Source organism: Colius striatus, chromosome W (assembly GCF_028858725.1).
Source record: "Colius striatus isolate bColStr4 chromosome W, bColStr4.1.hap1, whole genome shotgun sequence".
NCBI classification, from domain to species: domain Eukaryota; kingdom Metazoa; phylum Chordata; class Aves; order Coliiformes; family Coliidae; genus Colius; species Colius striatus.
In genome coordinates this window covers 33,622-177,484 of record NC_084789.1, presented here as the reverse complement: position 1 = coordinate 177,484, position 143,863 = coordinate 33,622, and the positions used below count along the sequence as shown (strand labels likewise).

Genomic DNA, 143,863 nt, shown 5'->3' with positions numbered 1-143,863 from the left:
GACAGGGGGAAGGTAGCGACCCTTCCTACCTAGGTCAGATGTCCACTGGTGCCGAGCTCCTCTGTCCGGCTCCCCTTCAACCTTCCTCTGTGGTGCAGCCACGGAATCAACAGGCTGTTTGCATCCATCCGCGTTTAAGCGATTCGCATTCAAGCACTGTCCCGGTCCCTGTTCGGGCAGTCCGCATCCCTGTTCGGACGCCTATTGATGCGCGGGAACTTTCCGGAGTCAAAGACGTATCCTCATGGAGGTAGAGTCAGTGCTCATTTATTAGTAATACACACTGATATTTATACAATAGTACAGAATTCAGGTGATAGTAACATAATATTTATTGGTTACATCTGCAAAGCAATATGCTACTCAGCACAAGCTAATTGAGTAATTGCTAAAGCTCACAATCTTAGTTTAAGTAAAATCTCAGTACAGCTGTGGTTAAAAATATCCTGCTTTTACTTCTTCTCAGCTGCTCACTGTTTTCAGGCAATCTCCTCCTGGCATGCGCCCAAGGTCAAGCTGACCTGACTATCTGTGTGAAAGCTTGGATTGTGCAAACATGCTTCTAACAAAACTCCATATCCTGTATTAGAAAGAAATTTCACTACACTCTCCCCCAGTTTATATTACTGAGCTGACGTCATATGATATGGAATATCTCCTTGGTCAGTCTGGGTCAGCTGTCCTGGCCATGATCCCTCCCAAGATCATGTACATCCACAGCTATTGGTGAAGGTTGAAGAAGGAATGCTAGAGGGATAGCCCTGATGCTGTGCGAGCAGTAGTCATAACACTGATGTACTATCAATACCAACAGTAAGCATAGCACTGCAAGAGCTGCTGTGGAGAATCACCACCACCCCAGACCCACTACAGCAAGCCATCTAGAGCCATTGAGGTTTAGTTGTCTTGTTTGTTAAGCCAGAATCCTAATTTGCGCAACTGAGTTAATGAAGAAGCTACTCCCATATTTGGAGCAAATAAGCTAGTTGCTATCACTTCCTAAACTAAACTTCAGTTAAACATAACACAAAAATCCGTTTTTATAGTTCTCAATAATTCTGTTTTCCATGGCTCTATGATCATCCTTGGTAATCGTGGAATGATTGGTTACGTTGGCAAGCGTAACTCATATGTTTTGTTTAGGCTGTTGAAATTGCCTAAAACCATTTACCCCAATCATTATCTTTAGTACGATAGAACTCATTTTTACTCCTGATCAAAAAATCCTTCACCAATTAGCCCAAATACAAACCGTTTTTCCTTTCATTTTCTTCTTAGCCTCTCTCTCCTTTTTTTTTTTTTTTACACCCACCTTGCTTTTATGTTCTCCCATTCCCAATTTCTTACTGTCCACAACCAAGGGATTTTTATCTCTTTCCCACACTCAGTCTCTACTACCTGTTTAAATGTTTCACTTGTTTGTCGATGTCAAAATGTTATATTCTTCCAAGTTCCATTCTTTACACCTAAAACACCTTGGAAATTTTCCAGGATAACAAAAAACACTATTTGTCATCACATTTACAACAAAATGTACAACATCACGGCCGACAGTTTTTACACTCATTGAGACAACGGACTGAGGATTGATCAGTTGACAGTCTCCTCAGAGTCGTCTGTGGAGAAAAAATGAGAGAGCATGGACATGGATCCTGGGGTATAATGCTAGGCCTGTTGGGGCAAGGCAGCCTGGGCTTTAGTTATATGAATTTAATGCACAATCAAGATCAGAGTCAGGCATGGTTAAAGCAGTTGCTGTCACGTAGACAGCAGGCCGCTTTCTGTTCCCTCAAGGTCGGATTGTTTTCGGCTAAAAGTGGTAAACAACTTTGGGGAAAAACAAGATGGGAAAATGTGAGGGAGCTTGCTTATCGCAGAAACCGCAAGTAGGATGAACATGAAAATGTAATCTATTAGCTGCTGTTGCTGAGCTAGCTTTGAAGCTGCTATGTATATAAGTTAGAGCCTGCTTTCAATAAAGGGAAGATTTCTGCTATCACTCACATTGAGTAGGACTGGATTTCTTCCCATCCAGCTGAGAATTGGACCCTGGGTTGATTGCTGCATGAAGTAGGCTTAGAGTTGGTTTTTCAGGCTTCGAGGCTGGTTTTCAGATTTCGAGTCTGGTTTTGTTCTTCAGGCTTTGAGCCTGGTTTCAGGCTTTGAGCCTGGTTTTTAGGCCAAGAGCCGAAAACTTCGTGGCAGTTGTCTCCACTGTCCTTGTGGCCATTCAGTTCTTTATCACATGGTTGATAGGATTTGTTCTACTTTGCTGGAATCCACCGTGGCCCTTGATCTGTAGTGACACAAGCATAATCTCTTCCCCACGTTAATAGATCTGCTGGTCCTTGCCATTCTCCTGTAATGGGGTTCTTATACCATACCTTTGGTTTATTTGTAAAGTCCAAATCTCGTTTCATCTGAGAAAAATGTGTTAATGCTGGTGATTCATTTTGGTTTGCTACTATTCTTAAATTATTCATCGTATAAATAACTTTCATTAAGCTATCCTGAGGGCTTACCCCATCTTTCCCTGTTTTTTGTTTTTCCAGCAGTCCCTTAATAGTTTGATGTGTGCATTCAATAATAGCCTGTCCTGTAGTATTACCTGGGATCCCAGTAACGTGCCTGGCACCCCACAAATTCAAAAATTTTCGTGTCCTGTTTGCAATATAGCCAGAGCCATTGTCAGTTTTTATTTCTTGTGGGACACCAAGGACTGCAAAGCAACTCCTCTATTGCCTTATAATGTCTCGAGCACTGTCGCTCATTAAAGCTGTAGCCCATACCATAGCTGAATAGGTATCAATGGTAACGTATTTGTTTAAGGTGTCCAAAAGGAGCATAATGTGTGACATCGGATTGCCATATGCCCAATGGCACCAGACCTCCTATCCCTAATCCAATTTGATTTTGACATGCAGGGCATGTGGAAACAATACCTTGACCCTCTGATATTGTAATGTCAAATTGTTTTTCCAACATTTTTGCACCTTGGTGAAAAAAGTCATGCGATCTGTGGGCCTGATAAAACTTATTGATCACTGGCCCCATAGGTATCAATAAAGGTTCTGCAACTATCTTGTCAAAAATTTCGTTGCCTACTAATAACCCATCTTTTAGGACTGAATGACTTTGAATATGCCCGATATAACAGACACTTTGATGCTCATTTATCTGATGCCAAAGCTGTACAAATTATAAAGATTCTGATTAGAAACTTCTTTCAATAATGCTCATTCTAATCGAGTGACAGCATTGACCACATATAGTGAATCAGAGATGATGTTCAATGGGACATCTGGCCATTTCTCAAAAGTTGTGACCACAACTATTAGTTCTAACAGATGAACTGAGCTGCCTGAGGAGTGAACAGTCAGGTTTTGTCATTTTCCATTCTCCCACCAAACCACTCCTGCTTTAACTTGTGTTTTACTCACATCAGTAAATACAGTTAAGCCTTTAACAGATACTGTTGATCTCATTAGCTGATCTTCCATTCTAAATTTAACTGAAAACAATTTATGAGCTGGATAATGTTTTTTTATAGTTCCTGAGTATGACAACAAAGCCCATTGTAATTCATTAGAGTGTTGCAGTGCCCAATTCAAAAATTCATCTGTTAGAGGAATCAAAATAATGTCTGTGTCAATTCCTGCTATTTCTAGCAGACATTTTCTAGCCTTAAATATTACTTTTGCAATTGCCTCAATTCTAGTTGTTATTGTTTTCTGCAGCTTATATGATAAAAATATTAATTCCAAAATCTTCAATGGGTCTTTTGCTACTGAGTCCCATTGCATCAAAACTGCAATTACATGTTGATCTTGATTTAACACATCAATGTTAACAGACAAGTCCGGATCATATCTATGACTATAGCAACTTTGTCTATTGCTTATTTTTGTTCCTGGGACAATTTTCACACACTGTCGGCCTCTACTGATCCTTTTAACAAAGGCATTAGTGGCACAAGATCCTCATTCGTATTTTTTCTGGTGCAATCACTAACCTTGAGACATTCAACTGTTGTTTCACTTCTTCTAATATCTGATGTTGATTCAAGTACTTTCCTGTAATTAAAATGTCGTACATATAATGATAAAATAAGACACAGGGATATTTTTGACAAAGTGTAGTTAATGCCCAAGCAACATATGTTTGGCAGATGACTGGAGAGTTTTTCATTCCTTGGGGCAGTACTATCCATTGATATTATTTTGTTGGTTCCTGTTTATTAATAGAGGGTACTGTAAAAGCAAATTTGTCACTGTCTTTCTCATGTAAGGAGATCGTAAAGAAACAATCTTTTAGATTGATTATTAATAAAGGTCAATCTTTTGGAATCATTGCCAGGGAAGGCAATCTTTGTTGCAGGGCACCCGAAAGGATGGTGGAACAATGTTTACATCTGCCCCTGTATCAAGCAACACATTATGGCTAATCATTTGTTTACCACTCGGATGATGGAACACAACAGTCCTGGTGGGTTTCACTTGCGAGAGTGGTATCATAAGCCTTACTTCAGGTATACCTGTGGACCCAAAACCACCATCCTGATGCTCTCAAATACCTGGAAGTGGAATGTGAGCCATAAAAGGAATTAATTGTGCTATTCTAGTCCCTCCAGTTATAGAAACTAGTGGCTGCCAAACTTTAACCATAATTCCAATATTTCCCCAATAATCAGCATCAATTACACCAGGAAGCACAAAGATGCCTTGGCGAGAGGCCGAGGATCGTCCTATGAGCAAGGCACTTAGACCATGACCCAAGGGTCTATTTGCATTAGATGGAATTATTGTAACATCTATATCATTGCTGATTACATCTATTGCGGTTTCCACATCCACTCCTGCACTTCCTGCAGTGACTGAGCTGAGGTGATCCAGGCAGCCACTGATGTCGAAAGATGTTTTTGTGTTGTTGCACTCACTCCTTTCGCGCTCGTTAAAACGCTTCCCAAAGGTTTGTCATCTCTGGCCACTTGAGAGTGGCATTCATTGGCTCTATGTCCAAATTTGCCACATCTATTGCAATTGCTGTTGAACCCTGATGCTCCAGTTGGGTGTCCCTTTTGCACAAGGGGTTTAGATCGACACTGTTTTCTCAAATGTCCCATTTTTCCACAATTAAAAAACTTTGGTCCCCGATCTCCTCTTCCTTGCTGTACTAAAGGTTTTAATGCCACCGCCATGGCTTCAGCCAGATGTGTTGCCTTCTCCTCCAATGACCCTACTCGAGAGCAAGCTTCTATCACGTCAACTAGTGTTGCAGTCCGTGTGAGAGTTTGTAAAATCCTCTTACAGTTAAGGTTAGCATTAGTTACTGCCAACTGCATTCCTATTGCAGCTTTAACCTCAGACGATATGCCCAGTACCCGATCCAATGCTGCTCTCAAGTGGTCTAAAAAGGTCATATATTGCTCGTCAAGTTTTTGCATAATAGTTGTGTACGAGGGAACTGGTACTCCTGTGTCAGGGACAGTCTTAAACGCCTGACGGGCCAATGATTGTGTCTGTTGCAAAACAGTCTCGTGTACTTGAGCTTGTGCTTGAGGGGTCAGTAAACCATCCTTTGCCCAACATCATGTTGACTGTGGCAAACTGCTGTGGATCCCCCTGCTGTAAATTCAAATTCTGTACCATTGCTTCATCCACTCTCTTTCCCCACTCAGATTCCCATAATAACACCTGAGTTGGATTCAAAAAGGTCTCTACCAGCTTTCGACAATCAAAGTGGGTCATTAATCCACTGGTAAAAATATTATCCAATAACGTCTGTACGTATGAGTTTGTAAGTCCATATTCCACTATTGCTTTTTGTCCTTCCCTGACTAATTTCCAGTCCAGCGGAACCCACTGCCACTCTGCAGAATTATTACCCACTGTTATTACTGCATCACATATAAAACCTCTCCGTTTTTTAGCAGGATCATCATCATCCGTCTGGGGGTCTCTCACCATAGGTGGAGCCGAAGCCTCTGCCTTTGGTTTGTAGATTAATTTGTTAAGCCGAGTCAACAACTGATTAGCTGTCACTTTCGATTTTTCCATCAGTTCATCTAAGCGGGCCAAAATCTGTTTAATTTCTTTTCCTTGTTTTGTCACTTCCTCCTGTAAGAACTTTCTACGTTCATCTTCTTCCCCAGAAGTTGGGGGTGACGGCGGGAAAGGCAGATAATCAGGAGTTGGCGATCTCAGGGTCAAAGGCATGTTAATACTTGAAGCACTAGGTGGTGTTGTTTCATTACTGTAGTGGGTCTGGGATGGTAGTGATTTTCCACAGCAGCTCTTGCAGTGTTGTGCTTACTGTTGATATCAATATTATGACTACTGCTCGCACAGCATCAGGGCTGTCCCTCCAGCATTCCTTCCCCCACCTTCACCAATAGCTGTGGGTGGGCATGATCTTGGGAGGGACTATGGCCAGGACAGTTGACCCAAGCTGACCAAGGAGATATTCCATACCATATGACGTCAGCTCAGTAATATAAACTGGGGGAGAGGAGCAGGAAGGGGAGGCAAGATTCATTTCTGGCCTTCCAAAAGCAACCGCTATGCGTACTGAAGCCCTGCTTCTCAGGAGGTGGCTGGACATCGCTGCTGATGGGAAGTAGAGAGTAACAGCTTTATCTGCTTTTACTTTGCTTCCCGCATGCGCGGCTTTGCTGCTTGTTTATTAAACTGCTTTTATCTCAACCCACGAGACTCCCATCTTATTTTCTCCCCTTCCCTGGCTTGTTGAGGAGGTGGGGGATAGAGCGGTGTGGTGGGCACCTGGCATCCAGCCAGGGTCAAACTACCACAATTACTAAAGTGTACTTTCCGCTCAATTCCGGGTGCTGCCTCCGACATGGCGGCGGGACGGGAGGGGACAGTTTTCCCATCCTCCCAGCCCCAGCTGCTGCAACGTTTCCAAAATCCGAGATCATCGTGCAATCTCCCTGCATCAGTCCAGCTAGCATAGTCCATTCAGCCGGGTCCCTTGCCTTTTCAGCAGGATCAATGCCACCAGAGTGCTTCTTCCGAAGAATTAAATCTTGAAAGGGTCCGCTCGTCGGGGTTCATCATTAGGCACATGGTACTCATGCAGGGACGCAAATGGACAATGCAGCACAACCAATATGATTGATACGAAGCCATTTATTGTTCGCTTTCTACTATATATATGATTGTTAGTCACGTACATGCGATCATGCAAAGCTTAATTGGCTGCTCTATCTTGTCCACTTCCTGTGCATGCAGCACTTGCTCTTTAATAATTGACTAAGCTACATTGTTCACATGCCTGTTCTTGCTGCTTCTTTGGTATGCTCACATCCTATTTTTATGCCTCAGTTCTTCATCTTATCACTTCTTTCTCAGGGCTATTTACTCCTTTCTCAAGTCTATTTATCTGTGCACTTCAAGGGGAGAGCTGTGCCTCAAGGCTAAAGCTGCCCACAGAAAAATCCTTTCCCACAATGACTGTCTTGCTTTTTTACATGTCTCTGTTCACACCTTGCATCTAGTGCCTTTTAATTATTCATTTTGATTTGTACAACATGTTTGTACACAGACTGAGATCACAGTAGAGAAGCACTCTAGTGTGAATATCCAGGGATCTATGCCCAATCAGTTGTTGACATTGACAGTGTGACAAATGTTGTATAATGTATAAGTGTATAATGAGGAAAAAAGGCTCTGCTAGAAAATTCAGTCCTGGAAAATACTGAAAACCACAGTTTTTCCAAATGTTTGTTTATATAAACAAAAAGTCCCCCAAATATATTTCCCTTGAAGAATATAGATTGTTTCAGTACTTAAAGTCAAGCACGCATATATGCTGTGGTGATCCAAAGCTGTTACCACAGAATGTGTACAGCTTTATGTCAGTTTCCCTTCTACTATGATAATTTATGTCAGATTTATGATTTACTGTAGATTTATGACATACACCAAACTGTCATTCTTCATAACTAGATAGCTGAATATTTAGCATTATACCTAGAATGTGCATTGCTTGTACTCAGTAAGTTTTGTTGAAATTTATGTTTCCTTAATAAGGGTATGCAGCACCTGGTACTGAAGAGGGATCCAGAGATGGAAAATAAAGTCTCCTATTATTCCAAAGTACTAAAGGCTGGCTTTGGAGTGCATTTTCAATCTTGTTTCTTTGCCTTTAGGAATGCATATTACTTTTATTAGATAGGCAGACAAACAGGCAGATAGATAACAGTTATGGCTAAGAGTACCACAACAGAAAAATATTTTTTATTTAAAATTTTGGCTGTTCAGTCAGCTTGTCTTACTCAAAAGCAACAGAAGATGCTTGACTTCATTTATTTCAAACTATAGTCACACTTTGCCATTTGTTTTGTTGCAAGTTTAAGCTACTTTGCTGACTTTGTTACTTTCAATAAAAGTTTAAAGACAAATCAATAAAGTGCAATTTCTTTGAGACAAATACTATAATGTCAGTTGGAGGTAATAATGGCCATGTCTGTTTACATGATTCTAATGCCATTTCATTTTCATAGATGTCACTGACTTCTATGAAAATCTCTGAGGCACTTCTTTATAGAATGTGTTTGCAATTACTGTACATATCTCTTTCCTGGCCTCTGCCTGAATCTTAAAATGTAAAGACGTTTATATGGCTGGCACAGAGAGGGATAAAGGCACACAGAGGAATAATGTGTATATTACTAGAACTAGTACTTCAAAGGGATATGCATGGTATCAACCAAAATTAAGAACAGACAAGTCCTGTGTAGACACTTTTGTTTTTCCCTTTTTTTCCTAGTTTCTTCTTTAAATGAAGAATGTCAGAGATGAAACTTTCAAATAATTTTTTTAAATAATCATAGAATCATAAAATCATAGAATGGTAGGGGTTGGAAGGGACCTCTAGAGATCATCTAGTCTGACATCCCTAATTAAAGAAGCGACGGGTGCTTGTTGTGGGTGACTCACTGCTAAGGGGCACTGAGAGACCCATCTGTGGAGCAGGTAGAGAGTCAAGAGAGGTATGCTGCCTGCCAGGAGCCAAGGTCAGAGATGTGACGACTCGTCAGGGATGCAGGCTATTACCCCTTATTTGTGCTTCATGTAGGTATGAATGATGTAATGAGGCATGACATCTCCAGGATCCAGAAGGATTTTAAAACCTTGGGGCGGCAAGTAAAAGGTAGGGGGGCTCAGATTATTTTCTCCTCCATCCTGTTCACTAGAGATAAAGGGGGAGTCTGCAATGGAAAAATCAGCCAAGTGAACTCCTGACTGAGAGGCTGGTGCTGACGGGAAAGGTTTGGATTCTTTGACAATGGATCCTTCCTTGGGGAATACAGCTTGATAGGATGGGATTAATCTCTCCAATAAGGACACTGGAATATTTGGGAGTAGACTAGCAAACTTAATAAAGAGATCTTTAAACTGAGGGACTTGGGATGTGGGGGGAGAAGAAAAATAGAACTTGTCCCCTCTAGCTGGGAAACAGAGCAGGACAGGGAATGCAATGATAAGTGCCCTACATCCGCTCACTGTGCTGAGATGCAGAAGGCTGATTACCCTGAAGGAGAGTAAAACTGGGGAGGATCCTCCCGCATCCATCCAGGGAAAACTGATCAGGAGGGGGAAGCGGTTGAGATCTGGTGACCGAGTATGCAGAGAAGACTGAAGTACTGAATGCCTTCTTTGCTTCAGTCATTACAGCCAAGGTCAGCTTTGGGGAAGCCCAGTTCATCAAGATGGTTATCAAGGGGAGTCAACATGGCTTCACCAAAGGGAAATCCTATTTGACCAACCTGATAGCCTTCCATGAGTGCATAACTGGCTGGCTAGATGAGGGGAGAGCAGTGGATGTCATCTACCTTGACTTCAGCAAGGCTTTTGACACTGTCTCCCATAACATCCTCATCAGAAAGCTCAGGAAGTGTGGGTTAGATGAGTGGACTGTGAGATGGATTGAGAGCTGGCTGAATGACAGAGCCCAGAGGGTGATGACCAATGACGTCGAGTTGAGTTGGAGACCTGTGGCTAGTGGGGGTTCCACAGGGGTCGGTTCTGAGGCCAGTCTTGTTCAACATCTTCATCAATGACCTGGATGAGGGGACAGAGTGTACCCTCAGAAACTTCACTGACTATGTGAAACGGAGACAATTGACTGATTCCCCAGAAGGCTGTGCTGCCATTCAGTGAGATCTCAACTGGCTTGAGAGTTGTGCAGAGAGGAACCTCATGAGATTCAACAAGGGCAAGAGCAGAGTTGTTTACCTGGGAAGGAACAACCCCATACACCATTACAGGCTGGGGATTGACCTGCTGGAGAGCAGTTCTGGTGGACAAAAATTAAACATGAGTCAGCAATGTGCCCCTGTGGTCAAGAAGGCCAATGACATTCTGGGATGCATCAAGAAGAGTGCGTCCAGCAGGTCGAGGGAGATCCTCCTCCCCCTCTACTCTGTCCTAGTAAGGTCACATCTGGAGTATTGAGTCCAGTTCTGGGCTCCCCAGTTCAAGAGTGATAGAGAACTTCTGGAGAGCCTAGTGGAGAAAGACATATAAAATGGAGACATATAAAATCATGCACATATGAGAAGAGAATACAGGCCATATTTAAATGAGACGTGGATTCGAGTTTGATAAGTAACTAAATAAAAAAATACTGCATGATCTTGGAACAAAGTCAGATGTTGAGATGAACAGCACCATCCAAGTTATCTTCCTGGACAGGCTGCAAAACTTTTGAGAATGACAAAAAAGAACCACTACTGCAGTAGTCTTACTTGCAAAATGGCTGGGATGGGTGTGCACATGCAGAATGAGTAGGGTGAGACAAGCAGACATGATGCTTGGAGAGGACAACAAGAAGGGCTTCTTCAAATACATTGTTTTCATGGTTTGACATGATAGCCTTTTCTGGTAAGGGGGAAGGGGCTGTAAAGATGGCTCCTGTAAGAAGTTGCTCACAACTCTCCCCAGATCTGAGCCAGACCCACTTCTAGGGCTGAGCCCATTAGACGCCTCCACAATCACTTTTTAAAAAGAAGTCAGAAGCGGGGGTTTCTTCCTCCATCTTTTTTTCCTTCTTCTGCTCCTTATTCTTCTTCTGGCTGGTGGTGGGGCAAGGAGTAGGAACAGTGAGAGAAACAACCATGCAGACTCCAAGGTGAGTGAGGAAAGAGAGGAGGAGGTGTGCTGGAGCAGAGACTCCCCTGCATCCTACAGAGAGAACTGGTGAAGCTGAGATTTATTTTCATTTCTTTAAAGACCCCGCATCAACGGTAGAGACTCATTTTGATTATGAGCCCATATCAGGGGCAGAAACTCATTTTGATAAAGCTGGCCCCAGACCAAGGGCAGCAATTCACTTCATTAAAGGCCCCGAGCCAGGGACAGTGACTATGGTCGGAGGAGGCTGTGTCCTGTAGGGGGGACCCAACCACTTCACTGCAGACCCCAAGCAAAATGCAGTGATTTTCTTCTTTAAAACTATGGCCGGAAGAGGCCGTGTCCCAAAGGAGGGACCCTTTATCACTATGGCCAGAGCAGGCTGTGTCCCAAGGAAGGGACCCAATATCCACAGCTGTAACTGTGAGCAGGAACCCACGACAAAGCAGCTCATTAAACTTATGCCCAGAAGAGGCCTTGCCCCGAGAGAAGGAGCCTGTAACTGCAGAAACTGCAACCGTGGCAAAGAATCCACGCCTGAGATATTCACCAAGGACTGCATCCCATGTGAGGGACCCTATATCAGCAGAAGCCGCAGCTGTTGGGAACAACCCACACCACAGAAGTTCGTTAAGGACTGTGTCCCAGGGGAGGAATCCCGTGTTGGAGCAGGGGAAGAATGCCAGGAGTCGTCCTCATCTGAGAAGACAGAAGCAGCAGAGCCCATCTGTGAGAGACTGACCACATCCCTTAAAGTGCTGGTTGCAATTTTCTCATCATCCTACTCCCTTTTTGCTTTTATTCCGTTCTGTTTCCTGTAGAATAAACTTTCCTACTTTCCTCTCTTGAGGAGTTGAGTAGTGGAGTCTGTTTTGCCTGAAACCATAATTGGCAGTGAGCCCTCCCTGCCCTTGTCTCAATCCACAACATCCTTGGTTATCTTTTTACTCCCATTTTGCTGGGTCCTCCGCCATCCTAACAAGGGTGGGGATGAATGAGGGCACCGAGAGAGAGACTGTCGTGGTGCTGCTGTGCTAGCTGGGCCAAACCATGACAATTGTGGGTAAACTAACACTAGAGGCAATGTAGAACCACTGTCAAATTAGACGGGTGCCCTGGTGACAGAGGATACAGAGAAGGCAGAGTTACTAAACGTCTTCTTTGCCTCTGTCTATACAGCCAGACACGGTCCTACGGAGCCCCAGATTTCAGAGGAAGTCAAGTTAAAGGAGGGGTTTTGTTTGGTTGATGAGGACTGGATTAAGGATCAGGTGAGCAATCTGGATGTACATAAATCCATGGACCCTGATGGGACACACCTGCAGGTGTTGAGGGAGCTGGGGGAAGTCATTGCTAAAACACTCTCCATCATCTTCAGTAAGTCATGGAGAACAGGAGAGGTGCCTGAGGACTGGAGGAAAGCAAATGGCACTCCAGTCTTCAAAAAGGGCAAGAAGGAGGACCCGCGTAACTACAGACTGGTCAGTCTCATCTCCATCCCTGGAAAGGTGATGGAATGACTTACCCTGGGTGCTGTCTCCAGGCATATACAGGACAAGAGGATCATTAGGAGCAGTCAACATGGTTTTACCAAGGGGAAGTCATGTTTGACCAACCTGATAGCCTTTTATGAAGATGTAACCAGCTTTATAGATGGTGATAGTGCAGTGGATGTGGTTTCTCTTGATTTCAGTAAAGCATTTGTCTCCCACAGCATCCTCGCAGGAAAACTGAGAAAGTGTGGGCTGGATGATCAAGTAGTGAGGTGGATTGTTAACTGGTTAAAGGAAAGAAGGCAGGGTCTATTTGGAAGCCTGTCTCTAGTGGAGTCCCTCAGGGGTCAGCGCTGGGACCAGTACTGTTCAATAAATGCATTAATGACCTTGATGAGGGAAAAGAGGGAACTGTCAGCAAGTTTGCTGATGATACTAAACTGAGGGAAGTGGATGACACACCAGAAGGCTGTGCTGCCATTCAATGAGACCTGGACAGGCTGGAGGGTTGGGCAGAGAGAAATCTAATGAAATTAAACAAGGACAAGTGTAGAGTCTTACATCTGGGAAAGAATAACCCCATGTACAGAACAGTTTGGGGAATGACCTGTTACAGAGTAGTTTAGGGGAAAGGGACCTGGGGGTCCTGGTGGACAGCAGGATCATAGAATCACAGAATCATAGAGTGGTAGGGATTGGAAGTGACCTTTAGAGATCATCTAGTCCAACCTCCCTGCAGAAGCAGGTTCACCTATATCAGGTCGCATAGGAACATGTCCAGGTGGGTCTTGAAGACCTCCAAGGAAGGAGACTCCACAACCCCTCTGAGCAGCCTGTTCCACTGCTCCGTCACTCTCATGGTGAAAGACTTTTTTCTTATGTTTAAGTGGAACTTTTTGCGTTCCAGCTTCATCCAATTACACCTTGTCCTGTTACTATCTACTATAGAAAAATGGGATGTCCCAATGTCCTGACACCCACCCTTTAGATATTTATAAATGTTAATAAGATCACCCCTCAATCTCCTCTTCTCCAAACAGCCCCAGTTCCCGCAGCTTTTCCTCATATGAAAGATGTTCTATACCCTTGATCATCTTGGTGGCCCTGCACTGGACTCTCTCCAACATTTCCCTGTCCCTCTTGAGCTGAGGAGCCCAGAACTGGACACAGTACTCCAGATGAGGTCTCACCAGGGCAGAGTAGAGGGGGAGAAGAACCTCCCTTGATCTGCTGGCTACACTCTTCTTGATACATCCCAGGATGCCACTGGCCTTCTTGGCCACGAGGGCACATTGCTGGCTCATATTTAGTTTATTATCAATCAGGACTCCCAGGTCTCTCTCTGCAGAGCTGCTCTTCAGCAATTCGACCCCCAGCCTGTACTGGTTCATGGGGTTGTTCCTTCCCAGATGCAGGGCTCTGCACTTGTCCTTGTTGAACCTCATGTGGTTCCTCTCTGCCCAACTCTCAAGCCAGTCGAGATCCCGCTGAATGGCAGCACAGTCTTCTGGGGAATCAGTCAGTCCTCCCAGTTTGGTGTCATCAGCGAACGTGCTGAGGGTACACTCTGTCCCCTCATCCAGGTCCTTGATGACGATGTTGAACAACACTGGCCCCAGAATCAATCCCTATGGAACTCCTCTGGCCACAGGCCTCCAACTCGACTCTGTGCCACTGATCACCACCCTCTGGGCTCTGTCATTCAGCCAGCTCTCGATCCACCTCACTGTCCACTCATCCAAGCCACACTGCCTGAGCTTTCTGATGAGGATGTTATGGGAGACAGTGTCAAAAGCCTTGCTGAAATCACGGTAGATGACATCCTCTGTTCTCCCCTCATCTAGCCAGCCGGTTATGCACTCATAGAAGGATATCAGGTTAGTCAAACAGGATTTCCCCTTGGTGAAGCCATGTTGACTCCCCCTGATAACCATCTTATCCTTCATATGTTCAGTGATAACATTCAGGATGAGTTGTTCCATCGCTTTTCCAGGGATGGAGGTGAGGCTGACTGGTCTGTAGTTTCCTGGGTCGTCCTTCCTGCCCTTTTTGAAGACTGGTGTGACATTGGCCTTTGATGACCATGAACCAGCAATGTGTCCTCATGGCCTCGAAGGCCAATTGCATCCTAGGGATGTATTAGAAGGGGTGTGGTTAGTAGGTTCTCCTCCCCCTCTATTCTGCCCTTGTGAGACCGCATCTGGAATATTGTGTCCAGTTCTGGGCCCCTCAGTTCAAGAAGGATAGGGAGTTTCTGTAAAGAGTTCAGCGCAGGGTCACCAGGATGATTAAGGGAGTGGACCATCTCCCTTATGATGAAAGACTGAGGGAGCTGGGGCTCTTTAGCTTGGAGGAGAATGAGGGGTGATCTTATTAATATTTAAAAATATGTCTAAGGTGGGTGTCAGGAGGATGGAGCCAGGCTATTCTGAGTGATGGTTGGACTAGATGATCTTTTAAAGTCCCTTTCCAACTCTAAGATTATGTGATTCTGTAACACCTGGGAAATTCTAAGTCAAATCCAAATGAGCTCAGCTCACAGGTTTTGTCTGTTTACCTCCTGGACTTCTTCTCTAATACCAAAAGAGTAATTTTATTGTTCTATAATGAAAAGTCTAGTCCAGAAGTGTAAGTACAAGTCAATGAGACAGAAAAAGTTTGTGTCTAATCCAGTAGTCTTTAATCCCTTCTGTTGCCTTAGACAAGTCCTTTAAACCCTATGCTTAAGAACATTAAAAATTTAACAGCTATGTTCATGCAAAGTATTTTTATTTTCAAAAGTCTAATCTGTCAAAAACCCTCAGTACAAGCAGTAAAAAAGTCTAGTCTTGCAAGATCCATGAGAAATTTTAGGAGGTCACAAGCAATGTCAAAGCCAGAGTATATGAATTCCAGAAGAGAATGGGCAAGGGGGTTTTGAATCAATCTAAGCAGCTTGGGATTTATACTTTAATTCATTGTTTTTCTTGCCTGATACAAGATCAGATATTTGCTCAGCAGTCTACATAGTGAAAGTTTGTGTAATGAGGAAAAAATAAATCCTACAGCATGTATCATTCCAATCAGATGACACATAAAAATTATAAATTATCATGAGTACATAAAAAACTTGGAACAAAGACTGACTCTTGAAAACTTTAATATCATCCTACCAGAAAAGAATGAAAGAATCAAGATCGGTTAAACGTAATAATCTATATTCTGTTCATGATTACATGCATGTAAATATAAAATAATGTAACTTAAGGACTTATTTGAGACTTAAATTGGTGACTCTGTGAGCCTGAATTTTGGTCAGTGTTTATTTCAGCTGGGAATAAGAAAACATAAAATCTGAGTAGCCTATGGTTTATCTGCCTTTAAAAAGACACACACTGTGGGCAAGCCAGTAATAGACTTTCAGTTGTACCAAGATGCTGAATTATATTGAATAACAGTTAATAATATAGATTGTGTTGAGCTTTATGAAAGAACATGTTTCTCATAAAAAAAGCTAGAAGAGGCAGATAGGTTAACAGTATGGAACTTAGGAGGGTGCATTATTTTCATGGCCTGCCTCAAGCATTTTACTTAATCGTGGGCAAATCCCTGAGATTCCCTTTTATCTCATCCAACTCATGGCACTTAACAGAGTCTTCCCTGGAGTCTAGTTGACCAATGCCCCTCAAAGGGATAGAGAGACTGGCTGTCCTGGATTCTGATAAAACCCAGGTACATCTCAAGCACCTTCTGGCAATCTCTGACTTCTCCGCCAGATACCATCATCACAAGGACTGAGTTTTTTACTTAAGTGCTATAAATGGCATAAATGCAGAGTAAATGTACCCTGGGTTGCTGGCTGATTTTATTGCTCAGCTGTATGATGGAAATAATAGAATCTGACAAGGAAATGTGAAGTTACAAAAGAGACTGTTCCCATATGTTATGATAATAGATTGACATGGTTTTGCCCAGTCAGCAATGAAGCACCACGACAGTCTCTTGCTTGGTACCCCCCCATTCACCTCACCCTCATTAGGATGTTGGAGGTCCCAGCGAAATGAGAGGAAAAAAGATAATCAAGGATGTCGTGGATTGAGACAAGGGCAGGGAGGGCTCACTGCCAATTACAGTTCTGAGCAAAACAGACTCCACTACTCAACTTAGAGAGGAAAGTAGGAAAGTTTATTCTACTACCTACAAGAAACAGAACAGAACAAAACCAAAAAGTGAATAGAATGATGAGAAAATTGCAACCAGCAATTCAAGGTCTCCCTCCCCCATCTCTCCTTTCTTCCCGGGTTCAGCTAACTGCTCCTGATATCTCTACCTCCTCCCCCTTCAACGGCTTGGTGGGGCAGGGAATGGTGGATGTGGTCAATCTCACAGATGGACTCTGCCACTTCTTTCTTCTCAGATGAGGACGACTCCTTGCATTCTTCCCCTGCTGCGATACAGGGTCACTCCCAGGGGACACAGTCCTTAACTAACTTCTCTGATGTGGGTTCTTCCCAGCAGCTACGACTCCGGTCAATACAGAATCCCTCACATGGGACATGGCCTCTTCTGGGAATAATTTTAATGAGCTTCTTTGGTGTGGGTTCTTTCCCACAGTTACAGTTTCTGTGAATACGGGGTCCCTCCCATGGGACACACCCTCCTATGGCCATGGGATCTTGTCATGGTTTGACATGACAGCTTTTTCTGGTAAGGGGAAAGGGACTGTAAAGATGGCTCCTGTAAGTAGTTGGTCGAAAATCTCCTCAGCTCTGAGCCAGACTCACTTCTGGGGCTGAGCCAATTAGACGCCTCCACAATCGCTTTTTAAGAAGAAGCTGGAAGAGGAGTCTTCTTCCTGTTTCTTCCTTCTTCTGCCCCATCTTCTCCTTCTGGCTGGTGGTGGTGCAAAGAGTAGGAACAGTGAGAGAAACAACAATGCAGACTCCAAGGTGAGTGAGGAAAGAGAGGAGGAGATCTTAAAGTGCTGGTTGTAATTTTCTCATCATCCTACTCCCTTTTTGCTTTTATTCTGTTCTGTTTCTTGCAGAATAAACTTTCCTACTTTCCTCTCTAAGTCAAGTACTGGCATCTGTTTTGCCTGGAATTGTAATTGGCAGCGAGCTCTCCCTGCCCTTGTCTCAATCCACAACAACCTTGGTTATCTTTTTCCTCCCATTTTACTGGGGCCTCTGCCATCCTTACGAGGATGGGGGTGAATGGGGGCACCAAGTGAGAGACTGTCATGGTACTGCTGTGCTAGCTGGGCCAAACCATGACAGTTGGTTATGTTTTGGGGTTTTATGGTTATGTTTTAGTTGATGTGGGATTAAATTATTTTCTGTTTTCTTCCCCAAGTCAAGTAGCCTTGTCTGTTTTGTCCTGGGCCATAAGCAGCAATTAAGCTCTCCCTGCCCTTTGGCAATTATCAGGTCTTTGGTACTTGAAGCTAATCATGGTCTTTTTTCCCCTGATGGACCAAAACCAGGACAGGATGTCATCTACCTTGACTTCAGCAAGGCTTTTGACACTGTTTCCCATAACATCCTCATCAGAAAGTCCAGACAGTGTGGCTTGGATGAGTGGACAGTGAGGTGGATCAGGAAATGGCTGAATGACAGAACCCAGAGGGTGGTGATCAATGGCACAGAATTGAGTTGGAGGTCTGTGGCCAGTGCAGTTCCACAGGGATTGGTTTTGGGGCCAGTCTTGTTCTTCATCAATGACCTGGATGAGGGGACAGAGTGTACCCTTAGTACATAAATGTATATAAATGGTGGATGTCAGGAGGTTGGGGCATCCCTTTTTTCTATGGTATCTAGTGACAGGACAAGGGGTAATGGGATGAAGTTGGAACAGAAAAGGTTCCATTTAAACATAAGGAAAAAATATTTTACTGTGAGAGTGATGGAGCACTGGAACAGGCTGCCCAGGGAGATTGTGGAGTCTCCTTCCTTGGAGGTCTTCAAGATCCTCCTCAATGCGTTCCTGTGTGACCTGATCTAGGTGGACCTGCTTCTGCAGGGGGGTTGGACTAGTTGATCTTTAGAGGTCCCTTCCAAACCCTTACCATTCTATGATTCTGTGAAATCCTGCTTGACCAATCTGATAGCCTTCTATGAAAGTATAATTGACTGGGTAGATGAGGGGAGAGCAGTGTATCTTGGCAGACCTGCTTGGGCAGAGGGATTGGACTAAATGATCTTTAGAGGTCCCTTCCAACCTCCACCGTTCTATGATTCTATGAAAAGTGGCATTTTGGATCCTGGTTTGTGTCAATTTGGCAGCAGATAAACCCCCTTGCTTTCCAACCTACCTCAGATAATTCTGGGTGGCTGGAGGCGACTGGGCCTAACTCCTAATTGATGTTCAATTAAACAGGTTATCTCAACCAGGTTTCATGTTTTCTCGGGAACAGCGTTAAGAGCAGTTTCTTTCCTCCAAGAATCCTGTCTGTGATGTCAATTAATGTTTTGCCAAATGACGGGGGGCAGCGGAAAGGACACAGATGCCAATGAATAGATTACAGAAAATAAGATCAAGTATACAGTTACAACAATAAGTTTATGACACTCATTTCTTAAGCAGGAAAGAGCATAAGCAAGATAATGCATCTAATCATTACTATGACAGCTTGATCCTGCACCTTTAAGATTTCTTTCTTGGAGAATGTCCATCCTTCCTGGACTCCTTTGCCTTTCAGGACTGCCTCCCAAGGGACTCTGGCAACCAACTTCCTAAACAGATGAAAGTCTGCCCTCTAGAAATCTAAGATAGCAGTTCTGCTGATCCCTCTCCTTGCTTCTCTGAGGATCAGGAACTCAATCATTTCATGACTGTTATGCCCAAGACGGCATCCAACCATCACATCTCCCACAAGACCTTCTCTGTTCACAAACACAAGATGTGTGTTTTTTAGAAGATGTACTTATAGAGTTATTAGGTATGCACAAGTATACTGTGAGTTAAGATGGTCACTTCAAGTCCAATTTATCACAAAACCATTTACCATAACATCTGTCTACATACATGCAGAGATCTCAGTCAAAGAGCTAGTACAGTACGGAGACACAACATCTCTGAGATATCACAAGGAGAGATGCTTGACCAGAAACCCTATGAAGGCCATTCAAAGTTATTTGAACTGACAAATGAGAGATTTTACTCCTATTTTCTAGTAAAAAATATTCATCATCAGCCCATAGCAGCCAAAGGTTTCTGTCTCCATAGCCAATGGTAGAACAAAAGGAACAGAGCAGAGTACATTTCAGTTTTCATACTCATGAAGGATAAGAGGTCATGAAAGTGTACTGTGCAGATACTACAAAAGGGAAACTTCTCTAGTCCAATGTATACGTGGAATCTATAAATAAAAGAAAAAAAAATCTAATTCCTCACTACATTTCTGTAGTTGCCAGAAACAGTAAGAATTTAACAGAACTCATGACAAGCTCACCTCCAAACTGAGTTGTGATTTCTCAGTAGTATCATTCACAATTTCTACCAGTTGCTACTGCAGTTACTATTATGGGATACTAGAATTGTTTCAATCTTTTTTTCAAATTACTTTCTCCCTTTCCACTGCATTGCCTTCTGATATCACTGACAGTGTCAACTGGTCAGCTACAGAAAGAATCAATTTCTTTAACAATGAGGAAAATCTCACTGGAGATTTACATAAGATGTACCATTTAAAGTATTATTAATAAAAATAGCAATTACATGCATCCATTTAGTAAAGAAAGTTTAAGATGTCAGTATATATGAAGGAATGAAGGGGTGCTGCTAGATGAGTGTATAAAACATAAATTAATAGTTATAGGAAAACCAAAGATAAATAAGTGTATACTGTGATTATATAATACATAAATCAATAGTTATAGAAAAAACTAAAGTAACAAGTTATTGTATTAACCACCTGTTTTATAGTTTGTCAAACATCACATGTGTTGCTAAAGGTTGTCTTGCTGTGAAAGAGGAATCAGACCATGAAGGGTCATCTAGCGAACACTAAGAAGAAGATGAAGAAAGACCACTAGATGAAGTAAATGGCCACCTAGGTGAAAATCAAGGATGTTAAACGGATGGTGGATGGCAGTATGGCACTATGAAAGTGGGAAACTGAACAAACTAAAATCACTGAAATTATGACATGATTTGTGCCTGTTGGGGAGGGAATATGAAAATCACTTTTAAAATTGCGTAACTTTGGGGGAATAAATATGGGGTTGTTGTTTAACTTAGTTATGCAGGTTTGTGCCATGGTTTTGCCCAGCCGGAGCAAAGGGGAAAAAAAAACGCGACTCCTCCCCCTCCCCCTCCCGGCGGAATGCGGAGGGGATCGAAGAGGGAGAAAAAAAGTAAAAGAGTCCGCGTAAGTTGAAATAAGAACAATTTACTAGGGAAAATTGAAGAGGATAAGCTATAACAAAGACAAGGGGATATTACAAAGAAAACTGGTGAGTAATGCAGTTGCTCACCACCCGGGACCTGACCTAAGCGACCGCTCCGGACCGACGACCGAGAGCCCGCGACCCCAGAAGAGAGTTTCTTCCGGCTAGCCTCCACCTATATACTGGGCATGACGGTTAGGATGGTATCGAATACCTGCTGGCCAGCCTGGGTCAGCTGTTCAGGCTGTACCCTTTCCTGGTTCCTCACGGGAATTAACTCTATCCTAGCTCAAATCAGGACAGTTTGGTAGAGATATCCCCTGTGCATCCAGCACTGCAATAAACAATACCTGCTTGGAATCATAGAATCATAGAATGGTAGGGTTGGAAGGGACCTTTAGAGATCATCTAGTCCAACACCCCTGCAGAAGCAGGTCAACCTAGATCAGGTCGCATAGGAACATGTCCAGGCGGGTCTTGAAGACCTCCAAGGAAGGAGACTCCATAACCCCTCTGGGAAGCCTGTTCCACTGCTCCGTCACCCTCACAGTGAAGTAGCTTTTTCTTATATTAAAATGGAACTCTTTGTGTTCCAGCTTCATCCCATTACCCCTCATCCTGTTGCTAGCTACAATAGAAACAAGGGATGCCCCAACCTCCTGACACCCACCATTTAGATATTTGTAAATGAAGGCAATCTTAATCCAACAACGGCTGTGATGATGTGTCCAGGCACAAACTTCCTTCCATGAGCTCAGATGCTCAAGCAAAAACCCCTTCTGGAGGTACAAGGTTGACAACCAAGGTCCAACTATTTAAATCACAACAGCAAGACTTGATTGATATCATCTATTATCACTCTTCACATATTCATTAAGACCTTTGTATTTTTACTATGGTTGAGGTTATGACACTTAGACTTCTCTATTAATGAGACTGTCTATTCAAAAGAACAGCAAAGAACATACCTTTGTTGAGGATGGTGGAGTAGGAAAATTAAGCCAAGCAGGAGTCATGCTGTGCCACTTAGGTCCAATCTCTCTGAATCAATGAAACAATGCTTCAGCACTTCATGGCAAGTCCTTGTAATTGGAAAAAAAACCAAGAAATGAGTACTTTTCAGATGCTTATCTTACAAGAGGATTACATTTGTAATGTTTTGATTATTATTTCCCTACTGTTTTCTAGTGTTATTTTCTCACAGATCTGGTTTTAGAATCTAACTAGTCTCATTTATAGCATCGTATCTGCACTTTTATTATCAAAGTTTGACACTGAGCAAATATATCACAGGTATCATGAAACTATAACTCTAACATTTACTCCTTTATTTCCTCTTCTATATGGGATGAAGCATCTTGTGTAAGGTCTGATCAGAAAACTGGCAAAATTAGCCTGTTGAAATATTTTCTGGTACTATCTAGAATGGATTACAGGAGCTATTTCATTAGCTTCCTAGAATAAGCTGATTTTTCAAATTAATCTCCAAAATTTAATCTTAGAGGCCATATTATAGTTCCTTAATAAAAGACTAAATACCCAGGACCACCATAAGCCCCATATTTTCTCTAGATTTAATGGAAACGGTGTTTACATATCCAGAAATACTGTGGAAATCCAGTAAAATTCTCTAGTTTGAAAATGGAAAAGAGAATGTAATAGCTTAAGATAAAACCTAAGAGTACTTTTTCTACCCCATGCTCTCACCAAAGGTGGGAAAAATCTCTCTCGGTAAACAAGAGAATGCAAGATAATGAAAACTATATTACTAGAAGAACAATAGTACAGAAAGGAAAGAAATGGATAAAACTGCCTGAATTATAAGAGTATGTGAATCATACTCTGTAGTTAAATACTTTTGACTCCTTGGCAATTTTGCAGTATCTTAAGTATGATATACATACTATTAGAAATTCACCTAATGAAAACATAATTAACATCCACATGCATTTTACAGGAAGACCCAAATGAACACATATTCCACATCCCTGCAAAACAGAAGTAGATCTGTTAGTAAACACAGATGTTGTTCACTTTAAAGTAGATTCGAGTAAGTAATTTCAGTAAGTTTGATTAAGAACTGTGGAATCCCAACTTGATAACTGATAATTACTGTTGTATTCTGGCCTAAACAAGACTAGTGCAGACTTCCAGTGACAAAGAATGACAGAAAAAAAAAAAAAAACCATCATAGGATGCTTGTCCACTCTCATACTATTTGTCCAAAATCATAGAATCATAGAATGGTAGGGGTTGGAAGGGACCTTTAGAGATCATCTAGTCCAACCCCCTGCAGAAGCAGGTCAACCTAGATCAGGTCGTATAGGAACATGTCCAGGCAGGTCTTGAAGACCTCCAAGGAAGGAGACTCCACAACCCCCCTGGGCAGCCTGTTCCACTGCTCCGTCATCCTCACGGTGAAATAGTTTTTTCTTATATTTAAGTGGAACTTTTTGTGTTCCAACTTCATCCCATTACCCCTTGTCCTGTTGCTAGCTACTATAGAACAAAGGGATGTCCCAACCTTCTGATATCCATCCTTTAGATATATATAAATGTTAATAAAACCTCCCCTCAGTTTCCTCTTCTCCAGACTAAACAGCCCCAGTTCCTGCAGCCTTTCCTCATATGAAAAATGTTCCAGTCCCCTGATCATCTTGGTGGTCCTGCACCGGGAAGAGGGGAGGTGTGGCAAAAAGGTATTCTTAAAGGGCTGGTCAGACTCTTCATGGTTGTACCACTCTGTGTTGTTTTATTTTGGTTATGTTTTGGGGGTTTAAGGTTATGTTTTAGTTGATGTTGCATTAAATTATTTTCTGTTTTCTTTCCCAAGCAGAGTAGCCTGGTCTGTTTTGTCCTGAACCTTAAGCAGCAATTAAGCTCTCCCTGCCCTTTGGCAATCCTCAGCCTCTTCCCCTACTTGAGGCTAATTGTGGTCTTTTGTTCCCTGATGGGCCTAAACCAGGACATCCCCTCCTTGCTGGTTCCTCAATCACCTGCGACCAAAAGTTGTCATCAACAATCTGTAGGAACCTCCTGAACTGTGTGTGCTTGGCTGTGTGACTATCCCAGAAAATATCAGAGTGGTTGAAGTCCTCCATAAGGACCAGGGACTGTGATCGTGAGGCAGCTCTTAGTTGCCTTAGAAGGTCTCATCCACTTCCTCCTCCTGATCAGGTGGCCTATAGCAAACTCCTACAACATCACCTGCCTTGCCCTGCCCTGCCCATTAATTTTTACCCATAAGCACTCTACCCACTCCTCATCCCCACCCAGGCACAGTTTGGTACACATTAATTGCTCCCTCACACAGAGAGCAACTCCACCTCCACATCATGTCAGTCTGTCTTTCCTGAACAATACATAACTTTCCATGGCTGTGCTGCAGTCATGGTAGCTGTCCCACCACGTCTCTGTGACTGCAATGAGGTCGTAGTCCCACATCCACACCCACATCTCCAGTTCCTCCTGCTTATTCTCCAGGCTGCGTGCATTGGCAGCCCTCTAGACAGGTGTGATTTTGCCCAGCCGGAGCAAAGGGGAAAAAAACCCGCGACTCCTCCCACTCCCGGCATAACGCGGAGGGGATTGGAGAGGAAAAAAAAAAAAAAGTAAAAGAGCCCGCGTAAGTTGAAATAAGAACCATTTACTAGGGAAAATTGAAGAGGAACAACTATAACAAAGACAAGGGGATGCAGTTGTTCACCACCCGGGACTCGACCTAAGCGACTGCTCCGGACCGGCGACAGAGAAACCGCGTCCCCAGAAGAGAGCTTCTTCTGGCTAGCCCCTACCTATATACTGGGCATGACGTTAGGTTGGTATTGAATACCTTCTGGTCAGCCTGGGTCAGCTGTTCAGGCTGTACCCTTTCCTGGTTCCTCACGGGAATTAACTCTATCCTAGCTCAAACCAAGACATTCCACCCCTTATTCTATACCATCTACACACACATAAAATAGAGCAACTATAAAATTAATGACATTCAAAAGCTATCATACAATTTAATTCATGGGTTATTCTCACCCAGAATCAAATTTCCTTGAGGCACACATTGAGTCTCCCCATCCTGGCATATCACCCAGCAAGTACATCCAGATCCCTGAGCAAAAATAATCCCACGGATGGGTTTGCCTTTATCTGAGGCAGAACACACCCATACTGCCTTCCCTAACATATCTTTTACATGTACCATAGGGACTTTGTCCCCTTGCACAATATGCAAGGGTTCTGATTGGGCAGGGCCAGCTCGATTGACAGATCCTCTGGAGTTGACTAACCAGGTGGCCTTTTCCAAGTGTGTATCCCAATGCTTAAAAGTTCCATCTCCCATTGCTTTCAGTGTGGTTTTCAATAATCCATTGTATTGCTCAACTTTTCCTGAGGCTGGTGCATGATAGGGAATATGATAAACCCATTCAATGCTGTGCTCTTTGGCCCAGGCATCTATGAGATTGTTTCTGAAGTGTGTCCCATTGTCTGACTCAATTCTTTCTGGGGTGCCATGTCGCCAGAGGACTTTCCTTTCAAGGTCCTGAATAGTGTTCCGGGTGGTGGCATGAGCCACAGGATATGTTTCCAACCATCCTGTGGTTGCCTCCACCATTGTGAGCACATGGCGTTTGCCTTGGCGAGTCTGTGGCAGTGTGATGTAATCAATCTGCCAGGCCTCTCCATATTTATATTTCTGTCATCGTCCTTCATACCATGTGGGCTTCAACTGTTTTGCTTATTTGATTGTAGCACGTCTCACATTCATGGATAACCTACGAAATAGTGTTCAAGGTTAAGTCCACCCCTCGATCATGAACCCATCTATAGGTGGCATCTCTTCCTTGATGACATGAGGTGTCATAGGCCCATCGAGCTAAAAATAACTTCCCCTTGTGTTGCCAATCCAAATCTACCTGAGACATTCTAATTTTGGCAGCCTTGTCCACTTGCTGGTTATGCTGATGTTCTTCCGTAGCCCTGTTTTTGGGTATGTGGGCATCTACATGGCGCACCTTCACAACTAGTTTCTCCAGCCAAGCAGCAATGTCTTGCCATACTGGGGCAGTCCAGATGTGTTTGCCCCATCATTGACAGTTATTCTGTCTCCATTGCTGTAGCCACTCCCACAGAGCATTTGCTGCCATCCACAAGTCAGTGCAGAGATACAGCCTTTGCCATTTTTCTTGTTCAGCAATGTCTAAAGCCAGCTGGATGGCTTTTACTTCTGCAAACTGACTCAATTCACCCTGTCCTTCTGCAGCTTCTGAAATTTTGTGTAGGGGACTCCATACAACCACTTTCCACCTCCCATGCTTTCCCCCAATGCAACAGGATCCATCAGTGAACAGGGCATATCACTTCTTGTTTTCTGGGAGTTCCTCATACAATGGGGCCTCTTCAGCACGTGTCACCTTCTTCTCTGGTGATAGTTCACATTCTTCCCCCTCTGGCCAGTTTTTGATCACTTCCAGAATTCCAGGACAGCTAGAATTTCCTATGCAAGCTCATTGTGTGATCAGTGCAACCCACTTACTCCATTTAGCATCAGTTGCATGATGTGTGGAGAAGACATGGTATAGAGGGCTCACAATCATACTGTAATTTGGAATATGCGTTATCCAAAAACCCACGACACCTGGGAAAGCTTGTGTTTACTTTTTGGCTAGTTGGTGGAGACATGGCAGCGATTCTCTTGATCACCTGTACTGGGATATGACAACATCCATACTGCCATTTTATTCCTAAAAAATGGATCTCTTGCGCAGGTCCCGTGTTGTAGTGGTGCAAGCAATATTCATTCAAAGATGTAGAGAATCTAGGAAATGCACGTGCAGAGACATACACGGGCAACGTAGTACAACCAACAGAATTGACTCAAAGCCACCCTTCGTTTGCTAACTATTTTCTTATATGCTGCTTCTGTCCATGTGATCACCCAGGGCCCAATTGATTAACTTGCAGCACCTGTTTCTGATAATTGGAAGTAGCTTGGCAGTTGCATGAACTTGTCCCTACCATCTTCATTCAAGCTGTCTGGTCGAAGTCATATTTGTACCTACAATGCCCCCCTTTTTCTTTTTGGACCAGTCAGCCTTCAGCAACACATTTCAAAATAAAAGGTATATGAAGAAGACATAAGTTTTTTTTACCCATGTGTTGGGACCTTAGTGGGAGCATTTGAGCTGAAACCAAAATATCATAAGTTACCTTAAGATAAGAATAAAGAATGCATGCAAAAACAGCAAGTACTAAGGAGTACGTGCAAAGAACCCAAGGTCACCCTAACCCTGAACTTCTAAGGAAGTAAACAAGGCCATAAAACATCTCTGAAGGATGCACAAGAACAAAGGACCCCAGACATCTGGAAGATACATCTGGAAGATCAATGTACTGACTCTTAGATTATATCTTAGCTATTTTTGTTAACCAATCAGTGTATGCCACAATGTATGCAAGGCTTGTGAACAACAATGTTTAACCAATCATCTGTCCCTATTACCTGCGGGCTTTAGCTTGAAACAGTATATAAGTGATCAGAACAAAAGAATAAATTGTCTCAGTTCCAAATCATATTGGTTTGATGTCTGATTCCATCCTCTCCTAGCCATGGTCGTTGGCAAATGGTGACCCCGACGTGATCCAGGCTCCGATGTGATCCAGACTCCACGCTGGCGTGAACGGGAGAGTGCAAGAAGAAGAAAACGCGCGGCGGTTGCGACCGGACGTCCGAAGAAAGACGTGTGTGGCCACATTCGACCGGTGAGTCGGCAGCTGAATTATCAGCTGGAGGTGCGGGATGGGGAGTGCCATATCGGCAGTGGAAAAGGCAACTATTGAGGCTCTTTTACGTTTGGGACAAAGAGCTAATAGCCCCTTAGATAAATCCGCTCTTACGGATTTGTTATTTTGGGCAAGAAGACGGGGAATTATTACAGACACTGCACAAGTATTTTCTGACACAGCGTGGGCAAAAGTAGGACATGAACTTTGGGAAGCAATACAGACAGGCGATAAAGATGCAAAATCGTTAGCAAAGATATATAGACAAGTACGCTTGTTGATTGAGCAAATGGGGGCAGAAGCTGAACTGGAAGCGGCAGTCAAAGAAATATTTAGTACTGCGGAAGAAAAAGTAGCCGCTGTTTGTAAAAAACAAACTGTTGCTGCTCCTGCAGCTCAAGGACCGTACGATGATTTACTTATACCATGGGAGGGTGAAACATCCGATAATGCTGGCGCCGAGCGACCCCCTCCTACAGCCCCTCCCCTGCCCATGGAAATTGATCCGGTTACCGTTCCCCTCCCAGCTGAGACTGATGATGATGATTTAAGAGAATTATTAAAACAGCAGACAAATGTCATGTCTAATCTGCTAACTGAAATGAAACATTTAGACAAAGATGCAAAATCAGTTGCTGTTAAAGAAGCTTATAGGAAAGCTCATAATGCAATAGTAGAAGGGATGAAGAATATAGAACAACAATTTATGCGGGTCGAGCAAAAAGAACTGAATGCCACTAGAGAAATAGATACTGCATGAAAAGACAATGATCCAGTAGAATTGACTAAAGATAGACGATGGTTATATTTAGATTATGTGAAAAATGGGGAATGGTCTTTGGAAGAGGCTGATAATTATCTACGTTCAAAATATGGACAGGATGCAAAAATAACTCCCCAAGAAAGATAAGAAATCTATAAATGGCAGAGAGATTACCCACACACAAAGAAAAAGGGTCCCCCAGAATTCATGGGAGAAAAGATTTTTAAATAGATCAGCGGAGAAAATAATACAGGACGAGAAGGTAAAGACAGCGTAGATACTACCAGCAGCAATACTATGCCAGCTAGAGACCCCAGTTTTGACATGAATAAAAGATGGAAAGGATTAATTACCAATGCTGAATTTACAGGGGATTTTCAATTTGTATCTGCTCCCATAATATCCACGGCGAATGGTGATATTTGGGCACCACTTGATTGGACATTAATATCAAGATTACAAAAAGCGGTGATGGACTATGGCATAGACAATCGACTCGTGAAGCGCCAAGTAGAGGCAGTTGTTAAATATCAGCAATTGATCCCAGCTGATATAAAAAACATTTTTGAATTGATATTAGGTCCGACAAGTTATATGTTATTTATGACAAAATGGAGGGAACGACTAGAGGATAAACAGATATCAAATTTAGATTTACCTGCAGGGGATCCTCTAAAAACGGCCTCATTCGATCAGTTAATGAGGAATGGTCAGTTTAAAGATCCACAGCGTCAGTCTGCATTGAATCACAGAATTTTATCTCAATCGAAAGTTGCCGCGTTAGAGGCTTTTTTTTATTACCTCAAGTAGGAAAGCCTAATTAACCTTATTTGCACATAACACAGGGGCCTTCAGAACCATTTTTGTCTTTTGTAGGCAGAATTAAAGAGGAAGTAGAAAAAGCCCCGGACATTCCTTTTAACATGAAAGATACACTAGTTAAGGAGATAGTCGTACAGAATGCAAATTCACTCTGCAAGCAGCTCATAGCTAGCCTTCCTACTGGCTCATCTTTAGTGCGAATTATAGAGCAATGTTCAAAAGCTCCATTGGAGGAAGAAAAAGAAAAGGCTAAGATACATGCATCAACCCTGGCCGTAGCTTTACAATCAATGCCAGTGCAAAGAAAAAATCAGATGAATACATGTTTTAACTGTGGACGTTCGGGACACTTTAAGAAAAACTGTACATTTAAACTCCAGGGATCGAGGCCAAGTTTTACAGCATTTGTTGGCAACTGCCATCGTTGTGATAAATTTGGACATCGAGCAAGTGATTGTACTTCGAAATTTAAAAAAGATGGCACTCGACTAACAACGATCTCGGGAAACGGCAAGAGCCGCGCGGGGGGCGCGGTGAAACAAAAACCCCCCTTCTCCGCGGCTGTCTCGACAAACTTAAATCAGCCACAAGAGGGAGCGCAGGAGTTGATTTGGCCCTGGCAGAATCCGTCATAATAGATGAGCCGACTGTTAAATTGGTACCATCAACTGAAAGTGGACCTTTAGGTCATGATTTATCTGCTTTGATTATTGGTCGTTCCTCAGCCTCAAAAATGGGTATTTTTATATTACCAGGGCTTGTTGATAGCGATTATACGGGAGTTATTTATGTCATGGTTACAGCATTTTTGCCACCTGTTACTATTCCGGCGGGTAGTAAAATCGCTCAATTGATTCCTTTTCAAAGTAAGATTCCAAATTGCAACTCCCAAGTGGGGCGACACCAAGGTGCATTTGGAAGTACAGGTCCTGCTGTCATGTTTGCAGAGGTTTTGACAGCACAAAGACCATTGAGAGAAGTAACCATTTCTTACCCACCCTGTAGAAATGATTGCACAGGGAAAACAAAGGGTATCAAGGCTAATATGATGATGGATACTGGCTCTGACATTACTATTATTCCACAGGACCATTGGCCAGGAGAATGGTCATTACAAAATCTAACAGGGGAGGTTTTAGGGGTTTTGGGAACTGCATCCACCCTACAGAGCAAAAATTTTGTCATGATCACAGATAAAGAAAAGAATACAGCATATGTTAAACCATATGTAATGCAAACGCCTTTGTGGATACTGGGAAGAGATGTATTATCTCAATGGAATATTGTGCTGTCATGTTCAAATTTATAATACAGGCCGCTGGGAAACATGCCCGCCCCACTTTAAAACTGAATTGGTTAACTGACGAACCAGTGTGGGTTGCCCAGTGGCCATTATCAAAAGAAAAAATAGGGCATCTCAAATCATTAGTAGAGGAACAGCTTTCTCTGGGGCATATAAAGCCATCTCAGAGTCCTTGGAACACTCCTATTTTTACTATTCAGAAAAAATCTGGAAAATGGAGATTATTGCATGATCTTAGAGCAGTAAATCAACAAATGCAGCCGATGGGTGCATTACAACCAGGTCTCCCTTCACCCTCGGCCTTGCCAAAACACTGGGTTCTTTTGGTAATAGATCTTAAGGATTGTTTCTTTAGTATTCCATTGCATACTGAGGATACTCATCGATTTGCTTTCAGCGTTCCAAAAATTAACAATAGTGCTCCTATGCGTCAATTTGAATGGGTTGTTCTTCCACAAGGAATGCGTAATAGTCCTACAATCTGTCAATGATTTGTTGACTCTGCATTACAAATTTGGAAAAAACAAAATCCAGATGTCATCATATATCATTATATGGATGATATCTTAATAGCCTCTCAAAAACAATTGAGTCAGGAGATAGAAACATCACTCTTAACAGAATTAAGTAAATGGGGATTAACTATTGCACCAGAAAAGGTACAAAGAACTGAACCATGGTTATATTTGGGAATGAATGTTACACTGTCTCGAATTCGACCACAAAAATTATCTCTTGCAACAGAGATTAATTCTGTACATGATGTACAAAAAAAAAATTAGTGGGTGACATTCAATGGATACGAACATGGGTTGGAATTACTAATTCGGATATGGAACCTTTGTTTCAAATGCTACGAGGTTCAAAATCATTGACAGAATCTTGTCAACTGTCAGCAGAAGGCAAGAAGAGTCTTGCAACTATTGAGGAAAAGATAGGTGCAACCCAGACATATAGGTATAATCCAAATCTGCCTATTAATATCTATATCCAGAATCATTTGTCTGAGGTAGCTGCTATCATTGGACAAGAAACGGCAGAACGTGCCTTTTTTCTGCTGGAATGGGTATTCACTTCTGCTCGTTTAAATGTGACTATTCAAAGCAGAATTGAACAATTGGGCCTTTTAATTCTGAAAGCACGAAAACGAATAAGGCAAGTTTTTGGTGTGGATCCTGACAAGGTAGTGTTGCCATATCGAACGGATGTGGTAATAGAGGAATGGCAACAATTGTCTCTTTCTTTAGCCACCGCAATGATTGGAATAACCATTGATAATCATTTTCCTAAACATCCTTTGTTTTCTACCCAGATATATATTAAAGAACAGACGATCATACAGAACAAACCCATTGCTGAAGCAGTGACGATATTTACTGATGCTAGCAGTAAAACCCACTGTAGTGGGTCTGGGACGGTAGTGATTTTCCACAGCAGCTCCTGCAGTGCTGTGCTTACTGTTGATATCAATATTATGACTACCACTTGCACAACATCGGGGCTGTCCCTCCAGCATTCCTTCCCCCACCTTCGCCAATAGCTGTGAGTGGGCATGATCTTGGGAGGGACTATGGCCAGGACAGCTGACCCAGGCTGACCAAGGAGATATTCCATACCATATGACGTCAGCTCAGTAATATAAACTGGGGGAAAGGAGCAGGAAGGGGAGGCGAGATTCATTTCTGGCCTTCCCAAAGCAACCGCTACGCGTACTGAAGCCCTGCTTCTCGGGAGGTGGCCGGACATCGCTGCTGATGGGAAGTAGAGAGTAACAGCTTATCTGCTTCTGCTTTGCTTCCCGCGCGCGCGGCTTTGCTGCTTATTTATTAAACTGCTTTTATCTCAACCCACGAGATTCCCATCTTATTTTCTCCCCTTCCCTGGCTTGCTGAGGAGGTGGGGGGTAAAGCGGTGTGGTGGGCACCTGGCATCCAGCCAGGCTCAAACTACCACAGCCCTTTTGGCGCCCAACGTGGGGCGAGATAATAGCAGATTTACATTAACTGCATTGCAATTACAGTAAACCAATGAGAGCAAAGTTCCTGTGCTGGTCACGGAGCCTTACTGCTATGCAGCTTATCTTACACTTTCTAATGTTTGGGAACACGATGCTCCTAACATTGACTCTCGGCTGTGCTTTAACCTTAATAGCTTTGCTAAGCTGGCTATATAATTTTGTGAAGAGGATGAAAGGGCCTGGGAACATGATGGCCCAAATAATAATAGCAAGTCTCATTCTGTTACTGATGAATTTAGTGTGCTGTGGGAGCGTAAAGGTGAGCTATTTATAGCTCGATGGGCCCATGAAACATCAGGACATCTGGGAAGAGATGCAACATATAGATGGGCTCGTGATCGAGGGGTGGACTTGACCATGGAAGCCATCACACAGGTCACCCATGAATGTGAAACGTGTGCCGCAATCAAGCGAGCCACACGAATCAAGTCTCCCTGGAACAGAGGCCGATGGCTGGGTTTTCAGTATGGTGAGGCCTGGCAAATTGACTATGTTGGACCACTACCACGAACACATCAAGGCAAGCGGTATATACTCACCATGGTGGAAGCAACTACTGGTTGGTTGGAAACATACTCTGTAAACCACGCCACTGCCCGAAATACTGTCTTGGGTCTTGAAAGGCAAGTTTTGTGACGACACGGCACTCCAGAAAGAATTGAATCAGATAATGGAACTCATTTTCGAAATAATCTCATAAACTCCTGGGCAAAGAAACATGGCATTGAGTGGATATACCACATCCCCTATCACCCTCAAGCCTCTGGAAAGATTGAGAGATATAATGGGTTACTAAAGACCATGTTGAGAGCACTGGGCAATGGGGCATGGAAGCAGTGGGATAAAAATTTAGCAGAAGCCACTTGGCTGGTCAATAGCAGAGGTTCAACTAACCGTCCTGGTCCTGCCCAAACAAAACCACTACATACTGTGGGAGGAGATAAGGTCCCCGTAGTGCACCCAGGGAAATGGCTGGGGAAGGCAGTATGGGTTGCACCTCCCATGGGAAAAGGCAAACCCATTCGTGGGATTGTCTTTGCTCAAGGGCCTGGCTGTACTTGGTGGGTGATGAGAAAGGATGGGGAAACTCGATGTGTACCTCAAGGAGACTTAACCTTGGGGGAAAAATAACCTGTTATGTGAGTTATCTGTTGTAGATGAACTTTGCAAGAAAAACCGGACAAGTGGACAAACCAAGCCGGTGCTGGTGCCCAACACTGAACATACTGTTTCCCCTGGCCTGGATATTCATCTTGATGGATGAGACAGAAGTTATGACCTGCTCCAGTGAACATCTACAGAGGATGAAAGATATAAGAATGTTGTTTGTTTGTTTGATGCAAGATGCAAGAGGGAATACAAGAATGATGTTTGTCTGTTGAAGAGTGGGGGTACTGGTTAATGAGAGTATATAAGAATGTATATGGATTGTTAAGATGGTTTGTCTGAGCATGACATAAATGGTATGGAATAAGGGGTGGAGACTGTAGTGGGTCTGGGACGGTAGTGATTTTCCACAGCAGCTCCTGCAGTGCTGTGCTTACTGTTGATATCAATATTATGACTACCACTTGCACAACATCGGGGCTGTCCCTCCAGCATTCCTTCCCCCACCTTCACCAATAGCTGTGAGTGGGCATGATCTTGGGAGGGACTATGGCCAGGACAGCTGACCCAGGCTGACCAAGGAGATATTCCATACCATATGACGTCAGCTCAGTAATATAAACTGGGGGAAAGGAGCAGGAAGGGGAGGCGAGATTCATTTCTGGCCTTCCCAAAGCAACCGCTACGCGTACTGAAGCCCTGCTTCTCGGGAGGTGGCCGGACATCGCTGCTGATGGGAAGTAGAGAGTAACAGCTTATCTGCTTCTGCTTTGCTTCCCGCGCGCGCGGCTTTGCTGCTTATTTATTAAACTGCTTTTATCTCAACCCACGAGATTCCCATCTTATTTTCTCCCCTTCCCTGGCTTGCTGAGGAGGTGGGGGATAAAGCGGTGTGGTGGGCACCTGGCATCCAGCCAGGCTCAAACTACCACACCCACAAATATGGATATGCCTATGAAAAGGATGGTGAATGGCAAGTAATAACAAAAACAGATGAAAACCTGTCAGTACAACTATTGGAATTAAAAGCTGCCTCCATGGCATTGAAAGATTTTCACACTGTTTCTCTAAATTTAGTTACTGACTCAGTATATGTAGCACTCCTGATAAACAAATTAGAAGATTCCTTCTTAGGAAAACCAAGTAATCCCCTATTGTTGCAAATGCTTGTAGTTTTATACAATAGAGTTAATTTGAGAAAATTGCCTCTTTGTTGTATACATGTTAGAAGCCACTCTCCACTTCTGGGGATTATTACAAAAGGGAATTCCATTATTGATCAGGCGGTACAAGCACTGCCTGCGTTACAAAAATCATTATCCTCTGATTTTACAAAGGCACAAGATTCACATGCATTTTTGCATCAATCTGCTAGAGGATTACAACAAGAATTTAATATTTCTCATAATGAAGCGCGTTCAATTATTGCTGCATGTCCAGATTGTGCACGATTACCTGTATTACAGACTTCTGGAACAAATCCTCGAGGGTTAGAACCCATGATGCATTACCAAACTGATGTAACTATTTTTTCATCCTTTGGGCGCTTAAAACACATTCATGTAACTGTTGATACCCACAGCAAGGCTGTTTGGGCAACAGCATTATCCAATGTGTCTGCAAAAAGTACAAGGAGACATTGGTTGGAGGTATTTGCAGTGCTAGGTGTCCCTAAAATTATAAAAACTGATAACGGATCTAATTACACAAGTAGATCCGTGGCAACATTCTTACAAATTTGGGGCATTGAATACCGTCTTGGTATACCTTATAACAGCACTGGTCAGGCAATAATTGAACGCCGACACCAGGACCTTAAACGTCCGTTGTAAGTTTTGAAAAAAGAGGGGGAGGAGTCCCTATCACAACAGGAAACATTGCATAAGGCGTTATATGTCCTCAATTGGAAAAATCCGATACAAATAATGGGAACTACAAAAGAAGAGTTTATGGTTCCCATGAAAGTGAATTTTAAATCGCCTTTTGAGTCAACAGACAAAAAATTTGTAACCGTCTGGGATCCTCCCACTGCTATTTGGATTGGTCCGAGCCAATTATTAACCTGGGGACAGGGATATGCTTGTGTGATTACAGGTGGAAAATCCCGTTGGGTACCGGCTAAGTGGATCAAACCCTGGATAACACCTCTGAAAGAAGACTCAACCGCTGGATCAAACGAACTGCAAATATATGACAACAATTAATAGCTATACTGAAACAAGACGTACCTGAAGTACCAGGGACATTTGACATTTATAATCTAATCAGCAAAATACTTAATGATCGTATTAATGAGATAGAGTATCCAAGCTGTACTTGTAGGGGTTGGATTATAGCATATTATCAGTGTAGTGGTTGTAGTAGTAGTTTTTACACTATAGATTTAGCAGAAGGATTATTAGGATGTATTGGCTGCAGACAAAATCAAGAACACAGAGGATATTTAGATCCTTTACGAGAATGGCTTAAAAATCCTGCATTAACTTTAGAACAAGCTTTAGAATTATTTGAATCAATAGAAGAAAGACGCTTAGCAAGACACATCCTTGATTTAAATTGGTTAGCCCAAAGAGCATACACTATAACGAACATTAAAATATTGGAATCATATTATCAGAATACTTGTGAAAAACACAAACATGGGCCTCGTTCATTTAATTTTTCTGCTTCTGATGTTGGCAAATCACAGTGACTCCTTTTCAACGTCAGTAGACTTGAGAGATAACTTCTGGATTACATGGGCAAATAATACAGGGAATTCAGCATTTTGCCTACATCTTTCAGCAGCCACAGATCCTTTTCGAATATGTCTCATTGGAGTACCAGGGTATGATCCAAGAACTTTTGTACATTGGGCTGACCGGAATTGCTCTAATGCAGGTAATGTTAGTCATTGTACTGCATTACTCTTTAATAGTTTGAACAAAGCATTACCATGGGACCCACAAGAGCTTAATCTCATGAGTAGTCGAATTTTAAAACAAAACGAAACCGGATGTGTTTATTTTGGACATTGGGACCTTACTGGACACAAGCTAAATTGGTTAACTCCCAAACAAAATGAATTAAATAATGCCAGTTTTTTATGTGGGCACACACCATATGGTTGGAGTGCAGGTCAACAAGTTATATTCCTAAATAAAACGGCTAAGGCTTTACCATCCGGCATATTTCTTATCTGTGGTGAAAGAGCTTGGCAGGGAGTACCACAATATGCTCAAGGGGGCCCTTGTTATCTGGGATCATTGACAATGTTAGTACCAACTATGCCCATGATAAAAAACTTACGAGCTAATTATACTCGTGCCAGAAGGGATCTTTCTGTCTTAGGCCCTGAATGCAATGATGAAGTCCAACTATGGAGTCACACAGCTCGATTTTTTGGCTCTCTTGTACCAATGCTAGGTACAGCACATGCCTTATCTACTACTGAAAGATTAGCCTGTTGGACAGCAAAGCAGGCTAATGTCACTACTGCAATTCTAACTGTAGTGGGTCTGGGATGGTAGTGATTTTCCACAGCAGCTCCTGCAGTGCTGTGCTTACTGTTGATATCAATATTATGACTACCGCTCGCACAGCATCAGGGCTGTCCCTCCAGCATTCCTTCCCCCACCTTCACCAATAGCTGTGGGTGATGACAATCTTGGGAGGGACTATGGCCAGGACAGCTGACCCAGGCTGACCAAGGAGATATTCCATACCATATGACGTCAGCTCAGTAATATAAACTGGGGGAGAGGAGCAGGAAGGGGAGGCAAGATTCATTTCTGGCCTTCCAAAAGCAACCGCTACGCGTACTGAAGCCCTGCTTCACGGGAGGTGGCCGGACATCGCTGCTGATGGGAAGTAGAGAGTAACAGCTTTATCTGCTTTTGCTTTGCTTCCCGCACGCGCGGCTTTGCTGTTTCTTTATTAAACTGCTTTTATCTCAACCCATGAGACTCCCATCTTATTTTTCTCCCCTTCCCTGGCTTGCTGAGGAGGTGGGGGATAAAGCGGTGTGGTGGGCACCTGGCATCCAGTCAGGGTCAAACTACCACACCCGTAGAACATGTATTTTCTGAACTTATGGGTTGTTAAACATACTACTGGAATCCCAGGAAATTCTACCGGTCAAGCCATTATCGAATGTACCCATCAAACCTTAAAAGGACTGCTAGAAAAACAAAAAACGGGGGAAGAGGGGGTAAGCCCTCAAGATAGACTAATGAAAGCTCTTTATACAATGAATCATCTCAGAATTGTGACAAACCGGAATGAATCACCGGCATTAACACACTTTGCCCAAATGAGTCGGGATTTGGATTTTACTGATAAACCTAAAGTTTGGTATAAGAATCCTGTTACTGAAGAGTGGCAAGGACCTGCAGATCTGTTAACGTTGGGAAGAGGCTATGCTTGTGTCATTACAGATCAAGGTCCCCGGTGGATTCTGGCAAAATGGATCAAGCCACATCAACCGAAAGGACTTAATGACTGTAGGAGCAATGGAAAAAACAATCTTGAGGAAAGAGCCGAATCTTGAGGAAAGAAAAGTCCAAAACTACATTCAGGAAACAGAAATATCAGTGGAGTTACAGAGAACTCATCCCTTCTTGCCAGTATGCATCCCTCTTAGCAACATATATCAGATTATGGTTTTTTTGAGTTTATGGATTTTTGTATTGTTCAGTGATGTAGCTGTTATTGACCTTTTGTTGTAAACTCATGGCCATGGGTGCCAACGACCATGGCTAGGAGAGGATGGAATCAGACATCAAACCAATATGATTTGGAACTGAGACAATTTATTCTTTTGTTCTGATCACTTATATACTGTTTCAAGCTAAAGCCCGCAGGTAATAGGGACAGATGATTGGTTAAACATTGTTGTTCACAAGCCTTGCATACATTGTGGCATACACTGATTGGTTAACAAAAATAGCTAAGATATAATCTAAGAGTCAGTACATTGATCTTCCAGATGTATCTTCCAGATGTCTGGGGTCCTTTGTTCTTGTGCATCCTTCAGAGATGTTTTATGGCCTTGTTTACTTCCTTAGAAGTTCAGGGTTCGGGCGACCTTGGGTTCTTTGCACGTACTCCTTAGTACTTGCAGTTTTTGCATGCATTCTTTATTCTTATCTTAAGGTAACTTATGATATTTTGGTTTCAGCTCAAATGCTCCCACTAAGGCCCCAACACTTCCCCCTCTTTTTTTCAAAAACAGCTTCAGCTAAGCTGGTTAATCGTGAAGAGATAATACGCAAAAAACAAGGCCCCAATAATATGACAACTAATATTATTAACAAAACTATTGCTGCAGCTTTAATCAATTCTTTAGCCCAGGCAGTAATTCCCCAAGACATCAGCCAATCATCAATAGGGTTATGATTTTGTGTTATTTTGGCTGTATGATCCCGTAACCATTTTAATTGTTGGTGGATAGAAGAGCTATGATCAGATAAATTAAAACAACACATTCCTTCAATTTCTTCACAGCCTTTTCCTTGTGCTAATAAGAGATAATCTACAGCTGCTCGATTCTGCAATACTGCTTGTCTAAGGCTATCTGTATCTTGAGCCAATTTGGTTAGTGTGGTAGTTTGAGCCTGGCTGGATGCCAGGTGCCCACCACACCGCTTTATCCCCCACCTCCCCAGCAAGCCAGGGAAGGGGAGAAAAATAAGATGGGAGTCTCATGGGTTGAGATAAAAGCAGTTTAATAAAGAAACAGCAAAGCCGCGCGTGCGGGAAGCAAAGCAAAAGCAGATAAAGCTGTTACTCTCTACTTCCCATCAGCAGCGATGTCCGGCCACCTCCCGAGAAGCAGGGCTTCGGTACGTGTAGCGATTGCTTTTGGAAAGCCAGAAATGAATCTTGCCTCCCCTTCCAGCTCCTCTCCCCCAGTTTATATTACTGAGCTGACGTCATATGGTATGGAATATCTCCTTGGTCAGCCTGGGTCAGCTGTCCTGGCCGTGGTCCCTCCCAAGATTTTGATCACCCACAGCTATTGGTGAAGGTGGGGGAAGGAATGCTGGAGGGACAGCCCTGATGCTGTGCGAGCAGTAGTCATAATATTGATATCAACAGTAAGCACAGCACTGCAAGAGCTGCTGTGGAAAATCACTACCATCCCAGACCCACTACAACGGGCTATATATCCCAAGCCATTATCAGTTTTTATATCTTGTAGAACACCAAGGACTGCAAAGCAACTCCTCCAATGTCTTATGACATCTCGAGCACTGTCGCTCGTTAAGGCTGTGGCCCAAACCATGGCTGAATAGGTATCAATAGTGACATGTATACGTTTAAATCATCCAAAGGGAACATAAACAGTGATATCCGATTGTCATATTCCTAATGGTGCCAGACCCCTGGGATTGACTCTAACTCCTAGTTCGATTTGTTTCTGGCATGCAGGGCATGTGGAAACAATACCTCGAGCATCCGATATGGTCAGGTCAAACTGCTTTGCCAGTATTTTCGCACCTTGATGTAAAAAAATCATGCAATCTTCAGGCTTGAGAAAATATGTCAATTATTGGCCCCATAGGTATCAATAAAGGACCTGCTACTATCTTGTCAACAATTTCATTGCCAACTGATAGGCTATCTTTTAAGCCCAAATTGCTTTGAATATGTCCAATATAATAAGCAGTTTGACGTTCATTTATCTGATGCCAGAGCCATAGAAGTTATACAGATTCTGATTAGAGATTTCTTTCAACAACGCTCTCTCTAATCGAGCGAGGGTATCGACCACATAGAGGGAATCAGAGATGATGTTTAATGGGATGTCTGGCCATTTCTCGAAAGTTTTAACTACAGCCATCAGCTCCAGCAGTTGAACTGAGATGCCTGGGGAGTGAACACTTAGCTTTTGCCATTTTCCATTCTCCCACTCCTGCTTTGGCTTGGATCTTACTTGCAACGGTAAAAACAGTCAGGCCTTTAACGGGTACTGCTGATCTCAACGGCTGGTCTTCCATTTGAAATTTAACAGAAAACAATTTATGGGCTGGATAATGATTATTTATAGTCCCTGAATATGACAATAAGGCCCACTAATTCATCAGATTGTTGCAGTGCCCAATTCAAGAATTCATCTGTGAGAGGAACGAAAATGATGTCTGCCTCAATCCCTGCTATTTCCAGCAGACGTTTCCTGGCCTTAACTATTATTTTTGCAATTGCCTCTAGTCTCGTGGTAATTATTTTTTGCAAATTATATGGCAAAATTATCCACTCCAAGATCCTCAATGGGTCTTTCGCTACTGAATCCCATTGCATCAAGACTGCCATTACATGCTGGTTTTGACTTATCACAGCAATGTTAATTGACAAGTCAGGATCATATCGATGACTGTAGTTATTGACTATCTTCTTTCCTATCTTTTCTATTGCTTGTATTTGCTGCCAGGACAAAGCCTCTACCGAGTCTTTTAACAAAGGCATTAGTGGTGCAAGATCCTCATTCGTGATACCACATATGGTTCGTACCCATTGGATATCACCTATTAGCTTGAACGTCTGTTAAATTAGCAATTTCTGTTTTAATTGCCACCTTCTGAGGATAAATGTGTGCACCGGTGATAATATTACCTAAATATTTCCAAGAGGCTTGCATTTGTACCTTCTCTGGCACGATCACCAACCTGGATATGCTCAACTGTCACTTCACTTCTTGTAGAATCTGATGCTGGTCCAGGTCTTTTCCTGCAATCAGGATATCATCCATATAATGGTAAAATAAAACATGAGGGTATTTTTTGTGCAGAGGTGCTAGCACCCAGGCAACATAAGATTGACAAATAGTTGGCGAGTTCTTCATTCCCTGAGGTAAAACTGTCCATTGATAGCATTTTGCTGTCTCTTGTTTGTTAATAGATGGTACTGTAAAAGTAAACTTCTCACTGTCATGCTCATGTAGAGGAATTGTGAAAAAACAGTCCTTTAGGTCAATCACCAATAGGGGTCATTCTTTTGGAAGCATTGCAGGAGAAGGTAATCCTGGCTGTAAAGCGCCCATATCCTGCATCCCTGCATTAACAGCTCTTAAATAGTGTAACAGTCTCCATTTCCCTGATTTTTTAGGGATAGTAAAATTCCATGGACTAGTGGATGGCTTAATATGACCTTTTTCTAGTTGTTCATTTACTTATTCATGAATCTGGGAGAGCTTTTCTTTGCTTAGCGGCCATTGATCAATCCAAACTGGTTTATCTGTAAGCCAGGTTAACTTCAGGATTGGTCGTCCATCAATGGCCGCCATTAAAAATTTTCATTTGACAAACGAAAGCCCATTTGGCTTAAGGCATCTCTACCTAAAAGCCAGACTGAAGTATTAGTTCCTTTAGGTGTATAAACTGGTGGCTGAAAAACTTTAATAATTATTTCAATGTTTCTTTCATAATCTGCATCAATAACACCAGGGAGCACAAAAATGCCCTGTTGAGAGGCCGATGACCATCCTAAAAGCAGAGCACTTAAACCATAACCAAGGGGTTCATTAGCATTTAATGAGATAACCATTATATCCGTATTGTGGATGGTTGTATCTATTGCTGTTTCCACATCCACTCCTGTGCTTCCTGCAGTGGCTGATCTGAGGCCATCCAGGCAGCCACTGGTGTCGAAGGGTGGTTTTGTGTCATCGCGTTCACCCTTTTTGCGCTCATTAACCCATTTTCCTTAGGCGATCAGTGTCTGGCCACTCGAGAGCGGCATTTAGTGGCTCTGTGTCCAAACTTGCCACATTTGTAACAATTACCATTAAATCTGCCATTGGATCCCGATGATCTGATGGAGTTATTTGTCCATACCAATGGTCTGGACTGACATTGATTTTTCACATCCCATTTTTCCACAGTTAAAGCATTTTGGACTCCGATTTCCTTTGTGCTGTCGAACTAATGGTTTCAATGCTGTTGCCATTGCTTCAGCTAAATGTGCAGATGGTCCTACTCAAGAGCAGGCTTCTATCATGTCGACCAAAGTTGCCGTCTGTGGGAGAGCCTGGAGGATCTTTATATAATCATGGTTAGCGTTAGCAACTGCTTTTACTTCAGCCGACATATTTGGTATAGGATCCAGAGCTGCTCTTAGATGGTCTAAAAAGGTCATAAAAGGTTCATTGGGTTTCTGTATAATGGTTGTGTATGAGGGAACTGGCATCCCCATGTCAGGGATGATCTTAAATGCTTGATGAGCCAGTGTCTGTGTTTGTTGTAAAATAGCTTCATGGGGACGGGCTTGTACCTCAGGGTCACCGAACGGTCCTTTTCCCATCATCATATCCGCTGTGACAATTCACCGCTGATCTCCCTGCTGTAAGTCCATATTTTCTACTATTGTCAGTGAAACATTAAAAAAAAAAAGGTGAAGAAGGTTTGTGGTAAGTTGTTTGTGTTTCGGACTCATTGTTGAAGCTTTTTTTTTTTTGATCAGGAGTAAAAAATGGATTTTGTCATACTGTTGATGCTTCAAATGATTGTGAGAAATGGTTTTAGGCAATTTCAACAACCCAAGCAAAACATGTGGGTTACACTCGCCAAAGCAATCAATCAGTCTACAATATGTTTATCAATGGCCACTCCTGATTATCCTTTTTCTACCTGTTTAGTGGGAGTTCCATTAGATGTGGCACAATGACGAGTACCAAATGCACTAAAAACAAATCCCTTAGTTAAGGGTAATGGCAAAGCTGACAACTGGGATTTGATCATTTCATGGTTGCCAACAATGACAACAAAGCCACAGGAGTTAGAATTATTGGAATGTATAAAGATGGATTTTTGTGTTATGTTTAATTTTACTGGCAATACCAAAAAATTTAGACAGAATGTGGATCCCATCTTGGGCGTGTATAAGAACACAACATCTTGGTGCAATTATACTTCACCAAAAAGATCTAGATCTAGTCTTGTGCCTATACAGTTACCGAAGGGAATTTTTCTGATTTGTGGGGACCGGGCATGGCCTGGAATAGCCTCGAGATTACAAGGGGGACCGTGCAGTTTGGGACGACTGACAATCTTGATTTGGAATGATTTGGAAACATCGTCATCTGAAACTGATTTGTACATGCATTTACTAGCGAATGTGATGACCATGTTACCTTTGGTCTCCCTCAGCAATAATAGCAGCTAGTAAATTTGCTCCAGGTGTAGGAGTATCTGCTTCATTAACTCAGCTACGCAAATTAGGATGCTGGCTTAGCAAACAAGGTAATCAAACCTCAATAACATTAGAGGGCTTGATTAGTGATGTAAGTAGTATTAGACATGCCACTTTGCAGAATAGAGCTGCTATTGATTTTTTGCTTTTAGCCCGTGATCATGGATGTGAGGATCTTTTTGGAATGTGCTGCATGAACTTATCAGATCGTTCGGAATCGATTCATGCCAGTATACAGAAATTGAGAGGAGTGTCCCACTTACAGGTGTCAGATGGGTGGAGATGGTTAGACAATTTGTTATCATCATGGGGAATACAAGGATGGTTAATGTCGATAGTTAAAATGACCATGTTTATTTTGCTGATCATCGTAATCATATCAATGATTGTACCTTTGATTTTGAAATGTGTAACTACTATGATTGAAAAGGCTGTAAAAGGTGTCTGGCTGGTCCAAGAAGAAAAAGGAGGAATTGTAGCAATGCACCTGAAGGAAAATGGACATGTGGCCCACCCAGACTTTGGTTATATGAAACCGTAAGTTGCATGAGGCTCAGACATAGGCCTCAGATGCAGGCCTCAGACTTTAGCTATATCAGACAGTGAACAATGTGCATAAAGAATAGTCAAGGACAAGTTGCTTATTAGAATGTAGATATGAAGGCAGCTGTGCACGTGGGAAAGAAACTGTGTAAGCTTAGAATAGAAATTGGATAGAGAAGGAATTAGGTAAAAGAATGTAGAAACTGCTACTATCAATATACTAACATAGTTAAGCTTAACAAATTATATTCTGCTATTTGGTGCGTGAACAGAGCATGATAGACTGCGCTATCCAATCATAATAGAATATATCATGTCAAGTCATTGTTGCTGAGCAGGGGGAGGCTGTGCTGGGGACGGCTCCCAGCCCTGAGCAGCCCTGGCATTGCAGCCCCTCTGTGCCCCATGTCCATGGAATGGCTGCTGCCAGCGAGCCACAGAAATGGGCTCCTGGCACCAAGTCAGCCGCACTTGCTGGCCCCAGCCTGCCCAGCCCTGGGGGCCCCTCACTCACCCATCTGCAGCAGCTGCACCTCGGTCACCTCATATGGCTCCAGCTGAGAGCTGCTCTCCTGGGGAGCCCCATCCTCCTCCCAGGCTGTCCTGGGGCGGCTGGGAGGTCTCTACTCATCCCTGTGAGGAGCCCTCTCCTCCTCCCAGGCTGTCCTGGGGCAGCTGGGGGGTGTCTGTGCCATCCTGCAAGATGGAGGCGCGTGTGGGTTAGTAGAGAGGGCAGCTGAAGGCAAACGGCTCAGCAGTGTGTGGCTGTTGGGGGCAGCAGGCAAAGCCGGGGGCTGTGCTCAGGGTCTCCTGGGCAGCTTCCTGCTCCTGCCCTCTCCTGAAACTGTCTCATCAGACACTGCAGGGCCATGGCCGTCCTGGCTCTGGGCTGTGCTGGGGCCTGGGGTTGTCACACAGGCACCATTGTGACAGGGCACCAGGCGAGAGGGGCCCCGTATCCATGGTGATGGGGACCCACAGGGGGAAGAGTCCCAGTGTCAGGCCCTGCGCTGTTCTCTGGAACCTTCCCTGTGGATTGTCTGCTGTCGATCCCTTCCTGGGTCAGGGCTCCTCCCTTGGCCAAGGCGGCACTTGCTACGTCTGCTGCTGTGTGCTCGGGACAAGGGCCTTGGAGCTGTGACAGGAGGGCTGTGGCAGGGGAAGGGTTAAGAGAAGTCATCCTTATGGGGTTAACTAAGAGGGCTTCGTTAAAGCTCAAACAGTGCTCTAATGGTAATTATTAATAAAGGAGTGAAAATCAAATGGTCACCAGGTGGTGATTAAGCAGGGATTGAATGGTAGTTAAACAGGGATTTGACAGCCACTGAATCACCTAATGATAGGGGCTGGAAAGGTCCTACAGAGCTCATCCAGCCCAATCTGCTGCTAGAGCAGGTTCCCCTCACTCAGGAGGCACAGGAACATGTCCAGGCGGGTTTGGAAACCTCCCGAGAAGGAGCCTCCACACTCTCCCTGGGCAGCCTGGGCCAGGGCTCCCTCACCCTCAGAGAAAACAATTTCTCCTCATGTTCAGGTGGAAATTCCTGTGTTACAGCTTGAGTCCATTACTTTGTCCTGTCAGTGGACACTTCAGAAAACAAAGACTGTCCCTATCCTCTCCACACCCACCCTTGAGGTATTTATCAGCATCAATAAGGTCCCCTCTCAGCCTTCTCCCAGACTGAACAGCCCCAGGTACCACAGCCTTTCCTCCTCAAAGTGATGTTCCAGTGCCCTCAGCATCTTAATGGCCCTGTACTGGCCTCTCTGCAGCAATTCTCTGTGGGGATGAAAATGGACAACCGCAGAGCAACTGGTGTGATTGATACGAGTGCTGTTTATTGCTTCCATTTGCCTACCCTTTATACTATGTTAGTCACGTACCCGCCGGTTGTCAGTCATGTAGACGCGATCACATGAAGCTGAATTGGTTACTCTACACAAAGCTTAATTGATTATTCAGTTCTGTTGGTGCGCTGTGCATATATATTTTACTCTATACTTATTGGAAACAGTTTGCCAACCTTGGACCCTCAAAGTTTCATTTTTGTAACTACTCAAACACCACCATTATTGTACTTAAACACCAGCTTCTTTGTGTTGTAGAACACACCATCTATTGTTAATGCCCCATCTGTTTGGCCTTTGATTACTTTCGGCCTGCACTGTAGTTTTCCTAAACTAAGCAAATGTCTTTCCCCTTAAACTAGGTACATGTCTGGCTGGTACAAATCATGTCCTCTTTCACTTAAATGTACACCTACAATTCTCTGTCTCTCTTCAACTGCAAAGACAGAGCTGGATGCAGGACTCTGCATGTGGCCTTACCAGGGCCCTGTGACCTGCTTCTCTTCCAAATCTAATGGGAAAACCTCCAGATTCCATGAAATATGTATCAGCCCATACACAATAGGTCAAAAGTGCCCGTAGTCAAATTTGGAGAGATGTAGCACTAAAAATGTCTTTGAACAGTGATCATGAGAAAAAGATGCAACAAAAAAGCAGGACAGTTGTAAAGATCGCTTATTAAAATAAACTTCTTACACCTATTATTATTGTGTTTACCAGGGCACGTGTCTCCCTTCCTCACATGCACTGTTGGATTCCCTACCTCACACTGTGAACTTGCTCATCTGCAGCCAGCAAGGCAGAACTTTTGTCCCCTCCTACCCTGCGGTGGTTGCCAAAGCAGCGGCACAGCGAGGACAGTGAGCTCCTGGTTGGGCTGTGCCTGCGAAAGCCCTGGCCCAGCACCTGTAGGGAGAAAGGAAATGGAGTGAAAGCCCTGGAAGAGTGACCAGCATCACACACTGCTGCTGTCAGTGTAGTGACTGAAATGCTGGGAGCTGGGCTGCCTGGTAGCCAGTGCCCCAGGGCTACAGCTCCCACAATGCCCTGGAGCCTCCTTCCTGCTGTCTGACCCTGCAAGGACACCAGCCCCTGGCCTCACAGACTCATGGCAGCCTCCCTGGAGCTGCACAGGTCCAGCCCCAGCAGGAGCCGGAGAGACTGAGGAGCAGAGGGATGTGGCAATTTTGGGGACTTTGGGGGATTTTGGGGGGATTTAGGGGGGTTGGGGGCAATTTGGGGGGGTTGAGGGGCTGGGGGGTATTTTTGGGGGGTCTATGGGGGGCTTAGGGGAGATTTGGGGTGAATTTGGGTCTTTCTGGGGTGAAGAATTTGCCTCTTTTTTTTCCTGGCTGATTTTGGGGGCGTTTGAGCCATTTTTGGAGGTCACTTTGATGCTTTTTGGGGTGAATTTGAACCTTTTGGGGCCAAATTTGGGTCTATTGGGGATTACTTTGGGGCCTTCTGGGGGGCTTTTTGGGGGTGAACTTGAACATTTTTGGGGTGAATTTGGGATGTTTTGGGGACAAAAAAAAAATCTTTTTTGCTAGATGTATTGGGAGCTATTTTTGAGGTCATTTTAATGCTTTTTGGCATGAAGAACCTTTTGGGGACAAAGAATTTGGGGCTTTCTAGAGTGAATTTGGAGCTTTTTGGCTGAAGAATTTGGGGTCTTTCAGATCGAATTTGGGGTCTTTTGGGGGCAAATTTGTGTCTTTTTGAGGTGAATTTGGGTTTTTCTGGGGTGAATTTGAGTCTTTTGGGGGTGAAAATTCTGCTTCTATTTTCCTGGATGATTTTGGAGTGGTTTGGATCATTTTTGGGGGTCACTGATTCTTTTTGGGCTGAACTTGACCCTTTCTCTCCATCTCCCCCCTCCCTCCTCCTCCCTTTTCCCTCCCAACCCCCATCCTTTTCCCCCCTTCAACCTCTATTTTTGGGGACCTCCTCTCTCCTTTTTCCTTCCCCCCCCCTTTTTACCCCCCCCAGACTCCATCCCAGGGGTCGCCCCTCCCCAGCCCCGAGGGTGCAGCAGCTCTGGGACGGATGCAGAGGTGATGACTACGAGTTGGATTCTGACCTGGTGAGTTGAGTTTTGGGCTGAAAAAGGAAGGGTTTGGGGTCAATGATGTCATGATGATGTAATGATGATGTCACTGAGCCCCCCTCCCCACAGTGCAACGGGTGGGATTCAGCCGAAATGTTCCGGTTCAAAGAGGAGAATTACGGGGTACACATGACAGGGGGCTCTGGGGGAGCTTTTGGGGGCTGGGAGGATTTAGGGGGGTTTTGAGGGATTTGGGGATGAGTTTTTGGGGGTTTGGAGAGATTTGGGGAGGTTCGGGGGATTAAGGGGGATTTGGAGGGGCTGGAGGGGATTTGGGGAAAACTGGGGGAGGTTGGGGGGATTTGGTGGGCTCGATGGGGTTTGGGAGTGATTTGGGGGGCTGAGGGATTGGGGAACTTTGGAGGGGATTTGGGGGTGCTAGGGGTTTTGGGGGGATTTGAGGGGGCTGGGGAGTGGGTTTGGGGGGCTGGGGAGAATTTGGGGAGTATTTATGAGTTTAAAGGGGATTTAGGGAGCTGGGGGGATTTGAGGAGGTTTTGGTGGGGTTGGGGGGGAATAGGGGGAGTTTGGGGGGGATTTAGGCTCAATTGGGGGAGCTTTGGGGGCAATTTGGAGGGGATTTGGATGGTTTTGGGCATTTCTAGATGTTTTGGGGGCATTTGGGACCATTTCTGGGCGGTTTAGGGGCTTTTTCCGGGGGGAGATAAAATTGGGGGGGAGAGAGCTGAAGGGGAAGGAGCATGAAATGGGGGAGGAGGAGCTTTAAAAAGGGGGAGGGGGGAAGCTGGGGGCGTAAAATCGGGGGGGAGAGGCTTAGATTGGGGGAGGGGAGCTTCAACAAGGGTGGGAAGGGGCCACTAAGGGTTGCCCCTCCTCCCAGGGCGTTTGTACCCCCCCCACTCCTCAACCCCCCCTCCCCGACCCCCCCAGCAGTAGAGGAGGGGCAGAGGGAGGGCTCCCCCCACCCCTAATTTGGGGGTCTCCTCCTCCCCCAGAGCTGCTTCGGGACCTCCCAGAACGGCCCCAAAGCCCGGGAAAGGTGAGGGAGGACACACAGGACACTCTCCCAGTTTTGGGAGGGGGGATAGGGGGGTAGGGGAGGTGCTTTGGGAACCCCCCTCCCCCCCCCCCCGTTTTGGGGGTCCCAGGAGGGGCTGAGGGGGGGCACAAAAAGGTGGTGGGGTGATGGGGGGGCAGTTGGAGGGAGTGGGGGGGAAATTAGGGGGTGATGGGGGGCAATTGGGGGTTGTGGGAGCAATTGAAGGAGGGAGGGATGTAAGAAATATTGATGTTGCTTTTGCAGGAATAGAGAAAAAAAAATTAAGACAAAGAATTTTTACCATTATCTGTTTCTGTGTAATGTTAACTAGAGTCTTAAATCTTAGGACTGTAGGGGAATGGGTGATAAGATACAAGAACCAGACATCCCCTGAGGGAATTGTAGGCGCCTCGGGAAGTTGTAAAGCTTGGAATACCTAATCAATGGGGAAACAAGGGATAGGGAATGAAAAGCCGAATATTGTATCTATCAGGTGTGCCTACTAGCTAGGACACCTGCTCTTGCAAGAACGCTTAATAAAAGTGCTTCACTGCAGAGTCTGACCTGAGTCTTTATCGAGAAAACTTTTGTTTCTTACAGGGGGGCAATTGAGGGATGGAGGGGTATTTTTGGGGTGAAAAAGGCTGGATTTGGGCCTTTAACCCTTTCCTCCCCGGGAGAGCGGGCGTCTACAGCCCCCATTACATCTCCTACCTGCCCCCTCTCCTGCACTTGGGACTCCCCCCCCCCCCTTGCAGGTGACTCTCAGCCCCCTCATCCCCCTAAAGCCCCCCTCCCCCCCGTTTAACCCTTTCCCTCCCCACAACCCCCCAGATGTTCCCTTACGCCGTCGCCCCTTCCCCACAGGAAAAGTTTCAGGGGAGGCAAAGGTGAGTGGGGACTCTCCCCCCCAACCCCACCCCCCAAATTACCCTTCAATCCCCCTCCCCCACATGCCCCCCACTTCCAAATCCCCATCCTCAACCCCAAATACCCCTCCCCCACCCTTAAACCCCTCCCCAAAAGGCCTCACCCCCCATTTTCCCCTCAATGCCCCTCCTTCACCCCCAAATCCCCCTACCCCCCCAAATCTCTCACACTCCCCCCCCCCCGGGTCGGTCCCGCAGCGCTCAGAGGCCGCTCCTCACCCCTCCCCCCCTCAGCCCGTCCCCCGCTGCTGCCGGCGGCTACTGGAGCCCCCACCTTAGTGGCCCCAGGGGCTGGAGCTCCTGCCCCTCCCTTCCTCCTCCTCCATTTACGGGCCGCAGCAGTTCAGGGCCCAGCCCCCCCTCGTGCAGCCCTTCCCCCACTGCCCCTCGCAGGTGAGGAAGGGAGGAGGGGCGATATGAGGTGATGGAGGGGCGATCGGGATGGGGGCCCAAAACCCCTATTTGGGGGATCCCGCCCCTCCCTCTTCCTGACGCCCCTCCCACTTCCGGTTCTTCCGCCCCTCCCCTATGCCCCCAACGCCCCCCCACTCCAGCGCCGTCTTCGCAGGGATATGGAGTCACCCACGTGGGGCAGGTGGGGGGCGGGAGTTGAGGGCACTTAGAGGAGCATTTGGGGAGCAGAAGAGCTTCTGGGAGGTAGATGGGGGGCCGGGGGGTGACTGGGAGGAAGTGGAGGGCAGTTGGGAGGGCCTGGGGGCATCTGGGAGGGGCCTGGGGGGGAGTTGGGGGCACTTAGAGGGGTATTTAGGGGCAAAGAGGGGTCTGGGGGGCACTTAGGGGGCGGGGGGACAACTGAAGGGGCAGAGGGGGATTTGAGGGGCTCTGGGGGGGGTTGGGGGGGCACTCGTGGGTCTGGGGGGCGGTTGGGGGATCCTGGGGGTAGTTGGGGGGGCACTTATGGGTCTAGGGGGGTGCTTGGGTGGGATTTGAGGGGGGGTTGGGGGTCACTTATAGGGCGCCCCTCTTCTGACCCCCTTCCTCCCCCCACTTTCTCCCCCCAGTCCCGTCGCAGCTCCAGTTTCACTTCCCCGGCACCTGAGACCCCTCCCCCAGTCTTTGCCTCACAAGTTGGGGGGGGGGAGGAGGGGGAGGGACCTTTTCCTGCCCCCCAAGTGGCATTTGGGGGGGAGGAGGAGCATTTTCTGACCCTTAAGTGGGGGGAGAGGCGTGTGACACCTCCCGCCCCTCCGGGGTTGTACTATTTATAGTGGGGAGGAGGGGCTTTGGGGGGTGGGGGTGGGGCACAAAAACGACCCTGAAACGGCCCCCAAAAGAAACGTCTGGAAAACAAAAAGTTTCTAATTGAAATGAACCAAAACCAGCGACTTTGAGACACAAATTGGGGGGAGGAGAGAGGTCTCAGAGTGGGCTTATCTTCCCCTGAGAAGAGGCGAAACTGAGAAGAAGTGAAACAAACAAAATGGAGTACGGCCTGCACACCATGAGAACAACAACCGCCTCAGCAAAAGTGCAGTCTCATTGAGACCGCTTCATTTCCAAGAAGCAGAAGTTAAAAACATTTCCTAAAAAAGGCTGCGGCCTGTGGTTATCAGGAAAGGCCAGACCGAGGGTCAAGAGCTTGTAACTATTGTTTGAACCCTATATCTTTTGTGTGGCGTGTAAACCCTATAAAAACCCTTTCCTACTGAGCACCAGGGTCACCTCCTCTGACTCCTGCGTGAGTTACGAGACGGCCCGGAGCTCCGAAATAAACCTCACCTCGTGCGTTTGCATCAAGTCGGCTCCTCGTTTTCCTCTGAGGTGTGCGTCTGCCTGGGTAGAGGAAAGCTTCGCCTTTCACCCCCTCCCCTCACAGGCAGCTGCTGAGGGGTTATTGTGAGTGGGGGTCTCTGAGTGGGTGGGGGTCAGGGTATGGGGCACACGAAGGAGCAGAGCCAGGACCATGTCCTCCCCTGGCATCACCAGCTTCCGGGGCCACAGAGGTGTGGGGCTGGGTGTGAGGCAGGATCTATGGGTCAGGATGTGTGGGGCAGGATCTATGGGGCAGGTTGTGTGGGTCTGATCTGACCTGCAGGGCACACAGGGCTGAGCCCACGATCACCGGGGTTGTTCACATAGACCAGCACGTGCTGCACCCCCACCTGTAGGGCACAGATCCACAGACCTTGTCCCACACATCCTGCCCCACACATCCTTCTGCCCCATAGAGCCTCCCAGATCCCTCCCTGACCCATAGGTCCCCCCCACACCTGCCCAACATCTCCTCATCCCCCTGCCCCATAGCTGCCCCACATCTCTCCCCACTCCTGCCCCACACCCCACCCCACAGCTGCCCCACCCCCTGCCCCACAGCTCCCTGCCCCTCCCCCTACCCCACACCTGCCCCACCCCCTGCCCCATAGATCCCTGCCCCCCAGTACCTGTTTGGCCAGCAGCAGATGTTCCCTGCTCTGGGCCGTCCAGGGGGGCTGTGCCCAGGATCATGTTCTGGGGGCACTGGCCCCACAAGTGTGGGGCAGCTCCATAAGTGTGGAGCAGCCCCACAGCCAGATGATTCAAGAGTTTTAACCCTTTCTCACCCCATCCAACCCTCCCAAATCCTCCCCAGCCCCCCAAGTGTGAGTCCTGCCCCATAAGTGTGGGACAGCAACCCTTTCTCACCCCATCAACCCCTTCCAACCCCCCCCCAAAACTGACCCTGCCCCCCAAGTTGTGGCTCTGCCCCATAAGTGTGGGGCAGCTCCTCACTCAGACAAGGACTCTCTAGTTAAACTGAGAGAGTTTGAACCCATTCTCACCCCATCCAACCCCTCTAATCCCCCCAAACCGACTCCCAACTCTCTCAAATTGAGTCCCAACCCCCCAAATCACACCAAAACCCTCCAAACTCCCCTCAAAACTCCCCAGACCCCCCCCAAACCCCTTCAACTCCCCAAATTCCCCCTGGACCCCCCCAAAACCCCTTGATACATCCCAAATCGCCCCACCCCCCCGAACGGCTCCAAAACACTCCCAAATCACCCCAAACTGCTGCCGAAATACCCCAGATCCCCCCAAATCACCCCAAAACCCTTCCAAAGCCCTCCCAAATACCTTGACCCCCCAAATCCCCCAAACTGCTCGATATGCCCCAAAAGTCACCCCAAGCCCCCCCAAAACTCCCCAGACTCCCCCAAACCTCCTCAAATACCCCCCCAAACCCCCAGTTCCCCTCCCAACCCATCCAAAACAACTTGATACACCCCCAAAGACCCCCCTCAGGCCCCCTCAAACCCCCCCATCCAATGTTCAAGCGACTTTATTAGGGGCTGCCACAACCCGGGGAGAGGGGTTCTAATTCCCCTGCCCCCTCCCCAAATATGAGGCTTTTGGGGGGGGATTAGGGGTGCATTGAGTGGTTTTGGGAGGGCTTTGGAGGGTATTTGGGGGGGTTTGGAGGCATCTGGGGGGATTTGGGGGTGTATTGAGTTGTTTTGGGGCAGTTTGGGAGGGGCCTGGGGGGGAATTAGGGGAGTTTGGGGGGTCTTTGGGGGGTATCAGGTGGTTTGGGGGGATCTTTGGGGGTATCAGGTGGTTTCAGGGGGTTTTGGGTGATGCCATGAAGAAGCCAGTCAGGACTCAATAGCCAATGTAACCATGAAGCAGGGATTCTTTATTGCAGCGCTGGGGAACACAGGGGGATTTTTCCACCAAACGTGCCGTGCCCACCCCAGCCTTTGGATTTTCAGTTTATATTTACAGCAAACATGAATATTCATCACATTTCCAGGAAAGGACCCACCCATAGTCCCTTCTTGGTCCACCCAAGTTACGCCTCCATCACGCTTCTTTCAGTGTCCTCTTGTTTCCTTCAGTGGTCATTAGGGATCGCTGTTGGATTAAGATCCAAACTTTCCTTGCAATATCTTTACTCCTGGGACCTTGAACAGGATGAAAACTGGCCTAAAACCTCTGCCATCCCAGATAACAGTTTGTTTAGGACTAAGCAGGCCTTGTAATTATCAGTGGTGTACAATGTCCAAATGTTCAAGTGTAGAACTAATGTAAGAGCTTCGCCATAATAATTTTGTTTAGGTACATACCAGTCTTGAAACTATCAGTGCTAAGCAATAGTTGTGTTACAAGAAATAGCTGTGTTGTTCCAACAGCTCTGTTTGTGGGATTACAAGACTAGCAGTTTCATAAAACTATATGTGTGATCTTCTAACTAATACTGTAAGTTTTAATAAGCAAGCTTCCATAACCTAAACTTACCGATCTACCTATGAATCAGGGCCCCGGGCACCCCAAGCGCAGGAGGTGTCGGGGCAGGGCTGCAGCACAGGCTGGCAGTGCTGAGGCCGCACGAGCATGGCACGGTGGCTGCGGCAGCCCTACTGACAGAGGCTGTGGTTCTGCAGCGCTGCCCTGGCCATGCTGGAGGGGATCTTCTTGGCGCCCGACCCTTTGCATAGCGCCCTGAGGGAGGTGATGGATGCACTGCGGGACTGGTGACCACGTGGGCTGTTGGGCTCTGCCCTGGAAGACGCCTGCATCTCTCCCTTGGTGGTGAGTGAGGAGTCAGTTCCCCCGTGCCTGCAGCCTCCTTCTGCGGGCTGGAGTGCTGGGGCTGGGGCAGGGCCAGGGCTGGGAAGGGCTGGGAGCCAGAGTCAGAGCAGGGCAGAGCTCTGCACAGCCCCTGCACAGACTGGGACCCTGGACACATATCAGCGCCAGCGTTGGTGCCACCTTTGTGCTGGCTCTTGCTGCCCCATCACCCCTCAAAGGCATCAGGGCTGGGAGGGCAGGAGGAGCTGGCACAGACATGAGGCCCCAATGGTCCCAGCCGCCCCCAGGACGGGCTGTCTGCCCCGCTGCCCTGGCGCTGAGATGCCGCTGGGAAGTGGGAGCCGCATGGAGCCCGTCCGGCTCTGCCGCTCCCTCACTGCCATCTCTCCAGCAGCTGCTGGCCCATGCAATCAGGGCTGCAGAGGACTTGGAGGAAATGTACTGAGCCTGGAGGTTCCTGAGGCATCCCAGCACGCTGGTGCTCTCCCTGCTGCTCAGAGGCCTCGTCACCCTGTCGCAGGACTCCAAGATGGTGAGCAGCGTGTAGTCAAGTGACTGCGGGTCAGGGGGGATCTCTCGGTGCCTCACACACACGAGCCTGTGTGTTTCAGACAGGCCAGAAACATGCAGGTGCTGCTGCCAGACATGATGGAGATGCTGCCGTGTGCCAGTGCTGACATCAAGCTGAAGGCCCTGGCTGTCTTCAGGAATGTGCAGATGCATGAGGCCAGCCCCGTCGCTCTGAAGCTCTCCAAGGAGCTCCCACACCTCTTGGATGATGTAAGGAGCTGTGGAGCCTGAGCCCCACTGATGGGCACTCTGGTAGGATGGCTCTGCTCCCCTCCTTGATATATTGGGTGGCCTTTCACAGGCTGGGGCTCTCCAGCTGCGGCTGCAAATGTGGCCCACATGAGGAGCTGACCTGGAGCTTCTCCCTTCCTATGGGCCACATCAATGCCCTACTCATCTGGGCAAGGGAGCAGCTGTTGTTGAAGTCCTCCTGTCCTGCTCCCTCCCAGGAGTCCAGCCAGGTGCAAGAGGTCTCCATCAGCCTCTTTGGAGACATATTGCACACGGTGGAGGGGAACAGCAGGAGTCAGCTGAAGAAGAAGGTGTGGAAGAGCCTGATCCCACTGTTCTTCCGTATGAGTGACAAGGATGTGGCCGAGGTACAGATGTCACAGCATCCCAGTGGTGTGAGGAAGGGTCTGCTGGCAGCACAGGGCGGGCTGGGGCCTCAGGGGCTCAGGCTGGTGGCAGTCAGCCTGTTGGAATGTGTGTCCCCTTGGGGTCTCACTGCCTGAGGCAGCAGGCACAGGTCAGAGCTTCCCTCCTGCTCTGCAGCAGGCCCTTCCTGCTCCTGCCACTCAGCCCTCCTTCCACACAGCCCCCTTAGGAAAGGGCTTGTTCTCCAGCCTGGGGCATGGGAGGGGAGATGCTGCCATAGGGGCCCTGGTCCTGCCTCCCGGGATCAAAGCTCTGCTGCCCGCAGCCTGGGCGGGAGCAGCTGGGGCAGCCACAGCCGGTGATGCCCGTGGGAAGCTGCCCGTGGGAAGCTGCCCATGGGAAGCTGCTGCTTCCCTTCGAAGCGGCAGCGAGTCTCCGGCAACACATCGCACTGGGCAAGAGCGGTTTCAACTTCAAGAGCGGCCAGAGAGGCTCCTCCAAGTCAGGCAAATGTGAAACACCCCCAGAGCAGTCATGGGGCAGGGGAGAGCAGGGGAGGGGATTGAGGGAGGTTTGGGGCTGGGGGGGGGTTTGAGGTAGATTTGGAAGCGTTTAAGGGGGAGTTGGGTAGGTTTAAGGGATTAAAAGGTGATTTGGGGGGGTTTGAGGTGGGTTTATGGGGGGATTGAGGGGGGTTCAAGAAGGATTTGAGAGGGTTTAAGGAGGATTTGAGGGGGTTTAAGGGGGACTTGGGGGGGTTGAAGGGGTTAAAAGGGGATTTAGGGGAGATTTGGGGCATTACAGGAGGTATAAAGGGGATTGAGGTGAGTTTAGGGGGGATTGAGGGGGATCTAAGGGGAGTTTTGAGGGTTTAAGTGGTTAAAATGGGATTTGGGGGGGTTGAGGTGGATTTGGGGGGGATTGTGGTGGGTTTAGAGGGATTTAAAAGGGGATTGAGGGGGGTTTAAGGGGTTAAAAGGGGATTTGGGGGGTTTAAGGGGGACTGAGGGAGGCTTAAGGAGGATTTGGGGAGGTTGGGGGTTTTAGAGAAGATTAAGGGGGATTTGGGGGGTTTAAGGGGGATTTGGGGAGGTTTAGGGGCAAAGGACAGGGGTTTGGGGGGTTTAAGGGGTTGAAAGGGGATTGAGGGGGTTTAAGAGGGATTTGGGGGGGGTTGGGGGCTTTACAGGAGGTTTAGAGGGGATTGAGGGGGGTTTAAGGAAGATTTGAGGGGGATTAGGGGAGCTTTAAGGGGTTAAAAAGGGATTTGAGGGTATTTAAGAGGGATTGAGAAGGATTCGGGGGGATTTGAGGTGGTTTTCAGGGGATTTAGGGGGGATTTGGGAGCTTCAGAGGGTATTTAGGGGGATTTAAGTGGTTTAGGAGGGGTTTACAAGGGGATTTGGGAGAGTTTAAGGGTCTTTAGGGGGACTTGGGGGCTTTAGAGGCTCTTTAGGGGGGATTTTGGGGGGTTTAGGTGGTTTAGGATGGGTTTAAGAGGGGATTTGGGGAGGTTTAGGGGGTTTTGGGGGCTTTAGAGGGCCTTTAGGGGGGTTTAAGGGGTTTAAGAGGGGATTTGGGAGGGGTTTTACAGGGATTTAGAGGGGTTTGGGGAGCTTTAGGGGGTCTTTAGGTGTTTAGGAGGGGATTAAGAGAGGATTTGGGGGGGTTTAAGGGCTTTAAGGGGAGTATTTGAGCTGGTCTTGGGGGGTTTAGGGCAGGTTTAACGGCTTCCGGGGGGAATTGATGTGGTTTTTGGGGGTATAGGGGGGATTTAAGGGGCATTTGAGGTGATTTTAGGGGGGTTTAAGTGGTTTAAGAGGAGATTGGGGGAGGTTAGGGCAGGTTTAAGGGCTTTAGGGGGGATTTGAGATGGTTTTGGGGGGTTTAGGGCAGGTTTAAGGGCTTTAAGGGGGATTTGAGGTGGATTTGGGGGGTATGGGGGGTTTAAGGCGTCTAGGAGGGTGTTTGAGCTGGTTTTGGGGGGGGTTAGGGCAGATTTAAGGGCTTTAGGGGGAATTTGAGGTGGTTTGGGGGAGTTAGGGGGCATTTGAGGTGGTTTGGGGGGGCTTTAGGGGGATTTGAATTGTTTTGGAGGGGTTTAAGAGGGGATGGGGGGTTTAGGGGGAGTTTAAGGGCTTTAGGAGGGGTTTAAGAGGGGATTTGGGAGTGATTTTTAAGGGCTTTAGGGGTTGATTTGAGGTGCTTTGAAGCCATTTGCCCTTCAATCCCTTCAGCTGCCCCACACTGGAGGCTCCTCCCCACCCTTGGGTGTCCTCGCCCCACCCTTGAGGGTCTTCACCCCACTCTTGGGGTGCTGCCCCACACTTGGGAGGCTGCCCTACACTTATGGGGGGAGGTTTGGGGGGGCCTTTGCAGTGAAAGGTGACGACCTGCAGAGCATCAAGAAGGGGTTAAAAGTGGACCTGAAGGAGTTAAAGGTGGGGCTGAAGAGGTTAAAAGTGGCTCAGAAAGGGTTAAGCATGGGGCTGAAGGGGTTAAAAAAAGCTTTGAGGGTGGAGCTCGTGGCTGGAGGTGTGGCCTGTGCACAATGGGCATGGTCTTTGTATTTGGGGACTTGGCCTATGAAGGCCCCGCCCCCTTTACCCCTCCATTAGACCACAATAAACCAGATCTATGGGTCTATGGGTGGATCTATGGGCGGTGGGCGGGGCTTATATACTCAGGGGTGGAGCCTATTCCTCAATGGGCGTGGCCTCTGAAGCCCCACATCCTTTTATCCCCCATTAGACCACAATAAGCTGGATCAATGGATCTATGGGTGGATCTTTGGGGCTGTGGATGGAGCTTATGCCTCCGGATGGAGCCTAAGAGTTGGGGGCGTGGTCTGTGCATTGGGGCGTGGCCTCTGGAAGCCCCGCCCCCTCCCTTTTCTAGAGCAGAAAGGGGAGAAGGCTGACGACGAGAGTGGTGGTAGGTCTGGGGTGTCATGGTTTGACATGATAGCCTTTTCTGGTAAGGGGAAAGGGATTGTGGGTTCAAGCCCCATGTTGGGTGCCAATAATGACTTGGGGAAGAAAACAGAAAATAATTTAATCCCACATCAACTAAAACATAACCATAAAACCCCAAAACATAACCAACTGTCATGGTTTGGCGCAGCTAGCACAGCAGCACCACAACAGTCTCTCGCTCGGTGCCCCCATTCACCCCCACCCTTGTTAGGATGGCGGAGGACCAAGCGAAATGGGAGTAAAAAGATAAGCAAGGTTGTTGTGGATTAAGACAAGGGCAGGGAGGGCTCACTGCCAATTACGGTTTCAGGCAAAACAGACTCCAGTACTAGACTTAGAGAGGAAAGTAGGAAAGTTTATTCTACAAGAAACAGAACGGAATAAAAGCAAAAAGGGAGTAGGATGATGAGAAAATTACAACCAGCACTTTAAGTTCTCCCTCCCCCATCCTTCCTTTCTTCCCGGGCCCAGCTCACTGCTCCTGATATCTCTACCTCCTCCCTGCTCAACTGCTCGGTGGGGCAGGGAATGGGGGATATGGTGAGTCTCTCACAGATGGGCTCTGCCGCTTCTGTCTTCTCAGATGAGGACGACTCCTGGCATTCTTCCCTGCTCCAACACGGGGTTCCTCCCCCGGGACACAGTCCTTAACGAACTTCTCTGGTATGAGTTGTTCCCAACAGCTGCAGCTTCTGCTGATACAGGGTCCCTCACATGGGACACAGTCCTTGGTGAATATCTCTGGCGTGGATTCTTTGCCACGGTTGCAGTTTCTGCAGTTATAGGATCCTTCTCTTGGGACAAGGCCTCTTCTGGGCATATGTTTAATGAGCTGCTTTGTCGTGAGTTCCTCCCCACAGTTACAGCTGTGGATATTGGGTCCCTTCCTCGGTACACGGCCTGCTCTGGCCATAGTGATAAAAAGGGTCCTTCCTTCGGGAAACGGCCTCTTCCGGCCATAGTTTTAAAGAAGAAAATCACTGCATTTTGCTTGGGGTCTGCAGTGAAGTGGTTGGTTCCCCCATACAGGACACGGCCTCCTCTGGCCATAGTCACTGTCCCTGGCTCGGGGCCTTTAATGAAGTGAATTGCTGCCCCTGGTCTGGGGCCAGCTTTATCAAAATGAGTCTCTACCGCTGATGCGGGGTCTTTAAAGAAATGAAAATAAATCTCAGCTTCACCAGTCCTCTCTGTAGAATGCAGGGGAGTCTCTGCTCCAGCACACCTCCTCCTCTCTTTCATTACTGGCCTTGGAGTCTGCATGGTTGTTTCTCTCACTGTTCCTACTCCTTGCACCACCACCAGCCAAAAGAAGAAGAAGGAACGGGAAGAAGAAGGAGGAAGAAGCCTCCTCTTCCTACTTCTTCTTAAAAAGTGATTGTGGAGGCGTCTAATTGGCTCAGCCCCAGAAGTGGGTCTGGCTCAGAGCTGGGGAGAGTTGCGAGCAACTTCTTACAGGAGCCATCTTTACAGCCCCTTCCCCCTTACCAGAAAAGGCTATCATGTCAAACCATGACGGGGTTAAAGTGCTGAGGCTAGGGGGAAGGAGTCAGGGGATGAGGGGGATCTGCTGGAGGACGACGAGCCTGAGGAGCATGGCGACAAGTTTGAGGGGATGTATGGGGCAGGTTTAGGAGTGTTATGGGGGGGATCTATGGGGCAGGATGTGGGGCGGGTTTGGGGGGGATCTATGGGGCAGGATCTATGGGGCAGGCTAGTACAGCCCCTTCCACCTGCCCCAGAGATCCCACCCCCCTGCCCCATATATCTCCCCTCCCGCCCCATAGATCCCTCCCAAGACCCCCTTTTAACCCCTTCAGCACCACTTTTAACTCCTTCAACATCTCGCAACCCCTGAGACCTGGGCGGGCACAGGGCCTGGCCTTGCTGCAGCGCCAGCTGCAGAGCTCGCAGGAGGCACGGCAGCGGCAGGCGCTGCTGGTGCGGGGGCTGCAGTCGAAGGTGAGGCCGGGCCGCCATCGCGGGAGGGAAACGCGCGGGGCCTTCCCCGGCGCTGCTGCAGGCGGGACGGTGCCGAGCCCGGAGCTCGGGAGAGGCGCCGGGAGCGGCCTGGCCCGGCCCAGCAGGTGCTTGGCCCCGGCCCTGCCGCCTCCCAAGCCCCTCCTAGGGCTCTGCCGTGTGCCGCAGGGGCCTGGCTCGCAGGCTCCTGCGCTGGGCTGCTCAGATGGGGCTGTCCTGGACCAGGGGTCTCCAGGCAGCCCAGGCAGACGGGCACTGTGTGGTACTTCTGGCATAGACCTGCACTGTGAAGGTCGTGTCTGTGTTGAATGTGTCTTGGTGTTGAGCAGAAAGCAGGGCTGTGAGCTAGAGGAGTGTTACCAGGTTGTGGTGATGGGAGATGTCACCTGCTGTGACCATAGTTCTTGGTCTTAAAGGCAAATGCTGTTTGTTGGGCACTGAAGGGCAGTCACACAGGAAGGCTCATCTGTTCAGTAGTTCCCAAATCTCTGTCTACAGCAATAAAGGTCTGTGTGTTTGCAGATTCAGAGTAGCCAACAGAAGAAGAGCCTCCTTTCCCAGTAGCCTGTTGTAAGCAAATCTGACACTGGTCTTGGAGGGGCTTGTTTTTGTCTTCCTTCACCAAGACTGTCAGCCACCTCTGCAAGGTGAGGTGATGAATTTGGATCAATTTGCTTTGCTGACAGCCCCTTCTGCAGGAGAAGAGTGAATCTTAGAATCTTAAGGGTTGGAAGAGACCTGGAAAGCTCATCCAGTGCAACCCCTCTGCTAAAGCAGGACCACCTAGAGTAGGTCACGCAGGAACTCGTCCCAGCTGAGTTTGAATGTCCCCAGAAAAGGAGACTCCACAGCCCATCTGGGCAGCCCCTTCCAGTGCTCCCTCACCTCAGCAAGGAAGGAATGTTCCCTTCTTGGAAGTCATCTGTCAGGTGTCCTGAGGACACTTCTGCAGTGTCTCTTCAGTCATCAGTGCCCCTGTTGGGATTGTTATTAGAGAGCCCTGCTGATGGTGGTTGTGCTCTCTCCTGTCTGGAAGACTTGTACAGAGACCTTTTTGTCTTTGCATCTTTAGCTTTATGACAGCCACGTGAGGGGTGAAGGGATCCGGCTGCTGGGCCTGTGGCAGCAGGCAGTCTCCTTCCACTGCCTCTTCCTGGAGATGAAGAGTGCCACTGAGTGAGGCCCTTCCCACACACACAACCTCCCTTGGCCACTGCGTCTGGAGCTTCCACGTTACTCCCCTTGTGTCTAGAGATGTGATTTCTCCTTGGGCAGTCTGAAGCGGTGCCACTCAGCATGCTTTAGGCTGTTTTGGGGTTCCTTTTGTTTGATGCTGGTGTTCAGAGAAAACTGAGGGGCTGGGGCTACGAGCACTGCAAAGGCCCTAAGCAGAGGCCTTGCACAGGGGGGTGTTTGGGCACAGTAACACAGACACGGGTACATGTGGGCACGGTGGAAGAGGCTCACCAAAGCTATACATGAAGCATGTAGAGCAGTCCCTTTAACAGAATGAAGAAAATCTCCCTTCCAACCCTACCATTCTATGATTCTATGAAATCGCTGCTCCTGATATTGAGATCATTTGTGAATATAATTTTTTTTCCTTCTCATTTTCATTTTGTGTTTATTCAGATGAGCTTATATCCTCTTCTTCCTGCACCAATGCTGTTGAGAGAACAAATAGCTTCTCTGCCCTGTTCCTGCATTTATCCAGTTTATTTTTCTTAGTTTGATACCTCTTTTTCTTGTCGTGGTGTTCTTGGACTTTCTGAGGTTCCTTTCTCACAGTTGCCTGCTACAAAAACACAAATAGTGTAGCCATAGGAGTCCATTCTTCTGCTGGATTACTGTCAGCCATTTATCTGATTTCATTATAGGCTTTCCTTAATGTGTAGAATCTGCACAACCTACTATTTCTTTCTCGTGTTATTTCATAGAATCATAGAATGGTAGGAGTTGGAAGGGACCTTTAGAGATCATCTAGTCCAACCCTCCTGCAGAAGCAGATTCACCTAGATCAGGTCGCATAGGAACATGTCCAGGCGGGTCTTGAAGACCTCCTATTTGTGCTTTTTTTGTTGCTATTGAAGATGTCATGAGTCTCATAGCAGCCCACATGGTGGCTTAAAGTTGATCCCCTAGGTACAAAAGCTGGGGACCTTGGTATAATTCCTTACACCTATTGATGATAATTAGGGCATGTCAGTTAAGACAGAACAGGAGCAACAATTAATGAGAGTAATTGAAGGTCCTTGAAACCTTATGGCTGCCCTTACCTTTCTTTCTTATGTCTGTGGAGAAAACAGACTTCTTCCTCAACTGTCCAGTAGAGTCACTACTCAGCTGTCAAGGTGTGTCCTGATCCCAAGGTGTCAGACGAATGACAAGGAAGATGTCACCTTTCCTGACAGCTTTTCCTTTTGCGCAATTACATGCTTCAGAAGGGAGTCAGCTGACAAAGATGGTGGTGTGAGCATTATCTCTGTCTTTACTCTTCTTCAGAGATTTGGCAGAGCTGAAGGCAGAGCAGATGAGGCTCTCTGGGTCGATCCTGGTGAGCTGCTCCAGCCTGAGCTCTAGGGTGCAGCTCTGGCAGTGTGTGGCTCTGGGAAGTGCTGCCCTGAGGGATGGAGCCTGGCAGGAAGTGCAACAGGAAGAGAGCCAGAAGCCTTGTGAGGGGAAACACAAGTGGAGGGGGACCTGGAGAAGAAGGAGCTTCAGGACAGGTAAATGTGTTTTAAACTTTGCTGTGACAAATGTTTTCTTTTGTGGCAGCTTCTGGGATCTGTAGATGTGCTGTATTCACATTTAAAATGCACCCATCCTGCATAGCCTTGTTTCTGTCCCTAGTTGAAGGTTGCCTTCTGTGGAGGAATGGTTAAGGGAGAATGGACATGGATCCCAGGGTATAATGTTAGGCCTGATGGGGCAAGGCAATCTGAGTTCTAGTTATATGAATTTAATGCACAATCAAGACCAGAGTCAGAGCCATGGTTAAAGCAGTTGCTGTCACGTAGTCAGCGCAGACAGCAGGCCGCTTTCTGCTCCCTCAAGGTCGGGCTGTTTTCAGCTAACGAGCTAACAGCTTAAGATGGAAAACAACTTCGGAGAAAAACAAGATGGGAAAATGTGAGGGAGCTTGCTTATCGCAGAAACCACAAGTAGGATGAACATGAGAATGTAATCTATTAGCTGCTGTTGCTGAGCTAGCTTTGAAGCTGCTGTGTATATAAGTTAGAGCTTGCTCTTAATAAAGATTTCTGCTATCACTCACATTGAGTAGGACTGATTTCTTCCCACCCAGCTGAGAATCGGACCCTGGGTTGATCGCCGCATGAAGTAGGCTTGGAGCTGGTTTTTCAGGCTTCGAGCCTGGGTTTTTCAGACTTAGAGTCTGGTTCATTTTTCAGGCTTTGAGTCTGGTTTCAGGCTTCGAGCCTGGTTTGCAGACTTCGAGTCTGGTTCATTTTTCAGGCTTCAAGCCTGGTTTCAGGCTTTGAGCCTGGTTTTCAGACTTCGAGTCTGGGTTTTTCAGGCCAAGAGCCGAAAACTTCGTGGCAGCTTTCCACAGAATGGATAGAAAAAAACATCTGACTGACAGGAGCTCTCCTGAGTAAGACAAGACTAGAAAGACGGTTTTGCTGTTAAGGCATTCTTGGTGAGAAATGGAGACTGTAAGAGAGCTCTGTCTACCCAGGGCTGTGCTAAAGGAGCTAGGAGAAATTTGCCCAGGGCCATCATGAGCAGTGTGGTACTGACAGTTCCTTGCAAGACTGAGTGCAGAAGGCCTTTGGGGCAAGAAGTGCCATTTTGTAACTCAGGCATATTAACCTGTAGAGATGAATGCTGCCTTTGCTGCATTTCCTGGGTTGAACTTTTTCTGCTATGCTTCTGGGAGCTTCTTGGCTCTGTAACAGCTGATGGTGTGCTGTGCTTTTGGAATGGCACATGGGCCTTCTCTTTCCAGGGTGATGGAGCTCTTGGCCTTTCTGATACAGTCTCAGAAGCAGAACGAGGAGAAGGAGAAGACCGTGAAAACATTTAATGACACTATGGATATTCTAGTATGTCTTACCTTTATCTGGGAGATTGCCCAGTGTTTGCTCTTTAGCCTTAGCACAGAGAAGTGTGGCTTCCTCAAGAGGTGTGGTAAAGATGCTAACAGTATGGGAACATCAGGCACATTGCCAAAATATTCCTTGTGTGTTTAGCACATGTGGGATCAGTCCAGGTGCAGACAATTCAGGTGTCCTCCTCAGGGGGATTGCCTGGGACTTTGAGACTCCAGGGATCAAAGTTCCTTTGAATTGACAGGTTCATAGCAAGTGACACAAACTAGCTGTTGGTCATCTTAATTTTGGGAAAGAAGAAATTGAATAGATGTGGAAAGGAATATCCTGGAATCACTGGGGCTGAGACTTACCAGCATGATCATGCCACTGAGGATGGGAATGGAGGAGGGGAGCAGCTCTTCCTTGCCCACCCTTTTCTTGTTCTGATTTCAGGAATAAAGTTGGTTAGAGAAAGAGCATGAAGCTTCATTGACTAAAAGTGCCAAGGAAGAGAATCTTTTCCTCCAAAAGCTGAGAAAAAATATAACTGAGGTAAGTGCAGAGTTGGGACCACACTCCTGTAGATTTCATTTAGAAATACTCTAGCAAAGCTACAGACTAGGCCAGGGAGTTGATGTGTATGTTATATGCTCTCTGTTTTAACTGCTACTGGCTGTTTAATTTTTATACCACTTTTCTGACATAAAACCTGTTCTAACTTCTGAGCTGACTGTCCTATGAGACTTCATCTGAGTTGCTAGAAGTGCCTTCACCATCCTGCTAAGATCTCTCTTGGACTGTGCTTTCTGAGTTGGCTGATTGACTATTCCCTTGTTGCTTGGAGGCTTCCCCCACCCTCCCTGAGCAACAATTCTGTTGTTCTTCAGATTTTTTTAAAAGGTCACTGACTCAATCAACACACTTGCCAACTCTGCTCCTTCACTTTCTATTCCCTGACCATTGGCTCCCCAGAATCAGAATTGCTCTGTTTAGGGGTAACTTAACTTAGTCCTAAACTTCACTCTGTGGAAGGTGGTTTAATCATCAGATTTTTTACACAGCCTATCACAAAGTCAGTTCTTTCCCCTCATGTAGTTATTTTTATCTTCTTGTACTAATAATTATAAACATTAGCTTTTACTTTGCTGTTTCCAGCATTCATCAGCCTCCTTCTTCCATAAGCAGAATCAAATGTTTCCTTTCACTACGATTTCCAGTGTTGATCTGGTGCTTATGTACGTGGCTCTAAGAAGCTGAAGGAGACCAAAATCTTTCCTGAGACCTTCAAGAAACTGAGCCTCCAGCTGCTTCACACTTGTTTCTTCTTGTTTCTACTAGCTGTATTCAGAAATCCCTGGAGTACTTGTGGTGACAGGGACAAAATTTGGCTGACTGAAGAAATGAGAGAATGGAGTTTTTAATGACTCTAGGGTGAAGTGGGGAAAAAAAGGAGAAATAGATAAAGAAAACCAAGTAGAATGATCAAAGAGTAACAGTTTGATGTGGCTTTCAGGTGGTGCTAGATGACAGTGACAGTGCAGTCAGCATTCTCTGCACTGACCCTTCCCAGTGTGCAGAATCTGGCAACATCCTCTCTTCTCTGAGCTCTGTTGATGCAGAACAAGCCTTTGTATTGGTTCAGGAAGCGCTGGCAAGGAGGCGAGGGGCAACACAGGTGAGAATTTCTGCTTGTCTTCATCACTAGCCACAGGCTCAGCTGCTAATGCCTCACTTAGCTTGAAGCTTTTCCATTTACTTGGCCAGTTTCTAGCCATCCCACTCTTGGTACTGTATTGCCTTGCCAGTCTCACCAGCTCTCTTTTCTGCTGCTTTTCTCTCCTTGATCTCCACCCACTCATCACAGCTTTTGTCTTAAGGTGAGCTATGTCTCTGCTTTCTTCTTCTCCCAGCTATCTGGCTCCATGTTCCCTGCTCCTTATTGCTTATTTGTGCTCTTTCCCTACCCATTCCTTGCAGGCCCTAAAAGAAGAGCTTTCTGCCCAGTAGGACTCTATTAATTGCCTGCTGCACCAGCACAGACAGCAGAAAGAGGAGAGCAGGAAGCTGCAGCAAAAGTTTGAGCAACTGGAAGAGGAATGCAAAATGTCCAGCAACCACTGTCAGCACCTCCAGTCTCCGGTAGAGACACTCCAAAGGTGAGTGTTTCCTCCTCCTTTTGTGTTCTAGTGGCAATCTGCTTCCAGGTCTGGGCATTCAGAGGTGTTACGGGCAAAAAACTCACCTTTGTGTTCATTATGACTTTGTTCTCGTGTTATTCTGTTAAATTGTCCTTTTCCTCCTGATTCTCCTCACCATCCTGCCAAGGCAGGGAGGAGTGAGTGGCTATGTGGTTTGGTGATGATCAGCTGGGTTTAAACCATGACACTAGCCACTGCTACTCACTGAATGAGGGCAAAAGCCTGTTTTCCTTTCTCTTGCTCTCTTCAGTTACCTTGTGAGGGGAAGAGCAAGTTCTTCCTCACCATGCTCCCAGTAACACCACCTGGAATGATGAAAATGGGATCTGTGACTCTTCAGACTTCTTCATTCTTCTAACTGAGCCTTGTCTCTGCAGTGACTGTGCAAACCTCGAGAAAAACAGGGAAGAGCTAAAGCAACAGCTTGAAGTAATGGAGCAAGAAGCCTCTCGTCTGCATCACAGTAACATGGAGCTGCAGCTGAAGGAAGATTCAGCCCAGGGGGAAAAGGTGGAGCAGCAGGAAATCATGGAGAGAGTGCGTTGTGACTGGGAACTCCTGTGAGTGTTGAAGCTTCCTCTGGGCAGGGCTGGGGATTGATGGACTTGAGGAGGCCCACCATGAAAGAATGAATTTTGTACTCTCATTATGAGTGGCAGAGAATGGTGAAGGGTCAGGTGATCAGGTCTGGCTGCTGCTGACGTACAGCAGAGCTGCCTCCTTGTACTTCCATTGCAGCCCTTTACAAGAGTGATTCCAAACCTGACCAAAGTAGTTGATGACAGGCATAAGCTGAAACACGAAAGATTCAGGCTGTATTTAAGGAGAAACAAATGAACTGTGAAGGCAATTGTGGAGCAGAACAGGTTGTTCAGGCAGGCTGTGCAGATTCTGTCCCTGGAAATTTGAAAGACCCAACTGGATAGAACCTTGAGCAACTTTGATCCCATAATTGACCCCAGCTGCTCTGAGGCCTCCTGGAGTCCCTGCCAGCCTGAATCATCCTGTGATCCTGTGATTATTGGATTGGAAATTGATACACATCTCCTCAGATTGCAGTCTTTTTCATTGTTTCACCGCTGAAGGCAAGAATAATTGTGGGAATATTAATCTGGACTTAAAAAGTCTGTCTTACAAGATTTTCCAAGGTCTGATTTCAGTATCCAATAAATCAAAAGGGAGAGAACTAATGGTCAAGAAGCTGTTGAGAGTACCTGAATGTTTTGGAAATGTTCTGTGATCTCTGGAAGCTTGTTTTACTTTGTCAGTGACCAGTTTCACCTACATCAATGACAAGAATAATGCAGCTCTCATCAGGAAATTCAACATTCTTTATATATTCTTATATTTTGGTGTAAATAGAAGGCTGTTGGAAATAATTCAAACTGCCATGTCTGGGACATATTATCATAGAATCATAGAATGGTAGGGGTTGGAAGGGACCTTTAGAGATCATCTAGTCCAACCCCCCTGCAGAAGCAGGTTCACCTAGATCAGGTTGCATAGGAACATGTCCAGGCAGGTCTTGAAGACCTCCAAGGAAGGAGACTGCACAACTCCCCTGGGCAGCTGTGGTAGGCGTCCAGAAGATCTTGGGTTGTAACATGAGAAGTGGAAGGTACAGAAGAGGTGGGCACTGGGCACGGGATGGAGTGAGAGGAAGTGCTGGTGGTAGCAGATATAAGTACATGGTGTAAACAAGGGGTGGGAATAAAGTATCATCAATGCTGAGTGTGTGGTGATCCTTGTCCCCTCAGCGGGGGTGGGCTGAGTAATCCGTGCGGGCGGCCTGGTGGTGTTGCCGGTGGCGGCAACAGGCAGCCTGTTCCACTGCTCCGTCACTCTCATGGTGAAATAGTTTTTTCTTATGTTTAAGTGGAACTTTTTGTGTTCCAGCTTCATCCCATTACCCCTTGTCCTGTTACTCTCTACTATAGAAAAGAGGGATGTCCCAACCTCCTGACACCCACCCTTTAGATATTTATAAATGTTAATAAGATCTCCCCTCAATCTCCTTTTCTCCAGACTAAACAGACCCAGTTCCCGCAGTCTTTCCTCATATGAAAGATATTCTATACCCTTGATCATCTTGGTGACCCTGCGCTGGACTCTCTCCAGCACTTCCCTGTCCCTCTTGAGCTGAGGAGCCCAGAACTGGACACAGTACTCCAGATGAGGTCTCACCAGGGCAGAGTAGAGGGGGAGAAGAACCTCCCTCGACCTGCTGGCCACACTCTTCTTGATGCATCCCAGGATGCCATTGGCCTTCTTGGCCACGAGGGCACATTACTGGATCATATTTAGCTTATTATCAATCAGGACTCCCAGGTCTCTCTCTGCAGAGCTGCTCTTCAGCAGTTCGACCCCCAGCCTGTACTGGTGTGTGGGGTTTTTCCTTCCCAGATGCAGGACTCTGCACTTGTCCTTGTTGAACCTCATGAGGTTCCTCTCTGCCCAACTCTCAAGCCAGTCGAGATCCCTCTGAATGGCAGCACAGCCTTCTGGGGAATCAGTCAGTCCTCCCAGTTTGGTGTCATCAGCGAACTTGCTAAGGGTACACTCTGTCCCCTCATCCAGGTCGTTGATGAAAACATTGAACAAGACTGGCCCCTGTGGAACTCCACTGGCCACAGGCCTCCAACTCAATTCTGTGCCATTGATCACCACCCTCTGGGCTCTGTCATTCAGCCAGCTCTCAATCCACCTCACCATCCACTCATCTAACCCACACTTCCTGAGCTTTTTGATGAGGATGTTATGGGAGACAGTGTCAAAAGCCTTGCTGAAGTCAAGGTAGATGACTTCCACTGCTCTCCCCTCATCTAGCCAGCCGGTTATGCACTCATAGAAGGCTATCAGCTTGGTCAAACAGGATTTCCCCTTGGTGAAGCCATGTTGACTCCCCCTGTTAACCATCTTATCCTTCATATGTTCAGTGATAACATTCAGGATGAGTTGTTCCATCACTTTTCCAGGGATGGAGGTGAGACTGACCAGGCTGTAGTTTCCTGGGTCATCCTTTTTTCCCTTTTTGAAAATTGACGTGACATTGGCCTTTCTCCAGTCCTCAGGCACCTCGCCTGTCCTCTATGATTGTTCAAAAATGATGGAGAGAGGCTTAGCAATCACATCAGCCAGCTCCCTCAGCACTCTAGGATGCATCCCATCAGGACCCATTGACTTATGAGCCTTAAGCTTGGCCAACAAGTCTTTAACCTCTTCCTCTTCCACCCAGGGCAAGTCTTATTTTTGAATAGTTATTCTTTTTATTTTATTAAAATTCATAAGTTAGCATAACTAAGCAAAACTAGGCCTCCTTGGTGAAGTCGCTCTCCAGAGAGAAGAACATGCATGAGAAATCAGGCACAATGAAAATAAGAGTAAGAGAGACCCAGGGCAAGTCCTCTGCTGTCCTGGCCATCATGTTATCCTTGCCAGACTGGGCTTCCCGAGGGTCAACTGAAGCAAAGAAGGCATTCAGTACTTCGGCCTTCTCTGCATCCTCAGACACCAGGGCACCCTCAGCATTTAGCAGCGGACCCACATTGCCCCTCACCATCCTTCTGCTGCTGATGTACTTGAAAAATGCCTTATTGCTGTCCTTAACATCCCTGGCTAAATTTAATACTAGAAGGGCTCTAGCCTTCCTAATTGCACCTCTGCATGCCCTGCCAATGTACCTATACTCTTCCCAAGAAGCCAGCCCCTGTTTCCACCTCTCATAGGTGGATGCTTTCTGCTGGAGTTGTCCCAGCAGATCCTTGCTCATCCATGGAGGCCTCCTACCTCCTTTTCCTCCTTTCTTGCGCATTGGGACACACTGATCCTGGGTTTGGAGGAAGTGATGCTTGAAGATTGACCAGCTCTCATTGGCACTTCTACCATCTAGAATCATATCCCATGAGATCTGTCCAAGTAGATCTTTGAAGAGGCCAAAGTCGGCTCGCCTGAAATCCAGGGTCACGGTCCTGCTTTGTGTGCTGCCTCTTCCACACAGGATCTTGAACTCTACCATCTCATGGTCGCTGCAGCCGAGGTTGCCTCCAACCTTCACATCCCCAACCAGACCCCCTCTATTCGTCAGTACCAGGTCCAGCAGCACACCCCGCCTTGTTGGTTCCTCGATCATCTGCAACAGGAAGTTGTCGTCAACAATCTGTAGGAACCTTCTGGACTGCGTGTGCTTGGCTGTGTGGCTATCCCAGCAAATATCAGGGTGGTTAAAGTTCCCCATGAGGACCAGGGACTGTGATCGTGAGGCAGCTCCCAGCTGTTTGTAGAAGGCCTCATCCACATCCTCCTCCCGATCAGGTGGTTGTACTCCTGGCTTTGGAAATGAGAATGTTTTTACTTAAAAGCTTGTCTTTGCCCTTCCCATAGACTGAAGGACTTGGCTGCACTTGAAGGAAAACATTAATTGTTACAGAGTGAGTGGGTAGTGGTGAGAGAGATGCTGGGGGAATTGTGCCTTGAGAGGGACCTGCTGAAGCAAGAGAAATGGGAGCTTACAGTGGGGCTGGAAAAGGTACAGTCACCTTCTTCCTGGGCAGCACTTGTTTGAGTTATGATAGTAGGACCACCACAGATGCTGTTTCTGGCAGTAGAAGGCAGTGAAAATGTTCTTGGTAAGTGATGCTCGGTCTCTTTGGAGTAGTTACTCCCCACGTGCTTATTTGGAACGAGTTGGGAGTGTCAGAGGCACACAGGGGATGTTTAGTTGCTGCTTGAAGTCAGGGATTCTCTTGCCTTTGTTGTCATGTTGTTCTTTTGTCTTTTCAGGCAGAGCAGTCAGTAGCAGAGTTGACAGGGGCTCAGTATAAGCTGACTGATGAAATCACTGATCTACATCTTGCAACAGTGAAGATGAGCAGCATTAATGAAGCTCTTGCAGGGGATAAAGCACAACTGAAAAAACTTGTGCTGCAGGTGAGCAGAGCTGCCAGAGATCCTGCCAGGTGTTTGTATCCAGCTGCTGCTTCTGCTCAGACTTCCTGCCTTCAGACAGTATGACTGATTTAATATGGAAATATAGGAAATGGTCCTTTTTCTGTCTAAGCCAAACCTCCTACAAAGTAAATCTTACTGTATTTCCTTTCCTTTGTGCTTCTGTGATTGTAGCTAGAGCAGGAGAATGAAGTTCTGTCAGATAAAGTGAATGAGATGGAAAGAGCAATGATCTCTGACCAGGAGAAGCTGAACTTATGTGAAAGAACAACTGAAGAGCTTCGTACAGAGAAAGCTCCCCTGGAGCAGCTGCTGAAGAAAGCAGAGGAGCAACAAGAGGGGCTACAAGCAGAGCTGACCATGCTGGGAAAGGAAAAGGAGAAAACCCAAGACAAAATCAGGTGAGACCAGAAACCTGGTGCTTCAGAGTTGGGCATTTGGCTGCTTGGCTCAGTGAGTCTGTGTCTGTTGGACTTCCCAGTGATTTCCTCAAGGAGGTGCTTGGGTAGTGCTGGAGGTCAGGAAGCTCTTTTACTTCCTTTTGGAAACACATTTATGGCTTGCAGAGGTCCTCTGGATAAGTGTCCTCTGCTTCTACAGATTCTTTTAGTGCATGTGTCTATGTTGGCCTCTTTTGGCTTTTGATAAGCTGCAAAGAGATGATTGTGTTGTCCATGAATCTGAGTGGGTCTGCTACTCTCATGTGTTGCTCTGAATTATTTTTCTGAGGCAAAAACTAGGGCTGCATGTTTTTATTTATGCTTTTTGTGGTGGAGTATACAACTTTCAAAACTCTGTTTGAGTGTAGAGAGCAGGATAAAGCTGCAAGTCAATGTCTGCTGTCTTGTTCCCATTCTTAGCAGTACATCTTGAAATGACTTAAATTGTGTTTTAAGACATACACACAACTTTGTGATTGTAAAGCTGCCTGACAGAAAAGGACCTGGGGATGCTGGTTGCCAGTCAGCTGAGTAATGAGCTGGCAGCATGCCCAGGTAGGCAAGAAGGCCAAGGGCATCCTGGCTTGGATCAGCACTGGGGTGGCAGCAGGAGCAGGGCAGGGATTGTGCCCCTGTGCTGGGCCCTGGGGAGGCTGCAGCTCAAGGGCTGTGTTCAGTGTTGGGCCCCTCACTGCCAGAGGGACACAGGGGCTGGAGTGTGGCCAGAGCCAGGTAGCGGAGCTGGGGAAGGGACTGGAGCACAAGGGTGCTGGGGAGGGGCTGAGGGAATGGGGATGTTGGACCTGGAGAAAAGGAAGCTGAGATGAGACAGGAGCACTCTCTGCAACTCCCTGACAGGAGGTTGCAGTGAGGTGGAGATCAGTCTCTGCTCCCAAGTTAGATGTGACAGGACAAGGAGAAATAGTCACAATTTGCACCAGGAGAGGTTTAGGTTGGATAATCTTAAATATTTCTTCACAAAAAGGATTGTCAAGCCCTATCCCAGGCTGCCCAGGGAGGTGGAGGAGTCCCCATCCCTGGGGATCTTTAGAAGATGAGGGACGTTCTGAGGCACGTGATTCAGTGGTGGACTTGGCAGTGCTGTGTTAATGGTTGGACTTGATGATCCTAAAGATCTTTTCCAACCTAAATTATTCTGTGATTTTATGAATCTTAGAGCCTCTATAGGCTTTGAGGAAGAAGATGAGAAATAGATGATCACACAAGACTTCACTCTGGCCTAACTGATTTCTGTACTCTGTAAAAAGAGCTTGGGAGAATCACATCACTGCAAGAGAGTAGGGAGTTTGTCATCATTTAAATGCCAGTTTCATAATGAACAATCTTGGGGATAGTATGGGATAATGTTGAGAGGTAACTTTGGGAGAAAAGCCAGACTTTCACAAGGGCTATTTCCCTGCCAGGCAGCACCTCATGACATCCAGCTGCTTCACACACTGAAGTAGGTCACACTGGTCTTTTTTTTTTTTTTTTCTGAGAAGGAGAAACCATGTGCATGTTCACTTTCTTCAGCAAGCAAAGTTGGCTTTGCTCAACCTTTCCTGAAAATTTCCAGCACTGGAATAGACTCTGATAGACTTCTAGTTTGATAAATTAACAATTTCTCAAATTCCGATAGAATTTTAGTTTGCAGGGTGTCTGTTCTGGAAGATGCAAGATTTTTGCATGAAAACACTGTCTAGTGTATTGTTATGACGGAGCTGTCTGGTCCCAGGCAGCCAGGTCAGATCCCTGGAGGATCAGAACAGAGTAGAAAAGCACGACCCCATGTTAGAATGGGTACCACTGGGTACGCGAGGGGAAACGGAGAAAACACAGGGGAGAGTGATACTGACTGAGGCACCGGGAGAAGCGCCGGGAGAGGCGCCGAGAGCAGCGCCGAGAGCAGCGCCGAGAGTAGTGCCGAGAGCAGCGCCGGGAGAGGCGCCGGGAGACGCACCTCTCAGCGCCAGGAGCGGCGCTGGGAGAGGTGCCGGGAGACGCACCTGGAGAGGCGCCGAGAGCGGCGCCGGGAGAAGCGCCGGGAGAGGCGCTGAGAGTAGCGCCGGGAGAGGCGCCGAGAGTAGTGCCGAGAGAGGCACTGAGAGTAGTGCCGAGAGCAGCGCCGGGAGAGGCACCGAAAGCAGCACCGAGAGTAGTGCCGGGAGCGGCGCTGAGGCGGGTGATACCGAGAAAAGAGAAAAGTCAGCCACCCCACGATCCACCAAAGTTGGCGCCTGACGGAAATGGAGGCGGGACAAAGGGGAAAACATAGACCTGCTAGAGATTTTACTTTTAGCACAAGTATAATAATTTTGTTTGTCAGCTGTGGTTTTTTTTCAGTGGATAAGAAGCAGCTTACCAGGCATGAGTTGCTAAACTAATGTGCAGATTGTCCTTGAGCTGCTCTCGACTGTGAGAAATGAAGAAGCAAAAAGACCTACGAGATAACAATTTCAAGCAAGGAGGAGGCTGAGGCAGCGTGTGAAACCACAAGGCTTATCACAGAAAACTACAGTTGGCTTTTAGAGAAAGGACCAATTAGAAGTACTATAAACACGCTGGCTTTGCTGCTGATTATAAAAGTCTGATGCTTGTTAGTAAAATTTGAGTTATAAAAAAAAGAACAGTGGAGCAGGCTGCCCGGAGGGGTCATGGACATACCAGCTATCCCCATGCATTGAGCCACAGTATCCCTCACACTAGCCAGGGACAGGCGATTGTTGAACGCACTCACACTACTCTAAAAGTACAGCTCAACCGTCTTAGGGAGGGGGAGAGCATGGGGCATAGAAGATATGAGTATAATGGTCTACTGAGTCTCTCTTGCAGATTGACATGTTCCTCGGAGTGCTCGCCGTGATGCAGATCAAGATGGAGTCACTCAACTATTGGTGAGATTGAACAGTGAAGTGGAACACGACCAGCACCTGTTCATATCTTCCCGCAATTGACTCAGCTAGCACGTGTGCTGGGCAGACACGTTATGTATCAGCCTGTGCCACAGAACACTGGAGTTATCGAACATAAGGAGGGGGAGATGTGGTAGGTGTCCGGAAGATCTCGGGTTGGAATGTGAGAGGTGGAAGGTACAGAAGAGGTGGGCACGGGATGGAGTGAGAGGAGGTGCTGGTGGTAGTAGATATAAGCACATGGTGTAAACAAGGGGTGGGAATAAAGTATCATCAATGCTGAGTGTGTGGTGATCCTTGTCCCCTCAGCGGGGGTGGGCTGAGTAATCCGTGCGGGTGGTCTGGTGGTGTTGCCGGTGGCGACAACAGGTGGGATCTGCTTTTGCAGGGGTATTGGACTGGATGATCTCTAAAGGTCCCTTCCAACCCCCACCATTCTGTGTTTCTGTGATAGTTTGAAGAGCAGGGCAGCCCCGGGAGGAAAGGCTGGCTGTGGGGTTCCACGGCAGCCCAAGTGTCCCGCAGAGCAACAGCTGCCTGTAGGGTGCAGTGCTGACCTGTGCTGCAGAAGCTGCTCCTCCATACCCCCTGTCACCGGTGACTTCAAAAGCATGAGCAATAAATAGACCAAAACAGGCTGCCTGCAGACACGGCCAGGTCATGTTTGTGAACTGTTACAATTAGCCCGTTCAGTGCCCGTATTACCAGCTCAGCCCATTCAGTCAGCAGAGGACAGAAGGAAGGTGCTGGTCTCTGGGAAAAGAGCCGAACTGGTTTTCTTTAGATTTTCTCATGTCTGTGTCCAGGGGACTGTGTGATGGATCTGGGTTATTGATCTTGCAGTTGGTCCCATTTAAAGGTGAAGTTCATCAAAGGCTGAGGTAGAGGTCGTATTGACTTGCGGAATCAAACTCTATAACTCAAAGAGTATGTTTATTCGGCGCCGGGCGCATGGGGGATCGCTCCACCACAAACGTGCGTGCCTGACTCGGCAACTTGCTTGACTTATATTTGTTACAAAGTTACAAAATCATATGACAACATTATCCGCCTAGACAAAGACACAACCTGTCCCCGATTTCGCATGTAAATTAGGTCTTTTCTTCCTTTCATTTGCGTGATGTCTCCCGGTGATGGCCAGTGATGGCCGGTGATGTTCTTTGGGGCCTTGGGAGATGAGGGCTGATAAGTCCTGAGGCTTTCTCACCTCTGATCTTCAGATATCACTTGGCTCCTGGCAGAACCAGTTTCTGCCTTCAAGGAAGTTGGAGGACCCCGGAGGTATTGTGTGAGGAGATAAGCGTGACCTTTTACAGCTTGTGTGAATTTTGTCCTCTCTGAAAAATAAGCTTTATACTATTGCGATAAGTTAGTATAAGGTTTATTAGCACATGTTAGTATAAAGCTCTACATCAGTAGTGCCACTTGCAAAGGCATCTTCTGGAGTTTGGAGCCTGTGGAGCTGTTTCACATGAGGCAGAGTATGACCTCATGCTCATGAAAAAGGAAAAGAAGATTTTTTTTTAAATAAATATATTGCAGATAAATTAGTTTAGACAGCATGACATCAGAGAGTAATTAAATAGGTTTGTTGGAATTCCATTTCCAATTCCTGAGTTCAGGTTTGTTAAAGATTTCTGAGCACCTGCAGGTCTCTGTGTGTGAATTTTTTTCACTGCAAAGTATTCAAAACTTTAAAAAAACCTTTTAACACAGAGGCAGCATTATGTCATTCTTCCATCTTGGAAAAAAAAAATCCTTGGATTTAAACAGGACTCCTTCAAGTTTTCAGTCAATTTTACAGAAGAAAGTGAGGTGGTAAACTTTCTCTTTTCAAGAACAAGTTCTTTATAGCTGTTGCCTGAAGTCAGGGGAACTGAGATCTGAGTACATGAGCGTTTCCACTATGGGACTGGATACAAGTATTGAACAAGGAGATTTGAAATGTTTTAATCTCAAACGAAACCCATTTTTTTCTGACTTTGGTTTTTAATTTCTTTCATGTTTTCTTCTGCCAAACTGGAGGAACTGAAAAGAAAAAAAAAAAATGAACCAAAATGGCGTCAGAAACTGCAGGGTAAAACTAAGGACATTACTCCCCCCCCCCCCACGCTATCAGGGTGACCTGGGTTGGGGCTTGTTTGGGTTTTGACTCGTTTGGGCATGTCTGGACATGTTGGGGTTTGTTTCGGTATGGTTGGGGTTTGTATTGAATGGAACTGCGCAGGTGTGCTGGGATTTTCCACTCTCCTTCCCCACACTATTGATGTGCAGATGTGCTGGAATTTTCCGCTCTCCTCCCCTCTCTATATAAACCCTCCCTGCCGGGGCCCCGTGGTCGCCTCCTCTATCTCCTGCGTGAGGTATGAGACGGCCCGGAGCTCTGAAATAAAGCCACCTCGTGCGTTTGCAGCAAGCTGGTCTCTCGTCTTCCTTGGGATGATCGCCGTCCGGTACTCAGAGCGAAAGTTCCGAATAGGGAAGCTTTCATTTTGGGGGCTCGTCCGGGATATCGACGAACACCTCAGGAAACGACGACCCCTTGGAGGTGAGCTTTTTGTGTGAATGTGCTTGTGAGTGTTTGTGAGTGTGCGGCGCCACATGAGTGACTGAAAAAGAATTTTTATGCTGCTATAAAATCTTATGCTGTTTTAGGGATACACTACATGTCTTTACGAAGAAAATGACTGTCTTGGCAACTAAATCACAATATACGATACCAGGATTGCGCAGGTTAGCCGAGAAAGTGGCTCATAGCTGCCGAGCATGTGCGATAACAAACGCCGGGTCCAGCAAGGGACCCAAAGGGACCAGATTGCGGGGGGACCGCCCCGGTTCTTACTGGGAAATTGATTTCACTGAGGCGAAGCCTGCCAAATATGGTAATAAGTATTTGTTAGTGTTTGTAGATACCTTTTCAGGTTGGGTAGAAGCTTTTCCAACAAGAAAAGAAACGGCTCAGGTGGTGGCCAAGAAAATCTTAGAAGAAATTCTACCTCGGTTCGGAGTCCCCAAGGTAATTGGGTCAGACAGTGGACCTGCCTTCGTCACCCAGGTAAGTCAGGGGCTGGCCAAACAATTGGGGATTGATTGGAAGCTTCATTGTGCTTACCGGCCCCAAAGTTCAGGACAGGTAGAAAGGATGAATAGAACTATAAAGGAGATTTTAACTAAGTTGGTTACAGAGACCGGCGGGGGTGATTGGACAGCCCTTCTCTCCCTTGCTCTTTTCCGTGCGCGAAATACCCCGGGACCCACGGGGTTGACCCCCTTTGAGATTATGTATGGGGCGCCCCCGCCCATTAATGAGACTTTGGGGAGCTGGGCACATCCTGATGATGATATTGTTCCCCCTCTCCCTCTCGTAGCCCGACTGAAGGCGCTGGAAATAGTTAGGAAGGAGGTTTGGAAACAATTGAAAGATGCTTATACTCCAGGTGACGTTGCAGTTCCTCATCAATTTGAGGTCGGGGACACAGTGCTGGTAAGGCAACATCGATCCGGGAATCTTGAACCTAGGTGGAAAGGGCCTTACCTGGTATTGTTGACCACTCCCACGGCAGTAAAGGTGGACGGCATAGCCGCCTGGGTTCACGCCTCGCACGTAAAAAAGGCGCCACCAGAAATACATCCAAATGAGTGGACAGTGAAAAAAACTGATAATCCTCTTAAGCTACGTCTACTTAGGAACCAGCGGTAATTACCAAGCTCCCCATGGGCAAGATAATCTAGTGATTGGGTTAATTAGGGATTTTTGGAAGGGTCCAGAATGCATCTACAATCACTGCATGTTTGCCGCTCCCACAGGCGGCTGGGGAGCCCGTACCCTGGGGATCTGCGTGGATGGCTCGCACTGTTCAACCTGGTCTCCAGCCTTGCTTTGTTACAATAATTAGTAGATTAGTTGTTTTTGTTAGATGATAGGATTGGTAATAAGCCCAACTCAAGTACCCTGGAGCGTGAACATGAATTCTAACATTAGAATTATTAACAAAAAGGAGTGGGGAATGAAAAGAAAAAAAAAAATTGAACCAAAATGACGTCAGAAACTGCAGGATAAAACTAAGGACATTACTCCCCCCCCCCCCCCCCCCCCCCCACGCTATCAGGGTGACCTGGGTTGGGGCTTGTTTGGGTTTTGGCTCGTTTGGGCATGTCTGGACATGTTGAGGTTTGTATTGAATGGAACTGCGCAGGTGTGCTGGGATTTTCCACTCTCCTTCCCCACACTATTGATGTGCAGATGTGCTGGAATTTTCCGCTCTCCTCCCCTCTCTATATAAACCCTCCCCGCCGGGGCCTCGTGGTCGCCTCTGATGTAGAGCTTTATACTAACATGTGCTAATAAACCTTATACTAACTTATCGCAATAGTATAAAGCTTATTTTTCAGACAGGACAAAATTCACACAAGCTGTAAAAGGTCACGCTTATCTCCTCACACAATACCTCCGGGGTCCTCCAACTTCCTTGAGGGCAGAAACCGGTTCTGCGAGGGGCCAAGCCTCTCCGGGGCCAAGATCAGGGCTGAGAAAGCCTCAGGACTTATCAGCCTTTATCTCCCAAGGCCCCAAAGACCATCACCAGCCATCACCGGGAGACATCACGCAAATGAAAGGAAGAAAAGACCTAATTTACATGTGAAAATTGGGGACAGGTTGTGTCTTTGTCTAGGCGGATAATCTCATCATATGATTTTGTAACTTTGTAACAAATATAAGTCAAGCAAGTTGCTGAGTTGGGTGCGCACGTTTGTGGTGGAGGGATCCCCCGTGCGCCCGGCGCCAAATAAACATACCTTCTTTATAACTCTTTGAGTTATAGAGTTTGATTCCGCAAGTCAGCCTCCTCTGTCTCCTGCGTGAGGTATGAGACGGCCCGGAGCTCCGAAATAAAGCCACCTCGTGCGTTTGCAGCAAGCTGGTCTCTCGTCTTCCTTGGGGTGATCGCCGTCCGGTACTCAGAGCGAAAGTTTCGTTTAGGGAAGCTTTCAGAACCTTTCCTGATTTTTTTTCTTTAGTGGCATTCAGAGGAAGACCAGAGGATGAAAACCCTGCATTTTCTCACTTTACTGCTTTGGCCTCTGACTTGACTGTCTGTATCTAGTTCCTGGAGCGCTGAGTAATTCTGAAACAGGCCAGAGTAATCCAGGATCTAAACTAGGTTTTTCAAAAGCAGAAGAAAAAGAGAGGAATCCCTCCTCACGGGCAGGTACACTGAGGACTGCAAGCCATGGATATATTGCTGGCACCTCAAAGGCCAGGACTAAAAGCAGTGCTGTTCAGGCTGGAGCTCTGCTGGCCAAGAACGATGAATCAAAGAAGGTTCTCTCAAGAACAGCAGCCACGGAGGGCAAGGTAGGACATCTTCCCAGCAAACCTTCTGGAGTAAGGACAGTGACTCCAAAGGTTCAGAATATTAGCAGCAAGGTGGCTTTGAAAAAAAAAAACCTGTCACAAGCAGTACTGACACTGGTTCTTTCAAAACCAAAAAGACTAAAGAGCCTGTAACCCACAGGGAAACTAAGGAAACTTTCAGACACTCTCCTATAATGCCACATGAATACACGCTCTCTTTGCACAAGACTCTCTCAGATGCAGAAAGAAAAGGTGTTAATGGAAGTGTAAAACTGGAGACTGGACTCGCCAACACAATAACCAGCTTTAGACAAAGGACAAGGTAAGAAAGGAGCATGTGTGTGTGTGTGGACAGAGATGTCTGAGTGTGCTTGTACATGGAGAGGATGTTGGGAAATACTTTAAGTCAAATAACTGTTTTTAATGTAAGTTAAATCATATAGCATTGCTGCAGATTTTGTCCTCTTCCCTTATCTTGGAAAATTAGAGGCAGAACTAGATGGTTGTGTGGCAGCCAAATTCAACATTTGGAAAATACTTTAGAAACATATTGTTGAAAACCAGTCTTTGCATGCTTGAGTGTTGAAAAACCTTTCAAATTTCTCTCTTGCTTTCCTTCCACAACTAACTCCTGGAAAGTGCTAACAATAGATTTTATTGTAAAGTATGCCTAAAGACACTTGATGTGCTAAGAACAGGGCTACTCTGTGGAAAAAAAACAAACCCCAACCTTTTAATGCCAAAGGGTCAACCTGGTCTGTTCAAGGTAGAATTTGAAGGAACTACACTGCAGAGCCAGGAGTCGTTACAGCGTAGGATTGGTGTATGTGCACTGGCTTGAAGCTCGTGCTTTCAGGTACCACCAACCTTCTACCTACAGACAGCCCCCAGCTAAGCACAGACTAACCAAAGGAGTAACTTCAAGGACCCCAGAACCTGCAGTTCAACATTCTGGTTACAAAGCTTTTTTTGTAATTTGGACTAGTGTCTGCTTTCACCCAAGAAAGAAGCAGGTTCCCAAAGAACACTGCTCACCTTGCCTCTCTGGTTTGAGAGCCCCATGTTGCTTCCAGTAACATTAGTGAGACTTTTGTTATGCACTTCAGGAAGCAACACAGGCGAGTAATGTAATGGTGATGGAAAACCCAACCAGGACTGGGTTTGTTTGCCATTTAATTATGAATATGGCTTCTGGGAAGGGATGATGGTTTGCTCACAAGCGCTACATTCGGGCTCTCAATTCATTGCTGGAAGGCATCATGAATGTAATGTTGCTGCGGCGTTGGCTCGGCCGTAGCCCTCGTTAGTGCTGCTCATCAGCTCAGGCAGGCAAACACAGCCGCAGCTTCAAGGGACCTGTGTTTTTCTGCCCAATTTGAAAAAATTGTGAATTGTGTGGCGTTAATAAGGCAATTCCTGTTCCTGGCAGTTTCTGTGGGATGTTGGCTTTCAAAGACTAATTCACTATTTTATCATGTAAGGGTAAATTTGCTCATGTTTGGAGCCAGCATGAGGCCTGGGCACCCCTGAAGCTATGTTTTGGTAATTTAAGTAGGATAAAAGTGGTGAATAGGCCCTGTGAGTGCTCATCTGTGGAAAAGGACTGTTTTTCAATTGGCTAATTGCTACTTTGAAGCTAGAAAATGCCTGCCAGTGAAAGAAATGAGATTTCTGCAAGGCAAACTCAGAAAGTAATTTCCCTGAGTTCTTCTGGGTCCCTGCACAAAGCTGATCCCTTAGACAAAAACTGCTCTTGCTGTTTGGTGGGCTGATTAAGGAGATTTCTAGGCTGAGGAGCAAACTTCAGGAAACCCATGAAGAATTGGATAACTGATACTGAACTGTGCTTGATGTACATTTAAAACTGGATGTGCTTTTTTTTTTTTTAGATGAGCGAGCACCAACTGTAAGGAAGAAAAAATACATCTTTGAAATCACTGCATTGGAAAAGGATGGTTTTCTGGGAGCAGAGCTTCGAATATTGCGGAAAAAGCCTTCTGATACGTGGAAGTCTCATTCTTCTAAAAGACATCTCAAGTGAAATTGTTTAGTTGCTCTACAAACAGACAAGCAGCAACGCTCCTGGACTCTCGTACTGTCAGTATCACAGATACGCTGAAGTGGGAAGTGTTTGACATCTGGAAACTTTTCAGGAACTTTGAAAATTTGGTTAACTTGTGTTTTAAACTGGAAACTTTTGGCAGGGGGAGAGCTGTTGATCTCAGGACTGTGGATTTTAATAGAACAGAAAGACAGGTCGATGAAAAGGCTCTCTTCTTGGTATTTGGGAGGAATAAAAAAAGAGACTTAAGTCATATGTCTCAAGGATAGGGATCAAGTGGTAATCATCTCGTTCATAACTTCCATCTCTTTCTCCTCCTCTTCTTGTGATGGTCCTGCATAAGTTTCTTCCTCCTCCTCCTTTGTAAGTGGAGTTTCTTCCCTTTCTAAGCGAGTTGACTTTCACGTGCAACATTTCTTCTTCTCTACAGGGGCAACTGATACTGGCAGAGGTTGTTTTCCTGATTTGACTGCAGTGCCTGTCACCAGGGTTTGAGTAGCCATGCTACCTGTTGCTGACGTCTGAGTAGCCACAGTGCATGTCATTGGGACTGGGGTAGCTGCAGTGCCTGTCGGCCTATTTTTCTCCTCTTCCCCCTGAGGGTGCTGTCTAATGTTGAGTAGCATTTGGTAGATACTAGCCAGGGCCCAGCACCGTGCGGTCAGTTGTGTCTCTCTGGTATAGCCATAGCATTTTCTTTTCAAGTACCCTATCACTCTATCAGGGTCATGTAGCTGTTCCAGGGTGAAGTTCCAGACCGTTGGAGGTGAGAAGTTCTCTAGATACCTGCCCATATTTGCCCACATGCCATTCCACCCATGACTATCCAGCTGTAGTGGGTCTGGGACGGTAGTGATTTTCCACAGCAGCTCCTGCAGTGCTGTGCTTACTGTTGATATCAATATTATGACTACTGCTCGCACAGCATCAGGGCTGTCCCTCCAGCATTCCTTCCCCCACCTTCACCAATAGCTGTGGGTGGGCACGATCTTGGGAGGGACCATGGCCAGGACAGCTGACCCAGGCTGACCAAGGAGATATTCCATACCATATGACGTCAGCTCAGTAATATAAACTGGGGGAGAGGAGCAGGAAGGGGAGGCGAGATTCATTTCTGGCCTTCCAAAAGCAACCACTACGCATACTGAAGCCCTGCTTCTTGGGAGGTGGCCGGACATCGCTGCTGATGGGAAGTAGAGAGTAACAGCTTTATCTGCTTTTGCTTTGCTTCCCGCGCGCGCGGCTTTGCTGCTTCTTTATTAAACTGCTTTTATCTCAACCCACAAGACTCCCATCTTATTTTCTCCCCTTCCCTGGCTTGCTGAGGATAGAGCGGTGGGGGATAGAGCGGTGTGGTGGGCACCTGTTGTAGTAGTACAGGCAATATTCACTCGAAGACGTAGAGAGTCTAAGTAATGCACATGCAGAGACGTACACAGGCAATGCAGTACAACCACCAGAGTTAACTCAAAGCCACCCTTCCTTTGCTAGCTACCTCCTTATATGATGCTTCTGCCCATGAGATCACCCAGGGCCCAATTGATTAACTTGCAGCACCTGTTTCTGAAGTAGCTTGCCAGCTGCATTAACTTATCCCTACCATCTTTATTCAAGCTGGCTGGTCCAAGCCTACAGTTCCCCCCTTTTTCTTTTTTGAACCAGCCAGCCTTTAGCAACACATTTCAAAATTAAAGGTACATGAAGAAAACATAAATATTTTTACCCATGGCCATGAGTTTACAACAAAAGGTCAATAACAGCTACATCTCTGAACAATACAATACAGAAATCCATAAACTCAAAATAATCTGATATGTGTTGCTAGGAGGGACACACACTGGCAGGAAGGGATGAGTTCTTGGTAGCTCCACTGATATTTCTTTTTCCTGATGCAGTTCTGGACTTTTCTTCAGATCCTTTAGCATGCTGATCTGTGAGCATTATCTGTAAGATGGAAGTATCTCTTCATCCGTAGAAAATACACCATTTTTGCTTTCAAATTCCCATTGGTCGTCTTGTTAAGTTCTTCAATTCTTTTAAATGCAATACAGATAGCTGGAGGAATTTATAGCAGCGTACGTGGTGCCACAGTTGCGAGGGTTTACATTTTAATAGAGTGATGGATTGAGGGTGGATCACTTGGTTCTTTCCTCAAGATTGTTTTTTCCATTGGTCTTACAGTTAAGTCCTTTCTGTTGATGTGGCTTGATCCGTTTTGCCGGAATCCATCGGGGACCTTGATCTGTAATGACACAAGCATGGCCTCTTCCCCACGTTAACAGATAAAGATGTTACACTCTACTTCCCATCAGCAGCGATGTCCGGCCACCTCCTGAGAAGCAGGGCTTTGGTATGCATAACGGTTACTTTTGGAAGGCCAAAAATGAATCTTGCCCCCCCCCCCCCCCCCCCCCCCTTCCGGCTCCTCTCCCCCAGTTTATATTACTGAGCTGACATATGGTATGGAATATCTCCTTGTGCAGGTCCCTTTACCTTGCTCCTTTTTACAGTAAAACCAGCTTTTAGAAGAATCTTTATTCTTTTCCCTTTCTCAAATACTTCTTCTTGCCTTGTTGCCCCATACAATTATGTCATTGATGTACTGTAAATGTTCAGGGACATCACCCGTTTCCAGCACAGTTTGGATTAGACCATGACAAATGGTAAGACTATGTTTCCACCCCTGGGGCAATCAGTTCCAGGTATATTGGACACCTCTCCATGTGAAGGCAAACTGTGGCCTGCACTCTGCTGCCAAAGGAATTGAGAACAATGCATTGGCGATGTCAGTCATAGCATACCACTTGGCTACTTTTGACTCTAATTCATACTGGAGCTCTAACATGCACCCTCTCCTGACGTAATCTATGCCAAGAATACAAGGGGCCTCTGGACCAGTCACAATGGGGTGTTTTTTCCATGTGTCCATTTGTTAAGCTCACTTCAGCCTCTAATACAGTGTGGTGATTTAGCCCGATGTCCACTCAGTCATAAAATCACTCCCCCTCCTAAATTGGACAGGAGAGAAGGAGAAAAATATAACAAGTGGTTTGTGAGTTGAGGATAAGGACAGAGATCACTTGGCAATATTAGTGTCACAGGCAAAACAGACTCAAACTTAGGGAGAAAAAGGTTTGATTTATTAAAGAAACAATAAGAGCAAGGAGAGGAGAAATAAAATTGTCTTAAAAACACCTCCCCCCAGCCCTCCCTCTTCCCGGGACCCCCCTTCTTTCCCCCTCAGCTGTGCAGGGGATGGGGGTTGTGGTCAGTTCAGGGTCCAGCTTAGAATTGACTGGCCCTAATCCTGTGAGCTACACGGGAAGCTTCTGCCAACTCTTTTTGTTTAAAGAAGCCACCCCCGTAGCCCCTCTGCTACCAAAAAACCTGGCCCAGGCAAAACCACTACAGCCTTATATGTGTGCATGACAGCATCCCAGTACTGCTGAAACATGCCCACACGGGAGAGAGATGTAGAAGCAAAGGGTTTGTTGCTACATTCTTGTAAACATACTTACCCTAGAGGTAAGAAATCTAGTTAACCTTGTTTGAGGAGAGGTTGCATTCAAGGTGTCATAACAATCTTTCAGAACATATTCACGTGAGCAACCGTTCTGCTACCTACACGACTCCACTACCTACACAGCCACACGACTCCACCACCATGTCCTTGTACTGCTTGTAGACCACGTCGTTTGCAGAGTCAATGAAAAGAATGCTAATAGGGCTCAGCCTGGTTGGCACACAGCAAGTCGAGGTAGTCGATTCTGGGTCCATCAAGTTCATCAGTGTTTGGATCACTGCGTAGTTGGTGGGCTCCAGATGCGAGTGCAGGGGGAACTCACAAAGGTCTTCGCAGTGATAAGCTTCGTACTGCACAGGGGCTATTATCCAGTCATCCCAGCCCATATCCTTATGTCATGGTTTGACATGACAGCCATTTATAGTAAGGGGGAAGGGGCTGTGAAAGATGGCTCCTGTAAGTAGTTGCTTGAAACTCTTCCCAGCTCTGAGCCAGACCCACTTCTGGGGCTGAGCCAATTAGACGCCTCCACAATCACTTTTTAAGAAGAAGTAGGAAGAGGAGGCTTCTTCCTCCTTCTTCTTCCTGTTCCTTCTTCTTCTTTTGGCTGGTGGTGGTGCAAGGAGTAGGAACAGTGAGAGAAACAACCATGCAGACTCCAAGGTCAGTGATGAAAGAGAGGAGGAGGTGTGCTGGAGCAGAGACTCCCCTGCATTCTACAGAGAGGACTGGTGAAGCTGAGATTTATTTTCATTTCTTTAAAGACCCCGCATCAGTGGTAGAGACTCATTTTGATAAGGATCCTGTATCGGGGCAGAGATTCATGTTGCTAAAGCTGGCCCTGGACCAGAGGCAGCGATTCACTTCATTAAAGGCCCCAAGCCAGGGACAGTAACTATGGCCAGAGGAGGCCGTGTCCTGTGGGAAGAATCCAATCACTTCATCACAGATCCCGAGCCAGGGGCAATGATTCTCTTCATTAAAACTATGGTCAGAGTAGGCTGTGTCCTGAGGGAGGGACCCAATCTTCACAGCTGTAACTATGGGGAGGAACCCATGACAAAGTAGCTCATCAAACTTAAGTCCAGAAGAGGCCTTGTCCCGAGAGAAGGATCCTATAACTGCAGAAACTGCAACCGTGGCAAAGAATCCACGCCAGAGATATTCACCAAGGACTGTGTCCCATGTGAGGTACCCTGTATTGGCAGAAGCCGCAGCTGTTGGGAACAACCCACACCAGAGAAGTTTGTCAAGGACTGTGTCCCGGGGGAGGAACCCCGCATTGGAGCAGGGGAAGAATGCAAGGAGTCATCCTCATCTGAGCAGAGAGAAGTGGCAGAGCCCATCTGTGAGAGACTGACCACATCCCCCATTCCCTGCCCCCCCCCGAGCAGTTGAGCAGGGAGGAGGTAGAGATATCAGGAGCAGTGAGCTGGGCCCGGGAAGAAAGGAAGGATGGAGGAGGGAGATCTTAAAGTGCTGGTGGCAATTTTCTTAATCATCCTACTCCCTTTTTACTTTTATTCCATTCTGTTTCTTGTAGAATAAACTTTAAATCCATTCACCATCACTCTTTGGGTGCAGCACTTAAGCCAGGTTTTTACTCAGCAAAGATTATGCACATCCAAATCATGAGAAGGCTGTGGAAAACAGTGTCAGAAGCTTTACTAAAGTCCAGATAAACAACATCCACAGCCTTTCTGTCATCCAGTAAGCAGGTCACCTTGTCATAGAAGGCGATTTGGTTAGATCAAGCAGGACCTGTCTTCCCTAAATCCATGCTGACTGCACCTGATCACCTGATTGTCCTGTATGTGCCTCATGATGGCACTCAGGACGATCTGTTCTACAACCTTCCTCAGCATTGAGATCAGACTGACAGTTCTGTAGTTCCCCACATCTTCCTTCCAGTCCTTATTGTAGATGTGCATCCCCTTTGCTACTTTCCAGTCCACTGGGACCTCCCTGGTTAGCCAGGAATGTTGGTAAATGGTTGTAAGTGGCTTGGTGAGATCTTCTGACAGCTCCCTCAGCACCCTTATTCAGAGTCCCTTAGACTTGTGCCCATCTATGTAGTGTAGCAGGTCACTAACTATTTCCCCTTGGATTAAGGGTGCTTCATTCTGCTCCATGGCCCTGTTTGCCAGCTCAGGGGGCCGGGCACTCCAAGAACAGCTGGTCTTTGAGGCAAAGAAGGCATTAATTACTTCAGTCTTTTCCTCATTCTTTGTCACTATGTTTCCCTCTGCATCCCATAAAAGATGGAGATTCTCCTTAACCCCCTTTTGTTGCTGATGTATTTATAGAAACATTTGTTATTGTCTTTTATAGCAGTAGCCAGATAAAGTCCTAGTTGGGCTTTGGCCCATGTAAGTTTTTCCCTGCATAACCTCACATCCTTGTAGTTCTCCTGAGTTGCCTGACCCTTCTTCTGAAGGTCATAGGCTTTTTTTTCCTCTCAAGTTTCAGACAAAGCTCCTGTCTTCAGATTTCCAGCCTTCCTCCATTCCTTTGCCTTTCAGGACTGTCTCCTAAGAGCCTCTTTCAACCAGTCTCCAAAACAGACCAGAGTCTGCCCTCCACAAGTTCAAGGTAGCAGTTCTGCCAACCTTCCTTCCTTCCTTCCCCCTCAAAGAATCAAAGACTCTATCATTTCATGATCACTCTGTCCAAGACAGCCTCCAATCACCATATTACCCACAAGTCCTTCCTTGTTTACAAATACCAGGCCCAGCAAGGTGCCTTCCCTCATTGGCTCCCTCGCCAGCTCTGTCATGAAGTTATCTTCTATATACTCTAGGAATCTCCTAGACTACGTTTCCTCTCTGATATGTTGTATTTTCAGCAGACATTGGGTAAGTTGCAGTCTCACAGCTGCTTATGGAATATTTCATCTGTAACCTTATGTAGAATGGTAGTATACAATTGAGTAGTATACAGAGTATCTTAAAATGGGTTCAGAGTTATTGCTAAATAACTTTGACAAAGAAATAGCAAACATAATGCAAATGCATGAAAAGCTTTACAAGTAAAGAAAGGTTTCCAGACATTTATTTCTGGAATTGTACATAAGGTAGTAAAGTACAACAAATACAAAAGAATGCTAAAAAAAAGTCTGTGTTTATGTACAAATATTAAAACCAACAATAGCAACTTTCTCTTGAACATCTGATATTAAAACAGATTGTCACAATTTGTTATGCACAGGGTACTTTGAATAACTGGAATATCTGTTTTATTAAGAGGACTATAACCATACCTACTGTATTTTACAACTGATAGTATTTTCCTTCTTCCAATGAAAAATAGGAATTAAAAAATAGTAGCCTTGTCATTATTTTATAAATTACTGTATTTAGTTTCCTCGTCTGTAGACAATGTGCTTGTAATGCTGGGCAAATAGTGTCCCTGTTAGTTTATCCATTAGTTTACATTCAAAGTTGAAATATTCACCTAGAGACTTTGGTTAAATTAACTATTATAACTATGTTCTATGTGAACTGAAATTTTCAGACATTTTTGACCCTCATTTTTAAAACTTAAAACCAGGAAACAATTGCACAATAGTAGTACATGATTTAGTTTTCTTCAAGATGTTTGACTATGACAAGAGGAAAACTAAACGTATAAATCCTAGCATGAGAATATGACATACAAGTAACCAAATTAAAAGTATTGCTATAATCACAGTACCAAGTTACACTTTTAAATTAATTGGCTATCCTCTTCAGCTTCCCTGTACATAAATGGATACATTTACCAACACTGTCATTGTCCATTATGGATTTTTTGTTTGTTTCTATAAAGAAAAAATATGTCAGAGGAGAAAGAATTCATCACAGTTTGTTATAAGAATTGTGCTTCACCATCAAAGAACCGAGGCAATACAATTTCTTCATAGGGTTGCAATTCAATTATCTTCACGATGACTTTCAAAACACAATTCTTTTAATAAACAGTAACAAATTCTCCATTTTAAATGTTTAAACTGAGAGAAAAAGAATTAAGTTCAGTTTCCAAAAGAAAAATTCAATAAATAGCTACTTTACATGGATAAAGTCAGTGGTACAAATTTATGAATGTCACATCAAGCATGCACAGAAATGTTACTATACACAGTAGTAGTCAGAAAATATTGAAATAGGTATCTAAAAAGAAGAATGTACATATTTACAAAATCTTTCAAATTATTGCCTCATTTTAACAAGGAATTAAAACAATACCAGCTAGCTAGCCAACAGGCTAAATAAGATCAGAATTTTAAAATCTATTAGACTAGGTGGAATTAATTTCTCTCTCATAATTTTCTGAATTTTGGTCAAAAGTCTTTCTTAAATAACTAAAGTGTCCATTCAACTTGCTGACAACCCAAACCTTAGACAAGCCTCTGTCTAAATTAAGAGTCCAGCAATGCATAGATAAATTGAATATATTACTGCATCAGCTAATAAGAATGGTCATGCTCATTGAAGTGCAACTGGTATAAGCATTCAGTCATCTTTGTATAATGATTTTTATACAGACCAGTCACTCACTGTAAACCCAGAAACTTGAATGTATAACAATGTCCAGTATTTTACAAAATTACATAAGATGTGTTGTTCCATAAACAAAAGAAACAAGGTATGCACTTCAGCACAAAACATAGCAACAAGAAGCCGACAACTTGGCTAAAAATGTCAGAGTACAACACAGGGCTAAGGCTACCCATTATTTACCGTGTACTTACTAGAATTACATATTTCAGATGAGTAAGTTAAGAACTTATTACAAAATTATCTTTACTTTTGTCCACTGTGCTAATCTAATTTGTTTTAATATAGTAAATGTTCTATTGCATAAACATTTCAAAGCAATCTTTATTACAGTACTCTAAAGAAAACTCCATACACTGCATCCAAAACTCAGGATGTCAATGCAGTTCACAGTATGCATAATAATTACCCTCTTCCTTTTCAAATACTGCAGTCACTACTTTCTAATAACTCAGCATAACCTTGAAGCAGAAAATATCAACAATGCAAGCTTAATTACTGCAATTATGAAAACAGGTTAGTGGCAATTAAATTTGTAATACAAACAGTGCAAATAAAAGGTAGAAAGGGAAAGGGGTAATCCTACTGAAGTAATGTTCTCTCGTGGGAATTAGAACAAACATTTTTAAGAAACTTTGTGGATGGCTAAATTGCACTCAGTGTTCAAACAAAAAAAATTACTGAAGTTAAATAGCAGCTTTTATGGGAAATATTTTTACTCATCCTTTCCTATTTGACCAAGGCAGTGAAGTAACATTTTTGAGCCAATGACTTGCTAAAATAATAGATGCAATTCACATTGAAGAAAAACTTTCAAATACATAATTCAAGGTTCTACTACTTTATATATAAATTAGATGGTTACTCAAAACTGTAACACTTTGAACTGCAGTGCTCCAAACAATTTAAGATGTCTTCCAGAATGTAGACTGTTTAGTGGTAAATCTTAAGCTGTGCAGACTGTAGCTTTATGCATCATCATCTACCTTAGGAAAGTTAAATTATACAGGTGCATTAATCTTCAAAGTCATGGACAAACCCCATCTGAATATAAAAGCCTAAAATATATCTGTTTAAACCAGCGAGTTTAAAGTACACAGATACCTCTAGCAGTATAATTACTTCTGTGTAAGGTAGCCATAGCCTATGCTTTTGCAACAGCATCCAAGTGTAGGTCTTCATATTTTACTTATGTTAAGTCCTTTATGCTAGCTTCCATCAAGATAAACTTGCTGTATTTTTAAACTGAAGTGCTCTAGTATCACAAGAGAAGGTTCCATTTAAAACACATCCTTGAATGTTTGTGCAGTATAACTTAAAGAAATTCATATCTGCCTTTATAAGAAAAAAACAAACAAAACCAAGCTACAGTGAGCAGGGATCAGGATTGGTATCTGTTATCATTGTTACTACACTGCATCTGTTACAGCAAAAGTAACTTAGACTAAAAAGTCACTCCAATCAGTTCAGAACTTCTGTGCTGGTTTTGAAACGGCAGCCTGTCTACAGGCTTTAAAAAACAACATTGAAGTAGAGTTTAAAGCTGCACCACAGAGTTCTCTTAGACCCAAATTCTGCCAAACATTTCCACATTTATGGACTGAAAAAAGAAAATACTCTTGATAAATCAAGATATAGTTCTATACATAAAAAGACATCACTGATGTCAAAGTTCAAACTTCCAGTGAAAGACTAAGCAAACCTGATAGCTCCCATCAAGTTTATTACTACTGCATCAAGTACCCACTGTTTGTTTAGTTTTCCAGTCATTCTGAGTGAAAGGCATTATGTTGGTGAAGAGCATGGGTGTTGATAAAACCATTTGTCTCATTTGCAGATAAACTACTGAAGTCAGCCACTGAAACAGCCATTTTTGCACTGGTAATATGGTGTGTATGGTTCTCAAAGTCCACACCAAGGTTATTTACAGAGACATCATTGATGAAAGATTCTGGGACAGCAATACCCATTTTCAATCTCTTTGCAGGTCTTTCTGTTTCCTCACTGCACATGTTCATTTGATTTAGCTCTGAATGATAAAATCCAGTCTCAAATATATTAAAACAATCACTTTCACCATTGCTAGGTAAGTTAAGCAATTCTTCTGTTCCAACAGGTACATGATTAACTGGTGCTCGGGGTAAGCTGTCCATAGGAGTAAAGGCATCATCCAGGCAGTTCACATCCGAAGTGTGGCAGACTGTAGCTACATTATTTGTCAATGCTGGAAAAAAAGATGAACATAAAATTTAAGTGAAATAGTTGTTTATATAGTTACGAGGGTTTTTTTAAGTTGGGGTTTTTTTTGTGGGTTTTGTTTTTTTTTTTCCTTGACTTACCTGTCAACTCATTGGCAGAGATAGAGTTCAGAATGCTCAGCTGTTGATCAGGAATGGTTTCTGATCGAGTATTAGATGTTAAGGCTGAAGAATGTACTGCTCCACCAAGGGCTTCTGCTTCATCTACCAAATGATCCATGTAGTCCCTTGAAGAATATGGCATTCATAATGGGTTAATTTAACAGGAAAACAAGGCCTAAAAACTATGATGGATTTAATTTCAGTTGCCACAGCCACTGCAACATTAAACTGCAATGATAGGAAGAAAAAAAAATCTTCTACATTTATGATTTGCAATGGAAAACATATTCCAAGGACATTTTACTTACGTAACTCCTGGATGATGGTTATATCTCTTCTTTCCAAATCTTGTTTGCTGAGCAAAGTAATCATAACGTTCTGACTTTTTCCACATGTAATAGAAAGCCACACACTCAGCAACTGTTCTGGTTCTTACCTAAAAGAAGGCAAGAAGAATTGACAAGATTAATGCAAAGAATTATGTTTTGTCATCTCCCCAGTCCCCATATCCCTGCAATATTGTTAGTTTTACTGATTACTGTAACTAATTAAATCAGGAGACTTGAAAAGAGATCTAGTTTCAAATTTCTTTGCCGAGAGGGTAGTCAAATACTGGAATAGTATTCCTAGAGAGGTGGTTGATGCCCCAAGCCTGTCAGTGTTTAAGACACTGCATGACCAGTGTAATAGTTTTGCAAGGAGCTGCTTTTGCTTGGTAACAGGGGGAGGGGGCTGCAGTGCAGGCCCGGTAAAGAGTTCTTGAACTTTCCCCTGGCTCTGAGGTTCGGATCCACCTCTGGGCCAATCTGATGCCTCTATGATCACTATTTAAGGACAGGAATTTGGAATGAATGGAGGGAGATGGAAGAGAAGGGCAAGATGGAGGCAACCACATGGATCCCGCAACCAGGAAAAGACAGAAGGAGCGATGAAGGACCAAAGACATCCTTGTAGCCCGTGAAGAGAAGTAGAGATCCCGTGCCAGAGGAAGTGAGAGCTGAAGACTCTGGGTCAGAGGGAGCAAGCAGTTTAGATCCCAATCCAGAGAAGATGAACTGGGGTTGCAGCGTCCCATGGGAATGGCCCATGCAGGGCTGCCTGGTGTGTGGGAGACCCTGAGCTGGAGCAAGGGAGGACTAACAAAGAGCACTTCTCCTCAGGATTGTGATAAGCAGCAAGAAAGGACTGACTGTACTCCCCATTCCCTGCCCCTGCTTATGGGGGAGAAGGTAATGATACAGGGCTCAGGGCTCTGAGTCCGGGAAGAGAGAAGGGGTGGGGGAAAGGTGAACTTAAAGAGCTGGTTGCACTTCCATCATTTGCCCTACTCTGTATTATTTTCCGTTGGATATTTCTGTTTGTTATGTTTTAGTTGGAGGTGGAGTAAATTAAGTTTAGTTTTCTTCCCCAAGCTGAGTAACCTTGTCTGTTTTGTCCAGGACCATAAGTGGCAATTAAGCCCACCCTATCCTTCAGCAGTTCTGAACTCTGTGGTACTTAAGTCTAATTGTGGTCTTTTGTCCCTGGACAGGTCTAAACCATGACTGAGGCATTTGGACAATGTCCTTAATGACATGCTGTAATTTTTGGTGAGCCCTGAAGCAGTCAGGAAGTTGGACTAGATATTCATTGTAGTTCCCTTCCAACTGCAATAGTCTATTCTATTCAAGTATTACATCTGTTCTATTATATGCATTATTGTTTGGGTTTTTGTTTTAAACTAGACTGAAACTGTTTCTACATCTGAAGCATTTCAGTTAATAATCTATATAAAAATTTTTTAGACTATAAGACAGACTCTCTCAAGATGGAAAAAAAGTTGAGAAAAATCAATGGCCTAAGAGAAGTGAAGCAGAAAAGACTTTGGGTACTTAGACAAATTCTGGTCACAGAATCACAGAATCTTAAGGGCTGGAAGGGACCTTTAAAGATCATCTAGTCCAACTCCTCTGCCAGAGCAGGATCACCTAGAGTAAGTCACACAGGAACTCATCCAGATGGGCTTTGAATGTCTTCAGAGGAGACTCAACAACCCATCTGGGTAGTCTGTTCCAGTGCTCCGTCATCCTCACAGTGAAGAAATTTTTCATTGTATTTCTTTGGAACCTCTTACGTTCCAGCTTGTATTTGTTGCCCCTTGTACTATCATTGGACATCATTGAGAACAGCCCGGCTCCATCCTCCTGACATCTGCCCTTTAAGTATTTGTAAACATTTATGAGATTACCTCCCAGTCTCCTCTTCTCCAAGCTAAAAACCCCCAGATCCCTCAGCCTTTCATCATAAGGGAGATGCTCCACTCCTTTAATCATCTTGGTGACCCTGTGCTGAACTCTCTCCAGCAGCTCCTTATCTTTCTGGAACTGAGGGGCCCAGAACTGGACACAATATTCCAGATGTGGTCTCACAAGGGCAGAGTAGAGGGGGAGAAGAACCTCTCTCTACCTACTGCCCACAGCCCTTCTAATACACCCCAGGATGCCATTGGCCTTCTTGGTCACGAGAGAACATTGCTGGGTCATGGTCATCCTGCTGTCCACCAGGCTCCCTAGGTCCCCTTCCCCTCTCCTACTCTCTAAGAGTTCATTCCCCAGCCTGTACTGGTACATGGGGTTATTCTTTCCCATATGTAAGACTCTACACTTCTCCTTGCTGAATTTCATTAGATTTCTCTCTGCCCAACTCCCCAGCTTGTCCAGGTCTTGCTGAATGGCAGTACAGTCTTCTGGGGTGGCAGCCACTGCCCCCAGTTTAGTATCATCAGCAAACTTGCTGACAGTGTCCTCTGTTCCCTCATCGAGGTCATTAATGAATATATTGAACAGTACCAGTCCCAGCACTGACCCTTGAGGAACCATAGTGACAGATAGATCAACTCACGTTGCATGTTGGAAAAAAAATATAGTTTAACATTATTTATTTGTATGTCTGGTGAATTACTGCTTATTGCTAAGGTTCATTTAAAATTTGAACCACTGAAATATTTATCATAGGACAGGTTAAGCCAAGGTTTGAGAAGGACTATCTGATTATTGTTGAACAGTAACCACAACTGAATAAAGTTTATCTGAAAAAAACCCAAAATCATCAGTCTTCTAAAGAAAAAAAAAAAAAGTTGTGGTTTAACTGCAGCCAGCAACTAAGTACCACACAGCTGCTTGCTCACTTTCCCCCAGTGGAATGTGGGAGAGAAGAATAGAAAAGGAAGAAGTGAGAAAACTTGTGGGTTGAGATAAAGACAGTTTCATAAATTAAAAAAAATGTTAAGCTACCTTGTAATTTACTTTTTTAAAAAGAGAGGAAAATAAAACTCAAGATAAGCAAGTGATGCAAAAGAAAAAAATTATTATGCCCAGTCAGCCCCCAAGCAACGACAGCCCCCACCAACCTTCATCGATCAGTTTTACTGCTGAGTATAATATCATATGGTATAGAATATCCCTTTGGTCAGTCGGATTCAACTGTCCCAACTGTGTTCCCTCCCAGCTCCTTATGCACCCCCAGTCTACTCACTGGCAGGGCAGGGTGAGAAGCAGAAAAGGTCTTGATGCTGTGCAAGTCCTGATCAGCAAGAATCAAAACATTCTTGTGTTCTCAACATTCTTTTCAGAATAAATCCAACATATAACCCTGCACCAGCTGCTCAGAAGAAAATTAATTCTGTTCCAGTCAAATCCAGGGCATCAAGCCAAAACCAGTAAAAAACATCAAGGTGGTATCAAAACATGCAGGAAATATACAGAAAGTTTGGAAACATCCATATTGTAGACTGTACCAAATTACACTTATACTTGATATAAAAATCCAATTTCTATTATTCAGGCACAAAGGAATCAATCAGAAGCAACCCAAAGCAAGATTAAAACTCCTTGGTTGGTCAGAAATGATGAATGACTACAGAGAAGCGATGGATGACTACACTTTCTGAAAACACAAAGAACTAAACCCATTTCTTTAGAATTACACCTTCCTGGTGACAATTTTCCCCTCCCATCAAGAAAGGCAGTATTTAAACTAAATTATAATAAAAATGCATAAATGGAAGTAATGTCAACATATGTTGATTTCAGAGATCATATCTTGATTCATCTAGTAACACTTTACTTTTCAAATTATGTCAGAGGTAAAAATTATCACAAAAACATCAAGCTGGTTTTAATATTGTCATGGTTTGACATGACAGCCTTTTCTGGTAAGGAGGAAGGGGCTGTAAAGATGGCCCCTGTAAGAAGTTGCCCAAAACTCTCCCCAGCTCTGAGCCAGACCCATTTCTGGTGCTGAGCCAATTAGATGCCTCCACGATCACTTTTTAAGAAGTCGGAAGAGGAGGTTTCTTCCTGTTTCTTCTTTCTTTTGTCCCTTCTTTCTCTGGCTGGTGGTGGTGCAAGGAGTAGGAACAGTGAGAGAAACAACCATGCGGACTCCAAGGTCAGTAATGAAAGAGAGGAGGAGGTGTGCTGGAGCAGAGACTCCCCTGCATTCTATGGAGAGGACTGGTGAAGCTGAGATTTATTTTAATTTCTTTAAAGACCCCGCATTACTGGTAGAGACTCATTTTGATAATGAGCCCATGTCAGGGGCAGAGACTCATTTTGCTACAAACCCTGAGCCAGGGGCAGTGACTCCATTAAACACCCTGAGCCAGGGGCAGAGATTTTCTTCATTAAAACTATGGCCAGAGGAGGCCGTGTCCCGAGGGAGGGATCCTTTATCACTATGGTCGGAGGAGGCTGTGTCCTGTGGAAGGAACCCCATGTTCACAGCTGTAACTGTGGGAAGGAACCCACGACAAAGCAGCTCATTAAACTTATGCCCAGAACAGTCCATGTCCCGAGGGAGGGATCCTCTATCTGCAGAAACTGCAACCATGACGAAGAACCCACGTCGAGTACTGGCATCTGTTTTGCCTGGAACTGTAATTGGCAGCGAGCCCTCCCTGCCCTTGTCTTAATCCACAACAACCTTGCTTATCTTTTTCCTCCCATTTCACTGGGGCCTCTGCCATCCTAACGAGGGTGGGGGTGAATGGAGGCACTGAGCAAGAGACTGTCATGGTGCTGCTGTGCTAGCTGGGCCAAATCACAACAAATATGTTGGTTCTTTTTTCACTCTTCTGCATGTGTCATGGTTTCAATCCAGCTGACAATAACCAAACCACAACGTTGCTCACTCCTCACCACCTCGGCAGGATGGTGAGGAGAATCAGGAGGAAAAAGTAAAGCTTTGTGGGTTGAGATAAGGACAGTTAAATAGAACAACACAAGAAGAGAACAAACAGCCATAAAACCAGCAAAGGAATACAGAAAATGAGCCTGCTGTAACTGCCCACTGTCCCTAGCCTAATGCTCAACCTAATGTCAAAGTCCCGTGCCATCATGCCCCAGCAGCTCCCCCTATATACTGAGCATACCAGCATGGTATCAAATAGCCTGGCCATGCCCCCTTGAAGCATCAAGGGGAAGGGGAAGTTAATCCTATCCCAGTCAAACCCAGGACATTATCCCCCCTTATTCTATATCATCGATGTCATGCCCAGATTATACACATTCTAATTCTTTATCATTTTTCTGTCATTGCTATATATACACACACACAAACATATATATATATATATAAAATTCCCTTAGTCCATAGGCCATCCCTCTAACCTGACCGTTGAATTCATTTAGCCCATGACTTTGGAGCTCCATATTTCATAGCAGTCTTTCAGGTTTCCTGCTAAATTATATCAATGCACTGCTTCAGCTTCTCCATTCCCAGCACTGGGTGCATCTCCCAAATCAGGTCACCCCTTTCTGAAGAGCACACTCAGAGGAAAGGATTACCAAAAAAAAAAAAAAGGGGGCAGAACAGCAGATTCAAAGTAACATGAAGAGAGAAAGCACTTGTTGAATCCGACCCACAAATCCAAGCTGTAGCTTGAAGTGTCTGTGTTAAAACTGCCTCTAGCACTCCAGTGCATGAATACAGTCTTTGCAACTGGACAAAGCCCTAGGTCTTCATGACAAAGTGGTGTTTATGGAGTAGATGAACCTCCAGTATCAATGGTGGGGTTATTTAGTAATTAACACCCTTAATAGCCCTAACTGGCTATTTTCACCCAAAATCAAATCCTCCTGAGGTATACATCAAACTTCCCCATCCTTCCGCATCACGAGTACCTCCAAGTCCTCGAGCAAAAACAATCCTATGGATGGGTTTGCCTTTGCCTGTGGCAGGATTAATCCAAAATGTTTATCCTAAATTATTCTTCATATGCACGACAGGGACTTTACCCCCTTTCACAGTGTCTAAAAGTTCTGACTAGGCAGGGTCAGCTCAATGGAGAGATCCTCTCATATTGACTACCCAGGTGGCCTTCACTAAGTATGTATCCTAATGTTTATAGATTCTAGCTCCCATTGCTCTCAACATAGTCTTTAACAGTCCATTATATTGCACAATATTCCCAGAGGCTGGTGCATGATAAGGGGTGTGATAGATCCACTCAATGCCATGCTCTTTAGCCCAGGTGTCTATAAGGTTGTTTCAGAAATGTATCCTGTTGTCTGACTCGATCCTTTCTGGGGTTGCCATATTGCCATAGCACTTGCTTTTCAAGGCCCAGGATAATGTTCCAGGCAGTGGCATGAGGCACAGAATGTTTCCAGACATCCAATGGTTGCTTTCACCATTGTGAACACATAGCACTTGCCAAATTTGTGGAAGCGTGATAGAGCCAATCTGCCAGACCTCCCCATATTTATATTTCAGCCATAGCCCTTCATATCAAAGAGGCTTCAACACCTTGGTTTCTTTCATTATAGCATGTCTTGCATTCATAGATAACCGGTGCAGTATCATCTAAGGTCAAGCCCACCTCCCCATCATCAAGGAAGTCTCCTTCCTTGGAGGTCTTCAAGACCCACGTGAACATGTTCCTATGTGACCTGATCTAGGTGAACCTGCTTCTGCAGGGGGGTTGGAATAGATGATCTCTAAAGGTCCCTTCCAATCCCTACCATTCTATGATTCTATGATCATGAGCTCATCTAATGGTGGCATCTCATCCTTGATGGTCTGAAGCATCATGTGCCCACAGAGCTATAAATACTTCACATTTACATTGCCAGTCTAAACCCACCTGAGCCACTTCAATCTTGGCAGCTTGGTCCTTCTCCTGGTTGTGCTTATGTTCTTCATTGGTCTGGTGTTTGGGTATGTGGACATCTACGTATTACACCTTCATAACCAGCTTCTGCAGCTGGGCAGTCATGTCTTGCCTAGATGAGTTTGCCCCAACACTGACAGTTGTTCTGTTTCCATTGCTGCAGCCACCCCCACAGAGAATTTGCCACCATTCATGAGTCAGTATAAAGGTAAAGTATTGGCCATTTTTCCCGTTCAGTGATGTCTAAAGCCAGCTCGATGGCTTTCACTTCTGCAAACTGACTCAATTCATTCTCTCGTTCTGCAGCTTCTGTGACTTGTTGTAGGGGATTCTATACAGCCACCTTCTACCTTAGATGTTTTCCCACAATTCAACAGGACCCATCAGTGAAAAAAGCATATAGCTTCTCGTCTTCAGACAGTTTATTATAATGGTGAGGTCTTGTCGTGGTTTAGGCCCATCAGGGAAACAAAGACCACGATCAGCCTCGAGTACCGAGGAGGCTGAGGATTGCTCGAGGGCAGGGAGGGCTTAATTGCCGCTTAAGGTTCAGGACAAAACAGACGGTTTGGGGAAGAAAACAGAAAATAATTTAATGCAACATCAACTAAAACATACCCCCAAAAACCCAAAATATAACCAAAATGAAACAACCCAGAGTAATACATCAATGAAGAGTCCAACCAGCCTTTTTAAGAACACCTTCTTGCCATACCTCCCCTCTTCCCGGGCTCAGAGCCCTGATCCCGGGGTTTTTACCCTGTCCCCTCCTGAACAGTTCGGGGGGGCAGGCAGTGGGGGTTTCAGTTAGTCTGTTCCCGATAGCTTCTGCCGTTTGTCCCTCCTCAGGACGGGTGAACTCCACACCAGTCCTCCCTGCAAGTCCGTGGGGTAACTCACACGCATGGCAGACCTGCACGGGCTGCTCCGACGCGCACTTATTCCAAAGGCTGCAGCTCCTCTCTGCCTCTCGTGTGGGGCTGCTCTGCGGCACGCAGGCTCTCCAACACGGCCTGGGCCATGGCCGTCTCCCCACACAGTCCCTCGCCTGTCCGGGCTCACTCACATGGAGCTGCTGGTGGCTCTCAGTCCTGCCATGGATCTCCATAGGTTTCAGGGGCACAGCTTGCATTCTCACCACGGCTTGCAGAGGAGTCTCTGGTCTACCGCTTCTCCTTCCTTCCTCCTTCTCTGGCTGAAGGGTCCGCGTGGTCACCTCCATCTTGTATCACTCTTACACCTCCTGCCTCGCATTTCAAATTCCCGTCCCCTAAACAGTGATCGCAGAGGTGCCAGATTGGCCCAGCCGGGCCGGAGGTGGGTCTGAACCCAGAAGCCAGGGGAGGGTCCGCAAACCCTTTACCGGGTCTTCACTGCAACCCGCTCCCCCTGTTACTAAGCCAAAAGCTGCTCCTTGCTAAACCAGAACAGGTCTCTTTGGTACATGTCATCTCCTTCTCAGGCAATATTTCAAACTCTTGCCCTCTGGCCAGTTCATGATCACTTCCAGGAATTCTGGGCAACTAGGGTTTCCTATCTATCTGATCTCATTGTGTAATCAACGTAACCCCACTTACTCCACCTAACGTCAGTCGCATGATGTGTGGAGAAGACCATCCAGTCCAACACCTGTAGTCAGGGTGCTAAGAAGAGTTGTGCTTCCATGACAATCACTTCCAACGCAGCTTGAACTCCCTCATACATTGCCAATATCTCCCCATTTGGAGTATAGTGGGCCTCGGATCCTCTGTATCCCTGACTCCAAAACCCGAGGGGGCAGTCTCGAGTCTCTCCAGGTGCTTTTTGCCAGAGTAGGACCATTCTCCTCAACTGTGGCGTAGAGCACATTTTTCACATCTGGTCCTGTCTGGACTGGACCAAGTGCTACTGCCTGAGCAATCTCCTGTTGTCACAGTTTTGTGTGGAGCCGTTTCTCATAATGGGGGAGGGGCTGTAAACAAGGCTCCCTTAAGAAGTTGCTCGAAACTCACAGGCTCTGAGTCAGACCCACTTCTGGGGCATCTCCACAATCACTTTTTAAGCATCTGGAAGAGGAGGCTTCTTCCTGTTCTTTCTTGCTGTTGTTTCTTCCTTCTTTTCCGGCTGGTGGTGGTGGTGTAAGGAGTTGTAAGAGAGAAGCAACCATGCGGACCCCAAGGTGAGTGAGGAAAGAGAGGAGGAGGTGTGCTGGAGCAGAGACCCCCCTCCATCCTGTGGAGAGGACTGGTGAAGCTGAGATTTGTTTGCACTTCATAAAAGACCAGGGGCAGTGACTATGCCCAAAGGAGGCCGTGTCCCATGAGAGGGATCCCGTATTCGCAGAAGCTGCAACTGTGGAGAACTCACACCTGAGAAGTTCATTAAGGACTGTGTCCAGTGGGAGGGACCCTGTATTTGCAGAAGCCATAGCTGTTGGGAAGAATCCATGTCAGAGTTAAAGACTGTGTCCTGTGGGAGGAACCCTGTACTGGAGCAGGGGAAGAATGTAAGGAGTCATCCTCCTCTGAGAAGAAAGAGGCAGCAGAGACCATCTGTGAGAGACTGACCACATCCCCCATTCCCTACCCCCCGTGCTGTTTGAGGGGGAAGGACGTAGAGATATCAGGAGCAGTGAGCTGGGGCCAGGAAGAAAGGAGGGATGGGGGAGAGAGATCTTAAAGTGCTTAAAGGTTGTATTTTTCTCATCAGCCTGTCCTGGTTTTGCTTTTTGTTCTGTTCTGTTTCTTGTAGGTAGTAGAATAAACTTTCCTTACTTTCCTCTCTAAGTCGAGTAATAGAGACTGTTTTGCCCAGAACCGTAATTGGCAGTGAGCCCTCCCTGCCCTTGTCTTGATCCACAACGTCCTTGGTTATCTTTTTTTTCCTCCCATTTTGCTGGAGCCTCTGCCATCCTAAGGAGGGTGGATGGGGGGCAGTGAGCAGAGACTGTTGTGGGGCTTTGTTGCTGGTTGGGAAAAACCACAACACCTGTTTCATTTGCTGAAACCCTTGTTGTTGTTATGGGTCTCATTTGAAATAGTTTTTCTTTTGGGTGACTTGATAAAGAGGACTTCCAATCATACTGTATGTATGTGTATCCTCCAAAAACTCACAATGCCTAAGTAAGCTTGTGTTTCTTTTTTACTAGTTGGCAGAAACGTGGCTGTAATGTTGATGATATCCATTGGGATGTACTGACAACCATCTTGCCATTTTATATCTAAAAATTCTATTTCCTGTGCAGGCCCTCTGACTTTGCTTAATTTTCTGGCAAAGTCAGCTTTCGGGAGAATTTGAACTATTTTCCTTCCTTTCTCAAAAACTTCCTCTGCTGTTTTGCCCCACACAATGATGTCATTGATATATTTTAGGTGTTCTGGGGTCTCACCCTTTTACAGTGCAGCCTGGATCAGTCCATAGCAAATGGTGGGGCTCTGTTTCCATCCCTGCAGCAGTCAATTCCTGGATGCCCTTCCAGGTGAAAGCAAACTGATGCCTGCACTCTGCTGCCAAAGGAATTGAGAAGAATGCATTGGCAATGTTGATGGTGGCATACCATTTGGCTGTCTTGGACTCCAGATCATACTGGAGTTCCAGCATGTCCAGCATCGCAGCACGCAGTTGTGGCGTGACTTCATTCAGGCCACAATAGTCTACTGTCAGTCTCCACTCACCACTAGACTTTTGTACTGGCCATATGGGGCTGTTAAAGGGTGATCGAGTCCTGCTGATCACCCCTTGGCTCTCCAATTGCCAAATCTGTTCATAGATGGGAACCATAGTCATAGTCTAGCAATATTGCTGCCAGTGCACAGTTGTGGTTGCAACTGGCACTTATTGGTCTTCAATCCTCAGCAATCCCACAGCAGAAGGGGTCTCCGAGAGACTGGGCAGGCTGGACAGTTGTTAGTTTCCTCCTTCTCAAAGGCAGCCACACAAAAAGCCCACTATTACCCTTGAAATACCCTCTCTTGAGGTAGCCTATTACCAGGATGCACGGAGCTTCTGGGCCTGTCATAATTGGGTGTTTGTGCCCAGTTAGGCTCACTTCAGCTTCCAATACAATTAGCTGTTGGGATCCCCCATCACTCCAGAAATATAAATTTGTTCACTTCCTTTATAACTCGACATCAAGGTACATTGTGCTCCAGTATCTACCAGAGCCTTGTACCCTTGTGGATTTCGCGTGCCAGGCCATTGGATCCACACAGACAATAAATCCTGTTGGCCCTGTCCTCCCCCTGATTGGAGGCAGGGCCCCTCTAATACTGGTTGTTGCATTTATCATTCACTTTTTGTGGGAATGAACTAGAAGTCCCTTCAAGAGGATTAGAAGAGAGATCAAGCATTCTGTCTCTGGAGAGCTGCTCACTGGAAACTGGGGCATTTTTCCATGACAAATCCCCTTTTGTAACTGTTTTCCCTTGTAATTGCCGTGCTCATGCCTCTAGAGTCAGGATAGGTTTTTCATCCCACTTCCTCATGTCCTGTCCCTTGCTGCATAGGTAAAACCACAGGTTACCCCAGTGTGTGTACCCTCTGTATCTCCTCTCCTGATCAGAGGAACATATGTTGTGACTAGTGGAGACATAGGCCTGTATAGGTGGGGAGTAGGATTTATCTTTTTTGAATTGATGAAAATCCCACAACTGTTTCTCCACAGCAGACACACAGGACAATAAAGAGGAAGAAAGACTTCCTTTGTATTGCTGGAGTTGGCCAACCCCTCGCCTTCTTTCCAGGACATGACTGCTAATGAGTTGGCATAAGATAGTGGTGCACTTCATAGGAATTTTTGCCACATAGAGGGTGTGCACTGGACTTCATCTGGATCTGTGGGTAACTGCACATTATCTGGATCATTATAAATCACCTCCAGCATGGCTAATTCCCACAGGTACTGGATGCCTCTCTCCATGGTAGTCCACTTGCCTGGGTGACATGTAATATCTTCCTTGAAGGGATACCTTTCCTTCACACCTGACAGAAGTTGCCTCCAAAGGCTGAGGACTTTTGTTATTCTTCCAATGGCCTTGTCAATACCCCCTTCCCTAGACATGGAGACCAGCTGCTTGGCTTCCCTACCCTCCCATTCCAGGCTACTGGCCCCAATATCCCAGCATTGAAACAGCCAGGTGACAACGTGTTTCCCTGGATGATGGCTGAAATCCTTTCTCATATCTCACAATTCACTCAGGGATACGGATCAAGTGGTAACCATATCAATCTTGACATCTGCCTCTTCCTCCTCCTCTTATGATGGCCCTGCTTTGGAGTAGCCTGTTTCATCCATTTCTTCCTTCTCCCCTTTTGTAGTAGAAGTTTCTTCCCTTTCTAAACAAGCTGACTTTTGCATCCAGTATTTCTTCTTGTGTATAGGGGTGACTGATACTGGTACAGGTTGGTTCTCTTGATTCAGCTGCAGTGCCTGTTGTTGAGGTTTGAGTAGCTACAGTGCATGTCACTGGGGTTGGGGTAGTTGTGATGCCTGTTGGTCTATTTTCCTCCCCATTCTCCTGAGGATGCTGCCTAATGTTGAGCAGTGTTTGATAAATCCTGGCCAGGGCCCAGCACAGTGCAGTAAATTGTGCTTCTCTGGAATAGCCACAACATTTCCTTTTCAAATACTCTATCAGGGTCCCGTAGTTGTTCAGGGGTAAAGTTCCAAACCAGTGAAGGTGAGAAGTTCTCTAGATACCTGCCCATATTCTCCTACATGCCATTCAACCCATGACTATTCAGCCTTGGGGCAGATCTTTGAGTGACACTCTTAATTTTTACAGCCCTAAGCAACACAGGAAACACATTCATTTACAATTAAAAGCAGGATGACTAGAAGGTCCCAAGGGTATTCAAAATCCTCAAAAGCTGTTGAAATTATCCAGAAAGAGAAAGGGGAGGTAAAAGGGTGGGAGAAAGTATCCCTCCCTGCCCTCCCCATAGATTGGGTAAGTTTACTAATAAATTCAGAGAGGAAAATCCTGAGGTATGGGAGTGACAACTGTGTTGCATACAGATACCAGGTGAACCCCTTAATTGACAATATAATCATATCATGAGTTGACAGTACCCAGTACAAGAAAACTATAGTCCTCATCACCCTCCCAGAGGTGATATACAGCACCACAGAGAATACATAGAGCATGTAAGAGTTTACTTAACATCACCATGTAAACAAAAGAGCCAGCATTGTGACCAGCCTGTCTTGTTTAACAAATATAAGAAATCTGTGTAACAAATTTGTTCCAGCACACTCAGGTCAGATCTGTCCTTATCTCAATCTTTCATGCCCCACTTTGGGTGCGAAAGAGGACTGTCATGGTTTAAACCCAGCTGACAACAATCAAACCACACAGTTACTCAATCCCTCTCCACCCCGGCAGGATGAATCAGGAAAAAAGGTAAAGCTTTGTGGGTTGAGATAAGGACAATTTAATAGAACAAAACAAAGAGAGAACAAACATCAATAATGACAGCAAAGGAATATAGAAAACGAGCGATGCTCAGTGTCACCACACAATGCTTAACCAGATGCTCGGTCCAGAAGGAAAAGCTGCAGTTCCTGAACTTGCCCCTGCTCCCCAGCAGTTCCCCTTATATACTAAGCATGACTTCAGCATGGTATAGAATAGCCTGACCACATCCCCTTGCATCATCTGGTGAGAATTAACCCTATCCCTATAAAACTCAGGACAGCATGACTTCTGTAAAATGCATTGCTTTTTTTTACAGATTTTTCAGCATCGTATCATCTACCAATTTTTCCATTTAACTGTAAAATACCAACCTTGTTTTTCTGTATGAGATGAAAGTCTTTTCCATAAATCAGAAGTGCATGTTCAAAGCTTCTGCATTCTTCTTCTGTCCATGCTGTCATCTCTTCTAGACAATTACAAAAGTATCATGATAAACTTATTTTCACTCATTAACCTTTTACAAAGAATAAAATTTTTGTGTTTCACTTATGCATGAATATCCAAAACACTCTAAAAGAAGAGTAGTTCAATTACTTAGACCTATGTTCTTTACTGTACAGATATCCTAGGTGAAATTTCATGTTCTTGTTTATAAAGACTCATAAGACTGATTTCTGAAATATTTTAGCTTAGAGGGCAAAGAACATTCAAAAGACTTGATTTATTATTTCTTAAGAAGTTTGTCATCAAAAATCCAAGATTTCATAACAACACCAAAATATCAGTGAGATTTTTTTCCTGAATATTTCTTCTTGTGTGAAATACAAAGAACAGTGTCTTTTGGAAAAAAAGAATAAAGGAACAACCCCTCTAAGATAAAAATGAATTTTAGTTTTACAAATTAAACAACAAGAAAAATCACTAAAAAAGAATAAGAATTTTAAAACAAAGAGGCTCAAACTATTTGAGTAGGTCAGTTTTGCCTCAAATATTGTTGCTTCCCCATCTTGATTATGGCTTTGTGTCTATATATAATAAAGGAGAGATATTTCATGCATCTTACCTTCATAACGGTGATCTGATCAGTTGTCATTTAAAGCCAATTGGGGAGGGGATGGGGAGACGGACAAAAACCCACAAACACATTTTGAAACATTTCTGGAAGCAAGACCTTGTTGCCCTAAGATGAAGGCCATTTTCTTTTTGTTTTTTGCAACCCATTCATTTTGTACTCCTTACTACAGAGTTCTCAAGCTTCTAAGAAGAAAAGAGCCTCATGTGAAGTTAATTATTTTGGATATGTGGATTTTTAACTCTCATCTTGAGAATAACAGTGAACTTCAGATCATAGCATAATGGTTTCTCTGAGACAGGCACTAATAGTATTATCATCCTTTACCATTTTTAATAGGGGTATAAATCCCATTTGACTTGGGGCAGAGTAAGGGGGTGAGTATTAGTTCTTGGGACAGAATTTGAGGTTCTGACCCACAAACAGATAGAAGTATTTTTTTATCCCAAAACAAGAATCTAGATCCTAGAATTGTGATGTTTAGGATTCAACCCTGCAACTGATACTTCCTTATCATTTAGCTCTACACAGTATCTTCTGGTATGAGAACTTTCTGAAGCACTGCTCTGATATTCCTTATTGTTCCTTTAAGCTTTACCTTAGATACTGCTTAGATTTCACAGCACCTAACTTGTGAACACTCAAATTCCCTTTAGATTCAGTTCCAAGTAGGGGATATCTGCCAGAATATCAACTTATACCAGGACTCATGGTCCATTTCTTCTTTATGCAAAACATATGTTAAAATACAGAACAAAGAACTGTCTTTGCTAAATTATAGAGTCTGATTTTTATTTTACGGAGTAATAAAGTCAAAAGACAAACAAGATGGAAGCTCGTTTTCTATTGTAAACTCAAGCAAAACTTCTCCATGCTCTGCCAAAGACCTATATAATTATACAGAAGGACCAATTGAGGGTTGAGATAGCATAATGTTAGCACAGTGATGAAGAGTGGGGCTCACTTATATTGTCAGCTATGTTCTCCTGATACTCATAAATATCATCAGATTATAACTGATCATGATCTCAAAAAGGTACTGTCATGTGTGAGTACTGCCTTATGGAAGCAAAGTCATGACTCTCCCCATCCTTATCCTCAGTCTGTGCTGTTCTTAAAATGGCAATGGAGAAATGAAGGGAAAAAAAGGTGTAAAAACTGATTGTGCAACATTTATAGAAGTTGCAAACTTCTTTAGCAGAAATTTCCATCTGGCTAACAGATTATACCTAATCTGTGCTCAAGACATCATGGAAAGGGATGTGCTCTTCAATCTGAATCTTACTCAAGGTTTTTCTATACAACTTTTAATTTATTTTTTTCCTCCAAACATATATTTCTTAAAAAGCAGGTACTCTCTCTTACCCTGAGATGCCTTTCCATTTGAGCAGTATCTCTCAGTTGCTTCTTTAACATTATGGCTACTTTTGAGAAGTTCATAAAGTGCCTATAAAAATAGAAGAAGTCTTTAGAAAGAAAAAGTTTGTAAATATCCAATCTGAACTTCTGAAACTAGTTTTTCAGTGAGCATATCTCATGTAAAAAAGAAGATTTATCTCTATACAGGATGAAAATTCAAAAATAGCCAAAAGCAAAACCATCCAAAAGTTGAGGCAAGGTTTCATTAAACAAATGTAAAACTTTATATGCAATTATTAGAAAAGATAGATTTGTCAAAAGCATGGCAATCAGAACCATCACAGATCACAGCACTGCCAACATTCAAATACCTGTAATTTTAAGCACGTGCTTTAAATTACAGATAAAGATCCTGACCCCAATAATAACTAATTTTAAAACCAATTTAATATTGCTGCCTTTGTAATACAAGACAAAGAAAGAGAATACATATTAATCATAAAGCAATGTGTCATAAATGGAACAGGATATAAAACATACTTGTTCATTGTCCCGTATATGCAGTCCTGGAATTCTGCCAATCATGTTTTCATTTCCTCTTCTTAAGGAGGTTTCAAAAAGGTATTCTTTAACTTTATTTTCTGAGATCACATCAGGTTTCCAAAGTAAATGATCTTCATTTTCTGTTAAAACAGAAATCCATTAGTACCAGGTGTGACATTTTTAAGGCTATAACATAAAAAGATATTTCACAAAGGACAGGAATACAGAAGTAATCAAAATGAAGCACTATCATGCCACTTTTAAATTGCAGCTCACTTTTTCCCCAAAAGCCTTAGTTAAGAGACAGACTTTGCAGTGTAGTATGGTGAAGAGTTTCAGGTTCCATGAGGATGAGAGATGGGACTGAACTCTCAGAATCTTTACAGAGAAGCAGCTTCTTGACAGCTAGATGATTGATCATCTTCATATAAACAAACTAGCAAAACCACTCAGTTTTATTCAGTTGTTTTCAACAAATAAGCTATAATTTACAGTAAAAGAGTGAATAATATTAATTTAATATTTCAAATATTACATAATTTTTAAAAAGTGGTAGCTAATTGGCCATTTTCAACTAAAATTTGCCAACACTTAGTAACAGAATGAAAATCTAGTTCTCAATGTGATAATTCCTTTTTCTGTTCACTAACAACCCAATGCTGTTAACAACTTGTACCTTCCATATTTTACAAGCAATCGGGATGTATAACCCTCTATAATATACTGAAATCACGTATGCACCTCTATAAGTAGCTTATTTGAAAGACAATATATTGGAAATATTCAAGAGTTGGCCTGAACCTTTGTCTATGCACACATTTAAATTCTAGATTAAATTATAAATCTTTTGCTCTGATCAATAGATTTGATTAACATTACACATAATGCTTCATGTACTCTCGACAATACAAAATTAGAGTTATCAAATTCTAATACAAGTGTCCTGGTTTAGGCCCATCAGGGAACAAAAGACCACAATTAGCCTCAAGTATGGAAGAGGCCAAGAGGCTGAGAATTGCCAAAGGGCAGGGAGAGCTTAATTGCTGCTTAAGGTTCAGGACAAAACAGACAAGGCTACTCAGCTTAGGGAAGAAAACAGAAAATAATTTATTGCAACACCAACTAAAACATAACCTTAAAACCCCAAAACATAACCAAAATAAAACAACACAGAGTAGTACAACAATGAAGAGTCTGACCAGCCCTTTAAGAACACCTTGCCACATCTCCCCTCTTCCCGGGCTCAGGGCCCTGATCCTGGTGTTTTTACCTCCTCCCCGCTGAATGGCTCAGGGGGGCAGGGAGTGGGGGTTTCAGTCAGTCTATTCCTGATAGCTTCTGCCATTTGTCCCTCTTCAGGACAGGTGGGCTCTGCACCCGTCCTCCCTGAAAGTCTGTGGGGTACCACACACACACACACACTGCCTGCATGGGCTGCTTCGATGTGCATTTATCCCAAAAGCTGCAGCTCCTCTCTGCCTCTTGTGTGGGGCTGCTCTGCGGCACGCAGGCTCTCCAGCATGGCCTGTGCCATGGCCGTCTCCCCACACAGTCCCTCGCCCATCCAGGCTCACTCACACGGAGCTGCTGGTAAGTCTCAGTCCTGCCATGGCCCTTCATGGATTGCAGGGGTACATCCTGCATTCTCGCCCTGGTTTGCAAAGGGGTCTCTGGTCTAGTGCTTCTCCTTTCTTCCTCCTTCTCTGACTGAAGGGTCTGCGTGGTCGCCTCCATCTTGTATCACTCTTACACCTCCTGCCAGCACTTCAAAATCCCATCCCTAAATAGTGATCACAGAGGCGCCAGATTGGCCCAGCCGGGCCGGAGGTGGGTGTGAACCCAGGAGCCAGGGGAGAGTCCAAAAACTCTTTAACAGGTCTTCACTGCAACCCCCTCCCCCTGTTACCAAGCAAAAGCTGCTCCTTGCTAAACCATGACAGCAAGCATAATGGCAGTTACATTAGAAGAGATAAAGAAGATTCTCAAATCTCTCAAAACTGCAGGAAAGAACACTAAGCTAAGGTGAGGAATAAAATTACATCTCCTTTGAAAGTTCTTTTACAGATAAGAACATGGAAAGCTTTCCAACAGACATGTTACACAGTAGAGCAGAACTGCCTTCTATCACGATTCCAGTAGTTGGGACTACATAACAGAAACAGAAGTCCTTGTTTGTCATCACAAGCTCTTTAGGGAGTACAGAATCCTCCACCCATACAGCCAGGTCCAATCTCTCCAAGCACTGCTGAAGCTCAGCTTCAACCTCCATTATGAGCAAAGACAACCCAGCACTTGATGGAGTCCATGCTTGATATTCTCAAGGGGAGCTCTTCAAACTCTTCCATCTGGGAGCTACCTCATTGCTAATGGCTATGCCAGTAGACAATACTCTCGCTGGTTCACTCTAGCACCAGCTCATTACAGGGAAAGTTGTCAGATGAACACCTTCCTGAATATCCTCTGGTTATTGGCCCTTCTCTAGTTCTCAGCCAAGATGTATAAACAGCAAAAGCACTATCCAGATAAATCTGGTTCTTAGTTCTCCATTTGGTACAAACAGTAAGCATCCTACTTGAATCTTAGAAAACAGGAAACTTCCTTACGTCTATTAAGCAACACAAGACACGTTCACTTGGTAATGCTTCCAGATCCATCCATACTAAACATTCTTCTTCTCTATTGCAAATGATCATTCTTCAAAAAGCAGATGGTAATGGTGACAAGACTCAATATACTTCGCTAGAATTATATTCCCATGAAATGTTACTTTGAACACAAATAACTTTCAGAAAAAAAAAAACAGAATGCCCTTCATTTATTAACATATCCTCCCAAACTTTTTCTTAATTTCAAAGCTATTCCACTCATGAGAAAATTTCTTTCAATATTTGCTTTTTTAATTCCATCGCTATATCATAGAATCATAGAATGATAGGGTTGGAAGCAACCTTTAGAGATCATCTAGTCCAACCCGTCTGCAGAAGAAGGTCTACCTAGATCAGGTCACACAAGAACGTGTCCAGGTGGGTCTTGAAGACCTCCAAGGACAGAGACTCCACAACCCCTCTGGGCAGCCTGTTCCACTGCTCCGTCACCCTCACAGTAAAATAGTTTTTTCTTATGTTTAAATGTAACTTTTTGTGTTCCAGCTTCATCCCATTACCCCTCATCCTGTTGCTAGTGTAGTGGGTCTGGGAGAGTAGTGACTTTCCACAGCAGCTAATGCAGTGCTGTGCTTCCTGTTGATATCAATATTATGACTATTGCTCACACAGCATCAGGGCTGTCCCTCCAGCATTCCTTCCTCCACCTTCACCAATAGCTGTGGGTGGGCATGATCTTGGGAGGGACCGTGGTCAGGACAGCTGACCCAGGCTGACCATGGAGATATTCCATACCATATGACATCAGCTCAGTAATATAAACTGGGGGAGAGGAGCCGGAAGGGGAGGCGAGATTCATTTCTGGCCTTCCAAAAGCAACCGCTACGCGTACCGAAGCCCTGCTTCTCGGGAGGTGGCTGGACATCACTGCTGATGGGAAGTAGAGAGTAACAGCTTTATCTGCTTTTGCTTTGCTTCCCGTGCATGCGGCTTTGCTGTTTCTTTAATAAACTGCTTTTATCTCAACCCACGAGACTCCCATCTTATTTTTCTCCCCTTCCCTGACTTGCTGAGGAGGTGGGGGATAAAGCGGTGTGGTGGGCACCTGGCATCCAGCCAGGCTCAAACTACCATAGCCCTTTTGGCGCCCAATGTGGGGCATGATAACAGCAGTTTTACATTAACTGCATTGCAATTACAGTAAGCCAATGAGTGCAAAGCTCCTGTGCTGGTCACGGAGCCTTGCTGTAATGCAGCTTATCCTACACTTTCTAATGTTTGGGAACATGATGCTACTAACACTGACTCTGTGCTGTGCTTTAACCTTGATAGCTTTGCTAAGTTGGCTATATGATTTTGTGAAAAGGATGAAAGGGCCTGGGAACATGATGGCCCAAATAATAATAGCGAGTCTCATTCTGTTACTAATGGAAACATGTTAAAATGCCACCTGAAGTGGTCAGTCCCTGGGTGGCAGGGTGTGTGGATGAATTTGGACAAATTCCTAGGACGGTTATCACCTCCTGTAACCTGGGATTTTACACCTGAACAGATAAAAAACCCTGCTTTACTGGCACGCCACCTGATAGAAGGGTGTCTTACCTACCCCAATGAGGCCCATCAGGTTCAGGCACTATATTGGGGCCTAGCCTCTGCCTACCGAGCTGCACTCCAGTCCTCTCAAAGAACTATGGTTGAAGTGGAAACTCAAACGGTACCTGAGACCACCATGGTTGAGTCAGTCGCAGTCCAGTCCTCTCAGAGAACTATGGCCGTGGTGGAAATTCAAACTGTATCTAAGACTACCATGGTTGAGTCAGGGAATCAACCAACCACAGTGGTTTCCCCAGTAGTGAAAAAGAAACAGTGGATAAGGAGGTTAAGTCCATATCATCAATTAGTAAGGGCAGAAGAGAAGGAAAAGGAAAGGTTACAAGAAGCAGCTGGTCCTTCAGTAAGGAGATCAGGAGAAGGAGTGAAAGAAATCAAAAAGGAAATGGAAACTACTTGGTCCCTCACCTCAACAGAACTTAGAGATATGCGAAAAGATTACAGTCGCCAGCCAGGTGAGCGGATTGATGCCTGGCTGCTCCGATGTTGGGATAATGGGGCTGACAGTCAGCAACTGGAAGGTAGAGAAGCCCAACAGCTAGGATCTCTTGCTAGGGACCGGGGAATTGATAGAGGCGTTGGAAAAAAGACCTCAATTTGTAGTCTCTGGAAACGGCTCCTCTCAAGTGTAAGGGCAAGATACCCATTCAAGGAAGATCTTGTAAATGCCCAAGGAAAGTGGACTAGAGCTGATGAAGGCATCCAATACCTAAGGGAATTAGCTGTGTTGGAAGTCATCTATGGTGATCTAGATAATGCCGAGGCCTCCACAGATCCAGACGATGTCCAGTGTACACGGGCCATGTTGAGAAAAGTGATTCAGAGTGCCCCAGCTACATATTCTAATATCTTGGCAATGGTGTATCACCCAGACATGGATATACCAACAGTGGAGAGGGTATCTTCTTGGTTACAGAACTATGAAGAGAGCCTCTGCACCTCCTCATCAGTGTGGGATGATGGTCTGACTGTCAGAACTGCCTCAAGAATTCGGTCATCCACTGTCCCGACCAGAGGAAAAGGAAGTCCCAGCCGCAGGAGTACACCATGAAATGAACTCTGGCTCTTTTTGCGTGGCCAAGGAGATGATATGAGGAAATGGGATGGTCAACCCACTTTTAAACTGGAAGTGCGTGTACGTGAACTAAGGGGGAAGACAGCTGTTAGAAAAGGACCACCCAAGGGGGCTGTCAGCATAGTAGCTGCCAAAACAAAAGAGGACAATCAATAATCTCCAAGACATAGAACTGCAACCACTTCCTTCGATGCCAATGAGGAGACTTCAGGTCTAAAATTGCAAGGATCAGATAGCAAATACTCTGATGAAGAACAGAAATAGAGGGTCCCTGCCTCCAGCCAGGAGGAGGAAAGGGATGACTGAATCTACTGGACTGTGTGGGTTCGATGGCCTGGCACATCAAACCCACAAAGGTATAAAGCCTTACTAGATACAGGGGCACAGTGTACATTGATGCCATCAAGGTATAGAGGCACAGATTCTGTCTGGATCTCTGGAGTCACAGGGGGATGTGAAGAATTATCTGTATTAGAGGCTGAAGTGAGCTTAACAGGGGCCAAATGGGAAAAACACCCCATTGTGACTGGTCCAGAGGCCCCTTGTATTCTTGGCATAGATTACCGCAGGAGAGGGTACTTCAAAGACCTCAAGGGGTATCGATGGGCTTTTGGTATAGCCACTGTAGATACAGAGAAAATCAAACAACTCTCTAGTTTACCTGGCCTCTCAGAAGACCCTTTTGTTGCGGGATTGCTGCAAGTTCAAGAGCAACAGGTACCAATTGCTACCAGGATGGTGCACCGGAGGCAATAACGCACGAACCGAGATTCCCTGGCTACCATCCGTGAGTTGATTCATCAACTGGAGGCTCAAGGAGTAATTAGCAAAACTCATTCCCCATTTAATAGTCCCATATGGCCTGTGAAAAAAATCTGATGGAGGGTGGAGGTTAACAGTAGGCTATCATGGCCTGAATAAAGTGATACCACCACTGAGTGCTGCTGTACCAGACATGTTAGAGCTCCAGTATGAACTGGAGTCAAAAGTAGCCAAGTGGTATGCTACGATTGACATCGCTAATGCATTTTTCTCAATTCCATTGGCAGCAGAGTGCAGACCACAATTCGCCTTCACGTGGAGAGGTGTCCAATATACCTGGAATCGATTGCCCCAGGGGTGGAAACATAGTTCTACTATTTATCATGGTCTAATCCAAACTGTGCTGGAAATGGGTGATGCCCCTGAACATTTACAGTACATCAATGACATAATTGTATGGGGCAACAAGGCAGAAGAAGTGTTTGAGAAAGGGAAAAGAATAATACAGATTCTCCTAAAAGCTGGTTTTGCTGTAAAAAGAAACAAAGTAAAGGGACCTGCACAAGAGATACAGTTTTTGGGCATAAAATGGCAAGATGGGTGTTGGCATATGCCTATGGATGTTGTGAACAAAATAGCGACTATGTCTCAACCAACCAATAAGAAAGAAACACAAGCTTTCCTGGGCCTTGTGGGATTCTGGAGGATGCATATCCCAGGTTATAGTCAGCTTGTGAGCCCTCTCTTTAGAGTAACCAGAAAGAAGAACTGTTTTGAGTGGGGCCTTGAGCAACAAGACTTTCCACAAATTAAATAGGAAATAGGTCGTGCAGTCGCCCTTGGGCCCATCCGTACAGGACCAGATGTGCAGAATATCCTCTACACTGCCGCTGGAGAGCATGGTCTCACCTGGAGCCTCTGGCAGGTGTCATGGTTTGACATGACAGCCTTTTCTGGTATGGGGGAAGGGGCTGCAAAGATGGCTCCTGCAAGAAGTTGCTCACAACTCTCCCCAGCTCAGAAAAGGCTCACTTCTGGGGCTGAGCCAATTAGACGCCTCCACGATCACTTTTTAAGAAAAAGCCGGAAGGGGAGGTGTCTTCCTCCATCTTCTTTTCTTTCTTCTGCCCCTTTTTCTCTTCTTCTGGCTGGTGGTGGTGCAAGGAGTAGGAACGGTGAGAGAAACAACCATGCGGACTCCAAGGTCAGTGATGAAAGGGAGGAGGTGTGCTGTAGCAGAGACTCCCCTGCATTCTATGGAGAGAACTGGTGAAGCTGAGATTTATTTTCATTTCTTTAAAGACCCCGAGCCAGGGACAGTGATTTTGGCCGGAGGAGGCCTTGTCCCGAAGGAGGGGTCCTTTATCACTATGGCCGGAGCAGGCCCTGTCCCGAGGAAGGGACCTTGCAAGTGCAGAAACTGCAACCGCGGTGAAGAATCCACGTCAGAGATATTCACCATGGACTGTGTCCCGTGGAAGGGAACCTGTATCGGCAGAAGCCGCAGCTGCTGGGAACAACCCACACCAGAGAAGTTTAAGGACTGTGTTCCGGGAGAAGAACCCCGTGTTGGAGCAGGGGAAGAATGCCAAGAGTCATCCTCATCTGAGAAGACAGAAGCGGCAGAGCCCATCTGTGAGAGACTGACCACATCCCCCACTCCCTGCCCCCCTGAGCCGTTGAGGGGGGAGGAGGTAGAGATATCGGGAGCAGTGAGCTGGGCCCGGGAAGAAAGGAGGGATGGGGGAGGGAGATCTTAAAGTGCTGGTTGTAATTTTCTCATCATCCTACTCCCTTTTTGCTTTTATTCTGTTCTGTTTCTTGTAGAATAAACTTTCCTACTTTCCTCTCTAAGTCGAGTACTAGAGTCTGTTTTGCCCAGAACCATAATTGGCAGCGAGCCCTCCCTGCCCTTGTCTCAATCCACAACAATCTTGCTTATCTTTTTACTCCCATTTCGCTGGGTCCTCTGCCATCTTAACGAGGGTAGGGGTGAATGGGGGCATCGAGCGAGAAACTGTCGTGGTGCTGTTGTGCTAGCTGGGCCAAACCACGACAGCAGGAAACATCTGGAGAAACCCAAGGTCGACCATTAGGGTTTTGGAGTCGAGGATATCGAGGATCAGAAGCCCACTACACCCCAACTGAAAAAGAAATACTAGCAGCATATGAGGGACTTTGAGCTGCTTCAGAAGTCATTGGCACAGAAGCTCATTTCCTCTTGGCACCACGTCTGTCTGTGCTACACTGGATGTTCAAAGGGAAAATCCCTTCTAGACAGCATGCAACCAGCTACATGGAGTAAGTGGATGGCATTGATTACACAACGATCTCAGCTGGGGAAATCTAATCGCCCAGGAATCCTGGAAGAGATCATGGACTGGCCAGAAGGCACAGAATTTGGAGCATTGCCTGAGGAAGTAGCTCGTACCCAAGAGGCACCACCATATAATGACCTATCAGAAGATGAGCGGCATTATGCTTTGTTTACTGATGGATCCTGCCGCGTGGTAGGAAATCATCGTAAGTGGAAAGCTGCTGTGTGGAGTCCCACACGACGAGTTGTTGAGGCCACTGAAGGAGAAGGTGAGTCGAGTCAGTTTGCTGAAGTGAAAGCCATCCAACTAGATCCAAAGATTGCAGAACGAGAGACGTGGCCAGTACTCTATCTTTATACTGACTCCCGGATGGTGGCTAATGCTCTATGGGGATGGCTACAGCAATGGAAGAAGACCAACTGGCAGCGCAAGGGTAAACCCATCTGGGCTGCTGCATTATGGCAAGACATTGCTGCTCGGGTGGAAAACATGACTCTGAAAGTATGTCATATAGATGCTCACGTGCCAAAAAGCCGTGCCACTGAAGAACAATGGAACAACCAACAGGTAGACAAAGCTGCCAAAATTGAAGTAGCTCAGGTAGACCTAGACTGGGAGCGTAAAGGTGAGCTATTTATAGCTCGATGGGGCCATGAAACATCAGGACATCTGGGAAGAGATGCAACATATAGATGGGCTCGTGATCGAGGGGTGGACTTAACCATGGAAGCCATTACACAGGTCACCCATGAATGTGAAACGTGTGCCGCAATCAAGCGAGCCACACGAATCAAGTCTCCCTGGAACAAAGGCCGATGGCTGGGTTTTCAATATGGTGAGGCCTGGCAAATTGACTATGTTGGACTGCTACCACGAACACATCAAGGCAAGCGTTGTATACTCACCATGGTGGAAGCAACTACCGGTTGGTTGGAAACATACCCTGTAAACCATGCCACTGCCCGAAATACTATCTTGGGTCTTGAAAGGCAAGTTTTGTGGCGACATGGTACTCCAGAAAGAATTGAATCAGACAATGGGACTCATTTTCAAAATAATCTCATAAACTCCTGGGCAAAGAAACATGGCATTGAGTGGATATACTACATCCCCTATAATCCACAAGCCTCTGGAAAGATTGAAAGATATAACGGATTACTAAAGACCATGTTGAGAGCACTGGGCAATGGGGCATGGAAGCAGTGGGATAAAAATTTAGCAGAAGCCACTTGGCTGGTTAACAGCAGAGGTTCAACTAACCCTCCTGGTCCTGCCCAAACAAAACCCCTACGTACTATGGGAGGAGATAAGGTCCCTGTAGTGCACCCAGGGAAATGGCTGGGGAAGGCAGTATGGGTTGCACCTCCCATGGGAAAGGGCAAACCCATTTGTGGGATTGTCTTTGCTCAAGGGCCTGGGTGTACTTGGTGGGTGATGAGAAAGGATGGGGAAACTCGATGTGTACCTCAAGGAGACTTAACCTTGGGGGAAAAATAACCTGTTATATGAGTTATCTGTTGTAGGCGATGAGGTATGAACTTCGCAAGAAAAACCGGACAAGTGGACAAACCAAGCCAGTGCTGGTGCCCAACACTTAACACACTGTTTCCCCTGGCCTGGATATCCATATTGATAGATGAGACAGAAGTTAGGGCCTGCTTCAGTGAACATCTACAGAGGATGAAAGATATAAGAATGTTTTTTGCTTGTTCGATGCAAGATGGAATACAAGAATGATGTTTGTCTGTTGAAGAGTGGGGGTACTCGTTAATGAGAGTATATAAGAATGTATATGGGTTGTTAAGATGGTGTGTCTGAGCATGACATAAATGGTATGAAATAAGGGGTGGAAACTGTAGCGGGTCTAGGCTGGTAGTGACTTTCCACAGCAGCTCTTGCAGTGCTGTGCTTCCTGTTGATATCAATATTATGACTATTGCTCACACGGCATCAGGGCTGTCCCTCCAGCATTCCTTCGCCCACCTTCACCAATAGCTGTGGGTAGGCATGATCTTGGGAGGGACCATGGTCAGGACAGCTGACCCAGGCTGACCAAGGAGATATTCCATACCATATGACGTCAGCTCAGTAATATAAACTGGGGGAGAGGAGCCGGAAGGGGAGGCAAGATTTGTTTCTGGCCTTCCAAAAGCAACCGCTACGCATACTGAAGCCCTGCTTCTCGGGAGGTGGCCAGACATCACTGCTGATGGGAAGTAGAGAGTAACAGCTTTATCTGCTTTTGCTTTGCTTCCCGCGCACAGGGCTTTGCTGTTTCTTTATTAAACTGCTTTTATCTCAACCCACGAGATTCCCATCTTATTTTTCTCCCCTTCCCTGGCTTGCTGAGGAGGTGGGGGACAGAACGGTGTGGTGGGCACCTGGCATCCAGCCAGGCTCAAACTACCACAGCTAGATACAACAGAAAAAAAATAATAAAAAAAAAAGAGATGTCTCAACCTCCTGACATCCAACATTTACATACTTGTAAATATCAGCAACCAGAGGGGATTTAAATGAGGTACAACCATTACTGCCCTTTAATTGGCAGGACGTACAGTAGAGGCAAGGCTCGTTTATTTGTGGCTGAGCTGCTGATTGAAGTAATCCAGGGGTTCCTGGAGCATGGGGAGCAGAGAAGGGAGGAGATCTGTCAGCTCTCGCAAGGGGGACAGTCTGGCCGCAAGGCAGAGCCGCAGCAACTGCAGGGGATTTAAACGTTCCCCAGGGAGCGTGAGCAATCAGGAGCACGGCAAACAGGGCCTGGCACAGCAACCAGATGTGGTGCGGTAGTTTGCACGCAGGCAGGGCGAGCAGAGAGGACGGGCAAGGAACAACCCCACAGCCCACGCCGTCAGAAAAGTGCTCCTGTCTCAAGCTAACAAGATGGTGGACACTCACCTGAGGACTACAGCCAAGGCTCAGATAGACAACACCCTGGTGAAGATTTATGCATCCACCCAGAGACGGTTAGCAAAGATGCTTCAATCCAGGTGGGGGGCAGGGAGTGTTTAGGACTTTTAGGGACCGATGCTGCTGAGGTATGTATGTGTCATAGGTGCCCTCAAGTTCAAGAACTGCAGCGCCTGGTGAAAGAGCTGCAGGAAACTGAGTAGACTGTGTAGTATTAGAGGGGCAGAGGTGGAGATAGACAGAGGCTTCCACAATCATTTACAGGCCTCCAGTGAATCCAATACGCCTTGGATCCTGGTAACAAAAGAAAGTAGGACTTGCCTTCATAACCCAGAGTGCCAACTACAAATAAGTATGAGGCACTGGCAATGAGAGACGTGGAAGAGCAAACAATTCGCCATCAGTTGCTCCACCAGCAACAGGTAATGGGCACCACAGAAAAAAGCAACAGGTGCTTGTTGTGTGTGACTCATTGCTAAGAGGCACTTAAAGAACCATCTGTCAATCACACAAGGAGTCATGAGAGGTGTGCTGCCTGCCAGGAGCCAAGGTCAGCAATGTGGCTGAGAGTACGACAGCTCATCAAGGATGCAACCTACGATCCCCTACTCCTCTTATATGTGGGGATGAATGATGTCATGAGAAATGATATCTCCAGAAACAAAATAGGATTTTAAAACCTTGGGGGAGCAAGTAAAGGGTAGGGGGACATGAGTTATTTTCTCTTCCATCTTGTCCACCAGAGGTAAAAGGGATGTCACCAATGAAAAAACTGGGAAAGTTAACTCCTGGTTAAGAGACTGGTGCCGGCAGGAAGGTTTCAAGTTTTATGACAACGGATCCTTCTTTGGGAAATATAGCTTAATAGGACAGGATGGGATTCATCTCTCCCATAAGGGCATAGGAATACTTGTGAATAGGCTAACCAACTTTAACTGAAGGACTTGGGGGGGTGAGGGGAGAAGTAACATAGAACAAGCCCTCCTATCTATCAAGGAAAAAGAGCAGGGGAGGAAACGCAATAAGTGCCCCATATCCACACTTCATGTTGAGATGCGGAAGGCTGATCACCCTGAGGGAGAGCCAAACCGGGGAGGATCCTCCTGCATCTGTCCAGGGAAACCTGAGTGTTTGAGGAAGCCCCTGCGTTGCCTCTACACCAACACAGGCAGCCTGGGGAATAAGCAGGAGGAGCTGCAGATGTGGGTGCGGATGCGGGGCTATGACCTCATTGCAGTCACAGAGACGTAGTGGGACAACTCCCATGACTGGAGCACAGCCATGGAGGGCTATGTTTTGTTTAGGAAGGACAGGCTGACAAGGCGTGGAGGTGGAGTTGCTCTCTATGTGAGGGAGCAATTAATGTGTACTGAACTGTGTCTGGGTGGGGATGAGGGGCAGCTTGAGTGCTTATGGGTAAAGATTAATGGACAGGGCAAGGCAGGTGATATTGTTGCAGGAGTCTGCTACAGGCCACCTGATCAGGAGGAGGAAGTGGATGAGGCCTTCTACGAACAGCTGAGAGCTGCCTCACGATCACAATCCCTGGTCCTCATGGGGGACTTCAACCACCCTGATATTTGCTGGCAAATCCATACAGCCAAGCGCATGCAGTCCAGGAGGTTCCTACAGATTGTTGACGACAACTTCCTGTCACAGGTGATTGAGGAACCAACAAGGAGGGGTGTGCTGCTGGACCTTGTGCTGACTAATAAGGAGGGTGTGGTTGGGGATGTGAAGGTTGGAGGCAAACTTGGCTGCAGTGAAAATGAGATGATACAGTTCAAGATCCTGTGTGGAAGAGGCACGACACAAAGCAGGATGGAGATCATGAATTTCAGGTGAGCTGAATTTGACTTCTTCAAAGACCTATTTGGATAGATCTCATGCGATAAGATTCTAGAACACAGAAGTGCCCAAGAGAGCTGGTCAATCTTCAAGCACCACTTCCTCCAAGCCCAGGATCAGTGTGTCCCAACATGTAAGAAAGCAAGAAAAGGGGGTAGGAGGCCTCCATGGATGAGCAAGGATCTGCTGGGACAACTCAGGCAGAAAGCAGCCATCCATGATAGGTGGAAACGGGCTGACTTCTTGTGAAGAGTATAGGAACAGTGACAGAGCATGCAGAGGTTCAACTAGGAAGGCTAGAGTCCTTCTAGAATTAAATCTAGCCAGGAAAGCGAGGACTTTTTGTGTTCCAGCTTCATCCCATTAACCCTTGTCGTGTTGGTAGATACCATAGAAAAAGGGATGTCCCAACCTCCTGACATGCACCATTTAGATATTTGTAAATATTAATAAGATACAGGCCCCTCAGTCTTCTCCTTTCTAGACTAAACAGCCTCAGTTCCTGCAGCCTCTGTTTGTACGAAATATGTTCCAGTCCACTGATCCTCTTGGTGGCCCTCCGCTGGACTCTCTCCAAAAGTCCTCTGTCCCTCTTGAGCTGAGCAGCCCAAAACTAGACAGTACTCCAGATGAGACCTCACCAGGGCAGAGTAGAAGGGGAGAAGAACCTCCCTTGACCTACTGGCCACACTCTTCTTGAAGCATCCCAGGATGCCATTGGCCTTCTTGGCCACAAGGGCACATTGCTGGCTCATATTTAGCTTATTATCAATCAGGACTCCCAGGTCTCTCTCTGCAGAGCTGCTCTTCAGCAGTTCGACCCCCAGCCTGCACTGGTGTGTGGGGTTGTTCCTTCCCAGATGCAGGACTCTGCACTTGTCCTTGTTGAACCTCATGAGCTTCCTCTCTGCCCAACTCTCAAGCCGGTCGAGATCCTGCTGAATGGCAGCACAGCCTTCTGGGGAATGAGACAGTCCTCCCAGTTTGGTGTCACCAGCGAACTTGCTAAGGATACACTCTGTCCCTTCATCCAGGTCGTTGATGAAGATGTTGAACAAGACTGGCAGCAGAACCGATCCCTGTGGAACTCCACTGACCACAGGCCTCCAACTCCATTCTGTGCCACTGATCACCATCCTCTGGGCTCTGTCATTCAGCCAGCTCTCGATCGACCTCACTGTCCACTCATCCAAACCACACTGCCTTAGCTTTCTGATGAGGATGTTATGGGAAACAGTATCAGAAAGCCTTGCTGACGTTAAGGTAGATGACATCTGCTGCATTTTTCTCATCTAGTCAGCCGGTTATGCACTCATAGAAGGATATCAGGTTGGTCAAACAGGACTTCCCCTTGGTGAAGCCATCTTGACTCCCCGTGACAACCAACTTTTCCTTCGTATATTTAGTGACGACATTCAGGATAAGTTGTTCCATCACCTTTCCAGGGATGGAGGTGAGGCTGACAGGCCTGTAGTTTACCAGGTTATCCTTCCTGCCCTTTTTGAAGACTGGAGTGACAATGGCCTTTCTCCAGTCTTCAGGCACCTCGCCTGTCCTCCATTATTGTTCAAAAATGATGGAGAGAGGCTTAGCAATCACATCAGTCAGCTCTCTCAGCACTCTAAGATGCATCCCATCAGGACCCATTGACTTATGAGCCTTAAGCTTGGCCAACAAAGTCTTTAACCTCTTCCTCTTCCACCCAGGGCACGTCCTCTGCTGTCCTGGCCATCCTACTATCTTTGCTGGACTAGGCTTCCCGAGGGCCGGCCTTGATCATAAAGAGTGAGGAAGGCATTCAGTACTTCGACCTTTTCTGCATCCTCAGACACCAGGGCACCCTCTGTGGTTAGTAGCGGGCCCACATTCCCCTTCTACCGCTGATGTACTTGAAAAACACCCTATTACTGTCCTTAACTTCCCTGGATAAATTTAATTCTAGAAGGACTCTAGCCTTCCTAGTTGAACCTCTGCATGCTCTGTCTCTGTTCCTATACTCTTCACAAGAAGTCAGCCCGTTTCCACCTATCATGGATGGCTGCTTTCTGCCTGAGTTGTCCCAGCAGATCCTTGCTCATCCATGGAGGCCTCCTACCTCCTTTTCCTGCTTTCTTACATGTTGGGACACACTGATCCTGGGCTTGGAGGAAGTGGTGCTTGAAGATTGACCAGCTCTCATTGGCACTTCTATGTCCTAGATTTTAATCCCATGAGATCTATCCAAACAGGTCTTTGAAGAGGCCAAAGTCAGCTTGCCTGAAATCCAGGGTCATAGTCCTGATTTGTGTGCTGCCTCTTCCACACAGGATCTTGAACTGTATCATCTCATTTTCACTGCAGCCAAGTTTGCCTCCAACCTTCACATCCCCAACCACACCCTCCTTATTAGTCAGCACAAGGTCCAGCAGCACACCCCTCCTTGTTGGTTCCTCAATCACCTGTGACAGGAAGTTGTCGTCAACAATCTGTAGGAACCTCCTGGACTGCATGCGCTTGGCTGTATGGATTTGCCAGCAAATATCAGGGTGGTTGAAGTCCCCCATGAGGACCAGGGATTGTGATCGTGAGGCAGCTCTCAGCTGTTCGTAGAAGGCCTCATCCACTTCCTCCTCCTGATCAGGTGGCCTGTAGCAGACTCCTGCAACAATATCACCTGCCTTGCCCTGTCCATTAATCTTTACCCATAAGCACTCAAGCTGCCCCTCATCCCCACCCAGACACAGTTCAGTACACATTAATTGCTCCCTCACATAGAGAGCAACTCCACCTCCACGCCTTGTCAGCCTGTCCTTCCTAAACAAAACATAGCCCTCCATGGCTGTGCTCCAGTCATGGGAGTTGTCCCACTACGTCTCTGTGACTGCAATGAGGTCATAGCCCCGCATCCGCACCCACATCTGCAGCTCCTCCTGCTTATTCCCCAGGCTGCCTGTGTTGGTGTAGAGGCAACGCAGGGGCTTCCTCAAACACTCAGGTTTCCCTGGACAGATGCAGGAGGATCCTCCCCGGTTTGGCTCTCCCTCAGGGTGGTTAGCATCTCACGAAGTGTGGATGCAGGGCACTTATCATGGCATTCCACGTTCTGCCCTGTTTTCCTGCTAGAGAAGACAGCTTGTTCTATGTTACTTTTCCCCCCAACCTCCCCAAGTCCCTTAGTGCTATACTTTTCTCATAGTGAAGGTTATTAAATAGAGTTTTATTTGGTATCTTTAGAAAAGTGGGGTTTTTTTCTACTCTAGAACATTTGCAGTTTTGAATACATGGTATTTTTTAAATTTAAGTTACGTATTATGTTATTTCTGTGTAAAAGCGAACGTGTACCAGTACCTACATTATCTACTCCTGCTATGGAAATTTAAAATAGTTTATTGTTTTGTTTTTCATATCCATTTTGTAATCCACATTGTTTTGCTTGCCAAAAAACAAGCAAAGAAAAATACTGTTTGAAGATTACCAATGTATAGTAAGTTATATCCTCATAGCCCAATTACAGTACTCTAATGAAAACACTTCCTTCTTGACCCACAGTTTGTTGCCTCCTAATATTACATTTCAGAATTAACAATGTAATCCACCCTACTGTGTTTTCTTAAACATCTCCTCTTAAAGTTGCAGAATCGTGGTTCTGAGAGATAATTATGTGGTTGTGTTACTTCAGTTGATTAAGGTTTGTTTGAAGTCTCAGACTTTAAATCATTGAATTTCTCTTATAAATTTAAATAACATTTTTCCATCAACTGCTATGCATAAACATGAGATAAAAAGTAAAACAGAAGAACTCACCCTTTTCATTACCACTGTGTCTGCCAAGGTAAGGTGGAATTTCAGCTTGATACTGTGAACCAATCATTATTTCCTGAAGATGTAAAAAAAAAAAAAAATCAAAAAAACCCACCATCACAAGAGAAAGGTGTTAGCTTAATATTTTGTGCATGGAGGCATTTTGCAGAGAATTCCAGAGTTAAGGTACTATTTTAGACATGTACTATAAATGTTAATACATTTTTCTTAATAGTAAATTTTTCCTTAACTGTTTTTAAAGGTATAGTTATTACCTTTCTTAAATCTTCAGATGAATTGCCACTGTCTGCCTCTATGTCTTCACCATCTGATTCCTTATCTTCATCAAATGTAGTGTTTGCTTCAGATACAAAGAAGTTTGGTTTTAGCTAGGAAGAATTTTCTATTCAAACACAGAACTACAAGATATCCTTTACTTTTGAAAAAAGTCCCTGCTTTTATTCTAGGAGACACTCATCATGAGTGTGTTGATCTATATTTCTACCAAACTAGCATGAAGTCAGAAAGCACTGGTACTTGTATATTGCAGAACTGAAACATTTATCATCACTGCAACTGAGACAGTCTACTATATTCCTAACAGTCAAAAAGAAACATTTCTTCATAATTTTTCTTCAATAAAGGCTTATACCTTATAGAAAAGATATGAGAAAACCAGAAAACTTCTAGGGCTATGACTTAGCCCCCAGGTTAATCACAAAGAAAGTAAAGTTGAAGGCAAATCTTTATTACCTACTAAAGCCTTTCATCAGAAGTTCAAATTGAAAGTTATCTTTGAGAAATGGACAGGGATCAGAAAAAAAAAAACCAAACCTGTCAACAGCACAGAAAACTGACATTTATCTCCCTGAAATCGTGGATTTTCAATTTTAAAATGCCTAAAAGAAAGTTCTAATAAAGAGTAACATTCTGATAGAAAAACATGATAGCTGAAAGCAAGTATGACTTTCTTTATCCTGAGTAAAATGCGGGGCTGATAACTTTTTCTATAAAGCTGCCACACTTTCAGCATCATATTCATTAACAGTTCACAAGCAAAGTTTAAGTGACAGCAAGGTTAGGGTTTGCTTAACTAAAAAAGGGCATTATGATTTTTAAGATTTTTGTGTCTCTCAAAACAAATGTCTTACATTACATAATCAGCAGCATGCAAAGGGCTATAATTGCTGATGACTGAGACAGCACATCCCCTTTATCATCCCCCTTCTCTAGAGGGACAAAGTCCCTCCAAAACAGTTCAGGATACTTGCCAAATTAAAACTGGGATAAAAATCCTCCACGTTGCCTACAGTAGTTCATTGGCATACTAGAGTTGGAGCAATGATGAATACCTTGTCCAAGTTGGATAACTGAACCACTGGTTCTTCGATCTTTCCCATAAAAGCTCCATGGGTAGTGAAATTTTGGTGGTCATGGGTTCAGAGGCCCCATCCCATATAAAACCACTTTGGCTCAACAAGTCCTATGGAAAACTGTTGATTGTGTAAAGGGAAATAATCACAAAGAAATCATATCCCAATTCACATTCACAGGCTGAATGGAAGAGTCACTGGCTTAAAAGTAGCAGCAAAAAATTTAGTAGAGAAATACTAATTTAAAAGAATAGGTTACATATTCATGTCCTTCACTAACACTGAAAAATCACAAAGAATGTTTCTCAATACATTAGTTATTAGTTATGAAAAGTTACTGTATTAGTAGAAAAATTAATTGTACTTATGCTTTGAGCACAGTACTAAATATAGGTCTTTTAGATATTCATAATACCAGAGACAACATTCATGTACAACATCCTGAAAAGCACTGTTTCTCAATTCCCCATGAAGTCAACACTATTTTGCAATTTTGATATTTTAAACAAGGAAGCTATATATAATGCTAAGACTTTGAGCACTACTACAAAAATAAGTTTCCTACATCTTAATGGCCGAGGAAAGAAGTCGGTAGCCTCATGTGAAGTAACTGATGGTGTCAAGTCATCAGCAGAGGACTGTGTTTCTTCATCATCACCCGACAACAGGTCTTTAGCTATTTCCTCCTGTATCGTTAAAATAATTAAAAAAACAACCAAAACCAGAGACTGAATATTAAGTATAGAATGGTGGGCATTTAGATTCAGTAAATTGTAAATCCCATTAATTAAAAATAATTATTTTACAATAAGTAATTTTAGCAGATCATCCTCTGAATTAAAAAGACAGTTCACTCCTAAATCTCCGAACAAATATAACCATTAATTTCAGCGTTGAACACAGGCGTTCATTTCCCCTTTGTCTTCTATTAAGAAGTAACAAGTAGTAACCTCAGCAAGCATCAAATCTCAGATGTTCATCCAACGAAAAATGCCAGAGGAAATATTTAGAATTTTGTCATTCTTTGCACTACAAATATACTAAAGGGCTGTTACCCCTTAAACCCACGGGTGGGGAACACCACAGCCAGGCACTTTAATAGACCTGCTAACAAGAGTTACAGATAACAGACAACCCATTATCTCCCCACATTACATACACACCAAAAAAAAGCTTCTGTAGGTTAAAGAAAGAAAAAAAAGGAAGAACGGAAGAAAAATTACACTTCTTTCCTCATAGAGTCATAGAATGGTAGGGTTGGAAGGGACCTTTAGAGATCATCTAGTCCAATCCCCCTGCAGAAGCAGGTCCACTTAGATCAGGTCACATAGGAACATGTCCAGGTGGGTCTTGAAGACCTCCAAGGAAGGAGACTCCACAACCTCCCTGGGTAGCCTGTTCCACTGCTCCGTCATCCTCACAGTAAAATAGTTTTTTCTTATATTTAAATGAAACTTTTTATGTTCCAGCTTCATCCCACTACCCCTTGTCCTGTTGCTAGATGCAATAGAAAAAAGGGATGTCCCAACCTCCTGACACCCACAACTAGCAGACATGTTTGAATCCCTCTGTATAGGGATTAGGGGGGGAAAGAACAACAAGCTGACATTTCTGTAGCCTCAATGCAATCATGACTCCTAATGAGAATCACATATGCAGAGCCATGATTATATTCCACTTTCTGTGTTTATCATTTCATCATACTTATAGAAAGTAAAAAAACCCCATACTTACTACCTACAGATTTTAAAATACAAACTACTAGCTGCATATACCAAAAAACAGATCGAAGTCTCAGAATTAAAAGTTATCCTTGAAATCACCAAAAAAAAAAAAAAGAAGTTTCATGGTTTTATATTCAACAATGCAAAAAATAAAGTCATTGTGCATAAAACAATATCTCACTCCCCAAAGTTGAGACTTTCACAAATTATATGCATTTGGAAGGAACATTCCAAAGCATTCAGAAACATATTTTCAAGTTATCCACAAGGGTTCGAAATACGACATGTATGTTGGAAGCTAGAATTATTATTTCTGGACATTGCATACATCAAAATACAGATCTTTTCAGAAAAAATCCAACTTTTATTAAAAGAAAAAAAAATCTATTTAAAGTTATCTAGATGTGTTTTAGAAGAACTGTTAACTTATTGATTTCTAAAATTGCTATGCATGTGTGTGATAATTATATTCAGATCTTTAAAATCTTTGCAAAACAATAAATTGAGGTAGAATACAGAACTTAAGGTTGGAAAAGAAATCAAGAAATAGTGAAATATAATTTAACATCATCTGGATCTCTGCTTTTAAACAGTAATACAAAGGAAAACAGTTCTGACTTACTTTATCTAGAGTCATATCTGGAAGTTCATCTGCAAGTTCGCTTCGAGAGCTATCCACATTGGAACTGGTCATAACTGGAATCACAGGTTCATAGCCATAAAACGCCAGTAAATCTTCCAATGGCATATTTCCTTCCTAATACAAGGAGATTTACAAACATTTCAACATATTGCCAAATACTTGTAAACAAACAGTTTCAGCCTAAAAGGATAAGATGCATTTTGAAAAACTAAAGTAAAAAACAAACAAAAAAATTTACTTGAAACCAGAGATCTTGACTAAAGTTTTAAAATATTTTTAGGCACAGGACTGAATTAATTCATAACCATATCTCTTGGCATATAATGATGTCCTATCAAGCTATTGAAGAAATCTATTTAATGGATGAAACAAAAGTAATTATTAAAAGTTTGCTCCTCATCTGATTCATACTGTAAAACATTTGTCTATATGACTTCAAAACAGAAGATATACTAGAAATACTAACAATCCCCCCTATATAAAAACAAAAAAAAAACAGAAAAACTTGAAGATTTTAGTTCTATATAGTTACAGCTACAAATTTGCAAAACACCACCAAAAGTAAACCAATATAGCAGCTTTTTATCTCTCCTTGCCATTCTCCACATAATATATTTTATGACTATTGAGAAAGTGTCGTAGTTTAACTCCAGCTGGAAACTAAGGACCACACAGCCACTTACTCCCCCCTGGTGGGATAGGGGAATCAGAAGGGTAAAACTAAGAAACTTATGGATTGAGATAAAGACGGTTTACTAATGAAAAAGAAATAATTAAAAAGTACAGAGGAGAAAAGAAACCCAACAAACAAACAGAGGAAAATAAAACTCAGGACACAAGTGCTGTGAATGAAAACAAATGTTTGCCATGACTGATGTTCAGCCGGTCCCCAAGTAACAGAAGCCCCTGCCAACCTTTTCCCCAACTTATATTGCTGAGAATGCTATCATATGGTATAGAATATCCCTTTGATCAGTTGAGGTCAGCTGTCCCAGTTGTGTCCACTCCCAGCTTCTTGTGCACCCCCAGCCTACTCACTGGCAGGGCAGGGCGAGAAACAGAAAAGGCCTTGATGCTGTGCAAGTACTGCTCAACAGTAATGAAAACTTCCTTGTATTATCAATGCTATTTCCAGCAGAAATCCAAAACACAACCCTATACTAGCAATTAATTCTGTCCCAGACAAAACCAGTACATTCTCCAACCCTTATTCCATACCATTTACATCATGCTCAGGTCCCATCCTATTGCAATACATATTCATTAACCACCCCTTCCCCCTGTAAAATTATCTATAAAATGTTCATTGAGTTTGTTTGGTCTATGACTTCGAGCTTTATCGGTTACGGTATTCACTCAGGACAAGAGAGATGGTATGTTGCGTGTAGTTACTGGGTACCAAAGTCAGGTCACTGCTGCACTTGCACTGCTTCTTGTGAGATTCATCCTTCATTGGTTCAGGTAGTATCTGCTGTAGTCCCTCCTATAACATGCAACTCAAATAATGGGTTACAACAATTTTAAAGTATATACATTACATTCTCCACCCCAGTCCATTTGGACTAAGCCACAAGTTTAACATTGCAATGAATTCCTCCTCTTGCCTTTGGCTTGTCAAGCAGCAAGAAGTTCCTGCTATGTCACCTTTGACACATGGTGGCCACAGCAGTGGTGACATACAGCATCATGTAACACTGCCATCATACAACTCAAATCATGGATTATTTCCACCCAGGATTAAAGTACCCTGGACTCCCCCATCCTTCTGCATTACTCACCAAGTGCACCCAAGTCCTTGAGCAAAATCAATCCCAAAAATAGGTTTGCCCTTTTCTGAGGAAGGAATAACTCAGACTGGCTTTCCCTGCCAGTTCCTTATAGGTACTATGGGGATTTTATCTCTTTTCACAATGCTCAGAAGTTTTGATTGGACAGGGCCAGGTCAACTGGCAGATCCTCGTGTCAAGTGGCTTCTGCTAAATGGGTGTACCAATATGTCCCACTCCCATTGCTCTCAATGAAGTCTTTAACAGTCACTATATCATTCAATTTTCCCAGAGGCTAGTGCATGATAGGAAATTATAGAATGGTAGGGGTTGGAATGGACCTTTAAAGATCATCTAGTCCAACCCCCCTGCAGAAGCAGGGTCACCTAGATCAGGTCACATAGGAAAATGTCCAGGTGGGTCTTGAAGACCTCCAAGGAAGGAGACTCCACAACCCCCTTGGGCAGCCTGTTCCACTGCTCTGTCACCCTCACAGTAAAATAGTTTTTTCTAATATTTAAATGGAACCTTTTGTGTTCCAGCTTCAACCCATTACCCCTTGTCCTGTTACTAGCTACTATAGAAAAAAGGGATGTCCCAACCTCCCAACACCCATCCTTTAGATATTTGTAAATGTTAATAAGATCTCCCCTCAGTCTCCTCTTCTCTAGACTAAACAGCCCCAGTTCCCGCAGCCTTTCCTCATACGAACGATGTTCCATTCCCCTGATCATCTTGGTGGCCCTGCGCTGGACTCTCTCCAGCACTTCCTTGTCCCTCTTGAGCTTTGGAGTCTCTGCGCTGGACACAATACTCCAGATGAGGCCTCACCAGGGCAGAGTAGAAGGGGAGAAGAACGTTCCTTGACCTAATGGCCACACTCTTCTTGAAGCATCCCAGGATGCCATTGGCCTTCTTGGCCACGAGGGCACATTGCTGGCTCATGGTTAGTTTATTATCAATCAGGACTCCCAGGTCTCTCTCTGCAAAGCTGCTCTTCAGCAGTTCGACCCCCAGTCTGTCCTGGTGCATGGGGTTGTTCCTTCCCAGATGCAGGACTCTGCACTTGTCCTTGTTGAACCCACTCAATGGCATGTTCTTTGTTCCAGGTGTTTATGAGGTTGTTTCAAAAATGAGTTCTGCTGTCTAACTTAATCCTTTTAAGGGGTGCCGTGTCACCATAAAACTTGCATTCTAAGGCCCAGGATAGTGTTCTGGGTAGTGGCATGGGTCAGAGGGTATGTTTCCAGCCATCCAGTAGTTACTTCCACCATTGGCATATGGTGCTTGCCATGGCAAGTTCACAGTAGTGTGATATAACCAATCTGCCAGGCCTCCCTCTATTGATATTTTAGCCATCCTCCTCTGTACCAAAAAGGCTTTAGCCAGTTGACTTATTTAATTATGATGCAGGTTTTACATTCATGAATACTTTTGATGCCATTGCACAGGTTAAAGTCTGCTTCGCGATCATGAGCCCATCTGTATGTTTCATCCCTTCCTAGATATCCTGATGTGTCATAGGCCCATCAAGCTATAAGTAGCTCATCCTTATGCTCCCAGTCCAGGTTCACCTGAGCCACTTCAATTCTAGCAGTCTGGTCCACCTGCTGATTGTTTCAATGTTCTTCAGCAGCACAACTCTTGGGTATGTGAGCATCTACATGATGTACTTTCACAACCAGGTTCTCTACCTAGGCAACAATATGTTGCCCCAATTCAGCAGCTCAGATAGGTTTACCCCTGCACCACCAGTTGCTCTGCTTCCATTACTGTAGTCACCCATATAGGGCATTTGCCACCATCCAGGAGTCAGTAAAAAAGATAAAGCATTGGCCATTTTTCTCATTCAACAATGTCTAAAGCCAGCTGGAAGGCTTTCAATTCTGCAAACTGACTTGATTCACCTTTTCCTTCAGCAGTTTCTGCAACTTGTCACATAGAGAAAACTCCACAGCAGTTTTCCACCTTTGATGTTTTCTCACAGTATGACAGGATACATCTGTAAACAGGGCATATGGTCTTTAATTTTCTGGTAACTTATTAATACAGTGGGGCCTTTACAGCACAAGCCACCTCTTCTGGCGACACTCCAATGTTTCAGTCAGCCCATCATCACTTCCAGAATTCCTGGGTGGTCAAGGTTTCCCATTCAAGTCCCTTGCATTATCAGTGCAATTCACTCCATGTAGCATCAGTTGCATGATGTAGAAAGGACCCTCCCTTTGAACATCCAGCCTAGCACAGGCAATCGAGGTGCCAAAAGGAGCTGTGCTTCAGTACCAACTACATTTGAAGCAGCTCCAACTTCTTCAGATGCTGTTAATATTGCTTTTTCAGTTGGGCTGTAACAGGCTTCAGATCCTCTACATCCCCAGCTCAAAAACCCTAGAGATCAACCTCAAATCTCTCCAGGTACTTTCTGCCAGAGGCTGCAGGTGGGGCCATGGTCCATGGCTGAGGTATAAAGCATGTTTTTCATATCTTGTCTTATCCAGATCAGCCCAAGAGCTACTGTACAAACTATCTCCCCTTTAATTTGTTCAAAGGCTTGCTGCTGCTCAGAGCACCGAAGTCATTCTTCTGCTGGGTCACTCAATAGAGATGGCTTATGATTAGACTATAACCTGGAATATGCATTCTCTAAAAATCCATGACACCTAAGAAAGCTTGTGGGTTTTCTTGTTGTTAGTTAGTGGAGACATAACTGTTACTTTATTGATCACATCCATTGGGATATGACAACCCCCATCTTGCCATTGTATTCCTAAGAATTGGATCTCCTGTGCAAGTCCCTTGACCTTACTTTGTTTTATGACAAAACCAAACTTTGGTAATTTGCAAGTTCTTCCTTGAAGGCATACCTGTCCTTCACACTTGATAGGAGTTGCTGCCCCTTTTCCAATCCCTAGTAAGGGATCCCAGCTGCCAGGCTTCCTTACCCTCCACTTCCTGACTATTAGCCAAATATCCCTCCATGAGAGTAACCAGCTGAGAACTTGCTCACCTGCTTAACAGCTGAAATATTTTCACATATCTTGCAGCTCACTTAAGGATAGGGATTGGGGGGTTTGTGTCTCATTTATATAATTTCAGTCCCTTCCTCCTCCTGTTCTTGTGACTGCTCTGATACAGAACAGGCTGCTGCTTTTGATTCTCTCTCCTGCTCCCTCTTAGGAGAAGCTGCTTCATCTCTTATTGAGTTGACTTCTTCCATTGTTTCCTTTTAGTTATAGGGATGACTGACATAGTTGAGGGCTGGGTCTCTAGTTTAGCCATAGTGTCTGTTCATATGTTTTCAAATCCAGAGACCCTATCTTCTCCTTGAGGATGATGAATTAGTATTGAGCAGTGTTTGTAGGTGCAGGCCAGGCCTCAGACCAGCACAGTGCAGTAAGTTGTGCCTCTGTGGAATAGCCAATGCCTTTTTTTATTCCCCCCTCTCTTCAAAACATTCTTTAACTTCATCAGGATCCCGCACTTGTTTGTGAGTGAAGTTCCAGACCACTGAAGGTGAGAAGTTCTCTAGATACCTGCCCATAATCTCCTACATGCATTGCTACTCCTAACCACACTGCTACAGGGCCTGGGTCATATTCTTAAATTGCTTGTTAACCTTAGAAAAAGCCAAAACAATATTCCTAAGAAATACCAATAGAAGTATTTTGGCTACTCAAGGATGTTCAAGATACTGAAGAGTCATTTTAATAAGGGAAAAAACATCACAAAAAAGGTGGTCAAGGTGCCCTTTTGTATTTCCTCCACAAAAAGCCTCTCGGAGGAAGAAGTATAATTATTGTCTCCATTAGATGGTACCCAAAGTACAGTTAAGACTTCAGTACAGAGCCCAAATACCAGATTAAGCTCAAGGTCAGTATTTTAATAATAAATCTCCCAGGCAAAACATCACTAAGCACTACAGAGCACAGCAAACTGCAAAAGCCAACACCAATCTTTAACACATACAGGAGAAAAAAAAAGCATAGCACAGATCAGATAAACTAATATTGAGAACAGATGAATCAATATTATGACCAGCAACTATTAACAGCCTAAAATTCCTTTTAATATGCTCAAGTCAAATCTTGTGCCCCATGTTGAGCACCAAAAAAGACTATCATGGCTTAACCCTGGCAAGCAACTAAACATCCCCCCCCGTGGGATAGGGAAGAGAATCAGAAGGGTAAAAGTGAAAAAGAAACTTGTGGATTGAGAAAAAAAACAGTTTAATAATTAAAAAGATTTTTTAAATTGTAAGGAAAAGAGGAAAAAAAAAAACAGACAATAAAACCCAAGAAAGACAAGTGATGCAAATGAAAACAATTGCTCACCGCCAACCAATGCCCAATCAGTCTCCAAGCAACAGGGCATTGTGAGGAACAGAAATGGCCTTGACACTGTGTAAGCACTATTCAACTCTAACTAAAACATCAGTGTGTTATCAACACCATTTTCAACACAAATCCAAAAAATAGACCCATACAAGGTACTATGAAGCAATTTAACTCTATCCCAGACAAAGCCAGTACAGATGGTAATAGGAGGAAAACAGGTAACGATATAGAAGAAAAAAAAAAAAAATATATCAATATCAATCAAGAAAAAGGCTTGGTTTATAACTTTTTTTTTTCCCCAACAGCTTTTGGTCAAATGATTTTACTAATTATTATCATACTTACGTCCCAACACAATTAATAAAACAACAAATTGTGGAGATTTAATCAAATCAGGTAATTAAAAACAAAGAATTATAAATATTTTCCACTATTTATACCTTTAAAATTTTTTCATTCCACTATACACCAATTACTTGTTCCCTTCAGTCAGCTATGATCTTAGTCCTGCAAATACTTTTCACAATGGGTAAATATAAACTTGTGTCTAAGTCTTTCCAGTATCAGGACATAAAGTAATAAAGACAGGTGGCTCTCAGTTCTTTTTCTTTCTATTATAGAAGCAGTAAGGTAATTCTTTGGAGTAACAACTTTATTTTAACCAACAGACTTTGTAAGCTGCTTCTGTATTATAATTGCGAGTTCAAAATGTATTTGTAAAGGTAGAAGGACAAAAGGAAAAAAAAAAAAAAATCAGGAGTATAAACCCTGTCAACTCTACATTTAGAAAATTTGCTTTTTTAAAGGACTACAAAAGCATTGTGTCATATTTAATGCTAAAAATTACACTTTCCTGGAACTTTGTTGACCAAAATCTGTAGTTCTGCTGAGTGGTCCAAGCGGGTCACTGAACAGTAATGCTAGCAGCATCAGTTTCATAGAATCATAGAATGGTTTGCAGATATTTAGCAGCCAGCAGGCAGTTAAAATGGGTGATGCACTGCCACAGATGAACAAGAGATGTCAAGAGGAAAACCACATAAATTCAGAGTGCAAAAAAGAATACAAAAAGCCAAGGAGCACGCTGGTCATTTTGTACACTCACCAAATGCCAAACTGATGAAACCAAGACATAGAACTATAATTTATGTAGCAAATGAACATGATCCATCATGTCTAAAAAAAGGACTGTTTCCAGATTGGAAAAAACAAAATCTGATCAACAGAATGAAACTCAGCTAGTTGTCAATTAATAGTATGTAAAATGTACAATTCCAACTTATTTCCAACTTATAAAAATTACAAGTGAAAACTGATATTAGATAATAGAACTTTAAAACTTGCTTCATCAATTTCTCTTCCAAAGTGAAAGGATTATTAAATGAAAAAGAAGAATCTGGACTTAACACTAATATATTTGAGAAGTTAAGTTCAACCTTTTTGTGAGGATGCACTGCTATATCCTAACTAAACCTGATTTTATTTACTTTTCTAACCACCTGCAAAAGTATTTTGCAGGAAACTGCATTATACAATACAAACTAAATAACAAGTTGTGTTCTTTTCACTAAAAAAGGTACAACATATATGGACATTTAAGAGAGAGCAAGTTACTCTTACCTTTTCCAAATCTTCAATTTCAGAGCTGAAATTTTTGTTTTCTTCCATCCTTTCCTCCTCCTCTTCAAGAGTTCGCTCATCATCATAATCATGTACCAGCATTTCAGCAGAAGGGTCAAAGTCATGATCCTCAGACGATAAAGAGCCAACTATCAAAAAAAAGACTCAAATTAGGGTTTTTTTTTCCTATACCAACATATGAAATTACAAAATAGAAAAAAAAAAAATAAGGTTGCATGAATTTTTACATACAGGATTAGAATTTTCAGTGGACTAACTGGAACAAATTCCTAACTACATGACACAAATTCAGCTATTTTAGCCGTCTTTCCCTTTTCATACTTGTAATAGGAGCAGTTTTCTCTCTTGAGTACTTGGGAGAAGCATCTAAACTACTGAAAAAGATTCAGAAAGTACAATCCCAAATTAATATTTTACTGCATAAAAATTGTTCAAAACAGTCTTGAAATCATCAAGGTATAAAGTCCACATCACAAGATTTTAAATGCTACAAGACGCTGATTCAGATTCTATTTATATGGTAACTAGCATAGTTTTTCACTGATGAACAGCTAACTTAGGTTGCAAACCAGCTTCCTACTAACAGCAAAAATAGGTAGACTCAGTTCAGATTAGTTCTAATTCTTAGCACTTGATCTAAAAAGGAAGAACAAACATAGCAGAGCTTCATGAAATAGAGAGGAAAATATACCAGAAAGGTTTTGTTATTTCTAATGGATCACATTAATTACAAAGTTTTTGTGACAGCTCTGTGGTCCAATAGACACTTTTTCATTACTCAAGAGAATATTGATAAGTCACAAAAAAAAAGTAAAGTACTTTTTTTAGTTGAAACAGTCAACAAGTTTTAAAGATCAAAATATTCTGCACCACAAAGTCAGTGTTCTACAATGAAAATTACTGAAATAGAGTTGTTTTATTCCTCAATGTTCACTTTCTTAAGGCTTTCAGGAAGCAGAAAAGAGACAGGTTAGGATATTTTTCTTTCATTTCTGATTTCCCTTTCTAGTTCTTACATACTAGTGCTCTGTTACAATTATTGGCTTACAAGCAGCAAATAAAAGGTTTCTAAAGAATTATCTCCACATAAAAACTCCTTTAGAAGTTCTTAATCAAATAGCTACAAACTTTCAATGCTTTTCTTAAGAAAAAAAAAAAAGCAGTATTTCTCTGAACTGCTTCTGTCCTTCGAGGAGACAGTTATAGATACTAACATTTCATAAGCATCTAATTAATCTTTCAGTAATTGTGCTAAGTGTTCATTCCTTATATGTAAAGTAAATTTTGTCACTTTGAAATTTTATAACACCATACCATAGGGAAACGTTCAGGCCAAAAATGCTTTTTAGTCACATGACATTCATATTATGATCTCATAGAAGTCTCAGTATAGCTGATAATACTATTCCAATTACAACACTACATGTCAAATTTTTCCTCAGTTGGCTGTCACATCCTGATGCTATGGCTTTTAAAAAACTATCAACTACCTTAATATATATTTACATATACCTATGCTCAAGATTACTGCTTCTAGTCACTGTTCTAATTCATTTCATGCTTGAGTAACTCAAGTGGAAGTTTAATTCCACTCACAGATAAAGAGTCCCACTTCTTTAGGAGTTCTGAACACACTTATTTAAAATATTAAAAACCATATTGAAGTAATACAAACTAAAAAATTTAATAAGTTAAAAAGCATTAACAGCCATAAGAGCCAAAGCTGAAAGCAGTTACAGAGAAGCAAATGCATTGCCCTAATACTTCTTTGTGAGTAGCCCTGGTATCATTAAACATGCATGCTTGGGTAAATTATTCCAAAGAACCTTAACAGCAGTTAAAGCCTTAACAATTATATTTCATTATGATTTTAAACATTTTCTGATATTATCAAGAAGTCAAAAATTTACACAAGCCTGCAGTTACCAGCAACAAGAGAAATGGTCTCTCTCCAGGCTACACAGCTTTACTGAGATGCTAACTTAAAAGTGCTATAAAACTTTTTCATTTTGGGTTCTGAGTAACCAACTACTAACTGCAATCAGTTAAGAGAAGAACTCCATAGCACACATCTTCCCTTAAAAATCAGGCAGATGGTTAGTTATATGAACATGAAGCATTAGGAAAGCCACAAGGCAACACAGGGTAACTTTAGGAAAGAGTGGGAAGGAGAGGGCAGCGTGCAGGCAACAGGCTAAGTGCCGGGGCGAGAGATGGGCAAGGACGAACCTGGGCTCGAACTCCCAAAAGAAGCCTGCGGGGAGAGAGAACGAGGTAAGACGCAGGTTCCCTCCAGTCCATTAGCATGTAGGGGGGCCTCCATTTCACGCCCCCTTTCCACCGCTCCGCGCTCCCCCCTGGCCTCGTCCCCGGCCCCCACCCTGCTTGCCCCTCTATTCCGTTCACCCTCTCCCATCCCTCTTTCCCTCGCTCGCTCCCCACCCTGCCGCTCCCGCTCCTCTAGCAGAAACGCCCCAGAAGCCGCGCCTGACCCGGCGTTCCGACTCCCTCCGGCCCCGGCAGGACATGACAGGGGCAGGCAGCAGCAGAGGCAGCCCGACTAGCTGCCTCTTCCTTACTCACAGCCCGGAGATCACTCCTTCTCCCTCACGCTGGGTGTTTCCCCATCGCCCACACTACGGCGACGCGACGCCTCCCCTCCGCCCCGGGCCGGGCCGGGCCGGGCCCGGTGTGGCGGCCGTGCCCCCCCCCTCCGCGCCCAGCCTTAGCTTAGCGGGTGCCCACGGGCTGCGAATCCGGCACCCGCGCTGCACAGCACTCCCCATATGGCCTAATCACGCAAGCTTCCACTACTCCAACACTGCCAACCACCCCACACTACCTCGCCGCCCCGGAAGCCCTTTATGAGGATGGCAAGGCGGGCGCGAGGGGCTTGCCAGCGGCGGGGCCCCACGGGGAGGGAGCCAGCCGAACCCCAACACCGCAATCCGCTTGCCCCGCTCACCTCCGCCATATTAGGACGATCGGGCTGAGCAACAGCGCAGTGCCGAGTGCCCGGATGGGGCCGCTAAGCCAATAGCAGCCGCCGAGCTCCAGCCGGAGCCGGCCAGGGAGGAAGGGAGGGAGCGAAGGGGGCGGCGAGATCAGGCTAGGGCTGAGAAGGCGGTGGTAGTGTCGAAACCCCACCTCTAGCTGCGTCGCGGCCTCCCGCCCTGACTAGCGAGGATGCTCTGTTCGCCCTGTCCCACCTGGAGAAGGCGCTCGGCGCCCGCCGAGGAGCCCAGGCTTGAGGGACTCAGTCCCGGCCGCCGTCCTTTTCCTACTCCACCTCCCGGCCGCCGTCCTTTTCCTACTCCACCTCCCGGCCGCCGTCCTTTTCCTACTCCACCTCCCGGCCGCCGTCCTTTTCCTACTCCACCGCTCGCCCGGGGAAGCCTCCGCCAGCAAAAGCTGCCCGTCCCGTCCCGAGGTGAAGCGAGTGGGAGTTGCTGAGGCACTTGCTGCGCTGTCTCAGGGGTGCTGAGGCTGTCAGAGAAGGAGGAGTGCCAGACTGGAGGCACCCCTACAGCCTGCAGCAAGAACATAGGCTGTTCCCCTGCAACCCATGGAGGGCAATGGTGGGACTGAGAGCCACCAGCAGCTCTGGGTGAGTGCGTCTGGATGGGCAGGAGACTGTGTGAGGAGGCAGCTATGGCACAGGCCATGCTGGGGGAGGGGTGCCGCAAAGTTTTCGGCTCTTGGCCTAAAAAACCAGCTCGAAGCCTAAAAAAAACCAGCTCGAAGCCTATCAACCAGCTTGAAGCCTAAAAAAACAGCTCTAAGCCTACTTCATGCAGCTCAGCCTAGGGTCTAATTCTCAGCTGGGTGGGAAGAAATCCAGTCCTACTCAGTGTGAGTGATAGCAAATATCTTCACTTTATTAAAAGCAGGCTCTAACTTATATACACTTCAGGCTTCAAGCTAGCTCAGCAACAGCATGTTCATCCTACTTGCAGTTTCTGCGATAAGCAAGCTCCCTCATATTTTCACATCTTGTTTTTCCTCAAAGTTGTTTACCACTTTCAGCCAAAAACAGTCCGACCTTGAGGGAATAGAAAGCAGCCTGCTGTCTACGTGAGAGCAACTACTTCAACCATGGCTCTGACTCTGGTCTTGATTGTGCACCAAATCCATATAACTAGAGCCCAGGTTGCCTTGCCCCAACGGGCCTAGCATTATACCCCGGGATTCACATCTATGCTCCCTCAATTTTTCTCCACAATTCCCCTGTTTTGTTTTTGCACGATCAAGACTGAGTCAGTCAATTTATGCACTGCCTTCATAATACAACTATATATTATTCTAAACATTATAAGCAAAAGCAAAATAATCAACACCCGCCTTAACCCTTCTTTAATTAACATAGTCAACCAAGGTGACAACCCCCCAAAAGCTGATTGAAGCCAATCATCAAAAGGGTTATAACCCACCGTAATATTCTTAGCATGAACCTTTAAATATGCCAAAGCTTTGTGAATAGATTCACTATGATCAGAAAGATTAAAACAACACATGCCTTCAAAGTCTTGACAACCATGACTATGAGCAAAAAGTAAAAAATCTATAGCAGCTCTATTTTGCAAAGTTGCATGTCTACTTACATCACTAATCAAGCCTTCTAATGTTATTGAAGTTTGATTACTTTGTTTGCTAAGCCAGCATCCTAATTTGTTTAGCTGAGTTAATGAAGCAGATACTTTTACACCTGGAGCAAATATACTAGTTGCTATTATTGCTGAGGGAGACCAAAGGTAACATGGTCATCACATTCACTAGTAAATGAATGCACAAATTATTTTGGACAACGATGTTTCCAAATCATTGTGTGATTAGGCATCAAGATCGTCAGTCGTCCCAAACTGCACCGTCCCCCTTGTGATCTTGAGGGTATTCCAGGCCATGCCTGGTCCCCACAAATCAGAAAAATTCCCTTTGGTAACTCTATAGGCACAAGATTAGACCTGGATCTTTTGGTGAAGTATAATTGCACCAAGATGTTGTGTTCTTGTACACACCCAGGATGGGATCCACATTCTGTCTAAAATGTTTTGGTATTGCTGGTAAAATTAAACCTAACACAAAAATCCATCTTTATAGATCCCAATAATTCTAACTCCTGTGGCTCTGTTGTCATTGTTGTCAATCATGAAATGATCAAATCTCAACTGTCAAGTTTGCCATTACTCTTAACTAAGGGATTTGTTTTTAATGCATTTGGTACAGGCCATTGTGCCACATCTAATGGAACTCCCACCAAACAGGTAGAAAAAGGATTATCTGGAGTGGCCATTGATAAACATATTGTAGACTGATTGATTGCTTTGGCCAGTGTAACCCACATGTTTTGCTTGGGTTGTTGAAATTGCCTAAAACCATTTACCACAATCATTTGAAGCATCAACAGTATGACAAAATCCATTTTTTTTTTACTCCTGATAAAAAAAAAAATCCTTCAACAATAAGTCTAAAACACCACCTCTTATAAACCTTTTTAACCCTTTTTTTTTTTAATGTATCACTGACT

The 143,863-nt window shown here is 45.0% G+C and overlaps 3 protein-coding genes across 20 annotated transcripts; 2 read left to right on the top strand and 1 right to left on the bottom strand.

The window, feature by feature from the left end:
- The first annotated feature begins 50,926 nt into the window (after nucleotides 1–50,926).
- Nucleotides 50,927–79,628, top strand: LOC133628614 (protein NYNRIN-like). 12 transcript variants are annotated; one of them, XM_062017007.1, is made up of 18 exons: nucleotides 50,927–51,052; nucleotides 51,418–52,177; nucleotides 54,778–54,925; nucleotides 55,317–55,457; nucleotides 55,537–55,747; nucleotides 55,945–56,094; nucleotides 63,550–63,773; nucleotides 65,015–65,111; nucleotides 65,553–65,651; nucleotides 66,613–66,774; nucleotides 67,077–67,255; nucleotides 67,675–67,857; nucleotides 72,077–72,223; nucleotides 72,416–72,642; nucleotides 75,514–75,726; nucleotides 77,619–77,670; nucleotides 78,007–78,141; nucleotides 78,249–79,628. In XM_062017007.1, exons 16-18 carry the CDS (start codon nucleotides 77,651–77,653, stop codon nucleotides 79,291–79,293), a joined length of 1,200 nt encoding a protein of 399 aa, XP_061872991.1. In that variant the 5' UTR covers nucleotides 50,927–51,052; nucleotides 51,418–52,177; nucleotides 54,778–54,925; nucleotides 55,317–55,457; nucleotides 55,537–55,747; nucleotides 55,945–56,094; nucleotides 63,550–63,773; nucleotides 65,015–65,111; nucleotides 65,553–65,651; nucleotides 66,613–66,774; nucleotides 67,077–67,255; nucleotides 67,675–67,857; nucleotides 72,077–72,223; nucleotides 72,416–72,642; nucleotides 75,514–75,726; nucleotides 77,619–77,650; the 3' UTR covers nucleotides 79,294–79,628. The 12 variants fall into 12 exon arrangements, 11 of the variants coding, with proteins under 11 accessions (XP_061872991.1, XP_061872988.1, XP_061872989.1 ...); XM_062017004.1 differs by having other exon boundaries at nucleotides 51,418–52,252; nucleotides 55,320–55,457; XM_062017005.1 differs by having other exon boundaries at nucleotides 51,418–52,252; nucleotides 55,541–55,747.
- Nucleotides 79,629–80,571: 943 nt separating this feature from the next.
- LOC104561646 (growth/differentiation factor 5) lies at nucleotides 80,572–83,280 on the top strand. Its single transcript, XM_010207388.2, is given in 4 exon segments — nucleotides 80,572–81,256; nucleotides 81,258–81,271; nucleotides 82,839–82,970; nucleotides 82,973–83,280. Coding segments are annotated over 4 exon segments (567 nt in total). The 5' UTR covers nucleotides 80,572–81,143.
- Nucleotides 83,281–89,652: 6,372 nt separating this feature from the next.
- LOC133628506 (mesoderm induction early response protein 3-like) lies at nucleotides 89,653–141,575 on the bottom strand. Of its 7 annotated transcripts, none has more exons than XM_062016759.1 (13): nucleotides 141,549–141,575; nucleotides 140,569–140,593; nucleotides 138,319–138,467; nucleotides 130,578–130,712; nucleotides 128,797–128,917; nucleotides 127,134–127,219; nucleotides 126,862–126,934; nucleotides 109,946–110,088; nucleotides 109,412–109,493; nucleotides 107,346–107,440; nucleotides 93,738–93,865; nucleotides 93,409–93,554; nucleotides 89,653–93,293 (listed from the first exon to the last, which is right to left on the bottom strand). In XM_062016759.1, the coding sequence occupies exons 3-13, from the start codon at nucleotides 138,418–138,420 to the stop codon at nucleotides 92,836–92,838; spliced, it is 1,569 nt and encodes a 522-aa protein (XP_061872743.1). In that variant the 5' UTR covers nucleotides 138,421–138,467; nucleotides 140,569–140,593; nucleotides 141,549–141,575; the 3' UTR covers nucleotides 89,653–92,835. The 7 variants fall into 7 exon arrangements, with proteins under 7 accessions (XP_061872743.1, XP_061872739.1, XP_061872742.1 ...); XM_062016755.1 differs by lacking the exon at nucleotides 141,549–141,575 and adding an exon at nucleotides 141,305–141,355; XM_062016758.1 differs by lacking the exon at nucleotides 141,549–141,575 and adding an exon at nucleotides 141,182–141,296.
- Between the last annotated feature and the right edge of the window lie 2,288 nt (nucleotides 141,576–143,863).

Excerpts from the sequence above, each read along its gene's own strand:
- LOC133628506 (XM_062016753.1), bottom strand. The coding sequence starts at position 140,867 with ATGTCCTGCCGGGGCCGGAGGGAGTCGGAACGCCGG. Across the intron at positions 128,918-130,577 it reads CAGATATGACTCTAGATAAA|GAGGAAATAGCTAAAGACCT; the intron begins GTAAGTCAGAAC and ends TTAACGATACAG. Across the intron at positions 109,494-109,945 it reads ATATACGGGACAATGAACAA|GCACTTTATGAACTTCTCAA; the intron begins GTATGTTTTATA and ends CTATTTTTATAG.
- LOC133628614 (XM_062017007.1), top strand. The coding sequence starts at position 77,651 with ATGGCGTCAGAAACTGCAGG. Across the intron at positions 77,671-78,006 it reads ATGGCGTCAGAAACTGCAGG|CAAGCTGGTCTCTCGTCTTC; the intron begins GTAAAACTAAGG and ends GTGCGTTTGCAG. Across the intron at positions 78,142-78,248 it reads GAAACGACGACCCCTTGGAG|GGATACACTACATGTCTTTA; the intron begins GTGAGCTTTTTG and ends ATGCTGTTTTAG.